The sequence below is a fragment of the Bactrocera dorsalis genome, chromosome 1 (assembly GCF_023373825.1).
Source record: "Bactrocera dorsalis isolate Fly_Bdor chromosome 1, ASM2337382v1, whole genome shotgun sequence".
Classification (NCBI taxonomy): Eukaryota; Metazoa; Arthropoda; class Insecta; order Diptera; family Tephritidae; genus Bactrocera; species Bactrocera dorsalis.
In genome coordinates this window covers 88,924,649-89,047,357 of record NC_064303.1, presented here as the reverse complement: position 1 = coordinate 89,047,357, position 122,709 = coordinate 88,924,649, and the positions used below count along the sequence as shown (strand labels likewise).

Sequence of the window (122,709 nt, the reverse complement as noted above, 5' to 3'; positions counted from 1 at the left end):
ATTTCGAACCGAACACTGATTTTGGTAATAAAATTCAATGATTTGCAAGCGTTGCTCGTTAGTAAGTCTATTCATGATGAAATGTCAAAGCATACTGAGCATCTTTCTCTTTGACACCATGTCTGAAATCCCACGTGATCTGTCAAATACTAATGCATGAAAATCCTAACATCAAAAAAATCACCCGTTATTTACAGAAATGCACTCGATACTTCGACAGTTTAATATTGCCTGTCGGGACGCAAATACCATTGGACAAGAGTTCAACAAATTTAGATTTTTTGTTTTTATAAGAAAGGAGCACCGAGAGCCGGAACCCCATGTCAATGTGAAATTTTAACGCGAAACCTACCGTCTCTTCTTCGCTGCTGCTCTCGAGCTCTTTGAGTTTTCATTATTTTGGCGGTTACTTTGCATACCAGTTATCGCATATACTAATCATTTTCATGTCTATGCTGGAGCATTTTCTTTTATGTTTTTAGGTGGTAAGTCCGCTACAGACTTCTTTATATCTTTAGCTAAGAAATCTAATGGGTGTAAGCTCGCGATTACAAGGCAGAATCTTTCGACACTGTACAAAACGCAGTGTATTTTGTCAAGTATCACTCAGAGTGCACAAATGTCATAAATATAACAAATAGAGAAATGCATATGTATGTATGTATGCATATATTCGTGATTTTTGCGTTTGCTGTTGGTTACAATACCGTTTTCATTTTGCAGTCCACCGATCGCAGGATATCATTATTGCTTTGTATTTTCTTTATGATTTTAACCGTCAATTAGGCGCTATTCATACCCGCCTCTTGGTCAGCGCTGTTGCCAACCCACACATTAACGCAAAGCCCTTAAAATTCACTTACCCAATGCTAAGCTTGTGTGTGTGTACATATGTATGTATGTATTGCGTTCATGCTGTCAAAATGGAAGGGTAAACAGTTTATTCAAATCAAATACTTGAAGAGCAGCAAAAAATGGAAAAAAATCGGTAAAAACATTAAAATGATGTGATAACAATAAGTACAGTAAAAATAATACACAATTGCAATGCACTCAAGCACCACACAAACACATACACAAAACACAGAACGCTTTTAATTGTGCTTTAAATCAAATAGCGCGGAAATAGTGGCGTTGGGGTGATATTTAGTTAGTTGTTACTTTTCCATCTGACTCATTTGCATATGAAGCACATGCTGGCGCAAGGCGAGTAGAAAGGGTTGTTGCATGTTGTTGGTTGGGTGGCATTGTGTTGCGCTGTAACCCTTTCCTAAGCGTTCGCATTGTGCTCTTCACTTTGATTGTCATTTGGTAAATGTTGTCGTGGTCGCTTTTTGAAACAAAACGCTTATTTCAAGTGAAGTGGTTGATGATGTCGCTCTTAAGCGTGCGCATGCGCAAATGAGCGTCTGAGGGTTTGCGCACAAACACACATAAAAATCACATATTAATGTATTTCGACTTCCTCTGGAGTTTTTTTGGCGTGTTCGGGCGGCTGCATCTCCGCCTTTTTGGCCGTTGGAATCGCTGATGATGGCAGTGTCGGTGTCGATGCCGTTGATTTTGTTAATGATTTTGATGTTTTGATGGTGACAATGATGCTGTTGCTGGCATTGATCGCGTGAGGTTTAGGGCATGTCCAGCGGGCATTTGTAAATAAAGCTGCGATTGCGAATCGGTTTATGCCCGCATAAATGTCAAAATGTTGCTGTTGTAGGCACTCAGCGTACTGCAGGGTTGTGGGCAGACATATTTATGAGAATGTGTGTATACATATGTATGTATTTATGTACAAAAATATAATTATGTTAAATGGTGTGTGCTGAGTTTAAAAGTTATCCTTCTTATTTGGCGGTTTTGAAAGATTTTGGGCTGTGCTTTTGAATAAAAAACGCGACGGAGACAGTTGTAATACTAACATCTTGTGGTTCCAAAAATGTCTAGATGTTAAGACATCCTCCTTTATTGATACAGCGCTTTGAGCATGTCACCTAGCCTTTCCAACGGAGTGAAGGCTTTCCTCGTCCTCTGCTTCTCCCGGCGGATACTGCGTCGAAAACTCTCAGAGCTGGAGGGTTTTCATTCATTCAAAGACATGATCTAGCCAGCAGCTTAACCGCTATCTCTAAATTCCCTGAACTATGTCAATGTCGGCGTATATCTTGTACAGCTTATCGTTGCATCGACTGCGATATTCGCCGTTTCCAAAGCGCAAAAGACCACAGAACCTTTCTCTCCAAAAATTGTAACGCTGACTCAGCAGATGTTGTCATCATTAATGCCTCTTAACCATATGGCAGGGCCGGAAATATGAGTGACTTATAGAGTTTGGTCTTCTGGTTCGTCGAGAGAGGACTTTACTTCTCAATTAACTACTCAGTCCGAAGTAGCTCCTGTTGTAAAGAGATATTCTGCGTTGGATTTCGAAGCTAATGTTGACTTCGAACTTATGACTGTCAACAGTGACGTGGGGGTCAAGTCGCGATTGCGACGACTGCTTGTTTGATGACAAGAGATATTTCGTCTTGCCCTCGTTCACTGCCAGACCCATTTGCTTCGCTTCTTTGTCCAACCTGGAGAAAGCAGAACTAACGGCGCGGTTGTTAAAGCCAATGATATCAATATCATCGGCGTACGCCAGCAGCTGTACACTTTTATAAAAGATTGTACCTTCTCTGTTTAGTTCTGCAGCTCGAATTATTTTCTTCAAAAGTAGATTAAAGAAGTCGCACGATAGGGAGTCGCCTTGTCTGAAACCTCGTTTGGCATCGAACGGCTCGGAGAGGTCCTTCCCGATCCTGACGGAGCTTTTGGTGTTGCTCAACATCAGTTTACGTAGCCGTATTAGTTTTGCGGGGATACCAAATTCAGACATCGCGGCATAAAGGCAGCTCCTTTTCGTGCTGTCAAAAGCAGTTTTGAAATCGACGCAGAGATGATGTGTGTCGATCCTCTTTTCACGGGTCTTTTTCAAGATTTGGCGCATGGTGAATATCTGGTCAGTTGTTGATTTTCCAGGCCTGAAGACACACTGATAAGATCCAATCAGTTTATTGATGGTGGGTTTTGATCTTTCACACAATACCCTCGTTAGAACCTTATTTGCGATGTTGAGGAGGCTTATCCCATGGAGGTTGGCGCTCCCTTTTTGTGGAGTGGGCAGAGCACATTTAAATTCCAATCGTAAGGCATGATTTCGTCCGACCATATTCTCCAAATAAGCTGATGCATGCTCCTTATCAGTTCTTCGCCGCCGCTTTTGAATAACTCGGCCGCCGCCGCTTTGTTGTTCTTCGGACGGGTAATTTCTATTCGAACTTCTTCATGGTCGGGCAATGGAACGTCTGATCCATTCATTCATCATCGATTGGCGAATCGGGTTGTACTTTCACTGCCATTCCCCAGGCTAGAAAAGTGTTCCCTCCATAATTTCATTATGATCTGGGCATCAGTCACTAGATCACCTCTTAGGATTCTACAAACGTATGCTCCGGTCTGGACACCTTCTGTTAGTCACCGCAACCTTTCGTCGAATTTTTAAGCATTACCCCTCTCAGCCAACTTGTTAAGCTGTTTGTACCGAATATAGTAGACTTAAAAAGTGACAATTTGGGAAACCAACTGACTTAATAGATCCTGCAGACAGTTAACATTGAACCATTATCATTACGAATCGGTGTTCAAAAAGGAAACGGAGCATCAAACAGCTGGATAACTTCATCAAATTAATGGTAGCGCGTGTCACGATAGCTAATAAATTCACTGACATTACAAATGCACAGTGATATTAGCCATTTTATTGTTATTAAAACTATTATTTCAATATTAAAGTGAAAAAAATAAATTTTTCATTATGAAAATGCTTTGAAAGCAGTTCAAGTGTGCCAGACAATAATGGAATTATATATTTGCTTATTTATTTATGTAAGTATATCTATACATGCATATATTATATTCCATATTGCACCAAAGAACAGACATACATACATACATATGTACATGTGCTCAATTTCATGTGCGCTTTGCAAAATCCTGACCTCTATTGTTTTCCCCAGCTCAGCCCTTTACTACCAAACGCTCAATAGTTTTAAACATATGCTCATATGCACATACTATACATGGTTGATATTATTTATATAGTGGTATGTAGTGTGTATGTATGTTTGTATGGATTGAGCAGTGTGTGCACCCTCGAATTCGCAAATAATGTCCATGTTTGGGTGCTCCTGTCATTTCAGTTGCATATCTGTAAGCTCAAATCTGCAAATTTTAGACACTTCATTAAATCCATAGATTGCAATCTATTCCATAAACCGCAATAACTGTTTTTCAATCATTAAAAAATTTAATACGATAAATGAGAAAAAAATTTTGGAACTTTAGCTCATAATGCGAAACAATAGATTCAAAGCAGCGTGAATATGTTTCGCAAATTAATTTTAAAAGTTGTTGTTTAGCAGTTTTTTGGAGTAGATATGTATGTACATACAATAATATATTTTGTTTTTGATCAAAACTGGCTATAAAGCAAGACATAAACTGATTTCAACGGATGGTAATGGTGAATGGGATTTCTCTCACGGCGGTATCTAAGGCGAAGTTATCTCTAAAAAAATATGGATCTAAGAAAAGGATCTCTTTTAGGGTTCAATAAGAAAAAGGATCTCTCTGAGGGGTTTCACTAAAAAAGTATCTCTAATCTATCTTTAAATTGTTGTTCTGAGAAAAGTTTCAATCTAAAAGATGTACCCACGGAAAAGGACTTTCTACGACCTCTAAATAAGGCATCTCTATAAGAGGTATATGAAATGTGTCTCTAACTGGAAGTAAGAGTGTCAAAACTAAAAAACATGGAGAATTTAGTTTTTGATATTCGTACAGTTCCCATTTCGCTAGACGTATTACTGAGATTAGTTTAGATTTTTCACATTTTAACTGACGCCGCAAAACTTTGGGAAGGATCTAATATTCTGAAGTATTTTTTTTTTTTCTTAAAAATCACAAGCCCTGAAGACTAATTCCAAATAATAATAATAACCAGAGGTGGCATTGGAGACTCTACTTCGTCCTTTTTTCCAACATGAAAAATCTTAATAAGGATGTTGTGAACTAAATTTGTTTGAGATTGCTACTAAATGAAAATTCATATAAAATATGAATACCGCCTATTTCTACTCTAGCCAGATACATTATTCTTCATACTTAATTTTACAATTTGAGTAATTTGGACAATATTATTGTAGATGAAATAGGTGTGGGACCACATAATTTTTTAAATTTCTGATAATAAAATATATGTGTATGTACATTTTTCCTTGTTACTCTCCGCTGGATCATAGGCGATTCCATGTAATCCTTGCATTGGCTAGTACGCATAGTGCCGACATCGTAATACTGTCTGAAGTCTTCCTTATAGTATTACCTATCCAACATCATTTTCGTCGACAGCCATTGATTCGTAGGTACAAAATGATTAATGCTAAAAGCCTCTTGTTAATGGAATGCAAGACTAGTCATGTTTCTCTCCTTTACAAATCTGCATCTTCATGCAAATAGAGAATATTCTCAGCTTAGGGCATATAGACTCCAAACTCCACTTTTTCCTACAGTTCGAATCCGCTCGGTTCACTGTCATACTTTAGTTGGCTTCTGTTGGGTGATTAAATCACATGGTCTCCGAGAGTGCGAGCCAGCTTCGACTATAGACAAAGTGGTCTGTCCAAATGTATACCTACATAGGTTCATTCAGTGACTCATACATTTGGACCTACTTTCGTAAGAATTTCGAGAAATTTAATTTTATATACTCAGCAACAAAGCCTGGATGCAGAAGAAAGCTAAGTGAACTTAAAGAGAAGTAGCTTTTGAGAGATATTTGGAGTAGTAAGTGCAAAAATGTAGTGGAAGTAAGCCATACTCTATCGATGACGAACCAGGTAGAAATTTCTGAGGAAACAGTTCGAAGGGTTTTCAGAAGAGCTGATCTCAGAGAGTGCCCAAAGGTTAAAAAGCCATTGCGGTCAGAAATGCACAAAAAGTTGCGTCTCTAAATTGCAAAATCCTTGCTAGCTTATATGCTCTGACGAAACCAAGATAAACCGACTAGGATCAAATGTTTGCAAGTGGTGTTCGAAAAGTAAGAACATGAAGTTAAGTTACAGGTATTGATATTGGGTGTTTAGGACATTGTTTTCCAGCACGACAAGGATCCAAAACACACAGCACGAAAAACTAAAAACTGGTTTCAAAGTAATGGATTTACAACGCTCAATTGGCCACCACATAGTCCTGGCCTTAACCCAATTGAGCACTTGTGCAGTAAGCAGATCGATTGCGGGTTCTCGTAATGAATTATGTAAGTTATTTGCAAAAAATACGTATTTTAAACAAAAGCTATTAATGATATCTGGTACCACATTTTCCTTCAAACATACAATCTTTAAAATATTCAAAAAAAATTGTTTATAAAATCACTTCAGATATTTACTTAATATATTGTACAAATAATTTAAGCTTGATCGTTATGTGAGTCCTTTCATATGTTTTCAAATATTATATTATATTCAGTAAATATTTAAAAATGTAACGTTATTTTCGATAGAGAAATGTAAACGCTAGCAAAATCGATTACTTTTATTCGAGACAAAAACCCGCTCCACAAAAAAGTCGTCAGATAGCGCGCACCAACTGCAAGAAAATGCCAACTTATACCGTTTATTTCTTGCAAAGTCAGATAATGCACAAATTAAGAACGTAATTTTTACGGTCTTTCTATTTTTACGTTAGGTTTTATATCGCGGCGACATCTGTTGACAACATGACAGAAATATAGGGTTTCGAACTATGCTAAGTGCAGTACTAAAATAATAAATAACTAGAAATGTTTTTATTAAGGAAAGGGGTTCCCAAATTGTAGCAGGCTGCTTAAATTCACAATTAAAAAGAAAAAATGTATTATTGATTATAGCGTATATATGTACATATAGATATATGTACATATATTTCTTTCAATTCAATTTTTAGTTCCATCAATATTATGGCCACAAATCTAGCTCTATTGTAAAGATAAGGGGTTCCATTGGGCCCGTATGTCAGGGTGGTCCATTTCAAGGTTCCTTACTTAAAAAAAAACACAGAAACTTCGAATTTAATGGAGAATGTTTATTAACTTTGGATTTATTTTTAGAACATTACCTCTTGCAAATGTTACGGTTTACTCCAAGGCCTGAATCGAAGCGGGATTGTCCGCATAGATTTTAGACTTTACATATCCACGCAGGAAAAAGTCTAAGAGTGTGATATCACATAAGCTTGGTGACCAATCTACCGGCCCAAAACGTGAATTTTTCTTTTTCTCTCGAAGTTTACTCTCAATAAATTCATTGAATGATTATATGTGGGAAGTGGCGCCGACTTGTTCAAAATAAATGTCGCTGAGATCAAGAGCCTCAATTTCAGGCATCAAATTGTTGGTTATCATGGCGCAATAATTTGAGATTAATGACTTTCCTGCCCACAAACTACACCAAATCGTTGGTTTTTCTTGATGAAATGGCAGATCTTGAATCTCTTCAGGTTGCTCTTTGTCCCAAATGCGGCAATTTTGCTTATTTACATACCCATTCAGCCAGAAATGGTCTTATCGCTGAACAAAATTTGGGTGGAAACCAACGGATCTTCTTGGAACTTCTCAAGAGCCCATATTTTGTTGACCATAAGTTGAGCAAAGCGCGTAATAAAAACAGACCAGCGGTGTTAAATTGCAATATCTTAGAGACCATGCCAAAGGCCCACGACGCGAGATAATGCAGCAAATGAAGGTGCACATTATCTACTAGATGTGAAACCGAAGATGTGAAGCTCGAATTTCCAACTCTGCAACACATTTTTGTCAAATCATTCATAATGAAATGGCAAACCAAACTCATTATAAATAGATTAACAGCCGTCAAAAGGAACAACTCCGAAAAAAATATTGCCTCATTGAAAAGCAAGCACATGTAGACAAAAAGAAACACTGCTGAGTGAATTGCAGCAACAAAGTTCCAAAAGTATTTGATATATGTATGTACAAGTTCTTCAGTCGATTTCTGAAAAAAAAAATTTAAATCTAATCAGATCCAATCTTCTCTATATTATTGTTTCAGTTGCCCCATCTTTGTTTGACTTACGGGGTTACATGGGTTTACGGGTTTCAAAAATTCGATTTTTTTACTGTCTTATTAAATTCTACAATATCTCTCGAATATTGTCCTAAATTTTCAAGTTGATCCTAGTTATAGTTTCGGAGATACAGTCTTGAGAACTTGTGTCCCAATTTTATCGTCACTCAAATCTTTAAACGCGTTTTACTCGAAACTGTGTTTTTGAAGTCGGTTGGCAAGATTTCTTGAGAACTACTCAACCAATCTTCATGAAATTTTACATAGGTCTTTGAGATACGGAATTTTCTTTTTTCGGTTACATCTATTTGAAAAAAAAATTTCGCGAAATTTTCATTGAAATTTTAATTTTTTTGTAAAAATGTCTGCCAAAAAACACAATTTTCAGTTTTTTCCTTCGTCCAAGTTCTAAGTTAAGGTTTTAACTAAAACACGTATTTTTTCACTTTCGATCATCCTGCAAGGAGTTATCCTGCTAACGCGGGCTCATCCTTTCACCGTGGGGTCACCTGGAATGGCGTCGCGATGACCGTGTTTAAAATATTTTTTTCAAAAAAAAAAGTTCGGAATTTCTTTGTTAATAGTGTATGCTTGTAACAATAAAAAATTCTAATAAAATATTTAATTTTTTATATGAGAAAAAATTTTTGAGAAAAGGTTGTTTTTACCAGAGGAAACCCATGTAACCCCTTACATCGGCTTCCCTCAAAATGTCTCTTTTAACCCTTATGTAAAAAATGTAATCACACAGATAAATAATTGATACCAGATTCATGCATTTCTTTATTGTTTCCAAGGTAATTTGTATCGAACATTAAACGCTTTTTGAAGCCAGTTTTTTTTTTAGTTTTCTATATTTTTTATTTTTAATAATTCAGGTCAATTCGATAAACTCTTTGACTTAGGCTAAGATGCAATTAAAAGCTAAAATTAGTCGGCAAAATCTCATGAGATGAGATGCAAAGTTGCATTATATGGTATAATTATACATATATACTTGTACATAAATATATGTATGCATATATATTTTACTCCATTCTTTGACTGGATTTAGTACATACTTGTGTACATAAGTATGTACCTTTATTGACTTTGTGACATTTCATTCCCGTTATAATATGTAATGCTTGTGTTTCAGTACTCGCCTGTGTGCGGGCGTTCGTCTCTATCGGCGACGCTTGTGCTATTTCATATTGCATTTTGGTTAACATTTGAGGTTAGTTCATGTGTCTACATACAAACATACATACATAGGTATGTGTTCAATATACTCGTATGTTCTTTAATTAAATGGCAACTTTGGACTAAATGCTTTGTGTTATCTTCAGTAAATCTATTGCTTGCTGTTTGCCTATTTCTTATAAACATTACTAGTGGAGAAAATTAAACTATTTTTTGTGAACTTTAACGGTTTAGTGGGACTAGTTATGCTTTGTTAACTTGTGGGTGTTTTATAGAGATTTTTATAAGGTTTAAATTATACGTAGAACTTCCTGTAGTAGTTCCCAGAGTTGTAGATTTGTTTTAATTAATATTTCTTTTTGTAAACAGTTGCTTAAAAAATGGAATTCCTACTGGATAACAGTAAAATATTTAATACACTACGTGTAATAGTTTTGAATTATTTAATTTTCCTTCTTTTCTGCGCAAACTAGTTAGTTACTAGAAACTAATAAGCTTTCAGTAAGTGCTAGTTTGTGTTCAACAAGTTGTCGCTAATTCGAGAACATCGAATATTTTTTAAAAATAAAGTTTTCATCCAACAATTAAGGTACAGAGAAGCGCTAGTATACATATATAGTATATTATTAATTTTAATAAAATATGTAAATATGTATTTTCTTTGAATCTTTTTTTCTTTACTTTCATAAATATTTTATTGTTTCGACCAATTTGACTACTAATTATTTTTTAAGTTCAACGGTACTTCACTTTCAACATTGTTCACTACATTTTTCTTTTCTTTATTTTTCATTTTTGTTTTTTAATAATTCAATGGACTTTATGGTTATTGGCTTTGATAGGTTTGCGTTTGCACTATAAACTAATTGCATTTTTATGACTACGTATGTAATTGTTATTGTTTATGCTATATAATTCCCCCTCACAAATGTTGTTGGCGCGTAGGCCACCAACAAATGCTTCACGCATGTTCTCCTTGCGATGGCTTAATTACTCCGCACGGCAAAGCAACGAAGCAAATCGGAAGAGTCTCATCCAGCTGAAAAGTTTTGACTCGACGAAGTTCTCCTCCGCCTCTGAAGTGGTCATGCTGACCCGCGAAGAGCTCGACGATTTGCTGGCACGTTTGTGTTGCTTAACGGCTGGTGAACCCATCTTCATCGATTGTTTTTGTGTGCGTTGCTTTGGTTAAGTTCGCTCGAGAGGATCTGGAATTATGAAGAAGACAAGTTTTAGTTAAAAAATACTGTAATGTTGGCGATAGAGATGTTTAAAAAACAGCTTTCAAAGAATGAAAGTGTCTTCCGAATCTATCAGAATTGCAAAAGTCTAAACTGCATTAATAAACCAATGTCGATTCGATTCCCAAAACAGATACCACGATACCGGAATTTATCCGGATTTTAGCCAACCGTGGGCTGTTATTTCGGCGATCTCTCTTTATTTGGGTAGGTTCTCTTTTAAAGTACCTATGGCCCAAAAGCCTTCGAGAATAATTGTTTGAGATTTGGATCGAGAACGCGTTGACCCTGAACCACGCTTAGGACGGCCATAAACTGATGATCCAAACGCCAATAAAATAAGGAAATTGGTGCTTGAGTATCGAGGATATTCAGTCAGAGATCTTATCGGAAGGAGATCTTTTCGGAAGATCGGAAAAAACCACGTCAAAGCTGGTCAAAAATCAAAGTTATGTTGACAGTTTTCTATGATTATCGAGGTGTGGTGCACTACGAACTCCTTTAGACCGGCCAAACTGTCAAAAAGGAGTATTATTTGAGTATACTGCTGACATCGAACTACTTTACCATAAAGCTGTCATACAAACTGATTAACCAAAATCGAGTTCTTGTAAGAAAAACTCTTTATTTGAAAAAAAACCACACCTTATTGTTATCACAACAATCCGAATTAAACAATTTTGAACTAGTCTACGCTCAACACTAACCGCCATCGCAGCTATATAGGGTTCAGTACGTAAGTACATATGCTCAAGTACACACATTATAATACCCGCATTATGCACTTGTTCTCGCGTGTGCACTTTCATTTCAATTGCACACTAATTGCCTCATTGACGTTATGACGGACGTGTCGCTATCACTCTAATGCATTGCAAGTGCAACGTCGGTACAAAAGTACAGCAAATAAAACGAAAAGACTCATACGAATTCAAGTGCGATACCGAACGTCATTCCCGATTGCTTGTCAGCTGATAATTTTTTTATTGTTTCCTTTTCGTACCGTTGTGCAGCTGCTAATACACTAGTATTGCAATGAAATCCAAAACTAGGTCAGTGCTAAATGATAAAAAATAAAGTGAGAAAGGCGAAGATTTCTAAACAACAAACTCATAAGAGTGACCAAATATGTACATACATATGTACATATATCAGCAAATAAATTTGAAGTTGACAATTTGTTTTTAAATGGAAAATCGACATTTTTAATTTAAATTCTCCGGGTAAATGATATTTCAAAAAATTTATTTTGCTAAGTTGGTAAGATTGTTCTTAATTACTATGCCAAATATGAGCGCGATCTGTCAATCAGTTTGTTTACTGCAGGTGCTTAAGTCGGTACACCTCAGTAGTGCGTTGCGAGTTTTACAATGGAGTAAAATATCGAACCAAGCTTTTGTCTCAAAATTTGTATATCTAACCAAGTCTCGTGTGCAGAATTGTTGCAAATGTTGGAAAAGGCTTACGGTGATTCAGTTTTATCATAAACACAAGCCTACGAGTGGTACAAAGCCTTCAAAGACGGTCGAGAGATCGTTGAAAACATGCCTCGTTCGGGACGACCTTAAACATATTCGACTGATGAAAATATTAAAAAAATTAAGGATATGGTGCGTGAAAATAGTCAGACATGTGTTAGAGAGACGGCAAGAGAGCTCGACATCTCCCACGAGTCCGTTCGAATGATTTTGGTGGATATTTTGGGTATGAAATGTATACTTACTCAACTAGTCCTGATAAAGCTGATTTTTTTTCAAAAAGGGTAACGTAAACGGATATCTTTGGACAAACTTGATGGTGCGAATTCCAATCCCACATTCATGGAGAGCACTATAACTGCCGACGAGGCTTATGAGTTTGACATGCAAACAAGTCAACAATCATCGGAATGAAGGAAAAAACGGCCCGAAACCAAAAAAAGGAGACAAAGCTGCTCAAAAATCAAGGTGATGCTCATTTTTTTCGATATTCGTGGTTTGAAACATCATGAATTTGTTCCAAAAGGACAGACTCCCAATGTAGTGTTCTATTTGACCATATTGAATTGTGTTTGCGTGAGATCATCCCTCGAAACCGGCCGAAGTTGTGGAAGAACATTTCATGGATTTTAAACGATGATAGTGCCCCATCGAATCGAGGCATGATAACGAAAGAATTTAAGCCCAAAAACGCAATATCGATCAACCTTCCTACACACCAGATTTGGCGCCGAGTAATTATTTATTGTTCCTCAAACTGAAATTTCCGCTCAGTGGAACCCGTCTTTAGTTGATCGAAGAGATAAAACACAACTCACTGAAGCAGCTGAAGGCCATCTCAAAAAGTGCTTATGAAAGGTGTTTCGAGGACTGAAAAAATTGTTGGCGTAAGTGTATTACATTTGGTGGGGACTACTTTAAAGGTGAAAAAATTAATAATAATGAATAATTAAATATTTTGTGTGTTTATTTACAATTTTCGGAAACTTTTTTATCACAATATATTTGGTATACTAGAAAGTAATGGATTCCGGTATTTTTTTGTTTCAAAGCTTGGTCTTTTTTAGCGCTCTAGTTGGCTTAGCCCTTTAAGACTCAGACTTCCAATTGCCTACTGAACCACGTGAGGCTTTTAAAAGTTTCTGCTGAGAGGGCAATTTCTTCAACTTCAATAATTAAAATTTCAATTTCTTTTTAACTTTTTTATTTAAGTACATACATACATACATGTGTGCTAGTGTCCCAGTTCTTCTGTTTAAAAATCTGACAGCTGCATATTGTAGAGGCAATTAAAATTCTATAAATTGTTGTATGTGCAGTATTGAAGAATCATTTGCTATTCAACTGAACAAATTAAATAAACTAGTATTGATGACGAATTCTTCTCGATAGATACATACACATATGAATGTACATTGCAAAACTTGCGACAAGTCCGGCATGAGTTCGCGTTGAATTACAAAATGACATGTGCCTAATAATTATTTTGATTTTTTTATATTGATTGATTTTTCAATTCTGGTGGATCATATCCTATGATTGTCAATATCCTTTATAAAAGGCTACAAAAGGATACTAACCGTTTTCAAGCTAATCAGTTTCTCTAAACAATTTATGTTAATGTCAGTGCTAATATTTTACAGTCCATCAATCTCCATTTTTACACTAAAATTTATTACATAAGACTCATTAATTTCTAATTGCAGCTTTTCACTACATATTGGAGACTCATGACTAATTGATTCTAACTTTTCTACTATAGAGAGTACTCCAACTATACTCCCTTTAAAGATTTTCCGCACAATTTTTTTGCTGGGTACGCATAGGTATACGTATGTACATATGTATGTATAAAAATATCGATTGCATGATGGCATCTAATAGTTCTCATGCAAGGTAAATTGAGTTTAATTAAAACCGCTTCATTATTAAATGTCATATTCTTTCAGAGTTGCTATGCCGGCTTATTGACAGCTCTTTTTTCCGCTAGTTGGCAACAACAACCAGTTCTTTTATCGTTCATGGCATCCAAACTAATTTATCTTACTGTTAAATACCTTCAAAACATATACCAGATCGAATTGTGGTAATCTCTAATTCTAACTTCATTGACTTGTATCAGGAATATTATAATATACAGCATATAGTAATAAATTTAATTTCATTTTTATATTGGTTTCAAAAATATTGATATTTATAACTAGCAGTCTTTCGAGCTAATCACCGCACTACCTTTATGCAAGTGCTTTGCAAGATTTAAGCCATCTCTGAAAGCTCGACCGATTTCAAAGTTATGTTATTAACCAAAAGTTATAAGAGTAGCCACACAAACCTGATCGCTTTAACCAAAAACTAAAAGATTTTTGGATTGGGTCACAGAAATATTCGACTAACTTTGTAAGTTAGTTTATAATCTCGGATGATGTCAGGTTTAAAGCTAACTGCTATGAGAGCATCGCTCATTTCATTTACTAATAACTTTTACATCATTTACATTTTGCATTGAAACAAGTCTAGAATTTCTGCACATTTCATATACAGTTTATATATACATATGTAAGTATATAATTATTAGTAAGTGCATTCAATATGTGCACAATTACGGGTTTTTAATGTTGATTCTCTATTCATGTTTCACTATAAAAACATTCATATTTGATATTTATAATTTTGATGGGAATACTGTGCTTGGAGTGGTTTGATGATGTAAGCAGTTCTATTGGACTGTACATTTGTACAGCGTGACTAGTTTACAATGAAAGCCAACCGAAAGTTGATTTTTCAAAATAGAAGGTTGCCATCTCTATAAATTATTTTAAGTCAACAAAAATTATAAAAAAAAGAATTATTATCAGATGAGTAGTAAGCCAAACAGTTTTAAGCAGGACTACATTTGATATTATTTTTCAAAAGGATTGCCAGCGTTTTATTCAAGTAAGACTCTAGAATAAATGATATAGTGACAAAAAAGTAAGGACAGTTACCACCTATTGGAAATATTTTAATTAAAACGAAAAGAATGCAAACTTCGGAAGCTATAATACGCTTTTCATACATATAAAAGAATTCTGTAAAAGAAATTGATTTTTGGTCGTTCAGTGGTATTGATCAGATAGTAAGATCTGATCTGAACATTTTCTTTGAAGTTTGCACCGTTAATATAGACAATAACTCAAGCCAAATTTCGTCAAGATATCTCGTCAAATGAAAGTTTTCCATACAAAATTTTGATCGTCCCGTTTGTATGGCAGCTTTATGCTATGGTGATCCGATCTGAACAAATGCTTCGGATATTATACCACAATGCCCTCAAAAATACTATGTGTCAAGTTTCGAGAAGATATCTTAAATATATCAAAAATATATCAAATAAGAAAGTTTTTCATACAAGAACTTGTTTTTGATCGTCGGGTTTATATGATAATATATGTTATAGTGGCCCAATATCGAAGGTTCTAACAAAAGAGCAGCCTTATGGGTAGAAGAGGAATTGTGACAAATTTCAGATGGATAACGCAAAAACTGGGAGACTAGGTCGCTTTTTAATAAGAAAGATACATACATAGTATAATTAATAAGAAAGATACATAGGTACATAGTACGAGCGCATATTTATCAACGAAAATGTTTTTTTTTCGTTGGACTTGGCTCGTCTTGGAAGACCCACACGGTCGATTGCTGTTTTGTTTCGGGCTCATACGCATAGATCCACGATTCGTCACCTGTGACGATCTTATAAACGTCTTTTGAAGCACCGCGATCGTATTTTTTCAGCATGTCTTTATACCAATCCACACGAGCCTTTTTTTGAGCGATTGTCAAATTGTGCGGGATCCAACGAGAACAAACCTTTTTTACGGCCAGGTGTCATGCAATATCGAATGTATGCTGGTGGGAGAAATGCATAGGCATGCCTCTATCTGAAGGTATGTTACATGACGGTCTTGCATTATCAGTTCATGTACGGCATCGATGTTTTCTGGCACAACGGCTGTTTTTGGCCGACCTTCACGGAATTCGTCTTTGAGCGAGCGTCGGCCACGATTGAATTTGTTTTAACAGTTTTTCAAAGTGCTATAGGATGGTGCTTCATAGCCATACAAAGATTTTAGTTCATCGATGCACTCTTGTCGTGAAAATCCAACTCGAAACTTGTGAAAAATGATCGCACGAAAATGTTCACGAGTTAATTCCATTTTTTGGCCGATATGAATTTTTAATTCCCTGTAAATAAAACAATTCACGATTAAATGACAAAACGTTCTGAGTGATGTTATGCTAAAAAATGTCAAACTTTCCAATGGAAATGTCAGATTGCACCTGGCAACACTTAGTGTTGCCTAGTCAAGAAATATATATAGCAACCTACGTATATAGAAACTACATATTTTCAATGGGATCATAAATTTATGTATGTATGTAATACATCACTCATTCTTCATTTCTTCATTGAAAAGCATCAATATATTTCATAGAGAAAAAATCGAAACAAGTAAAGAAGGGCTAAAGTCGGGTGCAATAGAACATTTTTTATTCTTGCAACTTGGAAGAATAAAAGCCAGAGAAATACCTTAAGGTGTAAAATTGTCAACCAGAGTTAAAAAAATATTGAATTATTCGTCAAAATCACACGGAGCCAACTCTGACGAATACGGTGATTGCTCGATGGTATTAGTCTAAGAGCCCGTGACATCCAGACCTTCGTCATTTTATAAAAGCTGAAAGTTTGTTGAAGTATGCTTTGAACATAGGTAAGAACGATGGCAAAATGTGAAATTCAAGTCATCGTGGCTTTGGGGGGTAGCGGGTGGGACAGGTGCATAAAATAACAGCCAACTTTCGTTATTTTATAAAGCGTAATTTTTTAATATGTTATTCGGAATAACATTACAAACCATCTTATTTATTGCCAGACACTTATATTCATTGCGTTTCTGGCTTTAAATTCGGTCACAATCGTGACTCGATGTGATAATACAATATCATCTTGTAAAACCCACGAATTGTTCTTCCACAATTCCGGCCGTTTATGACGGCTGTTCTCACGCAAACGCCTCAATACAACCAAATGGAACTATTTTTGACCGTCTGTCTCTCCTGATCAAATTCATGATGCACCAAGCCACGAATATCGAAAAAACAATGAGCATCACCTTGATTTTTGAGTGGCTTTGGCATGGTTTTTATTGGTTCCGGGTCGTTTTTTTCCCTAATTCCGATAGCTGTTGACTTGTTTGCATGTGGATCTAATAAGCCCATATCTCATCAGTAGTTACATATAATTCTCTCTATGGATACGGGATCGGAACTCGCACAATCACTCATGCCCAAAGAGACCTGTTTACGGCACTCTTTTTGAAAAAAAAATGTCGTGAGCGAATTTGGAAATTATAGCTTAGGTGGTCTGTTTATCAAACCTATTAGAGGGCGGGACTTTTCCAAAATTTTTAGCCCACAGGTAACTCTAGCTATTGCGATCGCCTTTGCAAATTAGAGTTTTATATCTTATTTAGAGCTTATTTATGGCACTTTATAGCTTTTCAGTTAATGGCAATTTGTGGGCGTGGCAGTGTATCTATGAACTCGTACTTTTCTTGGGCAAGGAATGCGCATACCAAGTTTCATCAAGATACTTCAAGATTTACTTAAGTTACAGAACGAACAGACAGACAGTCATTCGGATTTCAACTCGTCTCATCATCCTGATCTTTCATATATACATAATCCCACATCTATCTCGATTAGTGTTAGGTAATACATATGTACAATACATACATACATACATTATTATTAAATTATTAAAATATTTAGTCAATTAATCATATTACAAAAAAGTAGTAGTAGTAAGTCTAGCAAAACTATACTGAGCCATAAATCAATTAGCGAAACACGAGTCCGTGAGGAATCTTGTTTTGTAGTTATTGGTTTTTCTTGCGGTAATCGATGGAGGATGGAGTCATGTGTAGAAGTTCACGCAAGTGAGGAAAGTTCTCTGATTGCCATTCACTTGGGAGTGGCCAGAAACGATTATTTTACATGTGACTCAAGCAGCTCACGACTTCCGGTCTTTGACCAAGTATCCTCTAGGTAGCCTAAGAACATCCGTTTGAAGGCGAGCTAACGTGAGAAGGCGAAACATCCCCTGCATAGGGTTGTGCGCTGGGTTTGGGACCCGCCACGTAAAAAACACCCCCAGTGAATAGTCATAACCAGCCTCGGATGAGAGACCCCCCTTTTGATGACGACCATGGCAAACGAAATAAGGACTACGAATTGAGGGCATGCACCTGGAACGTCCGGTCCCTTAACTGGGAAGGTGCCACTGCCCAGCTGGTTGATGTCCTCGTGAAAACAAAGGCTGACATCACCGCCGTCCAAGAAATGCGATGGACGGGACAAGGACAGGGACGAGTAGGTCCTTGTGACATTTACTACAGTGGCCATATAAAGGAGCGCAGGTTTGGTGTGGGATTCGTGGTGGGAGAGAGGCTCCGTCGCCGAGTACTATCATTCACTGCGGTGAATGAACGTCTAGCCACAATCCGCATCAAAGCGAGGTTCTTCAACATATCGCTGGTTTGCGCCCACGCCCCGACGGAAGAGAAGGACGCTGTGACCAAAGATGCCTTTTATGAGTGCTTGGAGCGCACTTATGTGAGATGCCCCCGTCACGAAGTAAAAAACGTGCTTGGCGACTTCAACGCCAGGGTGGGCAAAGAAGGTATCTTTGGTACTTCGGTCGGTAAATTCAGCCTCCACGACGAAACTTCCCCAAATGGGTTGAGGCTGATCGACTTCGCCGGGGCCCGAAATATAGTTATCTGTAGTACTAGATTCCAGCATAAGAAGATCCATCAAGCTACCTGGCTGTCTCCGGATCGAAAAACTACCAACCAGATCGATCATGTTGTGATAGACGGAAGACACGTCTCCAGTGTTTTAGATGTGCGTGCGCTCCGAGGTCCTAACAACGACTCGGACCACTATCTTGTTGCAGCTAAGATTCGCACCCGCCTCTGTGCAGCAAAAAACGCACGCCAACAAACACAAGGAAGGTTCGACGACGAGAAGCTGCAATCACAACATACAGCCGAACGATTCTCTACTCGGCTTTCACTCCTGCTCTCTGAGAGCACTCGTCAACAACTCGGTATAAGGGAACTGTGAGACGGCATTTCAAACTCTTTACGTACAGCTGCAACCGAAACCATTGGTTTTCGGAAAGTGCAAAAGAACAGCTGGTACGACGAGGAGTGCCATGTCGCAGCGGAGAGAAAACAGGCTGCCTACCTCGCAACGTTACGATTGACCACAACACGTGCGGGATGGGATAGATACCGAGAGTTGAAGAGGGAAGCGAGACGCATTTGTAGACAGAAAAAGAAAGAGGCCGAAATGCGTGAGTACGAAGAGCTTGATAAGCTGGCCGACAGGGTAATGCTCGAAAATTCTACGAAAAGATGCGGCGGCTTACAGAAGGTTTCAAGACCGGAGCATACTCCTGTAGAACCCCCCAAGGTGATCTAGTTACCGATGCCCAGAGCATACTTAAATTATGGAGGGAACACTTCTCCAACCTGCTGAATGGCAGTGATAGCACAACACCGGAAGAACGCGAACCCGATTCCCCAATCGATGACGATGGAGCAGACGTTCCATTGCCCGATCATGAAGAAGTTCGAATAGCAATTGCCCGCCTGAAAAACAACAAAGCGGCAGGGGCCGATGGATTGCCGACCGAGCTATTCAAACACGGCGGCGAAGAACTGATAAGGAGCATGCATCAACTTCCTTGTAAAATATGGTCGAAAGAAAGCATGCCCAACGATTGGAATCTAAGTGTGCTCTGCCCAATCCATAAAATAGCAGACCCCACAATCTGCGCCAACTACCGTGGGATAAGCCTCCTCAACATCGCATATAAGGTTCTGTCGAGCGTATTGTGTGAAAGATTAAAGCCCACCGTCAACAAACTGATTGGACCTTATCAGTGTGGCTTCAGACCTGGTAAATCAACAACCGACCAGATATTCACCATGCGCCAAATCTTGGAAAAGACTCGTGAAAGGAGAATCGACAAATCGATTTCAAAGCTGCTTTCGACAGCACGAAAAGGAGCTGCCTTTATGCCGCTATGTCTGAATTTGGTATCCCCGCAAAACTAATACGGCTGTGTAAACTGACGTTGAGCAACACGAAAAGCTCCGTCAGGATCGGGAAGGGCCTCTCCGAGCCGTTCGATACCAAACGAGGTTTCAGACAAGGTGATTCCCTATCGTGCGACTTTTTCAACCTGCTTCTGGAGAAAATAGTTCGAGCTGCAGAACTCAACAGAGAAGGTACCATCTTCTATAAGAGTGTACAACTGCTGGCGTATGCCGATGATATTGATATCATCGGCCTCAACACCCGCGCCGTTAGTTCTGCTTTCTCCAGACTGGACAAGGAAGCAAAAGAAATGGGTCTGGCAGTGAACGAGGGCAAGACGAAATATCTCCTGTCATCAAACAAACAGTCGTCGCACTCGCGACTTGGCACTCACGTTACTGTTGACAGTCATAACTTTGAAGTTGTACATAATTTCGTCTATCTTGGAACCAGCGTAAACACCACCAACAATGTCAGCCTAGAAATCCAACGCAGGATAACTCTTGCCAACAGGTGCTACTTCGGACTAAGTAGGCAATTGAGAAGTAAAGTCCTCTCTCGACGAACAAAAGCCAAACTCTATAAGTCACTCATAATTCCCGTCCTGCTATATGGTGCAGAGGCCTGGACGATGTCAACAACAGATGAGTCGACGTTGCGAGTTTTCGAGAGAAAAGTTCTGCAAAAGATTTATGGTCCTTTGCGCGTTGGCCACGGCGAATATCGCATTCGATGGAACGATGAGCTGTACGAGATATACGACGACATTGACATAGTTCAGCGAATTAAAAGACAGCGGCTACGCTGGCTAGGTCATGTTGTCCGGATGGACGAAAACACTCCAGCTCTGAAAGTATTCGACGCAGTACCCGCCGCGGGAAGCAGAGGAAGAGGAAGACCTCCACTCCGTTGGAAGGACCAAGTGGAGAAGGACCTGGCCTCGCTTGGAATATCCAATTGGCGCCACGTAGCGAAAAGAAGAAACGACTGGCGCGCTGTTGTTGACTCGGCTATAATCGCATAAGCGGTGTCTACGCCAATTAAGAAGAAGAATCGGACAAGTTATGACTTTGATAAAAGCATAAAAGGGCAGCTAATGAAACACACAATTAAATGACAAGTCGTCTTTTTCGAGTGATTGCCGCAGACATTTTTCCATTCTCGAATCTCAAATAACTCCTCCAAATAAATAACCAAATAACTGGAACAAGAACATTTTTTGTTACAGTCATTTGAGCGGGACTGTATAGGGTCCTCTCTTCTTAATATTCTAGCTCATTTCCTACATGGTCATTACAAGTCTTCAATGTAACATGTAACAATCGCTGTGAAAACCCTTAGAATATTATACTTGCGATTACGAGTGTAACCTAGAACAGCAGTGAACCGCATCGTGATTAACAGCACCAACAACAACTTTGATGCAATCCATACGAGTATCTGATATGCAGAAGGGTATAAATTACACCCACTTCACGGAGCGCAATTGTTGGTACACGAAAGATGCCGTTACATAAATTGGAACACACTTGCTTACATACAAGATAAAAATAACGGGTGATTTTTTTGAGGTTAGGATTTTCATGCATTAGTATTTGACAGATCACGTGGGATTTCAGACATGGTGTCAAAGAGAAAGATGCTCAGTATGCTTTGACATTTCATCATGAATAGACTTACTAACGAGCAACGCTTGCAAATCATTGAATTTTATTACCAAAATCAGTGTTCGGTTCGAAATGTGAAAATCCGCTTTTTTATCGACAAATTTTGTTCAGCGATGAGGCTCATTTCTGGTTGAATGGCTACGTAAATAAGCAAAATTGCCGCATTTGGGGTGAAGAGCAATCAGAAGCCGTTCAAGAACTGCCCATGCATCCCGAAAAATGCACTGTTTGGTGTGGTTTGTACGCTGGTGGAATCATTGGACCGTATTTTTTCAAAGATGCTGTTGGACGCAACGTTACGGTGAATGGCGATCGCTATCGTTCGATGCTAACAAACTTTTTGTTGCCAAAAATGGAAGAACTGAACTTGGTTCACATGTGGTTTCAACAAGATGGCGCTACATGCCACACAGCTCGCGATTCTATGGCCATTTTGAGGGAAAACTTCGGACAACAATTCATCTCAAGAAATGGACCCGTAAGTTGGCCACCAAGATCATGCGATTTAACGCCTTTAGACTATTTTTTGTGGGGCTACGTCAAGTCTAAAGTCTACAGAAATAAGCCAGCAACTATTCCAGCTTTGGAAGACAACATTTCCGAAGAAATTCGGGCTATTCCGGCCGAAATGCTCGAAAAAGTTGCCCAAAATTGGACTTTCCGAATGGACCACCTAAGACGCAGCCGCGGTCAACATTTAAATGAAATTATCTTCAAAAAGTAAATGTCATGAACCAATCTAACGTTTCAAATAAAGAACCGATGAGATTTTGCAAATTTTATGCGTTTTTTTTTTAAAAAAAGTTATCAAGCTCTTAAAAAATCACCCTTTAATATTATAAGCAGGTATGTATGGCTATGTATGACTCCAAATAGAGCAATCAGTTATGATTGTAGGCACAATGGCTAATAAAAATAGCTGAAACAATGGAGAATGTCCCACACTTTTTATTACCGCACTTAGAAGAAGTAGCCGGGTGTGAAAGGAAGGGAGCTTACAAGTGAATAATACATACATATATATGTATGTATATGCATATAAACCGACAAACATGCATCTGTAACTGATATTACTACAGAAATTTACAAAACTGGTTATTTCGTACTTAGACGTTTGGTATACATAATGAGATGGTGATTAAAAAAGCAGAACCACGAAGGGTATTTGACAAATCTGTAGGGTTTCGAATAAAATACATTTTTCTTTTTTTTTAGTTGTTTTAAGAATTAGTCTTCATATACATACATAAACAAATATTTAAATTTGATGTCTATTAAAAAGAAATTCATTATTTTTGTTGTTGGCTTTAGTAATCTGTATCTCACGCTGTATAAGTAGTATCAGCGGGTTACGCTATATGGCGTTAGAAAAATATGATTTCGTACTAAAAAAAAACTTCTCAGTAAGTTTTGTGTTTTCTTTTCTCAGTATTGTATGAGAATGCATCGATATAGACGAAACCTCAATCCAAGCTGTTGCATATGTCAACAGTGTTTATGGTCCTGATACTCTAACAGTCTCACGCGAGCAATTTTGGGTTCGTAGATTCTGTTTCGGCAATTTTGATGTCAAAGGTTCACTATGCGTTGAAAGAACAATTGTTGAAAATACCGATAAAGAATTCTAAATCGTCAATGTGGACATTGTTTCGATTGCCTGGGATCTAAAAATTCCACAAAATCCGTTTGGAACTATTTAAGTAAAGATAGATACAAAACTAACCTCGATGTATGAGTAACACAGGAATCAACGTAAAAAGCCTAATGAACCGAATTTCTAATTATGAATCGCTGTTGAATTGCAAAAAAAATCGTTCCACTTCTGTAGCGGATGGTTACTGGAGAAGATAAGTTCGTAAGTGGAAACGGTGCCCGAGTAAGAATGACGGTCAAGAAGATTTTACTTTATGTTTGGTGGGGAAATGAACTGCCATAAGCGCTGCTCTTCTACAGTCAAACTCTTAATTCAGACCTATACTGTCCACAATTGGACCGCCACATCGATAGTGACTTGCCAGAACCTCCAAGAGCTTGATTGGCTGGTTTCTATGGACCTGACACAAAGTGATTACTACTTTTTCCTGCCTTCGACGAAAGATTTGGCTAATAAAAATTCGCCCTCAAGCTTATAGAAATCGAAAGCTCCAGTTTTTGTTTCCATAAGAAGGAGGGGTTCTTTGATGTTGGCGTTATGAAATGGTAACAAGTTATCGAACAAAAACAGATCGAGAAGTCTGCAGGAAATGTCTAGAGCAAGGTACCAGAGAAACAATATAGCATCTCTTGGGCACTTGTCCCGCAGTACCAAGTCTATGATGTAAGTATCTGGCGTCCCCACGGTATGATATACTGGAAGAGGTATCGATAGTGAGACGACAGAGTCTGTTGGAATTCTTGTTAAGCACAGGCATCCTAAAGGATGACTTTTCCTCATGGACCTAGTAACTGAACTTCACCTAGTATCGCAAAGGACCAAAACTGGTCTATGCGTGGCTCATTGGCGTACCGGACCAACCTAACCTAACCAATCGAACAAAAAGGTGTATATGTGACCTTAATCGAATCATTCTAACTATGCCATATAAAACCTTCAATTTATATCATACATTTTTTAGAGGCATGACTTCTATCATTGGGTCTAACTGGGACACCAAAGACTATTTAAAAAGTCAACCGATTTCTATGACCTAACTAGAAATTCTCAAACCAATTTCTCGATAAGAGTCGATCTCACGTGTTCGTTCTCATTAAGTAATGTTTTCAGACCTTATATAACATTTTTTAACAATCCTTCTAGAACCGTTTAACACTCTAGCTTCATTACGTTAATAGCTTGTCATGTTCAGTTTCAAGAAAGTGTGGACCAATATTCGCTTGGACATTAGTTGCAAGGAAACCATTATCGTTTGTTTACGCCGAATAGAGAAGCTTTGACCAATCTTAAATTAACATATAATTTGATTCCTGGTTTGACCGCAATCCCTCTAGGAAATTCTTCACCTTTAGAGAAAAAAAATAATATAGAACTGCTCCAAGTAAAGTCATTTCTTAACTTTCCACAAATCTAGCGTTGACAGCTTTTAATTATTCATTCTTTAAAAGTCAATACAAAGAGAAAATTATCACTGTATCGGATTTCACACACCAATGAAGAACTTGGCACCCCACTGAGACATTGAGCTTAGTTAGATATGCATTTCATTAAACATTTAATAAATTACCGACCAACGACATTTTAATCAAAACCTCCTTTGCTTCTAACTATATACTTACATATATGTATATGTAACGGGTGATTTTTTTGAGGTTAGGATTTTCATGCATTAGTATTTGACAGATCACGTGGGATTTCAGACATGGTGTCAAAGAGAAAGATGCTCAGTATGCTTTGACATTTCATCATGAATAGACTTACTAACGAGCAACGCTGGCAAATCATTGAATTTTATTACCAAAATCAGTGTTCGGTTCGAAATGTTTTTTATCGACAAATTTTGTTCAGCGATGAGGCTCATTTCTGGTTGAATGGCTACGTAAATAAGCAAAATTGCCGCATTTGGGGTGAAGAGCAACCAGAAGCCGTTCAAGAACTGCCCATGCATCCCGAAAAATGCACTGTTTGGTGTGGTTTGTACGCTGGTGGAATCATTGGACCGTATTTTTTCAAAGATGCTGTTGGACGCAACGTTACGGTGAATGGCGATCGCTATCGTTCGATGCTAACAAACTTTTTGTTGCCAAAAATGGAAGAACTGAACTTGGTTGACATGTGGTTTCAACAAGATGGCGCTACATGCCACACAGCTCGCGATTCTATGGCCATTTTGAGGGAAAACTTCGGACAACAATTCATCTCAAGAAATGGACCCGTAAGTTGGCCACCAAGATCATGCGATTTAACGCCTTTAGACTATTTTTTGTGGGGCTACGTCAAGTCTAAAGTCTACAGAAATAAGCCAGCAACTATTCCAGCTTTGGAAGACAACATTTCCGAAGAAATTCGGGCTATTCCGGCCGAAATGCTCGAAAAAGTTGCCCAAAATTGGACTTTCCGAATGGACCACCTAAGACGCAGCCGCGGTCAACATTTAAATGAAATTATCTTCAAAAAGTAAATGTCATGAACCAATCTAACGTTTCAAATAAAGAACCGATGAGATTTTGCAAATTTTATGCGTTTTTTTTTTAAAAAAGTTATCAAGCTCTTAAAAATTCACCCTTTATGTATGTTTCTAAGCAGCTTCAACAGTATCAAAGGTCTTTTTGTTGTAATCGGACAAGTTAGCCGAAAAGTTGTTTACATTTAAGACAAACTAATGATACGAAGCGCTTAAATATTGTTTAGATATGGATGTTTGTTTACGCTCATTCATATGCATGCATCTTTAAGTTAGATAAATGCGTATGTACATATGTATATGTATATGAAAGTGAGTAGGTGTATATGAAAATTCATGCAGGCAGGTGATAATTTGGTGCTGGAAGTGGCTATAACTGCAGTTTCTCAAGCGTAAACAGAAACATGTTTAAACAGTCTACAGCAAACATTGTTAGTAACTTCATAAGGCAACTAGTTCTATTTCTAGCGCTTTGAAGCTTTCTAAAAATAAGCAAGTAGTATATGAGTAAAACATCAGGTGTAGCTCTGGCATGAGTCTTAGCTTTATAAGAGTTCGTTTATTATTAGTGATCCACATACATATGTACATAGATGTTATTTTTAATGAAAAGTCTGAAGTCTGAACAACGTTTAGGAATTCTGTTCTGTAAAGAATGTGTTTCGCGCGCTTTTGGTCAACATAATCGCCCTACCGAGCGTACTATTCGCAACACTATAGTATCACCCATATTGCGACCCAGCATTTATTCTTGGATAATATTCGACTGAATAGACCAAGTCCATTTTATGTCGACAAAGCGTACAAAATACAGTTTGCGCAAGAACTAAAGCCACTCGACCTTCCCAAACGACATCGCTTCGCACTATGGGCTTTTGAAAATTTCCAAGAAGATCCGGCGTTTTCGAGTCAAATTTTTGTAAGCTATGAAGCCCACTTCGGGCTCAATGGGTATGTAAACAAGCAAACTTGCTGCATATGGTACGAAGAGCAACCTGAAGTCATTCAAGAGCTGTCATTTCATTCAGAAAAATCAACAATCACATTATTCACGTTTTCGGCCGATCGATTGGACACCAAAATACTGCGACATCACACCGTTAGACTTTTTCCTGTGGGGATATGTAAAATCTAAAGTCCATGCGGACAATCCCGCTCCGATTCAGGTCTTGGAACAAAACATCACACGTGTCATTCGCCAGTTACCAGTCGAAATGCTGAAACGATTCTTCGAAAATTGTACTCGACGGATGAACCATCAGAGACGCAACCACAGCCAACATTTGAAAGAGATAATCTTAAAAAAATAGATGCCAAAGAATGTATTTTCGAATGATAATAAATTGTGTTTTTTTTTAAGAGTAGGAAACCTCGAAATGGATCACTCTTTATATACCATATTGAAAACGGTATGTACTTGCAGGTTTATTAATATATATAAAGTTTTCTGAACATTACACATTTTTTCTGCGAGAATTGATTTCTGTTAAAACAATTATATGACATACATGTAGTATGTACTACATACATACATACATACATACATATGTATGTGTTTCAGTTCATGTTCTCATTTTTGTTCTCAGAAAAAATCTGTATTTTCAATATATCTCAAGTCTCAATCCAATCTACACTAGTTCTTTGCTAATCTGTAACCCAATAAATTTAGTGCTGGGTGTTAATGTTTTGTGTGGGCTTTAGTGATTGTCACAACAGGTGGAAATTACAAAGTGTATTTCGGTATTATAAAGTAAATTTCGTAAAACTCTCAACTAAGTAAAGTATCAGGTTTTCATGTTGACAAATTTCTATTGTGTTTGTTCTGGTTTACTAAATATCTAGCGGTATGTATTTTAATTTTGAACTACCCGCTGTCTTCACGAAATGTTGTGCCGTCATTAACAGCTGTCACGTTTTAACATATTTCGACGCGAACATTATTAGAGTGAAGTTAAGTGAGCAGCAGTGCTGTCGAAAATGCTCACTGGAAACACTTAATACTTATATCATATACTTTACTTTCATATTAAAGTGAACATGCTGCTACAGCAAAACAAGCAAAATTGCTACATTTGAGACGAAAAACAACCTGAAGAGATATTAGAGCTGTCATTCCATCCAGAAAATCAACGGAGTGGTTTGTGAGACGGTGAAATCATTGGTCTATATTTCTTCAAAAATAATGCCGGTGAGAACGTTACCGTCAATGGTTACCGATATCGCGCCTTAATAAGTGACTACAGTATACTCTCGAAAAGTAAATCGATTGGTATTTTGGGTAATTTACTTTTTCGAATAATTTACTTTTCCAAATATATACATAAATTATCTGTTTTTATAATATTAAATGCATTTTTAAACTTAAAAAATTCATTCATTTATTTGCTTCAATAAAACATATGGATTTACATGAAAAACATATGTATTTATTATAAAGAGAAAAAATTTTGAATATTCTTTTGTTTTTTTTTCTTTTGCAATATATTTTCTGGTCATTTACATATGTACATATCTCAAAGTTTATTTACTAAACAGACGCGAAAAACAAGAGAGTAAGTGTTTTTGCAACATCGTAAAAAACGCTGCTTCCTTCGTTTCGAATTTTTTATCACACTCTCTGAAAAGTAAATTAAAAAATTTACTTTTTCGAGGTGCATGTGTAATCTTAAAGGTGATTTACTTTTCCGCGATTATTTACTTTCTGAGAATTTACTTTTCGAGAGTATACTGTATTTGATGTCTGAAATTGAAGCTAGTGATCTTGACGGCATTTGATTTCAACAAGACGGCGCCACTTCCCACACATCGCATCAATCGATCGATTTGTTGAAAAAAAAAACACATTTCCGGAGCTTTGATTCTTGGAAATCGGTGGGAAGATAGTTAGAGCAGCGCTATGACTTGGGTTCTGCCATTCTTGAGGTGCAGGAACCTCCCTGTAAGACCCTCCCAAGCGCCATATGTACTTAAATGGGTAATTTAAAGCTTCTGTAATAATAATCATTAGGTACTTACAAATATTTATATAGCATATACAGTAGTTTTTGATAACGATGGCAAATATTATTGACGAGATTATAAAATTTGTATTTATGAGTGTTTGTATATACATATTTTTATGAACGTCCAATTAGGAAAATATAAAATAAGCTACAAAGTGTAAATGGTAATAGTTGTAAAACAATGACATACATATACCTTTGCATACAGTGTACATATGTACATGCATATATGTATGTATGTATGTATGTACATACACATAAGTACATTTTATATAGTATAGCGTAGTTGTAAACAGCTTGCTGACGAAATATTTGTTTGAGACACAGTCCAAAATACGAAATGCTCGGAAAAACCAAACGTATGTATGTATGTATATTATTGTACGAGTAAATGTACACAGAAAACATTGTTACAAATTAAATAGCCTGTCAACGTACAGAATGCACATTTATTTAGTGCTTTGTAAGTTTGTTTAGTTGTCGTCAGTATTTTTGGTTCGTGTGGTTTCTTTTATTGTTGTTGCCGCGAAGAAAAATAAGTTTTTCTGTTATGACCTAAAATAAAAGCGATACCGAGTTGCGACGCTTTACAGGCAATATGTATATTCATCTATACATATACATACTTATGTATGTACTACATACTTATATATATAAATATATGTTACATTTGTATATGTCTCCATGTATATTCCAGTATATAATTAAGCATATTATGCCCTTCACGCTTCGTAAGCAAACTTAAACTTGATTGTGCATGGCTTACATACCTAAATATATAATGAAATATACATATATACAATACACACCATATATAACGGGTGATTTTTTTGAGGTTAGGATTTTCATGCATTAGTATTTGACAGATCACGTGGGATTTCAGACATGGTGTCAAAGAGAAAGATGCTCAGTATGCTTTGACATTTCATCATGAATAGACTTACTAACGAGCAACGCTTGCAAATCATTGAATTTTATTACCAAAATCAGTGTTCGGTTCGAAATGTGTTTCGCGCTTTACGTCCGACAAATTTTGTTCAGCGATGAGGCTCATTTCTGGTTGAATGGCTACGTAAATAAGCAAAATTGCCGCATTTGGGGTGAAGAGCAACCAGAAGCCGTTCAAGAACTGCCCATGCATCCCGAAAAATGCACTGTTTGGTGTGGTTTGTACGCTGGTGGAATCATTGGACCGTATTTTTTCAAAGATGCTGTTGGACGCAACGTTACGGTGAATGGCGATCGCTATCGTTCGATGCTAACAAACTTTTTGTTGCCAAAAATGGAAGAACTGAACTTGGTTGACATGTGGTTTCAACAAGATGGCGCTACATGCCACACAGCTCGCGATTCTATGGCCATTTTGAGGGAAAACTTCGGACAACAATTCATCTCAAGAAATGGACCCGTAAGTTGGCCACCAAGATCATGCGATTTAACGCCTTTAGACTATTTTTTGTGGGGCTACGTCAAGTCTAAAGTCTACAGAAATAAGCCAGCAACTATTCCAGCTTTGGAAGACAACATTTCCGAAGAAATTCGGGCTATTCCGGCCGAAATGCTCGAAAAAGTTGCCCAAAATTGGACTTTCCGAATGGACCACCTAAGACGCAGCCGCGGTCAACATTTAAATGAAATTATCTTCAAAAAGTAAATGTCATGAACCAATCTAACGTTTCAAATAAAGAACCGATGAGATTTTGCAAATTTTATGCGTTTTTTTTTTTTTTAAAGTTATCAAGCTCTTAAAAAATCACCCTTTATATGTATGTACATAAGTGGTGCGTAGGTAACCATGAGCTCACACTACACACATTTGTATTACATATCAGCTTAAGAATTTGTTTAAATGTAAATATTTAATCAATTTTTAAATATTTATAATTTTCATAACAAACGTGTCTGTGGCATTAAAAATTAACCTGTATGTTTTCCGACACCGAACGCTTAGCCCTTAATTACCTTTAATTTTATAGCGGAAACTTGTTTATGTATATTAACGTTATACGGAAGTTTGTTATTAAAGTTTTTTAAGGGTCTTTTTCTTAATGTCTGGTTAAGTAACCATCTGTCAGTTAAGTTCTGGTTACTTAACCAAAACTGCTTCTTTCGCTAACATTAACCAGAACTTAACCAAACATAGTTTTCTCAAAGTCTGATAAATTATATTTTTTTTTGTTTTCCATCATATTGTCAATAAGACAGTTAGCACACCTATACAATATGGTAACATATACATACATATGTACATATTTCATTTCTAGGACTGTATGTATTTTTTCTCTAAAAGGTAAAATTACGAGACTTTCATACAGTTACGATTTTAGTCTGCTTTTGACAGAAAACGTGTTGGACGTGACGTCATAAATGAAAGAAGAGAATAGTTACATATGTATGTATGTATATTCTGAAAAGGTTATATTAAACATACACACGATATTTGGAACATCCAGATAGAAAAGATCAACTTGAGAAGCTGAGTGGATTTATCCATATCCGTTTGTCTGTATATACATACATATATAAGCGAACTTATCTCTCAGTTTTTGAGATATTGATCAGAAATTTTGTCAGGTTATTTTCTCTCCAAGTAGCTGCTCATATCTCGGAACCGCCGATATCGAAACACTGTAGCATATATGTACATACATACATACATACATAGCTATCATACAAATTTACCCATCAAAACTAGGTCCTTTATTTTACGAGATATCTTCGCGAAATTTGGCTAAGATTATTATCTAAGGCGAACGGTATAATCTACGAAGAAATGTATCAGATCGAACCCATATATTATATAGCTGTCATACAAACTGACTTATCCAATTCAAATTATTGTATGGAATATTTTCTATTTTCAAAGGTTATTATCAGCCTTGAAATCCAACGCAGAATCACTCTTGCCAACAAGTGCTATTTTGGAAAGTTACGTCCTCTTCCGACAGACAAAGACCAAATTCTTTAAGAAAATCTCAGTACAGTCAGTACAAAGACATTCACTGATGAGTCAACCTTAGGAGTGTTCGAGAGAAAAGTTTTTGCGGAAAATGTAGGGTTCTTTGCGCATTGGCAATGGCGAGTACCGCAGTCGCTGTAGGAGATATACGGCAACATTGACATAATTCAGCGAATTAAGGGGCTGCGCTGGCTAGGTCATGTTGTCCAGATGAAGAGAACACTCCAGCTTTGAACGTTATCAATACAATACCCGCCGGTGGAAGCAAAATATTAATTAAAATGCCATAATACTATCGAAAATTCCAATTGCACAAACAATAGCAAATATGTATGTACATTAGCAAATGTATGTATATAAGTTTATTGCACTATGTACTATAATCTCTAGTACTAGACATAATCCCAAAATTATTATTTATGAACTCTGAATAAATATGGAATAACTATGCTTGGAAATTAATATTTTCCATAGAATACTCTGCCTATTTTTGTACATACATATGTATGCAGTTATATAGTCCACATTGGGACAAAAAACCACCCGGAAATTGTAATTGAATTCCCCCGGTAAATGATACATACTTCAAAAAAACGTATTTTGTTTAATTGGACTGGCTTAATTACTATGCCAAATATAAGTGTGATCTGTCAACCAGTTGGTTACAGCGGATGCTTAAGTCGATACACCTCAGTAGTTCGTTGATAAAAAAAAGTGAAGAATATGGTGCTGGAGGCAAGTGTAAGAAACATGGCAAGAGAGCTCGACATCTCTCGCGAGTTCGTTCGAATGATTTTGGTGGATATTTTGTGTATGAAACGCGTTCTTGTTCGCCTCCTCCCGCTAAAACTGATTTCTTTTTTCAAAAAGAGTACGATTGCGACTGAAACTGCAGCCAAAACGCAATGAAAAGCATCGATTAAACACCGTATTCACCATATTTGGTTCCGTGTGAATTTTTCTTGTTCCCTAAACTGAAATTGCTCCGTGGAACCCGTTTTCAGGCGATCGAAGAGACAAAACCAAACTCGCTGAAGGAGCTGAAGGCCATTCCAAAAAGGTCTTCTAAAAAATATTTCGAGGACTAGAAAAATCGTTGGCATAAATGTAACATAGTATATCTGGTGTGGAATACTTTGAAGGTGATAAAATAACTATTGATGAATGATTACATATTTTGCGTTTTATTTACCACTTTCGGGTACTTTTTTGTCACAATGTAAGTATATTTGATAACAGTTCTGCTCGCTAAACATATTGACGCTCGCCCTACACGAGACTTATCAATGATATCGATTTTTACTGTTAATGCATACGCTAAATATAGGTAATGCGGCTGTCGGAACCAATTGTTAAGTATGTCAAATAGAAATAGAACGTTATGTTGAGGCGTTTTATCATTTGCACTACATGTATAATTATGAGGGCGAAAAATGGCTGGTTTGTATGTGAGTAATTAAGAATTGAGAAAGAACTAGCGTAAGCTTCGTAGCTGTCAAAATTATCTAGCCCTTCATTTAAAAAACGTAAGTATTTTTTACACTTATGCATAAATATGTATGTATGTATGTGTACATATCTATTTTGTTATGGATTATATAGGTCATGTACACAGGTACATATGTATGTAAGTAAACACAAATATACATATGTATGTAAGAATTTACTTCTCGCAAGAAAAAATTATTTATGGTCTGTTGAACTCCTTAGACGAAAGCCTTATATTTTTGGAAAATAATTAATAAATTGACATTTTTTAAATACATTTTGGATTTATTATTTTTGAGTTTATTTTTTTTTTTTCTCTGAAATAATATTTTCATCGAGAGTAAAATATTTTTAAAACGCTATTTTCAATAATTTTTTTTACAGATCCATCAATCATATGTAACATTCTAATTGACGGATCTGTAAAAAAAAATGATTGAAAATTGCAAAAAAAAAATAGTCTTATTTATTTACATATATAAAAATATTTTTTTTTACTATTAAGAAGGCTTTCTTTCATTGAATACAATGTATTGAAATGCGTTCTCCTCAAAATTTGCATAATAGTTTTGCCTCGTCATACCAAACATACATAAATTATATATTTAAGTATGTATATGTGTATTTAAGTATATATATATGTACAAATAGATATATGTATATGTATTTCCTTGTATATTATATTTAGCTTTTGTTGTACAAAAACCATTGCCTTGGATTCCAAGCAGACACTGGTGTTTTTCGTGACTTAAACACCGACTTTGACACAGCAGATTACGTAAGTAAAAGGTTTATACATACATACATGTGTACATGTGTATGTATGCAAGTTTATGAAAGTACATAGGTCAGTATACGTGTTTGTACATCTTTGTTGTTACATTTACACGTGCTTCCTAAGCAAATTGCAAAAAAAAAAGCAACAAAAAGCTGAATACTGAGAACGCACCACATGACCCCGTGATAGCCACTTTTTATTATACATTATAAAAGTAAGTATGTACATATTATATACTATAACACAACACCACTGCAACTTTCATATAACAATAATATGTATGTATGTATATACAGACAGAGTTTCACGTGAAAGCTTTAACAATAGAACCTACTTGTGCAATGCGGGGTCATTCTGCTACGAGTACTTCCCAAAACACTTATAATTTTTTTTTAATTATTTCACTTTTTCTGTAAATTGACTTACATATACTATGTATGTATGTATATACATATAACCAATAATAATGTCTATGTGTTTATATGGTCTATACCACTTACTAGCTACAAACTTCGTATTATAATTAGAGAAGACTCTCTGAACCGCAGTTAGTCGAATCCAAGAAAACTAAAAATTTCAACCAAACCCTAAAAATTCTTTCAACCGTTTATTAGTTGTAATGTTATGCAGTCAGGCATCTAGTTTAGGCAGACGCAAGCTAGAACAGAGCTTAGATCACATAATCCTTGAAAGCAATTACGATGTACGACCGCATAAATATCTATAATTTACACACTGCGGCGCTTTGACTCATTTATTATCTCTTCCAAGCTGCTGCACATAAATCAAATTTACTGTTGATGTAAATATGTATGTATATACAGCGGCCAAAAAAAGTATTCGACATGTAACGATTTCTCCGAATAATGATGAATAAAAACAATATTATCAACAAAAACAAACAACTTTTGAATGATTTGGTACAAATGTGATTTCAGCTTCTATTATGGAATTTATTGTAACTATGAAAACAAATTAAATCAGAAAGTTAACGGTATTAATATTTAAGAGCAAATAAGTAAGCAAAAAAAGTATTCGACATTAAAAAAAATACAATGAAAACGTTATAATAATGGAAAATTAATATTTTGTTGTTTTTCCTCTGCGACGAATAACTTCCCTCAAACGTCTTGGCATCGATTTCACCAAATTTGTGGTTACCTCTGTGTCGATTTTAAGCCATTCCTCTTTGAGGACCTTCTCCATTTGATTTTTGTTGGTAAAGTGACGCTCTCTTAATCGTTTCTCCAAAATGCTCCACAAGTGCTCAATAGGGTTGAGATCCGGACTTTGATCAGGCGTTTTAATAACTTTAGGACAATTGTACAGCAACCAAAGCTTCGTATTGTGAGCTGAATGTTTCGGATCATTATCCTGGTAATACTGTTAATCTTCTTCAATTCCCAATTTCACAGCACTAGGACGTAAATTTTCCTTTAAAATATTTATGTAGTATATGTGGTTCATAGTTCCATTAATGGTCACAATATTTCCCACTCCTGAAGCCGCCATACACCCCCAAACCATTATACTACCGCCGCCATGTTTTACGGTAGAAACCATATTTCGTTTTTCCAGCTCCGTATTTCGCTTTCTGTATATTATTACTCTGCCGTCACATCCAAAGAGATTAAATTTGCTCTCATCTGCAAAAATTACGTTGAACCAAAACTCTTCAGGCATATTTACATATTTTCTGGCAAATTCTAACCTCTGCAGCCTATTCTTTCTAGAGATATAAGGCTTCTTCCGTGCGGTTCTAGCGTTAAATCCGTTATGTTTTAAATAATTTCTTATGGTTTGGGGTGTAACATCTACGCCTACGTAACTCCTAGTAATTTTTGATAGTTTCGATGCATTAATTTTGGGGTTTTTTTAACTTCGCGAACCAATCATCGCTCCGCTGTTTCAGTCATTTTCTTTGGTCGACCCGATCTTGGTTTATTATCAACCGATTTGCTTTCTTTAAATTTTTTTATTATATAATGAACACTTGTTCTGGGCCTATTTATTATAGATGATATGTGATTTTCAGAAAATCCGTTTTCAAAGTGAGTAATAATTAAATCTTTAATTTCAACTGACAACTCTGCTCGTTTACGCCCCATTTTGCCAAAAGTTTAAATAAAACTGCGTTGATTGTACACACAAATAGTCAATATGTTTCAATTCCGAAAATTTGCTGGTCCACATAACGGTACTTTCGCGTTTTCCTTTTAAAAATTCAGCAAAGCCATCTGTGTCGAATACTTATTTTGCTTGCTTAATTGCTTTTAAATATTAATACCGTTAATTTTCTGATGAAGTTTGTTTTCATAGTTACAATAAATTCCATAATAGAAGCTGAAATCACATTTGTACCAAATCATTCAAAAGTTGTTTGTTTTTGTTGTTAATATTGTTTTTATTCATTATTATTCGGAGAAATCCTTACATGTCGAATACTTTTTTTGACCGCTGTAAGTATGTATGTATGTAAATATGTATAAAAATACATATGAATGTTGAGCCAGTGTGCAAGTTTGCACAATTGGGGCACTATTTCAAATCCCTATTTTCAAATGTCCTTCACAACGTCAATGTTATCAGCACTTCACCAATACATGCACTATTACATGCGCTTTTTAACGGTTTATACTATAACTGCCGAGCGCACGGAAAACTGTGACATAGCGCTGTATATATGCCTTCCCAACTAGAAATTAAATTTTAGCTAATTTTTAACCAACTTTAAAGAAAAATCTATTTTATTTCAATATTTTGTTAAAAATTATACCAAACCAGCAACTTCCAAACCAGCAACTTACTCGCAGTTAAAGCGTGCGTAGTTGTATCCTTTGACGTTTACAGCGACTGCAATTTATTTTAGTATTATTTATATAATATTACCGTTATTTCGTTTCGCTTTGTTATAATATCAATTAATTGATTTTTTGATTTTATTTGCACGAACCTGCTACAATTACTTAGCTCTAACCGTTAAGCACTCAATGCAAATATTACAATTACAATAAAAATACACGACAGACAACCAGAGAAATTTTGAAGGCGAATTTCGGAGCGCGCTAACAAACAACCATCACAAACTGCGTCAGCTGACTGAATGAAATGATGGCGATAACAAAAGCCCCGCACGAATTTGCAGCCGTTTGCGGTGACTCTCAACACACGAGCAACGTGAGCAACGTAGTTGCTGCAACCAAAAAGGCCAACAACAAATAGGCAATGTGCTAAGAAAGGCAATTGTGGTGGCAGCAATAAAACTTTGGCGTAAGTATATACCTTTGTATGTATGTGTGTCTCAACAAATCTGATACTTTCTGGTTCTAAGTTGGAGCGCTCATTCAAAAGTCTAGGGCAGTAGTTGCAACGGCAAAAGCATCACTACAAAGCGCACAAATATACTTATAATATGCATACATATCTACATACAGGTAAATATGAACCGTAAGTGAGTCTTAGCAGCAGCAGCAACATTGACTATTTGCCCTCATTCACCTCCAAGGTAGACTACGAATTTTGAGCGCTCTCTTCTTGCTGCTGTTTGTTGTTAGTTTCCCTCTCAGTGTTTAGCAGTATAGTTTTGTGCTCTGCGTCTTTGAAGCTCTTAGCAGCTGTGGACTCTCTGTTGACATTCGTATTACATTATCCAATCGTCCCACTCAATCATAAGCTCGTGCATGCGTAATGGTATATACATATGTATATACTTATATACTATACATAAATATGAATTGGTATATGCATTTTTATATACTCGTATCCACTTATAAGCAGCTTTCATTCATTAGGGTTTGAAGATAACTGCATTTTACCGTGGGTTGTGGAAGCAGATGCATAAAGGTACATAAAGACATAAATATGTACATATATAGACACAAGTGCATAAATATATAAAAAATATGACATACATATGTATGCACATATACGATATACAATATGATACCTTCTTTAGAGAGGAGAAATTTGAAAATTGGCGAGTTGCAGTTAAAAAATCCAGAAAAATACGGTAATTGGAAACCATAAATCATTTTGAAAAAATTAAAAATATAATTTCAAAATTTTTATAGCGAAAAATTGTATTATTAAAATTAAAATTTTCTCTTTATTTTTTTACGAAAATAATGTAAACAAGTTACGAAGGCCTAAGTGCGGGTGTAATGGAATAATGTATTCTCTTGCAAGGATCAAAGTCGGCGTAATACTTAAGTATATTAAACTAGCTTGACTGATATATACGAAAATTATGGAGGGAACACTTCTCCAGCTTATTGAATGGCAGTGAAAGCAGAACATCAGAAGATGGTGAACCCGATTCTCCAATCGGTGACGATAGAGCGCAAGCTCCATTAACCGACCATTTAGAAGCTCAAGTAGCAATTATCTGTTTGAAGGACAACAAAGCGGCGGGGTCCGATGGATTGCGGCCGAGCTATTCAAATACGGCAACGAAGAACTAATAAGGAGGATGCAATAGCTTACTTTTAGAATATGGTCGGACGAAAGCATACCCGATGATTGAAACTTAAGTGTGCTCTGCCCAAACCACAAAAAGTGAGATCCCACAATCAGCGCCAACTTCCGAGCCTTAAGCCTCTTCAACATCTCATATAAGGTTCTATCAAATGTATTGTGTAAAAGAATAAAGCCCACCGTCAACAAACTGATTGGAGCTTAACAGTGTGGCTTTAGGCCTGGAAAATCAACAACTGACCAGATATTGACCATACGCCAAATCTAGAAAAGACCCGTGAAAAGAGGATCGGCAAACACCACCTCTTCGTCGATTTCAAAGTTGCTTTTGACAGCACGAAAAGGATCTGCCTGCATGCCGAGTTTTCCAAAAAAAGATACGGCGAAAGACAAATGATCCTTAGCTCATTGGAACGTTGAGCTGTACAAGATATACGAGGACACTGACATAGTTCTGCAAATTAAGAGACAGCGGATATACTGGCTACACTAGAGCTCTGAAAATACCAGCCCGTTACAAAAATAATGCAGAAATAATTCTTTTCATGTAAATTAAATTACTATAATGGTTCAAAAAATTAACCTCTCATGCTAGGGTTATCACCAGAAAACATTCTATAATGAAATTATGAAATATTGGAATGAAAAGCTTTTCCTCATTAGAAATGTACTTACAGAGAGACCACATGAAGAAGATAAAATATAAGAAAAACCCTTTCTATAATTTTTCTATTCACCACGCTTAAGTTTCTAATATACAGACCATCAATCAATTGGCAATATTATATTTAAAAATGCGCTGACATTTCTCAACAAATAACTTTTGTCATTTAGTATAACTACTCTTGGTGGATACTCGGATTTGTGCGCAACTGCACAGCATCTGCTTCGAGGACACTAATAAGGGATGTTGTGGGTTTTAAAAAGCTGCGCTCTGAAGCTCACATCGCATGTACATAATAACGGTTTAAGTGAAGATTCCTACACATACATGTATCTTCTTACTTATATACATATTTTGAAGGACAGTCAGCGACCTCGTCCTAAAAAGGAAAAGTGTTCAAAATGAATTTTCGCTCTTTTACGATTACATACATACATACGCGTAAGGATACTGAAAAGTTGCATAATCTTACATAGGCATAGTTGCATAAGGCATACATACGAACGAGGACATTTGTGAGAAAAATAACATACTATACGTAGTAGATACAGACAGTTATATGGATGGAGAGTGTTGATTGTGTAATATTTCGAAGATTTTTCCTTTGGCTATTAGTTTGTTAGTATATTGCAGACTGATTTGCATATAGATAGGACTTAAGCACACATTGTATACATACATATATACAGACATGGAAAGATGTGGCAAGACTTAGTTTTCATGATGTAATCAGCTTTTTGATCACACCTGATGTGCTCTAAGTTTGGGTATCATTCCAGTTAGGCCTGACTTATCATAATGCTTCCATAAACTTACGAGTATATGCAGAAATACTTTTTGAAGAAATCGAGATAGTATGTACTTATGTATATACATATATGTACATGTAGATTAAGGTTAGCCCATTCGTCTTATTCATTTTAGAATAAAAATTTAGGAACAATAGTAAGTTAAGCTCTGTCGCGCTTATAAATTTTCTACTAATTTCAAAAGTTGGCATTTTTAAATAGAAATAAAAATAAAAAAAGTTTAAGTTATACAATTGTATAAGCTGAAAAAATTTGAAGAAAAGTTGCCACCTGCCTGAAATTTTTAAATAAAAAATTGGAAAAAGTTAAGAAGGACTTTAAGCTGAAAAGGTGTAAGAAAACACATAATAAATATAAAATATTTTTGGAAGGTTGCCACCTGCTTTGAATTTCAAATTAAAAAAAAATTTATAAGATAAAAATATCTCTGAAAAACCCATACAGTTATGTAGAATCACCTTAATCATAACAATCAGCTCCATTAAAACTGGGAAGGACCTCTCCGAGCCGTTCGGTACCAGACAAGTTTTTCAACAAAATTATTCCGTTTCGTGGGCCTACTTCAAAATAATGTTGGAAAAATTGATAAGTTCCGCTGAACCACTGCAATTCTACTCCAAAGTACAATGCTACTGGGGTACGCAGCTGATATTGACACCTTAACAGCATAGCCGTCAGTGCAGCCTTTTCTAGCCTAGGAAAAGAAGCGAAAGAAATCAGGATCAGTAGGTAATTGTCCCTTATTATTCCCGTTCTATTATATGACACAGCAACAATGGGCTATGACGAGCCGAGATGAGAAATAACTTGAAGCATTTGAGAGAACTGTTCTTCGCAAGTTCTTTGGAGACGTCAGCGTGAGCGATGAATAAAGAAGAAGATGGATCTACGAACTGTATGAGCCTTCGATGACTATAGATAAGCGCATAAAAATCGTTCGAAAGATAATGAACCAGCAAAAAGCTCTCAATCCATGTGTTGTAAATGGAAGCAAGGCATCCAATGGAAGGACCAAGTGCATAGTATTTTATTCTAAAACAATGGTTACAATTGAAGTATTCGAAGTATTGCCTATCGCTTGTTCTCATATTTTTGGCAAAGTTCGAATAACACTACGGTGAAAATGTTCATTTCGTGATGCTATACAATAATCAAGCCATTTTTCGATGATGTCTTGTGAGGGGAACTGCTTCTGAGCCAGAGCATATGCCATCGGACCGAACTAATAATAATCAGACGGAAAATATCTGGGGAATATGATGAATAGGGTGAGACTTCTCATTTAAACGTTTCCAGATAGGTTTTAATGGGTTCCGCAACGTAGTCGCTTTGAAATGGCTTGGGGGGTGACCCCATATGCTGATGCAAGCTCTCTTAACTTTGACACGACTCCTCAACGTCTTCGAATGTTTTTGATCTTCATTCACGCGGACGGTCGTTAATAGCGAAATCGCCAGCCTTAAAGAGATGAAACTAATCACGGCACGTTGTTTAACTTGGGGCAGCACCTCCGTAAACTTTTTGAAGCCGCCGATTTCTTTGACAAAAAATCGAGCATATTCACAGAACCAAAGTATATGACACATAAACAAGATCCATAATATGGAAACGCAGTTTCTTTTTCAAGTGGCTAGGTTAAGTTTACCATGTTTAGAATACATCTAAATCGGTCACCACTAACTGTTGGAGCCATCTATATACAAATACAATTAGCGAGAACTTAGTTGCGTACCAACTACCATCTGGGCTGTAGGGTGGTTGCGGAAGCTGTTCACAAGAAAGGCGGTGTGAGCCTCGGCGTTGTCGTGGTGCGACTTCCAATCAGCTGCGAGGTCTTATCTTACCCGATTGACTCTTCGTTAGAGGACTTCTACGTAAAACATGGCGTTGACGGTTTGTCCAGGAGGAACAAATTCATGGTGGATGATGTCTTTGATGTCAAAAAAGACAATGAAAATCGCTTTCCTTTGTTCTAATCAACGCTGCAATGTTTGTCCTGACTCTCCAGGTTATCCAAGACAGCTGACCAGCCGCTCGTTCATTAGCTAGGAACGCCCTCTACCGGTCCAGTCGGTACGCGCACGCTCCGAAGTACAGTCAGTCGCGGCGGAAGAAACTCAGTCCTATTACTTTTCGAACAAACCCTGTAACTAGCAAACCTTACGCCCCTGAAAGGAATTTCCTGGCTTTGATCCAAACAAGTTGCAAGTATAAGAAATGTTTCAATTCCCATGACAGCCGGTTCTACGCACCGGAATTGACTCGGATTTTATCCGATCAAGGGCTGTCCTTTCGGCGATCTAACCCCGTTTGGATCGGTGAGTATAAGAAATCTTTGGTTACACCCGAACTTAGCCCTTCCTTACTTGTTGTACATATACTTTATAGGGTCTCCGACGTAAACTTCAAGGCAAACTTTATGTATATATCGTGCTCATGGTATACAAACTACATATATACAGTTATATGTAGTATATTCCCTTATGAGAAGTATTTTGAACATTTTTCCAAAAATTGCTATTTAATTGATTGTAATAATTATTTACAGCGTGTCAGACCTACCACAATAGATAGACACACGCATAGTACATATACAAATGTATGTATGTATGCGTGTTTCTTCATAAACAAAAAACTGAATGCGCACTTTCTACAAATTGGCCTTAAGAAGTTCTTCAAATATACTTTATTTATTCACGCCTTAATTAATTGCCGTTTTCAAGAATCAAGCGCCAAAAGCGTTCATAAATTATCAATCTCAACGTAAGCATAAATCTAAACACTCCCTCTACTCTCCAAACAAGCGCCCAAAGAACAAATGACGCGGCCATCAAGTGACATCATTTCAATTGCAACACCAACAACCGCGACCCAACTCATCAGCGCCAACAACACCACACATGGTCTACTACACACAGCAACAACGCCACATGGCATAGAAAAGCCAACTTTATTGCTCGCACTCACACGGCACGGTTGCTCAATGCAAAAAGCTCCCGAAATCGGGCTGGCGCGTGAGCGTCGTGGAGCACGGACTGTCCCACATTTTTTGTCGTTACAAGCATAAAAATCATAAAACTCGTAAAAATGTTTTCGAAAAATTAGTTCTTGTGTGCAAATGTGTGCTGTTCACTTGAAAATCATTAAATTTTTAGTTTATTTTTTTAATTTTTTTTTTTTATTTTTTATTACTCCATTTAGATTTGGTTGGCGGTTGCACAAAAGTATGTATTTTTGGCCGATTACTCAATGCACGCCCGCCACTTGCAATCAATATACTATATTTCACCTATTAGACTTTACATATGCAGACATATCTACACTAAGTGCCTATGCTTGTGTGCGTGTGTGTGAGAGTATTTTCGAAAATGACTAATTATCATAATTGGTGATTGCTTTCCCAATGATTTATGCCACAGCGTCTGGCAATGGGTAGAAGTTTTAATTTGCCATAACACTTTCCAGCCGAGTTTTGAAATCAGTTTTTAGCATTTTTCTTATTTTTCTCATTGGCCCAGCACAGTTGTTCGGTGTTGGTGTAGTTCGAGAAATGCGGGACGCGTATAAATTAGCGTCACGGCAGTCATTAGGCCTTCATTACATATTCGTTGCAGACACGGCATGAAATCGTAGTGATTCTATGTAGAATATCAGGTTGCACGTTCAGCTATGTGGAAGTCTGCATGTGTTCCACCAAAGCGCTTTTACCCACGACCCATTACGATGGCATTAAAATTTAAGTGCGCACCTACATATATGTATGTATATAGGTTTATATTGAATTTCTTTAGTGATATTAAAGCTATTTGGGATTTAAAATGTTGATATAAAGCTTTAAACACAAAAAAGTACCCGGGAGTTGTAAATAAAATGCGAAATATTTCGTCAATATTTATTTTGTCGCCTTCAAAGTAATCCCCCAACAGATATAATACACTTATGACAACGATTTTTCCAGTTCTCTAAACACTTTTCATAAGCACTTTTTGGAATGGCGCTCAGATCCGTCAGCGAACTTGGTTGTATCGCTTCGATTTACTGTAAAGGAGTTCCATGGAGCGACAATTTCAGTTTGTTGAAGAAGTAAAAATCACACCAAACCAAATCTGTTGAATGCGGTGCTTGATCGATGGTATTCAATGCGTTTTGACTTTAAATTCGGTTACAATCGTGGCTCGATGCGTTGGTGCATTATCATCCATGAATTGTTCTTCCACGATTCCGGCCGTTTTCGACGAATGTTCTCACACAAACGCCTCGATACCGCCATATACAACTCCTTTTTATTGACCGTCTGTCCTTCCGGAACAAATACATGACGCACCAAACCACGAATATTGAAAAAACAATTACCATCACCTTGATTTTTGAGCGGCTTTGGCGTGATTGTTGAGTTGTTTGCATGTCAAACTCATAAACTCATGTCTCATCGGTAGTTACAATAGCCACGATAAATGTGGGATCGGAATTCGCACGATCAAGCATGACCAAACAGACCTGTTTGCGACGAAACAAAATCAGCTTTATCGGGACGAGTCCAGCAAGAACGCGTTTCGTACCCAAAATATTCACCAAAACTCGGGAGAGACGCCGAGCTCTCTTGTCATCTCTGTAACACTTGCCTAGCTTTGTCTTGACTGCATATCCTTCACTCTTTTAATACGAGTATTTTCATCAGTTGAAGAAGTCGAAGGCCGTCCAGAACGTGGCATATCTTCAACGATCTCTTGAAACTTTGAAGGCTTTGTAACACTCCTAGCTTTTGTTTTTGATAAAACTAAATAAACACCTTGCTCTTATCAAGTCTCATACTTACTGGACATTGTCTAAGCGGACGGACGCAAATCATCAAAACTTGTATGGAGGAAGATGAGAACTCCCAGCTTTTGCAAGACTGAGTTTTAAACATCTAGGCAGTCACACTCTGGTCATAGCAAGATCAGAGATAGCTGAAAGTGATATTCGTCGCCTCAACAAATTTGTGATATTCTCAAACCGCTTTGTCGATTTATGATCAGTATTTAGGAATTTTGGGTATCACAACAGACCGGCATTCTAAGCTGTCCAAGTTAGTTGTCTTAATCCGAGAGTAAAAAGCATGGTCAAATCAAAAATTTTTTTTTTTGAAAAATATTTTAAAGAAATTTACATTATTTTTCAGAATAATTATATTATATGTATATGTATCATTTCTTTTCACTTACCATCTTTAGAAATAGATAACAACCGTCATATAGATACTTATGCATACGTAAGTATATAGTACATATTGCATGCAAACTCAATTTTTTGTTATGCAAAAAGATAGTCGGTCATAGCGTGCAAGTGATTTTCCATGAGAATTATGAACAATTTCATGAGAAAGAAAAGCTTATTGTTTTAGTAAGATTTACTTTGGTGAAACAAGAAAATCGCCAAGCCAAGCATGCATATCCGCAAGTAACTTCATATAGTTACGTAACTGAATTGCAAAGGAACTTTGCTCTCAGCAAGAAATCAACGAAAACCATATGACTATAGCAAATTACGTAATCATATGAGGAGCTCTGCTGGTCCACACATTTATTTATACTGGATACAGCTTGACAGTTCAATTGAAGCACTTTGCTTATTTTGAAAAGGCATCTATGTACATACATATATGTACATAGTACCTACATATAAATGAAACAAAGTCGGGTTAATTATACCATTTATAATTCAAGAAAGACAGAACCGATTTTTAAGATCGTTGATTTATTGCATTATTTTCCGCGCTGTATAACTGTAATCTATAGGTCTCAATCAATATTTTTTAGACTTTCAACACTAGCCCCGAGCCTTGCGTTAATTCGGATTATGATTACTTAATTTCTAGTTTTGTTTATATATTTTTGCTTGTTTAGTTTGTGCTTCATTAAATTATTTATAGAACTTTTGCTGCCCTTTGAGCTATGCTATCATAGGAGTTATATATTCGTAATACATATCTATGTATGTACATATATACTTATGTATATATATGTCTACCGTACATATGTATGTATATTCAACACAGCACATTTCAAGGTCGATGTCGTAATAAAAGTATGTATATCCAACTAAAACCAAAACGTCTTAGGGCTATTCGCATACAATGATGATAAGGAGTGGGCATAATGGGTTCGTAAACGCAAAAATATTAACGAATGCTAAATGAAGCGACAAAGTCACGCAGTCTGCCAGGAAACTCTATGCTATAGTGGTTGTGAAAAATGTTCGCAAATCACATGATAACAAATTTTTAGTCTCTTACGAACAACTAACCCTTGATTTTGACATCCTCACTTACAATTATAAGCCACTTTTCATAAACTTTTTCCCACAGAGGGTCACTTCGAGTTTTCAGCAATTTATTTGACCTTTCGATAGACAAATAAGATGATGAGCTGTACGAGATATACGACGGATGAAAACACTCAGCTCTGAAAGTATTCGACGCAGTACCCGCCAAGGAGAGCAAAGGAAGAGGAAGACCTCCACTCCGCTGGAAAGACCAGGGAGAGAAGGACGTGGCTACACGTGGAATATCCAATTGGCGCCAAACAGCGTAAAGGAAGAACGACTGGCGCGCTGTTGTAAACTCGGCTGTAACCGAGTAAGCGATATCTATGCCAATAAAGAAGAACAAGAAGTAAAATGTTTTATTTAATAATAATAATAGCAATCTGGCAATGATATTGCAAACTTACATATTTTGAATAAATATTTTGAAATACATTTCATTTGACGGTGACGCTGTAACGTTTTACGAGTAAATTCTATAAAAGTCAGTTTTTGATTTCTTATTCAACATTGATTTGCTTTCCCAATATTCTGCTCAATTACCCTCTTCGTACAATAAAAAAATTGATTGAAGCGTAATATTTTACACGATGGGTATTCCAGCTGGCAATGCGGAGAACGGAAAGAAGGTTTTCATGCAAAAATGTGCCCAATGTCATCCGATTGAGAAGGGTGCTCGTCATAAGGTTGGACCAAACCTGCATGGTGTAGTTGGACGTAAGAGTGGTTCAATCGGTGATTATAAATATACGGATGCAAATAAAAGTAAAGGTGTGACTTGGACTGAAGACGCATTATTCGAGTATTTGGAGAATCCCAAGAAATACATACCAGGCACAAAAATGGTATTTGCGGGAATCAAGAAGGCCGAAGAACGAGCCGATGTTATTGCGTTTTTAAAGAGCGCTAAATAAAATCCATAATTCTTGAATGGCATTCTGCTATATTCATACAATATTATATGTTTAATAAATTCTAAATTTAAATAACTTATTTGGTTCGGGAATATCGAAAAATTTTAGTTGAGGGTTTTGTATAATGATGATAAGTTTTAGATGCGCCAATTTGGATAAGCTGTTTTTCTGTGAACGGTATTGTTTTTGAAGACGTTCCCAGGACAGCCGGTTCTATGCACCAGAATTGACCCGTATCTTATCTGGCCAAGGGCTGTTTTTTCGGCGATCTAATCCAGTTTGGATCGGTAAGTGTTAATCTAAGACGTTATCTCTATCTAGACTGCAGTCTGTTATCACTTCTCCCTTTTTTTGGCATCTTCATATATGCTATTGTGGTCTGAAATCGGCAGATCCGAACTTAGTGAGAAGAGAACGTCGAAAAATTTCAAAACGATACTTCAAAAACTGGGGTGCTAGTTTGCATATAAACAGTCGGACATGACCAATCGACTCGGTTCATCAGGCTGATTATTTATATACATATACTTTAGAGGGTCTCCGACTTTCCTTTTGAGTGTTACAAACTTCAAGCAACCTTAACATACCCAGTTCCGGGTAAAAAATACAAATACTTTCATTAGACGCTTTAAGTCGACTAAAAGTTTGTAGATAACATCAAGAAGCATCTACCAAATAGAAGTTAAAACTATAACCCAACCTAAACTTATTGAAATCAATCATTTAGTGTTTTCTTTTTCAGAGCTTAATTGTCCTTATATAATAATTTATCAAAAAGTCTCATATATTAAGTCATCATCAGCAAGCTTATTACAACCCTGCCGGCTTGAAAAAGTGTTGACATGTCACTGTCACTACCATTTACATACAACTTTCCTCGCTTTACTTGACAGTTCATACTGAAACAACAACGCAATAAATAGTTCTTTATACTTGGTAATTAAGCATATATAAATTGTTTTAATTATAATTAGACTTTAACTACTGAAAATATGTGAATTTACTTATGTATATAAAATAATTATTTATCATTTCAGCATCTCAGAGAAAATATTGCACGTGAAGACATGCATTAATGAAATTAGTGTTGCTTTGCCTATCATTTTTCGCAAATGTACAGCGTTGCTTTATAACGTAAGCCAGCTGATATTGGCGCGACGAAACTCACATGGAGTGCTAAAATTTAGTCGAGTTGTATTTGTGTTCAATGTAAGTACAGTGGGAAAATTGGTGTTAAATATAAATTATTCTGGAGCGTTAATATTACATATAAACTATAGAATATATAAAGTTATATGTGTGTGTCATTGCCGTAATGCTTATATATTTTTTCTGACTTTACATTGTTTCAAAAAAGTTAAAGCAAACAGAAATATTCCAATTCGATTGCGATTGATTACATAAACAAGTATACCAGTGGCAAAGTGCGTTAAATTGTATACATATACAGGTAGCCATGGATAGATAGATGTGTGCGAAGGGGTTTCTTTGCATAGAAAAAGATAGGGGTTGATCTATGTTACATAAAAACGTGCGAGTTGCGTGCTTAAATTTTTATCTTCATAGAAAGTTGATGCTAAAGACCAATAGTATATGTATAAAAAAATGGTGGTAGAAGATTAGGAAGGAAACAGTTATATTACCGTCATTACTTTCATTCATACATTCTTTGATGGCATTCTTCGCCACGTTTCTTTTACTTTTTAATAGAAAATGAAAATTTAATTCGCAACCTGTTTCCATTATTAATCAACTTTTACATAACAAAAATATCACGTGGATGATGGAAATTTTTCATGGTCATTTTCATGTTACTTAACTTTTTGCAAGTGGATCGTGTTCTAAATTTCACACATTAGCTTTCTTCAAGAACGAATATTTTAGGTTGTATACTTACATACATATGTACACGTATATATATGCATATACTTACGTCCACGTATCTATATAAACATTTAAAAATGAATATGTGTGAAGGCGTTTACATTCCTACTGCACTGACACATAGTAAAAGTTTTGTTTGCTTTACAAAAATTGATTTCAATAATTACACATTCAAATGCATAGGTTAGCAAAGAATTTTTTACGAATTTAAACAAATTAATATGTAGAATATTTTAACTTACGTAACGGCTTTATTCAATTCAAAGCCTACGTAATTGGAAGTAGAGGTCAACGTCTCTTTATTTTATTCTATTAAACGCAAGGTAGTTACATAACAAATTCTCCTCATGACCACATAACGCTTTTTCAAGTGCAAATATTTTCACGCATATAACAAGTGTGTCTGTCAGTTAGGTTTGCTTGTATGTACAGAACATCTATACTTCCTTTTCTCTTGTTGACATTTTTTAATAGCAATTATAAAATGCTAGCATGCTCTGGGCGACCTGGAACTTGCATTTGTTGGAAGTAATTTTTTTTACGAAGTCCACGAGACAAAACAAGTAGAAAGACGGGCGCTGCAGTCGGGGGTGTTTACATAGAGTTGAGTCAGCTTTTGAAATGATCGTGGCCATGTACGGTACAAAGTTTTACACAAAACTCTAAATGATTTCATGTATCACGAGAGAATACAAATAAAGCTGTTGCTGTGTGCTTAATCGTTAAGCATCAAACAGCGGTCATTGCGACATACATATACAGATGTTTCCGCTGAATTAAATTACATAATATAACTTTGATAAGGTTTTTCCCCATAAACTAATTGCAAATGTTGGTCTTATCTATCGAGATTTATGAGATAGTTTTGTCCGGTATTATTGTGCAGAGTTTATTGAGGAAAAGGTGTTAATTGTTGATATTGCATTTAATATTTAAGTTCAATTTCGCATTTTCTTGTGAAAAAACAAAAACAGTTTAGTATTAATCATTTTTTCTTATTAATTACAGAGTGAGTACCTATTAACATTCATTAAGAACTACAAAAATGGGCGTACCAGCAGGTGATGTTGAAAAGGGCAAGAAACTCTTTGTCCAACGTTGCGCACAATGCCACACTGTTGAGGCTGGTGGCAAGCATAAGGTCGGCCCAAACTTGCACGGTCTGTTCGGCCGTAAGACTGGTCAGGCTGCCGGTTTCTCCTACACAGATGCCAACAAGGCGAAAGGCATTACCTGGAATGAGGATACCCTTTTCGAATACTTGGAAAACCCCAAGAAGTACATCCCTGGTACAAAGATGGTCTTCGCCGGTCTGAAAAAGCCCAATGAACGTGGTGATTTGATCGCTTACCTGAAATCAGCCACCAAGTAAATTTCAGTCAGAAAACCATCAACAGTTGTAAAAGAAGCTATCATAAAGTAAACCACCTCATCTAGCTCTTTATAATTAAGGACATAAACTGTAAAAACAATAACATGGGTTTGGCCGATGATGTTTTGAATTGCAGGCGTGTGTTACCTATGAAGACAATTTGTACCAAATAGCACACTAGCAAAGAGAACGCCATCATCCGTTTAAGAGCAAAGATACAATTTAGTTTTTAATTTAACTATTCTACATAGGACAATTTAATTATTTAATTTAATTGTGAAAATGAAATATAACCAATTTTTTAGTTGGTTTTTATTTTAAAATGCTGAAAGAAAGTAAAGTGATTCAAACTCGATAAAACCAGTAACAATAAACCAATAAAAAACCGAAAACAAAAATATTTTATTTATTAAAGATTTTGTATAATAGGACTTCGATGCTGCTGGAATGAAATTTGTGTGACGATTTGCATAAAATCGGTCGCTTCGTTAATTCATTTTAACTTCAACTTACCATCAGGTGAGAACTAGTAAGACACCGCTCCGACAACAAACGTGTCTACGGATTTTTTATTCGCAAAGGACTGTTCAATTCTGCCACTGCAACAACAACCCAGTAAAACAGTTTTATTTTTGTTTTGGCCTTATTCACTGAATTGAGTTTCTAACCAAATATAACAGAATTTCCAGCAAGTAGATTTAAGTGTAGTAGGATAGCTGAAACCACTGTGGAGTATAGCAAAATTCGTCTTGATACTACGAGAGGCTGTCAACAGGTTTAGTTCTATCCCCCTACTATGGAGTTTAGTAGTAGATGAGCTCCTTGAGTTGCTCACAAACAAAGGGATTCGGTGCCAGGGTAAGCCGATGACAATGTCATAATGGTACAAGATAAATTTGAGAACACTCTCTACGGCATAGTTCAAAGGGGCTTAAATCTAGCAAAGGGGTAGTGCAACACGATAGGATTAAATATCAACCCGTCATAAACAACCGCCATTCCTTTCAAAAAGCGAAGATATCTTCCGGGCTTGAGGCATCTTACACTTGGCGGCAGGGGCAATGTACACTTGCCCAACCGCAGCACTTGCAGTCATGCTGAAGCTGACACTGCTGCATCTAATGATCAAACGGACAGCGAAACATACCATGCTGCTCATGGCAGCAGAGGGTTTTGGAAAAAGGAAGATAATGTCGTCTCAACAAATGAAGGCTTTAGGAGAAGACACATCACTGATCCTTCATCCAAGGAACGGCCTAACTATCATAAATAATGATGTAACTAAACAAAACAGAATCGGTTTGGAACCGACTGATTTTAAAATAATTACATTTATACTTACTTTATGAGTTTCAAATACAAACATATGAGCCAAATGTTTCGTTTTACTATATAATATATTTATTTAAATATTTATTGAAACTTCTTCGTATATCAGCAGATATCAGCAACGAAGCAATTAAAGTGATCGTAAAATTTGCATAAATCACAAAAAATACTAATTCAATACTTCTGTAACAACATATAAACAATATTTAGAATATTATGTACGCACGAATTTGACAAGCTTTATAAATAATAGATCTAAGACCAAGGCATTTCAACAATAACAAAAAAAAAACATGTACAGAATAGTAGGCAAAATAAAATGGAATGATGAACAAAACTAAATGTATAATACAATTTTGCACTTTAAGTTGCAATATTTCACATGTGCCATTTTTGCTGTTGCTTTTATACTTTAATTTCGTAAGCTTTAATATTTATTGTGAATAACAAGAAATCATTCCGTTTTTGTTTTATTGTTTTATAAGGGATTTAGTACATTTAACATTTACTTTATCGACTACACTAGTCGATTGCATACTTTTGACAAGCAAACGCATATTATTTTATTTATTTAAGCTTTACCGCTGATTGGCGCTGAACCGCCTTTCTGAGGTTGATTCTCGTTTTCCTTTTCCAATTGCTTGCCCAGGTATTCCCTATGGAAATTGATTTATTGAATTATAATTTTAATACAAATAAATTCATAAATCAATAAACATAATTTTACAGTACGAATGAAAAAATGTGCTTGACATCTTCATTGCTGAGTTTTGATTGTTAAAATGGTTTCAATGACGTTTTAAAAGCTATTTCTTTTAAATTTATGCACGAATTAAAATATACATATAAATTTAAAATTAATGGATGATTGAAAATGCAAATTTCGATTACATGTAAATCTCTAATAAAACTTACCAATTGTGCACCATCAGTTTTTGTACCGCCAATAGAGCCTCATAACGCACATTTGGATCATCGTGAGCCAGCAGTTGCATAACAATTTGTTTACCGCCCAATTGCTCTAAAACACTGTAATAAAAAAGAAATACGATTATTAAGCTACAGTTGCTACACAAGTTCGGGAACTTACTGTTTGCCTCGGGGATAATGGCGCACGTATTCTCCGATATCGAAACAAGCTACAGACAAAATAATATGATCCTTTGAAGTTTCTAATAAATGCACCAGTATACGCAAAAGCTCGTAATTCTTCTCATTCAAACGATGAGCATTTTCACGCCAAAATTTAGCCGATTTATGTACTGGCGACCATTCGAGACGTGCGCTACGTAATTCAGTGGCATATTCATCGAAGGAGCTCAAATCCTGTACAGAGTTCTGTAGCTTCTCGGTGAGGAATTCCACATCGGCAGAGATGTCCTCATCATCGAAGCGACGTTGCTCCAAAATGGACAACTGTTTCAGAACCTTGCACTGAACCATAGCAATGCAATGCTCCTTCGCCACTTGTGGATCTGTGGGCTTCTCAATCAAATTGCGAAATACGGCGAGAATAATGCGAGTAACCTACAAAAAAAATAATAATAATAAATTACATTAAACAAAAGTTCAACTTTTGATGGTAATTACGAATATACCTTTTCCTTGGCACTATCACTGAGAATATCGGCCAAAATCGGTATAACACTGAACTTGTTCATTTTTGTGGCCAAAAGTGGGTTGAATGTGAGCACCCATAAGCAGAATACCAATTGGTATTGCACCTTAAATGAAAGTAAAAACGTTTTTCTAACAATTTATGACATCATTTTCTTTAATAATAATTTACCTGGAAGTTAACGCGAGACGATAGAATGCTGATCAATGTGCTAATACCATCAACCGAAACGAAAGCAAAGCGATACTCATCAATACGAAGCATCATTTGCAGACAGCGAGCAACAGATTGGATATACTCATTAGCCTATATAGAAAGACCCGTTGGATAAAAAGATATACAAGATTACTTAACAACTTATGAGCATTAGCATTAGTGCAATAAATCAATTAGTTTGATTAGTTAAATTCTGAGTTTCTTTAAAATTTACTTGAATCTAATTCTACGATTATAACATTTTCTAGAAGACTACCGAATAGTAACAAAATCTAAGCTAAGAAACTAGGTGCATACAGCTGTTTGTGTGGAGTCCATTTTTTAAGAAATATCTTACCAAATAATAAAACTGTAAACATGATTACATTTACCACAGCGATTTTACAAACCAGATTATATATGTATATTGAAAGTTAAGTTTTAAAAATTCAAAAAGTGTTAAATGGTTCAGATAGTGTAAAACGGTGTGTTTTAGAAAGTTTAATATTTTTGAGAATAAAACATATTTATGTACATCATATTCATTAACTAGTTGAAAATAAATTAAAAATATGGTAATTATATGTATAAATTATATTAAAATAAGAAAAAAGTTAACCTCGGCTGCACCGAAGCTTCAATACCCTTCACAAATGAAAAGTTTCCATACGAGAACTTCAATCCAATCTAAAATCATGAAGATAAAAGGACGTGTGCAAAATTTCTGATCGACATTTTAAAATTTACATGACATGGCTAAATCGACGCAACTCGCCTTGCTTTTAATTTTATTTTATTTTTATTTTTTATTTCTTTTATTTAATAAATCACCAAAATCCACAAAAGACTTTGAGCTATGGAATGAAGTTTGTTTGAAATTTGTCTTCTATGGCCAATTAAGGAGTTCGAATGATGGAGAACTTCGAGTTATAGAAGTTCGAGTTATGGAAGTTCGAGTTATAGAAGATCGACTGTATTTTAATTGCCTTTTGAAGCCATCACTCGTAGTAAGTTTTTACGAATATAAATCTTATACTTATTTGTAAACTATAAACTTTAAAATTATTATTTTTTGTCATACAAATAATTTTCTAGAAACATTTAAAATTAAAGCTTTTATAGAAAAATTAGAAAATATTTTGTAAGTTACTTAATTTTAAACTAGAAAATATATACGCTATAATAAAATTTAGACATATACTAAAGACCACAACTCAGGCACATAGCTAGTTCAACTATCATACATAAACTAAGCTCATGAAAACTGCAATTAAAATAACTTATAAATTTAGCGCTATACGAGTATAAATACATATAAACTTACTATACAGAACATAGCATAAAGCTAAAAATCTTTACTCAGAATTTCACAGTTATTAGTGTTGTTAGCATAACATTATTTTTACAATCAACATAAGCGGCTAAAATTCACATTTTTAAACTACATTTTTTTACTACATAAAAAATACATAAGTTAATTATTTTTGCACAAAACTAGCGCTAGACACTATTGGCTTTAGTCAAATTATGAGATAATATATTATTTATTGAGCACAACATTTAAAGATTGGAAGATAGCAGTGAATGAACGACTGGCTTCTTATTAAATTATAGCAATTCGTTTGCCAAAACACTTAGAAAAGAATATGCAAGTGATATTTCAATTATCACAATTACTAAATGCCTAATTATAATAAATAATGCAGTTTTTATTTATTTTGCGGGTGAAATTTTTAAGAGAGACAGAATTCACTCTACCGGAATGGGTACCCTGCCATCGACGAGAGCATTTTGTTGCTCCACAGTCATCTCACGGTATCTCTCGCCTGTGATTTGTTGCTGTGATTGTTGTTGTTGCGCCACATTCGGACTGTAATGATTATTATTCTTAGAAGATTGCTGGTCTTTACCATGCCCATGTCCGTGCTGATGTACCACAATTGTCTGCACACGTCTAGATAGTGTGGCCTGCTCTTTTATATATGCCTTGGCCTAAGGTTTGCGTATGGCGTGTCGAGTACATTGTATGTGCCAATTCGTTTGTTTGGTTATATCAATTGTGATTAGTGCACTCAGTTTTGTTGTTGTTCAGTAGTATCAATGACGGTAGTATGTGGTGGTGTAAACAGTGTAATTGGTACACATTTTTATGTTTGTAATTTGAATAAAAATTCACATTAGAAATTGAAATTGAATTTACATTTAAAACATAATGTTATTAACAACGAAGTGACCTCCATGGCGATATTGTGGTTGGTGGAACGTGTGGTGGTATAGATGTGACAATTTCCAAGCCTCAAAGTTAGGCTCGTCATATTAGTGGTGCAAATATTTGATAGTGCTTTTTTTTGAATGGCCTCGATAATGTTTAAATGGTTTTTAATGACTATATCAGTTTTAATAAATTTTTTGTTGTCTCAACTTAGCACTCAACAAATTGTTAGTAAACGAACATAAACATTCCCAAATTATATAAAAATTATAATTGTGTATTTATATTCAATTACGAAAATAATATAAAACATGCTAATTTATCGGAAAACCAGAGTACCTGTACCTATTTACTGACAAACATATATGTACATATGCATTTATGTGTTTTCTGTGAATTGTTTTGTGTTGTTAAAGTGTGAAAAAATCTATTATTGATAAAAAAAAAATTTAACCTCAAGCCAATTGCAAATTCTTTATACAAAAAGGAAAAAAAAACATTAACTTCGGTTGCGTTATGCTATGCTGTAGTGGTCCGATCTGAAAAATGATCAAGGACTGTAGCGTTCCCTTTGTCAATAATCTATGACAAACTTGGTGTTAAAACTTGAGAAATAAAAAAGTTTTCCATGCAAGGACGGGATATTGATCACTTAACTTGTAAGACAGCTAGATACTATAATGGTCCGATATCGGCAGCTTATTGGAGACAAAAGGACGTGTTCAAAGTTGTATATCGATATCTCATAAAATGAGGGACTTGTTCGCGTATATGCAGACAGATGATCAGACGAACAGACTGACAGATCGTTTATATGTGGATTTTATAGAGTATCTGAACAAACAACATAGCCGACTTTATTGTAAGTATGTTGTGGGTACCAAGAATATATGTATTTTAATATTTCCGACACTACTTCCAATTTTTCAGCAGCAAAGAATTTGTAGTTAATAGTTAAGGAAATTATTTGCGTTAATTAAATTAATTATTATGTTATTATTTTTGAGGCATGCTCAGGGCCCAAATATAATAAGATGCTTATATACTTTAAAAAAGAAATAAATAAAAAAAAATTATTTGAAGATAACCCCATTTTTCCAAGTTAATTCTCACACATAAACTGGTAGAGACTACCATATCGTTGATATTAAGTTTTGATTAAATTAATTTTTTATAAAACTACCATTCAATATCCGCCAAAATATTCAAATTTAATCATACCAGGGGAAATCATAAATAATTTATTATGAAAGCACAAATCATCCATGTACAGCTCATTCCAATATGTTTCCACCAGTCAATTAGCAGGCACAATTTAAATATTAAATCACTTATGTTTTTTAATAGTATCATAGATATTTCAAATCAAAGAAATAACAACCAGCAGGGCCATCGATTTTTCTAAATATTTGTAATTAATTATTTTTTCACATTCAATATATGATGTTTAGTTTTCTAAAAACGCAATCCGATAATATATTTTTATAAAAACATCAACATAACAATGGTAAATTTACTCGCAACAATCTACCTTATAACATTTCAGTTTGCATGCAAACTATTTAACATAAAAACATGCATGCCGCGACCAATGATTGTAAATGAAATAACTATATAAATTAATGTATTCAATAAAATTTTACAATACTTAAAGATACATAATTACATGAAGTTGCTTAGGGCCTGTATATCTATGATGCATTGTATACATACATACATACACATGTTTGCTCATACACAGATTACTTACGTTCACGGTCAGCTGATCCTTCAAAAATTGCAAATAGAAGTTAAGGTCTGATTTGGGCATAAGTTCGCGACCCCAACAAGCTAATTTAGCTAGAATTCTCGATGACATGTTAACAATGAAACCATCTTGACGGTTTAATAAGTTGAGAAAAGGTCCCCAGACACACTCTTTATGTTGCTTAGCGTAGTCGTGGAAAAAGTCAACACGTGAACGTTCTTCTTGCAACAAATCATCGATGAGCACAAGTATGTACTGTATTGTCTGATCTTTTGAGACATGAGCTAGCAAATTTAACAAGGTTTTCACTGCTTGAGTGGAGTTTTTCTGCAGATAGGCCGCCTTGGCAGTGTCTAGTGCACTGATTGCATTATAGTCTTCTTGCGATATCATCTGCGACTGCATATAGGAGGCCCAATTAATGGTCTTGGTACGTATGTCAGCTGCTTGTTGCTGCAACACCGAAGTGGCAGCAATCATATCTGTAAATATATTTTAATTAAAATATGGCACAATCTGAACAATTGCATTCATTGGTCTTGTGGTTAGTGTTTTTCTTTTGTAAACTTACCGATGTTTTCATCGGGCAAATTTATTAATTCTTTGACGTCTGCCATTTTTTGCTAACTTTATGAAATTAAATCGAGCACTTATATTGCAATATTAAACGAATTTTCACAATCTTTTTGCCCAAAATTTCACTCAATTCGCACTTTTCGCTATTGCGATGAACCAATTCAGCTGACAAAAGTCACAAGACCCAGAAAACAGAGTTGCAGCAAATTGGTAGTGTGATGGATCAATGACAGCTGACTTTTGTTTTTGATTTCTCAACCATTCCTCAAATATCAGAATTCTAAAAAAGTGGTGTATTTTTCTTGTGAAACTCTTTAGTCATTTGCAGATAAAATAGTAATGTGGAAAATTATATTGCATCCGCATTATAGGTAATTTTATTAAAAGAAATATGTGCAGAAGTTTATAAATAAAAATATACAAATAGCAGCTTTTTAAGGTTTTGTTTCTAATTTTTAATTATTGCTAGAACACTCTGTGATTCCTAGCCTTTCAAACTTACTTCACCTGTTACTAAATTTTGACAATCAGCTGATTGTCAACTAATTTAAATTCAAAATAAAAAAATAATGCATAAACAATAACAAATTATGTGATTATAAAGTCGAAGATGCCTTTTTTACCAACGCATTTCTTTTCGTTAAATTGACACTATTGTCCATATTGATAATGTTATTTACTCCAATAATTAAACAAAAGAAAGGTGGCAATAAAAGCTCATTGCTACCACCCCTTCCGGACGGCTCTCCGGTAATTGGAGTATTCACCGGTATTTCAGTAGAAGTGTGCGGTGCCGAAGATATTAGAAAAATATACGAAAATGGATTTTTTGGGAAAGGCAGTAAATCTAGAGGAGCGCCAAAATTAATTACAACAGGCACCATCGATGATACCGAGAGCTTGTCACTGGAATTGGAAGAGTCTGCATTTCTAGCTTATTTCCTCGGTATCTTATGTATACACGATATCCAATGTAATGAAATGCAGTATAGAGAATTTTTGGAAGCTGCGAAAAATGTTAATTCACATTTTTTAGAATGTTTGGGTTCTTATCTATATCTTAAGTCAAAAGGATGGATTATTAAAAGTGGTATTAAATTCGGCGGCAACTTTTGTGAGTAAATATGTTTATAACTTTTATTCAATCTATGCTTATTTTTTATCTTTTGTAGTGATTTATAAAAGAGGTCCGCGTTACAACCATGCTAGCTTCATTATTTTTGTGCATACTAAATCTGATATAAAGGATATCTCAATCAAAGATTTGAAAGGACTTCAGCGCATTGCCGAAACCTCAGATAAGGATGTCTTGTTGCTGGAAGTGTCGAAACCAAATGTTTTAACTTATAATACTATTTCCGACCTTGCTGCACTTAAAATTTCAGAAACAATAATTCGACGATTTAACAGCACTTCATTTGTACAAAGTCAAAAGATAACAAAATGAATTATATAGAACGATGAAAATTACATTTTTTGCACACGATGTTTTTTTGGAATGCCAGTACGCCGGTAATCTGAACGCTCTTCCAGATAAATCTTCGTGCATTCTTCTCTAAATTCATCATTTTTATACCATTTGGTTAGGCATGACTTCAAAGCGGAATTTTCATTTCGGCATGTTACAACCATTAATATGCTGTTTGCCTTACAACACGTTTCAAATTCCTGTACTTCTTTACTGCAGTGAATTTGTTTCGCACGGTCACGCATAATCCTGGGAATAAGCACTTCCTTTTCCACTTTCCTCAAGGATGTGTCGTTAGGATCGCCTTGAAAAAGTTAAATTGCAATATAAGTCTAACAAAATTGTTAATGACAAGAAATACCCAAATCATGTGGATTATTTGGATTAAAAGCAATTTTCTCCTCAGTTTGTAGACTCATATTTCTTTTCTTTAAATTTACTCCACAATCTCAATACAAACTTGCACACATAACAGAAAGGTTTAACAGCTGATGTACATATGTATATAAATTTTATATATAGTATTGCCATCTCGAATTTTTGTTTGTTTGTTTGAGGAATTTTTGATGTAACTGTATAATTCTGTAGATGCAGAATTTCTATTTATGTATGTAAGTACACATGTAATTGGCAATAATCAATTAATTACCTTTTGTTGTTGTGTAGTGGCAGAAACCATTCATAAAAAATTGACAATTTGTTACTTAGGACCAACTGACGTGGGACGCATTTTCTCAGATCGCCATGCGGTGGTGAAGTGGCATCCATTTGCACTTCGTGCTTTAAGTTTTGCACTGAGCTTTCTTAATTACATCTGGAGTAAGTTACAATAAGACGAAAGGCGGCATTAGGTTCTTAAATAGCGGGAACATTTAAGACATTAAAGGCAAGACTTCTATTTTTTATATGGTTCAAGACAGATTCGAGCAGCCTCAACCTTTTGCCAAAAGATGGATCACATATGGTATACATTTCCTGTCATTATAGCTGAAAAACTATTTTTAAGCTGTCCCAACTTGTGTAGAAATTTGAAGATTAACCGTAACTCGATATGGACCGCCGCAGTCAGTTCTAAATTCAAAGATCTCCAAAGAACAATATATATTGAGTTCGAATTTTCCTATTTATTTTGTCGCACAAAAGCGAAGCGGAAGTGCAGTGTATTATCGGCGATGCATATACATTGTATACAACTATTTCCGGGAGTTACTTTTGTTAAAGCCTCACATATATCATATTTCAACGTTTTTTATTTAACTGGAATATTCTCTAGTTAATGATTTGAATTTATAGATATATACATACTTATGTATGTATGTAATACCTAAGTTGACATTGGTTAAACGAAACAAACAGTAGCTAAAATGAGATATATAATGCTAAATATAATAACTGCAAAACTCTCCATAAAGCTCGCAAACTGCATCCATTCATAAGGTGTTTCGTCGGCAGATATCAAATTACTAAACTCCTGCAATGTCACATCCTCAAATTGAGCGTTCACGTCGCAAGTTTCAGGCTGAGCAAGAAGCATTTTTCTCTTTGGTGTGATATAAGAAACAAATGAGTGCCGGAGCAAGTTAGATATAGTGGGATGTAGTTTGCCGCGATACGAAGCATGTGTGGCGAATATTGAAAAGACGGTAAGAAGCTGTTGGATTGTAACCAAAATGTAGCTGCAACTGAAGAATTTCGCTGCAAATAAATAAATGCATTAACCGCTTATAATTTTTCAATTCACGAATTTCACCACACTAACTCACCAATGTAAGGTGTAGTACGCGCGAATTTACCCACATTTTGAGCAAAATATAGCAAAACGAACGTTATTATGATCAAATTCAATCCATTGAGACATATTTTCGAATGATGGCTCGTCTCAAAACATAATGTAAGCATTGACAGTAATATAACCGTTGAACCCAGCGCTCGAAATACGGTAACAAAGGCACAACGTCGCTCAAAACTTAGATGATACTCCATAACAATATATGGCTCGGCACAACAAGAGTAGACAGTCGCTACACGTTCCACACTGAAATCAGTCACCTTATATTTCATACTCGCCATATACTTATCCTCAAAACTCATGCTGTCATTGGGGTTCGTATAATTTTTAAAGTCCAATTCGAAACCATCATAAGTCCACGAACCGAGATTCAGTTTACACTCATGTCTATCATGTGGCCAATTATTCATGTTTGTGCTGCAAAAAACATTCATATCAACGTTATCGCTCCAGAGTACCATGCCAGTGTGTGCCAATATGACGGTGCCGTGATGGTGCATTCGTAGAAACTTATCGGGCGCATTGTTGTAAACCTAATAATTTTTCGCAAATATATATGTACAAACATAAATTTCAAATATGTGAATATGTATACCTATGTATGTATGTACATATGGAATTAAATAAGTATATATGAACCACTCATTTGCAGCGCGACTATGGAGACCAGGCACGAGGCATTGGTGCCCTTATGATAACTAAGGAATTTTTCTCAACTATAAATTTGGTTTCTCGCTTATGATGGTAATCGCAACAAATAAGTGGTACGGTGTATATGCATACAATATATATATGTATGTACAGGGTGATCCTAAATTAACGCAAGATTGGAATTCAAGAGAAAGTTTTCATCTTTCGATTGTTGTTTTTTGTTGATACACAGAGGATGAGGTTAATTATGGAATGAAACATTAAACAAAATGCCTCCACGACTTATAACTCTTGCCAACAGGTACTACTTCGGATTAAGTAGGCAATTGAAAAGGAAAGTCCTCAAAGACCAAACTCTACCAGTCACTCTTCATTCCCATCCTGCTACATGGTACAGAGGCATGGACGATCGGCGTTTGGAGTTTTCGAGAGAAAGGTTCTGCGGTAGATTTATGGTCCTTTGCGCATTGGCAACGCCGAATACCGCAGTCGATGGAACGTTGAGCTGTACGAGTTCAGCGAATTAAGAGACAGCGGCTACGCTGGCTAGGTTATGTCGTCCGAATGGTTGAGAATTTTCGGCGCAGTACCCGCTGGGGGATGCACAGGAAGAGAAAGACCTCCACTGCGTTGGAAAGACCAAGTGGAGACGGACTTGGCTACACTTGTAATCTCCAATTGGCGACAAAGACCGAAAAGATAGAACGACTGGCACGCTGTTGCAAAATTCGAAGAAGATGGTCCAATTATGCCTCCAGTGCAAAATTCAGACCAAACAGTTACACGTTGTGGGTGCATGCGATTTTCGACAATCACATGTGGGTCCTCAGGACCTTTCATTATTTTTGAAATACTTGTATTATGTTATAATGAAGACACGTTTTTCTATCGTGTATCCATTTTTACAAAGCCTAAACGGTCAGCTGTTCTTTTTTTTTTGGGTTGTGAACACTTTACTACATGAATGGTGGCAAATTCAAATCTTGCGTTAATTTTGGGATGTATTGTGTTTATATTATTATTATTCATATTAGAGCAAACAAACCTCTAAGTCTGGCACCCAAATCAATTTTTGACGAACTGGTATGCGAGTTAGATTATTGTAATCGCGCGGGTTCCAACCTAATTTCGGATCTTGCCAAAGCTGAAAATATTAAAAATAAATTATAATAACTTTACAAAAATAAATTAATATGCTAATTGAAATCTAATTATTTATAGAAAAAGAGTTCGATCCATCAAATCAATATATCCAAATTATAAAAAAAGGAAAAACGTTACCTTCGGTTACACCGAAACTATAATACCTTTCACAAATACAAAAGATTCAATACAAGTACTTGATTTTGATTGGTTGTAGTTGTAGTGGCAGAATTCTACCGAGTTGACAGTCCTTGGCCGAATAAAAATCCGGCTCCGTTCCGGTTACGTAGACCCAACTGTCGTGGAAACGGGGATCGGTCAATTTGCATAACAGCTATTTGCTATAGTTATCCGATGTGAACATTTTTTCGGAGATTGTACCCTATTTTTAAATAATCCGTGCCAAATTTCGTGAAGATATCTCGTTTTATAAAAAAGTTATCCATACAAAGACACGGTTTTGGACGATCAGTTTGTATAGCAGATATATGATATAATGGTCCGATATCGGTGATTTCGGCAATACACATATATAGACTGGTTAGCAACGGTTGATATGAGGATATATTGTCCAGAGTTAGACAGTCTTAGGCAGACCACTGCAGTATATTTCAAGCTGAGCTTCTTGTTATTGGGAAAGCCACGGAGCTAACCTTTCAGCTGACAATTCTAGAGTTAATGTCGTAGATAGTTATGCTGCAATGAAGAATTTGACCACGTTTGGCATATCGGCCAGAAGTGTCTTGGAAAGCAGGACAGCAGTGGAGTGTCGCCAAAACAGCCATAAACGACTTTACTTTACTAGTTGCCAGATCGCAAAGGCTTTGTGGGCAATGAGATAGTGAACTAGATGTCAGAAGTAGTGTACGGCTGTTACACGAAGTCGTGGTAAACATTGAAAAATCTAAGCATTATCTATATGACAATCTGGACAGGACCATTGCAAGCAGAATCAAAACAAGATGGAACGATCCACCTGCCTGCAAAACAGCAAAATTCCTGTGTAAAACGGTAATGAGAGATTGTAAGAGGTGTGGTTAGTGAGACCACAGAGTCCCTTGAAATTTGCGACAATGCCTACACCTGATGAACATCATAACTGAACTACACCTGGTTTCGCAAAAGACCAAACCTAGTCAATGCGTGGGTCATTAGCCTACCAGACAAACCTAACCTAATATTTTAATATCAGGTTGTCAAATATTAAATTATGAAGTTTTCGTCTAGATGGAAACAGATTAATGAACGAAACGTGCATATTTGAACTAAATCCGATCACTGTAACAAAGAGCTGACGAAAAAAACAAAAACCCCGTCTAAAAAATATGTTTTTGTATGAGGTACATACGTAAAGTAGGGGTCGGTGGTGGAGGTAACGTCCTCATTCGACTCAAATTTTCACCCGGCGAATGATTTTTTAAGTTTGTAAACAAAAAGAAGACTCACCGGGCCAATCCGGAAAGTACGCTGAATGAAACAGTCGCTTCTAGACGAAATCGACCAATTTGATCAAGTTGACATAATCACTTTTTTCTTCCCCTCATACCTTCATACTTATACTTGTATGTTTGTAGTTCATGTAAATATCTTAATATTATTTCTATTACAGCCTTACCACATTCAAAAGTCCCACAAAATGAACTGATCCATCCGACTCTCGAAAGTCAAAATGTTCTAACACTAAGTTTGTATGCACATCAATGCGTTGACCCTCGCCGGTGGGCTTAACGAGTGCATTGTAATTAACGAACAAATCAGTGATGAGCGACTGACGTGCCACAGATGCGGAGTAAACTGACAAACATGAAATTGCAAACAATATTTTCATCAATAAATGCACCAAATTTAAATTTATATTTTTTCCACTAACGATATTTTAAATAATTTACTAACATTTTGATTCTGTTGTGATTACAATTGAAAATAGAAGTAAATAAAAGCTGCTCAACGCAGACCACGATGTGAATTTCAGACACTTCATAGTGTCGCTGAGACGCCGCAATTGGAAAAGTCACTTACTCGTCTGCACTTCAAAATCAACTGATCTTCCAGGTCAGCCGTCGGGCTTGTGCTCATCTCTTAGTTGTACGCTTAACGCGCTGCATAATTTGTTTGTGATTTAATTTACTCAAGTAAAGTTAAATTGATGCTAAATTTAAAACGAGATGGAACGACGAGGAATTACTAAAGTCTCTTAATAGCTTGAAGTGCATATGTGTGTGGTGCAATATTGACGGTTTAAGTTGTTTAGTCTGTAATAAATATAAGAATATTAATATAAATTTTGAAAGATTTTTTTTACTTTCAGACCAGAACTGTTTGATATGTGTATGTATGTTCTTAAACATTACAAATATGGTGAACTTCAAAATTTTTGAAAAAATATACGTGGTCCTTACTTCTTGATCTCACCCCAAAACCATAGCCTATCTCTGGTATACAGTCGAGAGGTTATGTTCATCATTCTACGATTGCAAATAACATTTCTAAGCTAAAATAGTTACTGCTATGCTATTTGTTGATCAACATTTGTGTTGTTGTTAAGTGAAAACTGTCACTTTCACATCCAGAGAGTTCTTTCAACAATTTCTGGGACATCAAAACGGAACTAAGAATTTTGAGAGCCACTTTCAACACTTAAATGCACTGAAGTAACGGGCGATCCGTACAATCCGCAACACCTTCACCCATCTTGAGGCCCAGCATTCATTATTGGATAATATTCGAACGAAAAGACAATGTCCAGCTCGTAGTGAAGAAAATATGTACATATAGCAGCCATGGCTCACCCTCACCCTCATGAAGGCCGTAGAGAGCCGATTCGGCGCAGTTTGCAACAACTAACTGGCTGACGTATGGAACGACTCGGTGCAATTTACGTCAAATCGAAATTTCAAATTGAAAGCGTACAGCTTGTGAAAGAACTGATGAGGCCCATTATCGCATTTGAGACGAAGAGCAACCTAAGGAGATTCAAGAGATGTCATTTCATTCAGAAAAAACAACAGTTTGTTGTGATTTGTAGCCTGGTGGACACATCTGTCATATTTCTTCAAAAATAATGTCAGTGGGAACGTAACCAATAACTGACTATTTGATGCCTGAAATTGAAGCTTGTGATATCGGCGACATTTAGTTTCAGCAAGCCGGCGCCACTTCTCAGACATCGCATCAATTTCACGTTTTGAGCCGGTCGATTGACCTCCAAGGTCGTGTGATATCACACAGTTAGATTTTTTCCTGTTGGGATTCGTAAAGTCTAAAGTCTTATTCGACTCAGGACTTTGAGCAAAACATCACGCGTGTCATTTGCCAGTTATGAGTCGAAATGCTCGAACGAGTCACCAAAAATTGGACACTGCCGATGGCCAACATTGAAGGAGTTAATGTTCAAAAATAAATTCAAGTGAATATTCTTTCGAATGATAATAAACATTACCCATTAAATGTGAAGTTTCTGTGTTTGTTCTTTAAAAATGTAGGCAAACTCGAAATGGATCACCTGTTATAAAAACGCTCTGTCTAGTCACTATATAAAGGACTAACGATTTCTTGATCCGTTTTTTTGCTATTCCATTTAAATTTTCAATTTTAACTATAAAGTGAATCTCAAGTTTAAATATGGCTTTTTATATTGATTTCTAACCAAATTTTTGAAAAATCTTTGAATAAAATCTTAGAAAATATTAAGCATTATTATTTGCCTAACTCATATTGTTGAGAAAATTAAAATTTGTCTAAAAATAAATTTAATTTAATTTTTTTAATTTAATAAGTATGAAAATCGTTTCTTTTGTTGCACCCTTAGTATTATTAAGTGAATTTATACAAATACAGAAACAAAATGCACTCACATGATTTTAATACTTTAATTGTATATGTACATTAAGATCGAAAACAATATGCACCCTGCAGGAAAGTGCACTACTAGTTTAGAATTGGTACGGATGTAGTAACGTTATGAAGCGCTTATCAAACCAATTGTAAGAATGGGCTTTCGGGTACAAAAGGGTACAATTAGTCGCTCCACAAAACATGCTGAAGCAAAAAATAATAGTTGGTTCCACATAAAAAGTTCCATAAATAACCTGTTATTTTTCGACTAACCGCAGACTCATCACGAACTTATCGCACATCTGAACGACCTTCGACCTCTTCAACTGATGAAAATATTAAAAAAAACTGAAGAATATGCTGTATGAAAATCATCAGGTAAGTGTTAGAGAGAGAGAGAGAACTCGATATCTCTCGCGAGTCCGTTCCGATGATTTTGGTGGGTATTTCGGGTATGAAACGACTATATCGACTATAGCGTATTACATCTGGTGGCGATTACTGTGAAGGCGACAAAAAATATTGATGTATAATTAAAAATGTGGGATTTATTTACAATTTCCGGGTACTTGCTTGTGCAGCTGATGCAGATCACCTTAAAATCCTGAGCTACATTTGGCTGAGCAGTCTGCGTTTCCTTACAGGGTATGTACTAAATGCAAAGCCAACTAAATTAACACATATCACATGCAATTCTTATAGGAATTATATATGTATGTACATACATATATGTATATACTCTCACACAATCTTAAGGAGCTGACTCCGAATGCTGTATTAAATCTCAGCGCAGTTCAGTTAAGTGAGGAACTCGGACGCGTACACTTCTAGAAACGACTACAAAAATTTACAAACTCTTAATTGAAAATACAAAGTGATTTTTTGATAAAAAAAAAAAGAAATACTTACTTCCTGCAGTTTCGTTGTGCTTATCCGCCATTGACTATGAGTCGGTCGTTAACGCTTGGAATTTGCTTATTTCTGTTGCAATCTGCCAACTGTAAGAATTCCGATATCTACAAAAACACACACGCTGCGTTTATTGATTAATTGCTACACTAGAAATGGGATTTATACATACATTGTTGTATCTACAGTGATTTCAAATTTGAAGTGAATGTGCGACGAATATGAGGGGAAAGATTTTAATCAATTCTTTTCACTTTAAATGGATATACTTATGTATTTAATATTTTATTAGTTAATCGCATGGCTTGGAGCTTTAAGTCTCGATAATGATCTTCGAACTTCATGTCTCAATAACGCTTACTCATTCTTCAGTCAATATTTTGAGCATCTTTCTTTGATTGGTGTTAAAACAGACTTCGAAGAGGCATACAAAAGAATGCCAATTTTTTCTTTCTTTGGAAATATCGTCACCCCAAATGTGGAATTATATATCTTTAGGGTCTGGACTTCGCCAATAATCTCAAATTTCTAAATATTGTCTCTAGGAAGGTGTTAAGCATTCCACTTCTTCGTTCTGACATTTTGAAATTTGCATAATACTGGTGGCTCATTGCAAATGCCAATTTAGTGTTGATTATTATAACAAATATTTCGGCACGATTTGAACCGAAGTATAATGGCCGAAGTCATCGCGTTTGGACTAAAAAAATATTAAATTACTTTTTATCTGAAAAATTTATGTGTTCCGGTGTGCCGAACTACCCGATAGGAAATTTCTAAGTTTCAAATCGTTTTTGCTTTTTTTGTAATTTAAAAAAATTCGGTACATTTCTATTAAGCTTTAAATAATAAACCTTGCGAATTTTTGAATTAAATAATTTTGGATTGAAACTCAAAATTAATTTTTAATTGATAGACTTTTAAAATTATTGTTAAGTATTTAATTATAATTAAAAACACTAAAAATTGAAAATTAAAGTCTTAATTCCAAATTCAAAATTAAAAATTAATAAAATATTTTTAAGTTAAAAAATAGAGTAACAAATAAAAAAAAATATTTTTCACATCGGTCAGATCAGATTTATATACAAAAATTGTGACAAAAAAGTACCTGGAAATTATAAATAAAACGCAAAATATTTAATTATTCAACCATATTAGTTTGTGGCCTTCAAAGTAATCCCACCCAGATGTAATACACTTCTGCCAACGATTCTTCCAGTCCTCGAAACACTTCTCCTACGCACCTTTTGGGATGGAATTCAGATCCTTCAGCGAATTTTGTTTTATCTCTTCGATCGACCGAAAACGGGTTTTACAGAGCGGCAATTTCAGTTCAGGAAATAAGAAAAAATCACACGGAGCAAAATCTGCTGAATATGGTAGTTGATCGATGGTATTAATTGCGTTTTTTGGCTTCAAATTCGGTCACAATAGTGGCTTGATGCGACGGTGCAATATCATTGTGTGGTGTTCTTCCACAATTCCGACTGTTTTCGATGGATGTTCTCACGCAAACTACTAAAAACGACCAAATAGAACTCCTTATGGACCCTCAGTCCCTCCGGATCAAATTCATTATTCACTAAACCACGGATATCAAGAAAAACAATTAGCATCGCCTTCATTTTTGAGCGACTTTGTCGTGTTATATTTTTTTTTTTTTTGGTTTTGGCTCGTTTTTTGCCACCATTCCTATGATTAATGACTTGTTCGCATGACAAACTCATAAAGCCATGTCTCATCGGCAGTTATAATGCTCTCCACGAATGTGGTATTGGAATTCGCACGACTAAACATGGCCAAAGAGATCTGTTTACGGTATTCTTTTAAAAAAAAAATTTTGCTTTATCGAGACTAGTCGAGCAAGAACACGTTTCATACCAAAAATATTCACCAAAATCATTCGAACGAACTCGTGAGAGATGTCGAGCTCTCTTGCCATCTCTTTAACACTTGCCTGACGATTTTCACTTTCACTTTTTAATATTTTCATCAGTTGAAAAGATCGAAGGTCGTCCAGAACAAACCTTGTTTTGAAGGATCTCTTGGCCGTTTTTGTAGGCTTTGTACAACTTGTGGGCTTGTGGTTTTGATAAAACTGAATCACCGAAAGCTTTTTCCAACATTCACTACGATTTCGCACTCGAAATTTGGTTAGAAATACAAAATTTGAGACAAATGCTTTGTTCGATATATTTATCCATTATAAAAATCGCAACGCACTACTGAGGTGGACCGACTTAAGGGGTTAAGGATAGTCAGAATTTTCAAAAAATGAATTTTTTTTTGCATTTTCGTTAAGTGTAATATCTTAAAAATATTCTCTGAGAATTTCATGTTGATCCGACAATTAGTTTTTAAATTATTCGACAAATAACAAAGAGAGCTCGGGCACTTCAAAGCGCTAGTGTGAAACTTTAAACGCGTTTTCTCAAAACTATGTTTTTAGAACTGACAGATGACTGACAGATCGCGCTCATATTTTACATAGTATTATAATTAAGGACAGTCCTATCAACTTAGTAAATATTTTTTTTAATATTATTTACCCGGAGAACTTAATTACAATTCCCGGATGCTTTTCTGTCACAATGCATTTTAACCTAACCTTTAAATAACGAATAAGTCCTTATAGCCCAGATAGAATCATAAGAGAACTTTCTCGCCATCTGTCTTGCTTATCCCCTTCCACTAGAAATGAGCGCCCTAGATGACTAAACTGAAAATTTTCATAAAGTCGGAATTGCTTCAAATATGATGGAAATCAGAAGAAATAAGTACTCATCTGATAATAGGGGCGAATCCAGAGTAGAATTTCGTCACATATGATGGATATAACGTATAACTTTTAACTTTTTTTTTAACTCTCCGCGTCCCCTCGTGGATCCGCCCCTATCTGATAATCCCGCTCTTGTTTTTCCAAACTTAATTAGCAAACCTCAATATGTATGTACATATATCTCGAAAAACACTCCATACAAAAAAAATTTAATGCTCGAAAATTGTATGGTGTCTTAACCTTACTTTTTGGAACATCACTATAGTGGGTTTTATTTTTCAATGCAGCACAAGATATCGTTGCCAATGGTACTAAATCTTGGAACATAACCACCTTGGATCGGTTGCATCTACAGTTATTTATCAACTATGATAAGAACGTACATCCCTCATATCACGGTATACCGACCAATATCACATTGGGTATGTCGGTCAACTACGTCGATATTGATGAGATAAATGGGAAAATGATTTTGCACTCTTGGTTAAAGATTGTAAGTGAAAAAACACCTCAAATTATACTGCTAAACTATTTTTGAACAATTTTCCATTAATCTATTGTAAATATTCATTAAAAACCTTTGCAGAGATGGATGGATGAAAAACGTTCGTGGAACAGTGCCGATTATGACAATATAACGCAAATCCATTTAAAACCGAAAGAAGTATGGAAACCAGATTTAACACTCTTTAATAGCGCTGGCGACAAGAGTGACTACTTGGGTGATACACAAATATTATTGTCGAACGATGGCAGCTTCTTATGGGTACCACCAGCCGTATATACCGCATACTGTAGTTTGAATTTCCGCAATTGGCCCTACGATACGCAAGTGTGCAAAGTGAAGGTCGGCTCATTGGCGCTCACGTACATCGATGCACGTTATCTGGATTTGAAAGAGAGCTTAGACTACAGTGACCTAGTACAATCTACACAGTGGGAAATCGTTGAAGGCGCCACATCTTATCGAAAACAGGATTATTATAATTACATTGAGTTCAGATTTAATCTAAAGCGTCGTTCGTCAATGTATACAGCGGTTATCTTTACGCCAGCTTCCTGCATAATATTACTGGCGCTTTCCTCGTTTTGGCTGCCCCCGCAAATGGGTGAAAAAATACTATTGAACGGTGTGCTGATTGTACTCATAGCTGCCTTTCTCATGTATTTCGCGCAACTACTGCCGATTTTGGCCGAAAATACACCACTTGTAGGTTTGTATTAACATGCTACTATGAGCAAAAAAATTGTAAGAATTTGTTCACAATTCTCAATGTATTCTTGAAAGTCTGGTTCGTCTCTGTCAAAGTAATGCCTATGTCCCAAATTCATTGATGCCAACGTTTTTTCCCAACATCGAAATGTCTTCAATTGACTCAAAAAGATTTCTCGGGAGCGGTCGTTTGAGTTGGTTGAATAGTCAGAAGTCGCGCGGAGCTAAATCAAACAAATACGTTGGTTGCTGCACGAAAATTGGTTGAAAATATGGCGAAAACCCCATGAAGAATAAATGCAGATTGTGACAGTGCTTTATCGTGGTGCTAAAACCAAGAGTTGTCTGCCCATAATTCCGGCATCTTTTTATGAATAGCTCCGCGCGAACGACAAATATCCAAATAGTATTTCTGTTGAAAAAAGCAAGGCAAGGGCGATTTGGCCGGTCGAAAGACATTCCCAGTGCACCACATCTAGATAAAAAAAGAAAATTGTCAACTAACCTGGATTTTTGACCTACTTTAACGTGGTTTTTTAGGCTTCGACTCACCTTTGCCACGATATTTGGCCGATTGATCGTATATTTCTGGGTCGTGAGCATAGATCCAATACTCTTCGTCAGTAATAATACGTTTCATGGCATCCTGATAGTCGGAAAGCATTGTTTCACATATGTTAACGAGACACTGAGAGATTTTGGAACCACTCGTGCTTTCACTTTTCTTAGGCCCATATGATCTTTCAAAATGACTTTCACGGCTCCTTCTGATATTCCAATGATGCTAGACTGTTAATCGTCGATTCTCAAGCACCAATTCTTTTATTTTATTGACGTGTTGATCACCAGTTGATTTTGATAGCCGCGCTAAGTTGATATAGCCATGTCCGTCTGTCTGTATATATTTTTCCCCTGAGAGGTTGCTCATTTTTCGGAACCGCCGATATCATACCACTAAGTACATAGTGTCAATCAAAATCAAGTTCTTGTAGGGAAAACTTGATCCTATGAACGTTTTTTCTTATTTGGATAATATTCATCATAGCACATGTAGATATAGACTAGTCGAAAAAGTCTTTTCGTATTTCTAATCAAACTTTTATTTTGTTTATATTTATAATGAACTTTAATGAATCAAATATTATACATATGTACCATTTTGGTCGACCACTTTTTGCCATTTTTCCGCTGGAGACATTATTCCATTAGTGTAAAACTTTTCTGGTTTCTCGGAAAAAAACAGCGATAATTAGGCTTCTCTTGAAGCCAACTTTACTCCATTAAGGGAGTTCTGCATTGGCCGAAACATATGGCAGTCCGATGGCGCAAAATCAGGGCTATATGGTGGATGCATTAAAACTTCCCCGCCAAGCTCTCCCAGTTTTTGCCGAGTCATCAAAGATGTATGTGGTCTAGCGTTGTCCTGATGGAAGACATAGCCCTTTCTGTTCATCAGTTCTGTCAGTTTTTTTCGTTTGCTTGCTTCAATCTCATTAGTTGTTGACAGTAAAATGTAAAATCAATCGTTCGACCAGGTTGGAGCAGTTCATAGAAGATGGTTCCTTTCCAATCCCACCAAACACTCAGCATAACCTTTCGTGGCGTCCATCCTGGCTTTGCAACCATTTGTTGAGCTTCACCACGCTTAGACCATGATCTTTTTCGCACATTATTGTCTTATTTGATCCACTGTCGTCTTCTGTTACCATTTACTTCAGAAATGGTTCAATTTCATTTCGTTTCAGCAAAGAATCACAGATGTTAATTCGGTCCATTAAATTTTTCACAGACAATTCATATGGTACCCAAACATCGGGCTTCTTTTTGTAGCCAGCCTTTTTTAAATGATTCAAATCCGTTTGATAACACCGGTCAACAAAAACAAAATTTTTTTATGGGTTTCTGTTCTCATGCTTGGATTCTGATTCTAGACATTGAAAAACACTTAAATATTAATTTTTAGCTCTTAAAGTTTGCTTTGGGCTGATCTACATCGATAAGTATATTAAGTATATACTCATATGAGCATAAAAGAAATACAAAAAATATTCACTTTTAGACAATAATTTCTTGTTATTTTACATATATATTATTGTTTATGACACATCTTGACTAAAATCGACTCTTGTATCTAAAAAAACGTTTTCTAATTATAATCTATAGTGAAATTGTAGAAAAAATATTATATAAAAATCAGTCATTTCATGCTTAAAAATCGAAAAATTGCTCTAATTTCTACGAAAGCAAACTTTAACCGGAAAAAAAAATTTTCCCCTTATTTTTGTCATAGGAGAAACTCAAATTTAACATGTAGATGTCAGACCCAAAAATCGTGTTGACCGGTGTAATGAATATTAAGTTCCTTAGCGATGTCATGGCTGCTTAAGTGATGATCCTGCTCAATCGTTTCCATAATTTCATCGACTTTTTCAACGATAGGTCAACTAGAGCGAGGTGCATTTTTCACATCGAAATTTCCAGAACAGAAGCGAGCAAACCCAATGACTCTCTACCTGTAATTTCCATTTAGTTTGTCTTTTCCCAAAATCGCCAGACAAACTATTCGTGTCGTATACAAATACCCACTATTTGATATATTGAGATAATTCTTCACACGAAAATAAAAAAATGGTGTACTAATATAGGAAAAAAGTTTTTATCGACTCGATTTCTGCGTGTAGTTTAATTGAACCAGTCTGAATCAAATTTGATATTAATACGTGAGGTATCTCAACAAATTTAGGAGATCGTATTCTCTCATATATTCTACAAATTGTTGCCATGAGTCAACTCATATACCAAATATAATATAATTATTTTTCTTACACTTTAAGGCGACGATAACTGTCGATTTGAGTGCTATATTAATAAAATTGAGTAGAAATATTTTAGCTCTGGGATTATCGGTTCCACAACAATTTATTTGTTAAGGTTTGAATTAAAAGATTTATTATATTATATATTCTCCTTTTCTTACTTTCAGTACTGTTTTACAGCTGTAGCTTGTTGTTGCTCAGCATCTCAACGATAATTGCCGTGTGTGTATTGTATCTCTCAACGGCGAAGCATAAACGGCACTTACCTGAGTTTGTCAAGACCATACTCAACGGACCGCTAAGCAAGATTCTTCTGCTAGAAAACTTCACATTGGAAGCGGAACCGCACACCGTTAGCATGAATAACGGCACCAAAGAGTTGGTCGAGCATCAATACGAGAATCCTGACGGCATAACCGATGCAGCGGCCATGCACGCATCCACCTCGTCCTCTGCTAATCGTTTCATTCAATTTGAGTGGATTTTATTGGCCACAGCCATTGATCGTATTGCCTTCCTATGTTATAGCCTTACATTCATAGTTTTGTCTATTTTATATGCTGTCTAAGTTAAATTGGCTTTAGTAAATTATGTTTCTATGATTATTATCAAATACCTATTTGAAAACATACACAATGATATATATGTACATACATATTGTTTTGAATAAAAGTAAATAACAATAAAAACAACGGATGTTAAACTCTGAAAGTATTAGTTGGCTCAAATCGCATTATTTCTAGATTTTAAATTTCTAGTTCGAAATCGAATTAAAAAATTAAAACTAAATTTTGAATCCCAAATATCGGATTAAAAGTTCAAAATTATAATTTTATACATATTAATAAAAATTAAAAACAATTAAGGAGTTTTTCCCGATTTTATTTATTCTAAGCTCAAATATACACTGTTATAAGAAAAACACATGCGGTACAAAGTCACCCCGAAGTTCAAAAATCTTTATATAATATTAGGGATATAGGATTAAGGGAAGTGTTGACCCGATTCAACCGATTTGTTACACACAGAGATGTCAACATCAGGAGAGGATTTTCTCTGAATTTAAATTATATGCACTGGGTCCACACATTCAGGACCTAGGGTCTGAAACAGTTTTCGTTCGATTTCAGTTATTTTTAGCTATAAGGTGGCACTCTTCGTGCAAAGTGAATTCTGAAAGAATAAGATGGAAATTAAAATCTTTCTTGGAACCAACATTAACACAAACAACAACCTCATCCTCGAAATCCAGGTGCTACTTCGGACTGAGTACGCAATTGAGAAGTAAACTCATCTCTCGACAAACAAATACCAAGTCACTCTTCATCACCGTCCTGCTATATTGTGCAGAGGCATGAATGATGACAACATCTGATGAACCGGCTTTACGAATTTTCAAGAGAAAGGTTCTGCGGAAGATTTATGGACCATATTGGCAACGGATGGATGGAATGATGAGCTGTATCAGATATACGACGCCATTGACATAGTTCATCGAATTAAGAGACAGCGGCTGCGCTGGCTAGATCATGTTGTCCGGATGGAAAAGAACACTTCATCTTTGAAGGTTTTCGATTCAGTATCCGGGGATGCAGAGGAAGACCTCCACTCCGTTGGAAGGACCAAGTAGAGAAGAACCTGGCTACGCTTGGAATATCCAATTGGCGCCACATAGCGAAAAAAAGAAACGACTGACGCGCTGTTGTTAACTCGGCTATAATCGCGTAAGCGGTGTCTACGCCAATTAAGAAGAAGACATACAGACTAGTATATGATTGATTCAAAGCTCCAATGGTTTTAAAAATATTTTTCATTAATTACCCAACAAGTCGCTACTACGAAAACTTAATAACAAGTGGGCGGAAAAGTTCGTAGGCTAACATAGAAAAAACTTTATTTTCATAAAATGCGATTTTATTATTCAATATAGTTGTTTTTGAAGGCGATACAACGATTATAGCGGTCAAAAAATTGTTTCATACCATTTTCAAAATACATTTGCCTTAAGCCTCAGGTTCTGCGATTACCTCTTAATTGTTGCTAAATTTATTTCCAGTGGACATTCTTTTGAGTTCTGCGAACTGGAAATACTCCTTGGGAGCCAGATCTGGAGAATACGGTGAATGCGGAAGCAATTCGAAACCACATTCATGGAATTATTGCAGCGTATTCATTGATTTGTTACACGGTGCGTTATCTTGATGAAACAGCAATTTTTCTTTAACGCAATTTCGTCCTTCCAATCCTCCAATAACGCAATGCAATAATTGCTGTTAATGGTTCTTCCTTTTGGAGATAGTGGATGAATATTAAACGACATCCATCCCAAATTACTGATGACATAACCTTGCCAGTCGACTTTTGTGTCTTTCCATGCTTTGGAGTTGGTTCATCACGTGGAGTCCGCTCGGCTGACTGTCGACTGGACTCCAGTATGAAATGATGGAGCCATGTTTCATCGTTTTTTTTTACTATAGAACAACTGCTTTGACTTGCAGAGCAATGTTGAAAAATAAAGTCTGACACTTTTAACATTTTGGACGTATTTAGCATATATTTTAAAATTTGATTTCCGATGTAACATATTTTCAATATATAACAAATAAATGTGTTCTTAACTATAAATTATATTACTTTGTATATAACTGAAACTAAATTATATTTAATTTATTTTAACATTAAAAAAAACTAACTTTAACGTCACTGACATAATTAACTAACAAATTAAACAAATAAAAACATAAAGTCAAAAACAAGTTATTGTTAATTTGATATTGTTTTAGGGTAGGAGGTGTGTTCAAAAAATAACGGCAATTTTAAAATTAAAAACCCAGCTTCGGGTTTAAAGACGACGCAGTTAGCCTAACAAGTCTCGAGCGCACAAGTTCTCAAGATTGTATTACCGAAACAATTTCTCGGATCAACTTGAAAATTTAGGACAATATTCTAGAGGTGTTGTAGAACTTAATAAGATAAACAAAACATAAATTTTTTTAAAACCCGTAAGCCCATCTAACCCCTTAATTGCTTATTTTGAATGCAGCAGCAGCCGCTAAGGTTAGACGTGTTTTTATGAGATTGGTGTATGAAAGAAATATATCAAAGAATTTGTTTCTAAAATCCTAAGCCAAAAACAATGATTTAACGATGCACCAGGCTCTCTAATGGGCCAACATGACTTCAGGCCGCTTTCCTATTTTCCTGTTTCCAAAAATAAAGAGAATTAAATGTTCATCGCTTTAGAAGCATAGATGACATTAAAAACGCATCATGGAAATAGCTAAAGGATTTCCCAAAAAACGAGTTTAAGAAGCGCTTCGATGACTGCAAGAGGCTCTGGCATCATTTTGAACATACCTCGTACATAAAGAATGTCCCAAAATGAATGCAAGTTTGGAATTTTATACCGGGTGTCCCAAAATTAACACAATGTTTGAATTCGCCGCCATTTATGTAGTGTTGGCAACCCTAAAACAACCAATCGACAGCTGACAGTTTTAGTTTTTTAAAAATATTTCAAAAACAAGTAAGGAAGGGCTAAGTTCGGGTGTCACCGAACATTTTATACTCTCGCATGATAAAGTGATAATCGAGATTTCATTATCCGCCATTTACATATTTTTTTATTTTGCTGTAAAATTAATTAGAAATAAATTGTGAGAGATTTACCGATATTTTCGGTGAAAAATTAGGTTAGGTTAGGTTAGGTTAGGTTAGGCACTGAGTTCTTCGTGTTCGATATCAGGGACCTTGAAAAGTTATAGTCCGATCACGACAATTTTTCCACAAGGGATACCTCAGCTCAAATACCGTATTTGTGTAAAGTTTTATTCCGCTATCATCATTGGTTCCTAATGTATATATTATACAGAGAAGGCATCAGATGGAATTCAAAATAGCGTTATATCGGAAGAAGGCGTGGTTGTGAACTGATTTCACCCATATTTCGTACATGTTATCAGGGTGTTAAGAAAATATTATATACAGAATTTCATTGAAATCGGTTGAGTATTTCCTGAGATATGGTTTTTGGTCCATAAGTGGGCGACGCCACGCTCATTTTCAATTTAAAAAAAAAAGCCTGGGTGCAGCTTCTTTCTGCCATTTCTTCCGTAAAATTTTGTGTTTCTGACGTTTTTTGTTAGCCGGTTAACGCACTTTTAGTGATTTTCAACATAACCTTTGTATGGGAGGTGGGCGTGGTTATTATCAGATTTCTTCAATTTTTGAACTGTATATGGAAATGCCTAAAGGAAACGACTCTATAGAGTTTGGTTGACATAGCTGTGGTAGTTTCCGAGATATGTACAAAAAACTTAGTAGGGGGCGGGGCCACGCCCACTTTTCCAAAAAAAATTACTTCCAAATATGCTCCTCCCTAATGCGATCCTTTGTGCCAAATTTCACTTTAATATCTTTATTTATGGCTTAGTTATGACACTTTATAGGTTTTCGGTTTCCGCCATTTTGTGGGCGTGGCAGTGGGGGGATTTTGCCCATCTTCGAACTTAACCTTCTTATGGAGCCAAGAAATACGTGTACCAAGTTTCATCATGATATCTCAATTTTTACTTAAGTTACAGCTTGCACGGATGGACGGACAGACGGACGGATTTCATCTCTACTCGTCACCCTGATCACTTTGGTATATATAACCCTATATCTGACTCTTTTAGTTTTAGGACTTACAAACAACCGTTATGTGAACAAAACTATAATACTCTCTTTAGCAACTTTGTTGCGATAGTATAATAAAGAAAGCTTGACGGCCGCAGTTCGAAAATTTCATACCAAATATGGTCGGAATAGTGTTTTCTCGGCAATTTTTAATTGAAAAGTCAGCTAATTTAAACCTTACGTTAATGCAACAAAATTTAAACATTTATGCATATTTGTATATAAATATACATATATTATAATATATAATCATTTACAAATTTAATTTTTTCTTTAAATACATTAAGATCTACTTAACTGTCGCGACCAAATTTTGGTAATTCTTGCTTAGTATAGTTCAAAACTAAAAGTTTAAAAATTTTTTGACATTTTCAACTTTCTTTCGTAAATAAAATCGTAAAATCACAGCTAAATAAATTAAATTAAATATTGCAATAGCCAATTATACTACAATTTTTTTAAAACTATAAGTACATATATATTATATCCAAAGCCTTAATTTAACATATGCGATCATACATAAAGCTATGTATGGAGTTAAGTATGTATGTACATATGAATAACAATATTCATAGGAAAGATCATTTTGCCCCACCTTATAAAATAAATATTATAATATTGCAATTAGCACTAATGCACACATACAAATATGCCTACAATTACAATGAAACTACAACTAATACCCAGAGGTTGCTTTATACTACTTAGAAACTTACATATACTTAAATAATCTCTCGATGGGCTAGTATAGCTCATAACACCCAGCTACACATTGCAAACTTACATACATACATATTAACAACTCTAAATACAAGCAATTCCCCTTTCCATAAACGGAAAAAGGTACGCACAACTTACGCTGCGGGTGGCATATTTTGGTCATAATAAAACCAGCGGACCACTCAAATGCATTACAAATATGTCTTAAGTCAAGTGTTAAGTACCTTAAATTACACATCGTTCTAGAGTTAATTAAACGTATTAGACGGTGGCCGTGAGTCATAAGAGCCCGGCGTATATGACCAATATGGCGGTGGGCGTGTAAAAACGGGTGTACTATTGTTGTTGTTGCCACTACTTGCAGTACTGCTATGCGCAACCGTCGTCTCAGCGCCCGTTGAAGCGGTTGGTAATGCTGTTGTGGTTAAGGTTGATTGCTGTGGTTGCAATAAATTTGTACTTGTTGCATTAAGTTGGTGCTGATTTGTTAAAGCAATGTTGGGCGAATTGCTCATACCAATAGGCGATGGCATAGACGTGGGAGAAGGTGATGGAAAACCATGACTCGACGTCGACGATGGTGAGGTGAGATCTGTTTGCAGGTTGTGATAATGATGATGATGCAATCCTATGGCATGGCTGTGGTGATGATGATGTTTGTAGGAACTCAACATACTTGTTGTGGGATCACAACCCTGTGCCTGCGCTTGGCATGCCGCCATCAAGCCGTGAAAATCGAATTTGTAGGCATAACGTTTCCCGTGCACTTTAGTCATTATGTTTTTATCGTAGTAATATCTGTAAAATAAATAAAACGAATTTTTAGAACAGAAATCAACAACAATAAAGGGAACTTAATATTGGACAGGGAGAGGGGGAATTAAATATACTTAAGGGGTATGCGTAAAATTGGAAAAAAAAATTTTAAAAAGTCCGGGGGGGCGTAGGGCGGATGCGTTGGAATGGCGACCTTGGTTAAGTAGCTGTTCACAAGAGAGGCGGTGTGAGCCGGAGGGTTGTGGTGCTGCAACTTCCAATCGACTATCGATGTCTTGTCAAAGACAATTGACCCTTCGTTTGAGTCTCTGGAAGACTTCCACGTAAAACTTGGCGTTGACGGTTTGCCCAGGAGGAACAAATTCATGGCCTTTGATGTTAAAAAAGACAATGAGCATCGTTTTCACTTTGGATTTGCTCATCCTTCCCTGTTTTGGGCGAGGAGACGCCGGTGTGTGCCACCTCTTTGTATCGGGATCATACTCATAGATCCATCCATCCAACATCTGGGTAAGCCTACTTGATCATATAAAGCGTCTCTGTCGTAGATTTACCATGTTTTCCACAGAATTTAATCGCGTACCTCTGCTCTAACGAACGCTGCATTTTCGGCTAGCACCACTCACAGAAACACGTTGCGCGAAAATATTTGTCCTAACTCTCCAGCTGCTCGGAGACAACTGACCAGCCGCTCGTTCGTTAGCTAGGAACGCCCACAACCGAATCCAGTCGGTGCGCACACGCTTCGCAGAACAGTCGCCGCGGAGAAAACCAGTCCTATTACTTTCCAGACAAACCCTGCATACCTTCAAAACAACCTAACAAAATTTTGTTAATTTTTTGGAGTTACAAACTTCTTAAGTGAAGCCGCGCAGTTTATGTATACCTATGTATGTATGTATGTCCTGAAAATTCTAAGAGATTTAATGCAGCAGTTTTCTAAAAAAAATATAAGAATCACTTTTTTAGGCGGTCACTCTAGATCTGTCCGTAAATCCCACTATCCGCTTGATATGTTCAAGGTAAAATCAAATGAACTTTTAAAATCTAAAATAGGCAACTGTTATGTTACATAATTCAATTCCAGTATTATAAACTTTCCCTCAATGTTAAACGCACACTACCTAAGACCTATCAGAACAGCTCAAACAAATGTGTGTAATCTTACATTAAAACCGCAATTTTCTTCTGAATTAACTATCTCCTATATGTTATGCTAAAACTTTCAACAACACTGTAAATGCTTATACACGTTTATAAAAAGTTCAGATAACTCTCATGCGATATTCTAACACAATGGCTGCAAGATCTCCCTATTCATTCATACTTAAACTCATACACATCGCCACTTATACCACTCCCCCAGTTACCTTCCCACACAAAGTCTGTATTTTCTGTTGCTTTCTTTGATTTTGTTTCGAGTTTTGTTTTACTTCTGAGCGAGTGCGCACCGCAATGCCGGCATTAATGCTCGATTGTTTACTCGCTCGCTCTTGCTTACCTTAAAGCTCTGCTGAGTTTGTCGTAATTCATATTTGGTTTTGCCTTTCGTTCGCCCCAACGCTTAGCAACTTCATCAGGGTCGATGAGTTTGAATTCACCATTGGTGCCCTCCCATGTTATGCAACTGGCGTTAGACGAATCGGCGAGCAGTTCAAGTAGGAACTGCCATAGTTGAATTTGTCCTGAACCCTGCGCCACCAATCGATGGGATGCGGCATTTAGTAGCTGATAGGGATCTACAAAAGATTAAAGAAGAAGAATAAAAAAATTATATTATTAATTACAAATTGTGACAATTTCTGCGATAATACAAATGTGCTGAATACAATTATGTGTATGTACAACTGTGTTCGAAATAATAGCAGTGGCATAACCAAGAATTCAAATGAAGCAAAAAATCGTGTACGAGTAATTGATTTTTATTATAAATTATTATTATTGCTTTAATTCGCTCATATTCAATCTTAACAGAAATATGATTTCTTTAAATAATAAGATAAACTTCTTCTTAAAATAAATAAAAAAGTTTGTAAATGAAAATTTCAACTGTGATTAATATTGTAATAACAGTATTTTCGATTTTACATCAAAAATCAATTACTTCATTATAATAATATAATTAAAGTTTAAACAATTAGTATTTCGTCGAATGACCGTTGTTGGATAACACATCTCCTAGGCATGAAGTCCACCAACCGCTTGCATTTCTCGAGAGGAATGGCCTTCCACGCCTTCTTCATAGCACTCTATACTTGCTTCGTATTTGATGAATTCTCTTTCCTTACAACTTCTTTGACCTCTGCCCAAAGATTCTCAATTGTATTAAAGTCCCTTTGACTGAGCCGGCCCACCCATAACCTCAACTCCATTTAGAGCAAACCAATTTTTTGCCAACCTCCTTGTATGTTTATTTTGTTGATAGACCCATTTCAACAGCATTTTCCATTCAGTTTGTGGTAGCATAGTCGACTCCATTATTTCAACATACAATTTGGCATCCATGTTTTCTTTAATCTAAAATAACGGACCTATACCATAGCAAGGGAAGCATCCCCATACATTGATTTTGGCACCTTCATGTTTTACCGTCCGTGAAGCATATTTAGGATCAAATGAAGCGTTCAATGGCCGTCGTACATACTGTCGGCGTCCTCGGAAACCAAATAAAACAATTTTTGTTTCATCGGACCACAATATGCTATATGACCAATGCAGGTGCTCTTCCACACCGCTGTCGGGTTTAAGTAATGGCACCTTTCTTGAACTCTTGCCATAGAGCTTAGCTGCTATCAACTTGTTTCTTATTGTTGAAACAGTAACACTAAGGTTTAACTCATCTTTAATTTTCTTGAGGTATAAAATGGCTTTTCTCGGGCCAAACCCACAACTTTCCTCAACTGTGTCCACGAAAGAGCTTCTTTTCGTCCTCTTGTTCCCATTTTTTTGCATTTGCAAATCAATTTGGCTGAAGATCCGAGCAAATCTTCGATAAATTTGTAAGATTTTCCTTCCGTCAAAATTTTTTTAATGAGATTTCGTTCTTCCTTAGAACAATGTTTGGCTCGGCCCATTTTTCAAAAGAAATATCTTTTGAAATTTAAAGAGCGATCTATTCACTAATGAACTGTTTTTTGAATTAACATTAATTAAAATTTTCGCATTTCAATCAAATTCTTTAAAACAATATGACTATTTCGTTTGAACTGCTATTTTAAGTCACATTGGAAAGAAAATACGGATCATAAAAAATAACGGGACTCCAAGAATGTAATAACTGTATCAAAAAACAATTTGAACCCAGAGTGCCAATATTTGGGTCCATGTTCTGGCATAAAAAAAAAATAAATGAGAAGAATTGTTTAAGTGTAAAACTAACATTGTTATAATTTTCACAAGCCACTGCTATTATTTCGAACACAGTTGTATGTACGTACATACAAATTTTAGCTCTACCAATGTAGTATATACAGTATATATGTATATGTTTTTTGTTATTGTAAGTCTATTAAACAAGAAATGTTGCCAAATGGGTTACAGCTAATTTTAAATACTTTATAACCGCAAGGCCATAAAAAATTCAAAAGCTCACGTAGATATTTGATCGCTTAGCAACCTATTACCAGGCGCAACTACTTGAACACTTTGGATTTACTCAATACGCTTTTACCGCCGAACCAGGCTGTCGCTCTTGCTATTTCCGTTACGTCGTCAACGGATTAGATAAGTGTTATAACAAGTAGATACAGTAGATTCTCGAAGAAGTTAACAAAAAAAATCCCAAGCGTAATTAACTTTTTCGAATTATCAACATAACTTTATTCGATAACTTATTCGTCGTTATCGTTACCTGGCATCGTCAGTTAACTTATCGGGATTTCATCGTATTTGTATATATTAAATGTGCTGCTCCTATTCTAACTAACAGTAAGAACAATTTAGCGCTTGAATTCTCCAAGTTAGGTAGACAAACATAAACATACCATACATATGTTTGTATGTATGTTTGTAGATATCTAAGTTTCTTCGGTAATATGAATTTTAAATTATAACTTACAAACTCATTAGCTTTAAGTTGAAATTAAGCACCGAAAAATCAAATATTTTGAGGAAGAATTTCTTAAAGCTTTGTTTAATCAACCACTTGAATAATTTTTTTCCACATGTTTCTATTATGCAGAGTAAATTGATAAAATCGCCTTTATTTTTTCTAGAGGCATAAAGCATTCCTCGAGTGTCGGTGGTAGTCGGCCAAAAATAACATTATTTTATTACTTTCCTTGCTAATAATCTGTCTCTTTTCATTCTAATTTCGAGCTGAGCATTAAATTCCGTCTAATGTATGTACATATGTATGTTTGTCTCCGCCCTGGGACTTACTAAATATAGTGTTATCTAATCTGACTATAATTATAATGAAATGTTCGGTTACCTTTAAAATAACGAAAAGGCATAAGTGATTGGACGTGATAAATTTATTTACGTCATTTCCCTTTCATATTTCGGGATTCGAGAATAAAAAGAGATTTTAATCATCGAAAATCGCTTTATTGTTTTTCAAAATATTCGCCATTAAGATAAATAACCTTTTGTAGTACTTTTGCCACTCTGATTAGGGTATTTCCAAAACATGTCTTTTGAACGCATAAATCGCCTTTTCAGGTGTTGAAAAACGTTGACCTCTTAGTTTATTTTTTACGAGTTGGTTTAAAAAGAAGTCTTTCGGCTCCAAGTCAAGACTATACGGAAAATGACTCATTAAACCGATGCTTTGAATGCTCGGAGGTTGGTTTTCTTGATTTCTTGATTCTTGACAACTGGCAAACAAATGGTTGTATACCACTCAGAATATACTTTCTCGCGTTGTACCGGCGGTATGGTTGCGACATGTTCAATTTTTCCCAAAAAACAGGCAACCATTTGCTTGAAATTTCTTTGTGCGAGAACAAGTTTTAAGGGATCTTGAAACACCCGTACAGTCGACTGCTGTCTGTAGTTACGTTTGTCAAATGTTCATGCAATACTGAATGTATGGCAATGCCACTAGTGCCTACAGTTGTCCCAATCTCATAAGAGGTCACATCACCATCTGGCAATATCAGTTTGTACACAGCATCAATAGTTTTCGGAAAAAGAACTGGTTTTGGACGAACTTCCCGAAATGGCCTTCAACTTCTTCAGCGAATTTTGTTTTATCTCGTCAATCGACTGAAAACGGGTTCGATTCGGATCATTGTTGACTTGTCAAACTCATAAGTCCTTGTTTCATCGGCAGCTATAATGCTCTTCATGTTCCGCTACTCTTTTTTTTTAAAAATTTCATATCGGGACGAGTCGAGCAAGAACGCGTTTCATACTCAAAATATCCACCAAAATCATTCGAACGGACCCGCGAGAGATGACGAACTTTCTTGCCATCTCTCTAACACTTGCCTGACGATTTTCAAACACTATATCTATTTTCATCAGTTGAAGACGTTGAAGATCAGCCAGAACGAGGCATGTCTTCAACGATAGCTCGACCGTCTTTGATGGCTTTATACCACTCGTATGCTTTTGTTGTTGATCAATGTGAATCACCGTAAGCTTTTTCCGCGCAAAATTCGAGACAAGTTCTCTGTTCGATATTTTTATCCATTGTAAAAATCGCAACGTACTACTAATTATAATTTTCGGGTGCTTTTTTTGTCCCAATATATGGTACCCAATAACTCTAAACTAAACATCTGGTATTTAACAAAATTAAGACAATTCTTTTGCAAAATTCTGATAAGTTTTTCGATTATTTTTGTGTAATATTTTATGCTGCTACTAAACAAAGATAACGTAACCGAACTTTTTTTATGGGCACACTTCAAAAGTCGGACAATTGGTGATAACTGTCGTAAAATTATACGTCACGCGGCAGGTGCTTAGATGAAGCGTGGATCACCGAAGCAATCGAGAAAGTGATTTAGTCATGCCAACAATTTTGCTTTGTCATGAGTTTCGGTGTTCCCCTGAAAGCAAGCCAACAGGTGTTTAAGTTATTCCCACACTGATATCTCTCATATCGATTTCTTATCAGCGAGTTTTACCAGACCGACTAGACACAATTGTTTGCTATTGTTCATATGTACATATGTATATACATACATATGTATATATAAATTTTTGTAGATAGTGTAGTCAATATGTTCAGCTCGTCTAATTTTACTTTTATTTTATGGTATAATTTTTATCCATTCATCTATTGATAACACAGTTATATATGTACATATGTATATACATAGATAGAGTGATTGTGGTGGTGTTAGATATTTGTATACTCAGTCGATGAAATTTGGCAAATTTTAATAATTTTGCTGATAATAGTAAAGAAAATGAAACGAAAAAAATTAACGCTATACATAAATATATTATATATGTACATATACATATGTATATCAATGAGTCATACTTGACACACGCGCTACTGTCGAACTACTTGTCTCTCAGGTATCTTTACAGAATAATTACCAAAATTTGCAATTTACATAAATGCAACTCGTCAAAATTGGGCTGATGTCGCAAAAAGATATTACATTACGTTTAGATAAGCAATTTTGTAAATCAGACGAATACACACCGGTGTACTTTAAAATAGATTCGATAACCCGGTTAACATATTTCGCTAGATTATAATGTAAAATATAGATTAACCGGATCAAATTGAATTTTGGAAACAGGAAGTCAAAGCAATAAAGCTGAATGGGTTCAAATATGGCGAATACAGTGGACTAGGCAGTAGTCCCTATCCTAAGTGGGTTGTTGCATGGTAGAAGAGCACCTTTTTCTTTGTTTCTTACGACAGTTTCATTTTTTGCAATTCGGCATTGAATAGACCGAATAATCCGGCACAATAAAATCCTGTGACCATTTAACCGTTCTTGAGAAAAACGTTGTAGATTACACCTTGTCAATCTTAACCTCTGGTATGTCGCAAGATATATCATATGTTTCGTTGTATTTGTTTAATATGTCTACTGTCTCAGCTATACGAGTATATTGAGCCAATAAAGATCGTTAATTTCTGTCAGGTGTGGCCAACAAAACAAATTTTTGACTTTTTGAATCCTTACAAAACCAAGAATAAAATTACCGACCGACCGATATTGTTCTTTCTCTGTTTTTATAAAATCCGCATATACGTGGAAGCGGGTGTCCACAAGCGGTGAAACAAAGCCATTACCACTAGTCAGATTCAGAGAAAATTTGGACACCAGTCATCTACGAGAATAATTCTTTCGCGTTAGAGGCGCAATCAGATGTTGAAATATTTACGAATCGGGAATCGAATTTAATTTTTCATGATCAGTATGAAAAGTTTAACAAGAGTAACAACGAATAAAGGAAACCTACTAACAATAATTGTGTTTCCAATCAAAATATTAACTCTAAAAAATAGTACGAATTTGTTCAAATTTTAAAATTCTGAATTTATTCTTCAAAACCTATGTTGTCCCCCTCAAAGTAACGCCCCTTGACACCAATACACTTGTGCCAACGTTATTTCCAATCCTCGAAACAGTTGTTAAAGTTATTTTCCGGAATAGCATTCAATACGCGTGGCGTTTCAAGTTTAAGGTCTTCAACTCACAAAGGAAAATGCAGTATGCCATGGTGCATTGTCGTGGTGCAATAGCCAAGAGCTTTCCGTCCATAATTCCAGCCTCGTTTTACGAAGAGTTTGCGCAAACGACGCATAACACTCAAAGAGTCGCAAGGAATTAATAGGGCACCACACCTCGATAATCGATTAACATAATTTTTTATCTGCTTTAACGTGGTTTTTTGCCTTCGTGATATTCGGCCGATTGATCGTCTGTTTCCGGCGCATAAGTATAGATTCGTGACTCATTACTAGTAATAACACATTTCATGACATCCTGGTAGACGGAAAGCATTATTTCGCAGACATTAACATAACGCTCTTTTTAGGAAAAAATTAGTGACTTTGGAACCAATCGTGCTTTCACTTTTCTTAGGAACAAATGATCTTTCAGCACTGATCCGATATTTCAACGGTGCTATTAAGATCTTTGACTGTTAATCATCGATTCTCAAGCACTAATTCTTTTATTTTATTGATTAATATTGATAGTCGTCCTGGACATGGTTCGTCGTCAAGGCGTTCTCGACCCTTTTTGAATAATTTGTACCAGTCAAAAACACTTACTTGAGACAAACAATTACATCGAAGGCATTTTCCAGCATCCAGAACGTTTCGACACCAGAAATTTGATTCCACAAAATTTAATGGAAAAAAAGTTGAATAATTTCACGTACCGTAAAATCGCCGTATGCACTTTATGTACTTCAGAAGGACAAACGTATACTAAACATTAATGATTGTTTTGATGTGACACTTGCACCAATACCAATCTACAAAAAAATTATTTCAACGAATGGGTTTCCTACTATTCTTTGCCCACATTTAAATTCATCAGAATATTGAATACTTATTTCATATAAGGTAAAAAAGATTATATGAGATCCCGACAATCTAGTCTCTCAAATATTGTGCTTCCTATAATGTTATTCAGAACCAGAAAGAAAAGTAATCGACCCACAACTTCAATATTAGAGATAGTATTTAGCAACAGCTATTTTATAGTATTATTATACCCACGAGATCAGTGGATTTAGTCGTATCTGTCGTATTCGTCTGTTTTTCTGTCTGTTTGTATATAACGTAAACTCGTCCTTCAGTTTTTGAGATATCGTTTTAAAATTTTGAATACGTTTATTTCTCCACAAAAATCTATATCTGCCACCCAAATAGATCCACCAAAATAAAGCCATTGAACAGAAAACATTTTTATTTCACAAGATGTCTTTACGAAATTTGCCACAGTCCAAGAAAACGATACAAGATCCGAACAAATTATTCTGATCGGATCTTTATAACATATAGCTGCTCAGGGGCGGATCCACGATTAAAATTTATACGTTATTTCCATCATAAGTGACACTCCGTGAGGGAAAAGACTTGGAGTTGCAAGTATAAAGTTATATAGTACCCCCTCCAAAGCTCTACACTAGATCCGTTCCTATATCTGCCATACAAACTGGCCGATCAATGGCATTTCTACAAGAAATGCGTCTGCGAAGGACATTATGCTTCGGCACCGCCGAAATTAACATTTTGTTTTTTGGTTATAAACAATAATTTAATTATTTTTTGAAGATCTTAAAATGAACACCCCTTAAACTGGCTATATACATAATTTCCCTTTTTATTTTCAACTGTTGTTATAGTCAAAAAATTTTTAATTGTATTTCTCATCATTTTTAGACTAAGCAGACTTTTTCATCTTACTTGCACATTCACCGCGCAATGTGTTCGAATTGCACTAGGAAATGTGGTAATGTGAACATTTATCTTACATAATAAATTGTTGAAAAACAATTTAATTGAGTTTATGGTATAAGCATACAACAAAAAGCCAACTGCTGTGTCACTTCTTCTTAAATATCGTATTTAGTCATTCCAGGAATTTTATGAAATACCATTTGTGACTCATTCAACAACAGAGCACTGCAACATATTGCCAAAAACAAATTGAACTGAAAATATTTCACTTTTTTTTATTTGCTACTGTAGTGAGCTAAATTAATTCTCACCGAAAGCGCCATTATATAGGATAGACCGCCCAGATACCGGATGGTGATGGTAATGCTGGTGATGTATGTGTGGCGCCGGTGCTTGCATACGTACACCGAAGCGCCACATCACGCCCACATCTACACTCACACTCATTTCAAGTATTTCTTGTTATTATTATTTGGTTTTAATTTTTTTGTTTTTTTTTTATTGTTTTAGTTTTGCAAGCATTTGTCTGGTTTTATTGTGCATTTTATTTTTTTATTTCTTAATTATTCATTCGTTAAATAAAACCGTTTTCTGCGAAATTCACATAATTTTAGCAAATTGTAGTAATGAAAATATTTATTGCTGCACTTCTGTACTTGACATTTTTCGTTCAATTCGTTTCTACTATCATAATTTGCTGTTATATATTTTTAGAGACAGTTAACTGCCAATTCACCTTGCACACAACCGTTTAGCTTTAGTTCTCGATAACGACTGACTTTTGACTTCTGCGAACACAATTCAGCAACTGCAAGTCACTGCTGAAAGCATATGAACGCCGTTTTACGAAGAGGGACCGCCTTCTTTCTGCGGCTTCAATCAACTTCCCACTGCACACCACCGCCCCCACATTTTTCTTTTTTATTGCAAGTTTATCACTTTGCCATTTTTCACCTGCACAGTTGGTGGTCGGCGTGGTTGCTTACAGCTAAGCGCTGGTAAAGACAATAAGCGCCCATACCCACAACGCAGCCGTATTGATCAAGGGCACGTGCGCCCACTTCCAAAACAAGTACACACATCACCGTCACTACACCCCCACAGTTTGTTATGCCCAAACTGCTGAAAAGATTATCGGTAATCTCAGGAGTTAATCCTGCTTGGAATAAAAAACAAATCAATTAACTATGCAATTCTGATACGATTTCAACTTGTAAAGCAAAACACATACAACTTTTTACATATACATACATATATACACATATTCATATGTATGAGGGTCTTACGATAAATACATTACCGTCGTTATCGCAAGTGAAATTTGCTATTATGTTGTACATTTTCTTAGACTACTCATCACTTTTAGTCGAATCGGCCAGGAATTTTGTTCTTACTACGATTTGATTTTTGGTTTTTAGAAGGGAAATTGTGCAGTGTAATGAAAGATTCTTTGATGGCGGCCGTCAAAAATCGGTTTAACGAGATTGAGCTTGGTCACACGTCGGATTTCGTGATCTGCACCCAAGTGCCCCGCACATAGCTACCATGGCAGATAACACTACAAAAGTCTTGTATTGATAAATCGTCGATTGACTATCTTTCTGGGATTCACAAGATGTGATTTACATTGCCTATGGCGAGAAATGCAAAACTGTCTACTCTGCCACGTCCAAATTTTGAGCAGGTTCTTTCCCGAATATCACAAAAAATATTCCGTTTGGCTCTGTACTCTTTCACCTTACAACAACTTATCGGCTTATAGTACCTAAACCGTCGAAAACGGAAAACATCATTGCCTATTTTGTGAAACTTCAGAAAACGTATATTTCTGACGGGTTAAAAAAACTGGAACATCACTGGGTTAGCTTGAGCTAAACAAAGACTTCGTTAAAAATCACCAGTTTTCCAAAATTCTCATTTTATTTTTGTTGGTTAAGTACTTATCGGATGATATATATGTTTGCATACAATTTTGAAACCATTTACTACACCACAAACTGTAGTCCAAAGAATTCAAATTCAAAGATCCAGACGGCAATTCATCTTCTTTCATATGAAACCACGAATATTGCTTTTAATTTTTGCCTTGTGTGCTGGAGCAGCATATTGCTGGAAGATCCAATGCTTTACATCGAAGAAAATATTGCTTAACTCCTTTACAAAGCCTTCTAAAACATTCTACTGATAGACTTTTACCACAGTTTTAACGCATTTTTCACTGAAGGGAAGAGGTGTGATGCCTTTACAGGAGACTCCCAACCAAACCATCAGCTGGATGATGACCATTGTGGACCTCGGAGGACATTTGTTGCGTTGGAAGCTTTCACGTATGTATATTTTGTCGTTTTGCTTATTAAAAACTTTTTCAGGAGTGAAAATTTTTTCATCTGTAGGAAGGATACTTTTATGGCAGCTTACCATGAGAAACTGTAGAAGCCGTTTGCATTTGTTGAGCCTAATCTGCTGCAAGCCGGCTGTCAGAAGATGACCAGTTGACCAATGGTAAGCCTTCTTGTACAGAATATCTCGAATACGTCTTGACATTTATCTGCTCGATATAGCCATTCCCTTGACTGTTTTCTGAAGGGATTTCTGCGTTACGTTTGCGAACTGTTCTTCATGGCTCCAAACACGTGAGGACGACTATTTCTCTTGTCATCAATTGCAAATTTATTGGGAAAAGGATCAATAGGACGGTAAAAACAAGGTTCTCGTAATACTAAGATTTTTGAGAATCTAATAAATTTCACGTACATAAGCTTCTTCCACATTATGTAAATCAATCACCGCAAATTTTCTTTCAGCTCGTCACTCGTTTGTTAATAAGCGAAAGCAAACACTGCAGTGATTATTAACTAAAAAATTAAATTATAATAAAAATACCGGAACTTTTTTCTGCGATTTTGTTCTCTCCGTACGCATTGTAAACTTTGTAACAGAATTTATGACAAGACTAAGACCATTTTATTGAAAACTATCAGAGACGCAACCCACTTTATTAGACCCCAGCAGAACTCTGTTGGAGACGATATTTGTAAAAGCTTTTTTTACTCTACTTTTACTCTAGTATAAGGTCCTTATACATACTAGAGTAAAAGTTTCAACATCTCTGCGAGAATCGTTAGTCACACATACATGCAACTTCGTGAGCATGTTAAACATATTATTTTTCAAATATATTTTGCAGGACGCAAATAAACACATGTTTATGTACATAATAATTTAAGTAAATAAATTTAATGGTGAAAAGTTGGCCACCTTGATTATAAACACCCATCCACACACACATACATATATATGAACCAACGGGTTTGTTGTTTTCCTAGCATATAAATGTCAATAACAAAGTTTCAGTGGCTTTACATATTTTAGACGCGCTATTCGAGACTTTGCTGTATGAAACAGGAAGCGCGGAAATGAATATTTTCCTGTCGCATTTACTTGAAGTTCAGCCCGTCATGCGCGCACGATGAACGCCTGCTGTGTGTCAGGACAATCAAATGCTTACTTAATTCTGGCGACAGGAGCGAACAGTGTGCTATTTCGTTCATATGTGTGTGTAAATAAAATATACCTATATATATGTATGTATGTATGTATATATAATCGATTTTTGGCTTATTAGAGTTTAGATCCCCTTCTTTGGGGAAATGTAGAATAATTCAGCTTTAACTAAGGGTTTTGCCGAGCAAAAACCGTAACACCTTCAAAGTATTCCCAAAAAACCAAAAACTGAAATTAAAAAACCTTCTCGGCATTACCTGTGGTAAACAATCTAACGAAGGATCCTTAATTTTTTGATTCAGTACAAAGTTATGAGAGGAACTGAAATCAAATTTTTTAACGACACATATCGTCTAATTTCTGCCATTGCCGTATTTTATTTTACTGATTTTAATTGTGTAGTCTCAAAAAAATCACAAAATATGCGTGTTCAAGGTCAGGACCTTCTTGAAATCGAGCCAGACGTCAGTGAAATAAGTTTTAATCGCCTCAATTAATCAACAATTATTTTTTTTTTAATGTGTTACCCGCCAAATTAACAACAAAATTGTATTGGCCTGCATCACTGTGCGCTACACAGACAATGATGGGGTCGCAAAGCTTTCTCGCAAAGCGGGAGGATTACTTTGATTTTATTATTAGATACCACATCCTGTGAGAAATTATCATATTTACATCGTTTATTAACGGCATCACTCCCGCTGAAGTAAAGACTTGTCGAGTTGGCATCATTTTCGTTGCATGACTTAGAAGACTCTTATCTAAATGTTTAGGTGGCTTAGAACTCATCACTAATCCAGGTGAAAAGTTAAGTCAACAATCACCGTTAAGTGCGTTTAATAACACAACAATAAAGTGTTTGAGCACCGCCTACTGATTAAATAAAGTTGTGTTATTATTGAAAGCTTGCGCACAAAGAAATTGACTGGAGCATAATGTTTTCGCTTCGCTCTGAAGACAATACACATACTTTTGACTATTGTGACTTCATTTAATGATTCCATACCATTTGCACTTGTCTAACGAGATTAAATAGTTAAAACTGCATGCCATTTCAAATGTAATAAACTAAACTATTTGGATAAAGGTATTAACCATGTAAGTGACAGATTCTCACGGATCCTGTGCGGCAAGGGGGTTTGTATCAACCCTATAAGTATGCTTGTGTAAGATATATTCGTACTCATTACGAACTTTCCAAGTCACGCACACATGTGTGTGTACGTTATCAGTAAATACGCGTTTAAGCAGTGAAAGAAATGAAGACATACTGCTGTACATAAATAAAATAAGACGGCGGTAAATGGTCAAGATGCAACCGACTACAATGGCCACATGCTCACATGTATACACACACCCTCAACGAAATTTACCGCAATGCGATTTCGATCTAAATAAGTGCGGCTATTATTAACCAGATTGAGGATGTGGAAAAAGGATTCAATGCTCAGAAAAGTGGCGTTTGGCCACAAGTGAGGATACAATGAGCAAATAACGCGAGACTGAATTTCATTTAATGTGAAAGTTGGTCATTGCCTTTTTTCTTCTACACACTTGTTAATACTAACTAAATTGCCCTAACGGAATCGAAATCCCGTGGTGGCCATTTTCAATGATAGTCAATTGATTTTCATGATGATAACGGAAACCTATTTTTTATTGCAAAAGATTTACGAGTTCTCTTTTTTTTTGGAACGAGTGAAGGTCAAGCAAATCTTTGCTGGTGCACTTTGGAAAGAAAATAATTATATCTGCAACATATGAGTTTAAAAATGTCCAAACAAAGGGGGTTATATTATATATGGAGGATGGAACCTTGTGTACATAGAAGTTCACGCAAGTGAGAAAAGTTCTCTGACTGGCAGTCATTTGAAATTAACCAGAAAATATTCTTTTACATAGGCTCAGGCAGCCCACGACTTCGGGCCTTAGGCCAAGTATCCTTTGGGTAACCAAAAAACATCCATTTGAAGGCAATCAAAGTGAGAAGGTGAAACGTCCCTTCCCAGGGTTTTGTGATGTTTTTGGGATCCGCCACTTAAAAAACACACCCAAGGAAAGGAAGAAAACAGGCTCGGATGATCGGATGAGAGACTCCCCATTTAACGACGACCACTGCAAACATATTATGGATTACGATATCCCCGCAAAACTAATACGGCTGTGTAAACTGAGCAATACCAAAAGCTCCGTCAGGATCGGGAAGAACCTCTTCGAGCCGTTCGGTACTAATCTGTTCCTGAAGAAATAATTCGAGCTGCAGAGCTTAACAGAGGATGTATCGATATCATTGGCCTCAAGAACCGCGCCGTTAGTTCTGCTTACTTCAGACTGGATAGAGAAGCGAAGCAAATTGGTGTGACTCATATCGAGTGACTCATATCGCTGTCGGTGGAACAATGAACTGTACGAGATATACTGACTGGGTCATGTCGTCCGAATGGATGAAAACACTTCAGCCCTGACAGTATTCGATGTAGTACCTGCCGTGAGAAGCGAAGGAAAAGGAAAACCTCCACTCTCAAATTAACAAAAACTTCCATAAAGCGTGAAAACACAAATTTTATTGCCTCATATTATTTACCTAAATATAAGTGTAACCAGGCTGGCTGAAAAGCTCGTATCGTTCTAAGAGAAGAGATATTAAAATTTAATCCAAATATTTAAAAAAAAAATTTTTTTAATTTTTAAAGAAATCGATAATAATCGATAAAAAGGAATTTAGAGTGTTAATGGAACATAATTTTTGATAAAGAAGTTCATCTGATAACAAAAAGTAACTTAATGGACCCTATCCAGGTTCAGTTCCAGGCAAAGCAACCATTCGAAAATGGTTTACTGTACTCCATATGGCTATTTAATCACCGACCTCATCAGCGGCGTTGTAATGAGCTTAAAAAAAAGTCAGTTACGCGCGAAAACATCAAAGGAAAGCAAAAAAAATTAGATCAGGTTTCAAAAAAATGTGTTGGCCCTAACACTCATAAATGTTTGGGTATGCGAAAATCCTGTGCAAAGTTAGTGCGGTACGAGCTACCCCAAAATCGATCGATTTGCCTTGCAATAAAAAGGAATCTGAAATTCATTTTAATCTCCGGATTTGGTCGCAAGATCTTTCTCCTTTCTCAGACTGCAATAGTTTAGTCGCTTAAAAAATTATCAAAAATAAGATGTAATTCAAAAAAAGTTAAAAAATCGCTGTATCAATATAACGTAGAATAAAATTTAAAACTTGAATTTATCAACAACGAACTGTCGAGTTGAGCCAAGGTCAAATAAATCATAACATCGAATCGAGACATCCGGAACCAAAATCGAGATCTATTCCTCTTATCCCCTGAAAAATATCAATTGAAAATTGAAAGCCGAAAATTTTTTTTTCGATTAGGTAAAATTATAATTTTTTTAGGTTTAAAAAAAATTCGAAAGAATGTTTGGTTATGCCAGTTAACATCGGTAGTTATTTAGTAGAACATTAGTAATTCTCTTAATCCAAATAAGAATTCAAATTAATGATTAAACTCATATACTTGCTAATATAACACTGCTTGCTTATATTTTCTTCATCATAACACCAATATGTATTATATTATATACAGTATATTTATGTATAAAAATTCATAAAATATTATTACTCACTTGGCTCATTTTCATTTAGCATCGGACTTGTCTCACGTCCGGTCGCACTGTACAATGTCAAGGCGAAATGTTTTGCCAAAAGTATGCCCCCCTGTCGCGAACCGGCACAAACCCAAAAATCTGCTCTACTCAATTCACACAACTCAGCACCAGTGGTGGGGAAACGTGAAATATCCGGTTCTGGATCGATTTTAAACTGTTTTGTTAACCATTTCACCCACTTTGCTATGTCATCAGTACTCCAAGCATGTGGATCCAACGGCACTTTAACCACTGGCGAAGCCGGCCGCGATTTGACACTATCACTGGATGCATCACTATCACCCTCTTCCACGTTCGACGACAATCTTTCACTTTCAACGTGCCCGCTCGTTTCATTAGCACTTGCAATCGATTTTTCAACTTCACCGTCGGCCTTTTCTGCTAAAGGCAATGGCGAATTTGACTTGGCGCGGGTTTCTTGTAGCCCACCGGTGGGCACGTTGGCGACATGACTGCCACGTAAGGCTTTTTGTTTACTATAACTATGTGCACTAAGTTTACTATTGGTATAACTAGCCCCACTCTTCCAACTGTCACTATCGGTGTCATCATCACTCGAACTATCCGAAGTACTGCTAGTGTCGCTGCTACTGGTGCTAGTGGTACTGGATCTACGACGTCTTCTCGTATCTAATTTCGAACTCTGAGCCACTGACGACACTGTTGCGTTATCTATTGGTGTTGGAAGTGCTTTCGCTTCTTCCGCGCGGGTTTGTACTTTTTGTATTTTTTTCTCACTATCCGTCGGGTGGCCATGTTCATGCATTTGAATATTTTGATAACTAATTTGAAAGTTTTTAAATAAAATCGAAGGTTTCATATATTTAAATTCACTGTTGCCATAACAATTCTTAACGGGCGTGTAGTTGAGAGTAAGCGCCATTCAAGTTGCAGTAAATAACGGTATTGCTTCGTTATAGTTTTGAAATTAAATCACAACCGAATACACAGCATTTCAACATAGTATTTAAAAACAAAAAAGAATTCAAACGGAAAATTGGTACTATGGATGATTCTATTTTATTGTCCGTAACTTTATATATTTATTTAAACTCGCAAATAAATTATTTATACTTGAAGATAAATGTTTGTTTAAGCTATTTATTTTTATTTCTTTAAATATTTTTGTTTTTGTTACACTATTTTTTAGCTTATGCGTTCACAATAAACTTTCATTTAATTTCAAAAAAAAAATCTATAAATTTCACTTTGTTTTTTGCTTAGTGTCCACTTCGCATTGGCCCTCAACTCACAACTATTCACAACTCCAAATTTATTTAGTTTAAGAAGCAACGTACTGCAATTATGCCAAGCTTACACTCGTCGTAAATTAAATCCGGCTTAAAAGCGTTTCGAATTGACGTTATCGAAAAGAAGTTCACTTTGAGAGCGAGTTATAAATTTAATAATTAAAAACAATATGATTCACATATACACGTAGTGTGCGCATGTGTATGTGGTACTAAGTTAGGCTTTCCTGGAAACCTCGCCAAAACTTGACTGTTGCCATGTGAATCATAACTTTGAAAGCATGTTCCCTGTTCCGCCTTTAGTCCGGTTCACACTTTATGAACAATATATTTCAAAGAAATCACAAATAAAACACTTGATGTAAATTTTTAAACGTAACTGTAATCCGGAAAACACCGAATGTAATTAAAATCGATAACAAATTTTCACGTTTTTCCGAAAAAGTTCCAAGTTCCGTAAACATCCAACGGGTACTTTAACCGCAGACTTGAGCACACAGCGCATTTCCGACTTCAAGCACAGCCAAACAACAAATGATTATGAATGGCGATCGCCAAATCAAAAATCTTCGACGTGAAAACCATAACTGAAAGCTTTGCTGCTTGCAAAAAAATTATGGCATGAGATTTCTGATCACCAACACTCGCGCAGAGCCGCAGACGTGTAAACTACATGAGAGCCTATATTGAGAGCATATCGCAAATGACTAAATGTATTTAGCTATTGGGGAAATAATCCATGAGACTGAGGGAATTCACAGTGACTTTGGAGACAACAAGGCAGAGCATGTGCTTGTCTATCTCTACCGCTGGAGCGACCTACGAGTTGATTAGTCATATTTGTTTACATTTTCACACATTTATGTATATGCCGGATTGTGCTTATATCCAGATAAATTAAAATGTTTGAATTAAGGCAAGTGATACATTTACGAGCATGTACATTTGTAGGTATGTAAGTTACCTTTTTTAGTGTTTTAATTGAGATAATAGACGTCATTTCCCTCTAGGAAACAAGTATTGATTTGGTCAGTAAACTCGCACACAGTTAAAAAGCGTCTTATACCAAGTATATTTTCAAGATTTTGTGAAAATAAATTGTTGTATTTTTATTATACCCTGAATAGGGTATGTTAAGTTAGCTACGAAGATTGTAACACCAGGAAGGAAACGTCGGAAACCCTAAGAAATATATGCATATTTAAATAAGCAGCGTGAGCTAAGTCGGTTTAGGCCGTCCATCCAGCTGGCTCTTTTTTTTGTGAGATATCGATCTGAACATTTGCAACCGTTCTTTTTCCCGCAAGAAGCTGATCGATTAAAATGAAGTCATAGAGTCCAAATTACTCAGATCGGACCACTATCGCATGTCAAAGCAATTAAAATTTAAATGGAGCAGATTTTTTAATGTACAATTTTTATATCGATCATAAAGCTAGTAATCGATTATTTGATACACTAAATTTTTATTAATAAAATTCTTTGAACAATATTTTTTTTAGTTTATTACTTTGAGTCAGCATTTAACTAAAAAAGTTTAGCATTAGTAAATAATGATATTTTGTATATATATGAGCACCCTTCAGGTTTATTTATTTATTTATTTGTTTATATACATACGAGTATGTACACCAATGAATAAAATTTATTTCCCCTGAAATTATATTTTCTTGCTGGGTACGGCATATTTATACTCACTCGACTACGTCATTACCTGATTAGAACACCAGCCTTCTTATACATACATATGTATGTATCTTACGTGATCACTGTCAAATCGCAAGGAATTTTTATGAATGAAAATTTTCACTGGCTTACTACACGAGCTACGTCATATACGGGTTATACACACACACACACATGATTCAATATGCAGTTTAAATGTTACTGTATAATAAGAGAGTCTCTGAGAATTCTTTTCTGCATTGGCTTTAATAGAGATCACACAATACAAAGCTCTGAATGCCGACAAGCAAGCATTTGTATGAGCAGCGTGATTGTGAGAAAATCGTGAATGCATGAGTCATGCATAAAACCGAAACGTTTGCGATTTTGTGCACATGCATGTTAATATGTTAATAACAACAAAAAACATTCCATGAGAGTAAACTTTTGGTTATTGGAGATTCCCCAGCAATTGCTTGCGTATTAAATTGAGAAAAAAAAATCTCGTTCATTCATTCATAGATTGTTTTCTATAGCGTCATTATTCGTGGAAATTCAAATGAGTGTGTTTTCTTCGATTTAATCATTCGTCATTGTTGTTTTTTAGCATTATTTGAAAATATTTAATTTGGTGCGGTTTGCTTCTCGGCGCCTATTTATTGTAATGTTTTCTATTTTGGTGTACAAAATGCCTTCTTATTATTTGTTTTCGGAGAAATGTTAATTATTTGGATGAATTCGAAATTAATTTGTATCGTTGCGGTCTCTCATTAGTCCAAAGAGCAAGTGATTAAAGACAGAGCACACTGTTTTATTGCAGTGGAAAAGGTTCAGCCGTATTTTGTACAATTTGTATTTCCCATAATTAATGTAAAATGAAGCTGGCTACGTAAAAATTTACTTTTAGGTTTATGACATCAATGATATGTACATACATATGTATGTACATACATACAGTTAGTAATGCACATCTTGAAGTAACGGAACACAAATTTTGTACCAATGCGCAAGAAATTATAAAAATATAAACATTCATAAATTTATTATGTTAAATTGAATATTTTTCTTGAATGGTAATTTACTAATATGTATGGAGACTTGTGTGTAGATTTACCCGATGCAGTGGCTGCAAACGTTGGCAGGAATAGAGTTAATCATCGTATGAGAAATTTGAGTCACTAATTAAATTGTTTGCGGTTATGTAGTTGAATTTTTCATTTACTTTTTATCAAGCTTTTCTATTTGCTTTATTAAGCTTTTTGATTAACCAATGGAAGCATCTGTCATAGATATAATGTAAATATTAAATAAATACTGATAGTGGGTGAGAAAAAGATATGGCTCTTCTACATAGTAATGGACAAGTGATTGCGCAGAGATTTGAATTCATCTGGCGGTGAAATTAGTCCCTCTAGCAAAGCGGCGAGTTGCTGTAGATAAGACCCTTAAAAACATATAGTATATATGTATATGCATATTTTTATTAGCAGCTACATAGTATGTGTGTATGTACATACTTAACGTTATGATCAGAGCCGGTATAAAAATCTGCTATACGCAAGAATATAATACAACTTGTAAACGCCGGAGAAAATCTGGTTGTAGAAATTTGTTCAAATTGGTTGGGTTAAGCCAGGTTATAATTAAAAAAAAAAATTTGGTGTAAATGACGCTTTTGTGTCCCAGACCACATTATTCCATTGTACGAGTAGTGCAAAATATATATTTTATCCCTGTCTAACCCACTGTCGAAGGTTTTGGATCAGTAAGCTGAAATCTTGTCCGTTTATCAGAGAAAATTTGAACGAAATAATACCAAAATAGTGTCCGTTTCTGGTCATTGTAACGTACTCATGTTCGGTTATAGAAAATAGTTTTGTATGAAAATATTAATGAAAACGGTGTGTTAAATTTGTCCGGTTATGGGAGGTGTGCGGCTATAAGGACTGTCCGTAATGGAGAATTTCACTGTATATATGAATATCTTATTTCTTAAATTTCAATCTAGAAATATTTTACTGTATTCTCTAACATTTTCTATTTATTAATTGTTTTTTCGAAATTAAAAAAAAAATTATATATTTTTTATACAAGTTGAGTTTTTCCTTAATTTTAAGTTTAATTTTTTGAAAGAACCATGTACACGGTCTTATAACCTATTTACTTTGAATAGATTTAAATAAAAAGTGATATGATGAACATTAGAATTTTATAATATATTACCAAATTATTTTATAAGATACATTATTGTTGTTGTAAATGAACAAAAAAATCTATTCTATTTGATGGCCATTCTATTTGAGGGTAAGTTCCTTTTTTGTTGTTGTAAAGAAACCAAAAGCTCCATTCCATTTGATTGTAAGTTCCTTTTTGTTTCTATTATTTTTGAAAAGTAAGGATACTATATTTATAATCGCAATATATCGATTATTAAACATAAAAAAATATATCGACGTAAGGAAGGATCGTGTAGAAATTAAAATCGCATACATAGCCTAATGATTTTACAAAATTCTTAATATTATACGAATACAAGATTTATTGCTTGCGCAGACGTTAGTATGAACACCTTACAAAGAAACAACTGTCAGCTGATTTACGTTTCAGAGATGTATTCGCCAAAATGAACAAGCAAAGCACTAAAGGCCCATTCACATTCAAGTTTCAAGCAATTCAGTAACTGGAGAAAACAAAAGATTTACATTTTATATACGGATTATTATCCGTGGGACCATTACAACAAACCAAACTTACACTAATATTACGGGTTTTCAGATTATAACAAAAGTTCAAAATATCTGTTTCTTATCTGTTTCTTAAATGGAAAATAACTCTTTCTAACGATTATCTCCATTTTTCAAAGGCACTTTTGAAAATACTTTTATTTTGTTTGAACAATATAAAATAACTGAATTGAAATGGAAATTACAATTTTATGAAATTGGGTTTTCAAAAAAAATAAAAATTTTGAAAAGTTCTATTTTAAACCCAATTGGAGGCGCAGGCAACTCTGGCGCAACGGCCATTTTGCGAGTGCGCACGAACTTGTTTTTCTTTTCAGTTGAGAAAAAAATGCCGAATGCGTTGGGTGTTGTACGTGGTGTAGTAGTGTCGCTCTTCGTAAATAAATACAAATAACATTGCAAATGAATATTGTTTAATTGGAGAATAATTTTGCAACTTTTAAAATTGGTACATAAGAAGATCATTAACGATATTATACATCACTTTATAATCTACATTGTGAAAATAAACTCCAATATTGGATTGGATTAGTACATAATCTAGGTTTAATTCAAATAAAACCGAGCGTATAACACCTGTGAATGATCGGATGCATATTTATAATTCGGGCGTGTTTTGAATGAAATATTAAATTATTCATGTACGAGAATATACAGTAAATTTTGTGGCCCTTCCTGTTGACTCAAAGCCGCATAGAAGCGCATAGTGTCATGTACATACATATGTATATAAATACATAAAGCTACGCTTCTATTTCCCTTCTGTCCAAGAATGGCTTCGCTGCTCTTGCAGTTTAGGCATTTACTCGCTCAGCGCTTCGTTGGCATTCTAACGCTTGGTTGGAAATATTTATCCACGATATTTATGCTATTTGTTATATTTCATGGCGTTACGCATTGTTGGCTTGTTTGCTCTATATGTTTTGGTTTGACGTACCTTCCGATTTCTGTTATTATGGATTAACGCATACAATTAGAACATTTATAATATTTGTACATCCATAAAGTTAGCTAATTGGGGCCAATGGACTACAAACGTGCAAAAATTTACCATAGTATATTTAAAGTGCTATGAAAATGCAAATTTCCACTTGTTGAGCCCTCAGTATACATATTTGTATACGTATATATAAACTGCAACTAACGCACACTGACAGAATTAACACAAATGTTTCTAAGCAAAAGTGTGTATATAAATAAAACTCGCATATCTAGTGTTATGAGATAAATATGTTAATATTGCTTCATTTTATATTATAGAAATTATTTTGTTTCAGATTCCGTTGTTTAAAGACAATCATTTCAAAGTCATAACATCATACATATCATCATTCTATTAGATACAAGATGTTAAAATTTATACGTGGAAAAGGCCAGCAGCCTACAGCAGAAAGACAACGATTGCAGAAAGAACTTTTCTCCTACAGAAAGGTGAGTCAAAGAATATACACTGTAAATTTAGCAACAGTTAAACAACCAGAAACTAAAACAAGATAATGTAAATGTCAAACGTATAATAAAAACGTAACTAAAAATACAATTTTTGAAATATTTTTAATAGAAATATCACATTATTACATTGTGTTATGCATTTATTATAACACACAACACAATTATAAAGACAACGATTGCTAATAAATATTCCTTTAATGAATCGAATTTAAAACGTATTTATATTTCGGCTATGGCGAAAAAATCATAAAATAGAATTTAAAAATACATTTATTTGCCTACAGAAAAGCTTGGAAGTATTTTTACATAAATATGTATGTCTATACATAAATTACGCTATCGAACATTTTTTATGACAAGCGTAACTGCTATGTATAGGTAAACAAGGCTAATATTTATCTAAATTCTTTAGAATGCGACACTTGGCAAGATAAGAGAGTTTACAGTAAAAATACATTTCAAACTATGACTAAGTATATAAGCAATAATTAATGGTTCGCTGAGGCCATATAAAAAATTTGGGGTTTTATTAAAAAGTATATATCTGTCGTAAGTCCCTTATCAATTTAAAAAAAAAAACCTTCAAGTTTGTACGCAGATATGTATAAAGAAAATCCTATTTCCATATATGTACCTTGGAGATTTTCAATCGATTTTTTTTTGTTTTATCAATGCTTCATAATAAATATTGCATAACATTATTTATATCATTTTCACATTGTTAATATCAATAACTTTTTACAGTGTATGCAATCAGTACGACTGTGGTTGCTATACCTTGCATACATATGGTACTTGCTTAGGCATTTATAAATGTTTGGATATATGTACATATATACATGCTTATACAGGTATTGGCTTTTAGATAGTTTGATAGATGGTTGGTGTTTGTAATAGATACGCAAAGCGCGTAGTCGTCATCACCCAACATAACCCGTTTAGCCACTTCTGTGCTAGCTTACAGCCATTTCCTTGTTTTGGAATAAAGTCTTTTCGTTTGTATAAAGCATGTTTCTTAATCCACGTCATGATTTTGCATTGGGACAATGTGGGTGTTGCTGTAATTTCAAGCAACTTACTTGTACATAAATACCGACTGCCTTGACATTTTCGCAAAGTTATTTCAAACTGATTGAATAATACCGTTATATTTATTTAAATCTGATATACTGCTGACCTCGCTGCTGTAAATGGGATTGTTGCAAGGGTTTCTATTAATATTGTCGTATTAAAATATTGCTATCTATCAACTTTTACACCTTTTGCGTGAGAATGCTCCATTTCCCTTTTATTATTGTTTGCATTATAAAATCCAACGAAGGCACTCCTTTATTCTATCGAAAAATTTGAACTAACCGTACATATACGCATATGCATCCGTTCATAATAAATAAAACTAAAGGATTTGAGCTGAATGATTTTCTGCGTTTCACATTTTTTTTCACTTTACGTGAAGTAGTAATTTTTCAAGATAAAGAAGCAATTCACTTTATGGCATAGATGCAAGAAGAAATTGCAACATTACATCGTTTAACAGTTCAGTATATTATCAGCGATTTTATTGCAATTACAAGGTAATCACTTTTGTTTGTTTATTAAGTCTCATTTGTATGGCTATAGTGAGATCTGAACAATTTGTTCGTTACAACGCTGCTTTGGATAATAATCTATGCCAAATTTCGCGAAGATACCCAAACATGAAGTAGAGCTTGATCGATCAGTTTTTATGGCAGCTATATCCTATAGTAGTCTGATATCGGCGGTTCCCACAAATGAGCATTATCTGGGATAAAAAAAAAACGTGTTAAAAGAACGATAATTCAAAAACTGGGGAACTAGTTTGCTATACAGAAGTACAATGGAAACTGAAAGGATAATGCAATAAATTTTTAATATAAATATTTGTTTATATGTTCTGCAATTCCGTTTGGGTTACTTCCAAACCCCTATATAATATCTGCATTCTTTCATACGTTCATGTACACATGTAACCACATTCGATTAGGTGCGGCCCTGATTACGACTCTTTATAAAAATTTAGGTAAATGTTCGCTTTTATAAACGACCATCGGTGAGTAAGCAGCACACCGCCTGATAAGCGTTCTACTAAAAGATAAGATATGAAGTTCAAACTAAAGCAATTTAAAAATTGATATGCACCTGTTGTAACTTCTTGGCGCAAACAAACATTTCAACACAACAGTGCTGGCATTGTTTAGACTGTATGCCTGATAAAATACAGTGAAATCTCCCATAAGCAGACACTGACGGGACCCGATTAATAGAATTGTCCTCTTAATAAATTGTCCTTAATAAAGATCAAAAAATGTTCGGACCGGTAAATGTTTAATATATAATTGAACATTCACTGTATATATATATATATATATATGTTTATGTATCACTCATATAAGCTTAAAATTTTTTTGTTGTTGTTGCGGCAGAAAATATCCATACATAATTTAGGGGTTATTAGTAATATTGGAGTAATTTAAAGAATTACAAATTATTATAAAGATCCCTTAGAAAGAAACCCGTACATTCTAAGCGTCAAAAAAACCTCAAAATATTAGGGGTATTCTCTTGCTCTTGCAAGATTGCAGATTGCAAAAATACTACACCGAAATATACAAGGGCACGAGAGCACCCATTGCAGAATCTAGTGATATATGAGCGACTGATTCAGTCAATTTATTGTAAATGACTATTGTGCATAGCTATTGTGAATTAGCGCACCTTCTGCATACATTTTTAACAAAAAAAACTGTAACAAAACTTTATAATTTAAATAGAAATTATAAAATCTAATTAAAATTTACCTTTCTCAACAATTTAACGACATAATATGTCTATATGTAAAATGGCAACTACAACAGGGTTGCAATTTTATTTTTGCGTGACATTGCACGCTAATATACATGGGTTTTGGTCTGACATATTTCACAGCCCTTGCAAATGTTTTTCTGCGTGTGTTTGTTGTTGTGCCGTTGTAAATTTGCAATGCTTGCACCGTGCACCGGGTTTTGCAAGAGCAAGAGAATACCCCTATTATATGTAATTATTTTTCCTCATAAAAATTTTAAAACTTCATTGGTATTACTAATTGATGGCAATCAAGAAGAAGAAGGCTGTAATAATAGCATATGATTTCATTTCTTGCCATTGAAATATAAGTTTTAATTTGCGAGCAGACATTCTAAAATTTATTTTTAAACTCGTGCGTTACATGCCCGCTTTTCTTAAAAAGTTTAAAATAATAAATGTTTATTCATGAACTTCACAAACTGATTATTCGCCATCGTTTATACGTATAATCTAATGTACATGAAAACAAAAGAAGACCAAGACCAAAACACTTAAAACTGCACCTTCGGTAATTATTGCCATGTGTAATGAGCAATCATGTAAAGAATTCGAGGAGTTTAACTGAAATTCTTTCGTCCAAAGTGACAGTAAAAACAAATTTGCATATACATACTAATGCATACATTTATTTATTTTAATTTTTTGCATTACCCAAGTTATTTATAATAACAAACTAAAATTCCTGGCAAAATTTCAGTTCAAAAGCTGTTACAATGTAAAGATAAATATTTCAGCATATCCCTTCATGCATATTACCCTAAGTCTTTGAAGTGTCTGCTATGGCGTAATGCTGTTTTTATATTCACGTGAGGGTAATTATGTTCCAATTTGAGCATGTTCAACAACCAAACCGCTAAGGTTAATTAAAATATCTCAGTCTGGCGTGGCGTTTCCGTTATGTGATCCATTTCTACGCAACGATGACGTAATCGCTATTATATCGTACAACAACTATCACCACTCAGCGGAATATTTGAAAAAGTTATATTGTATTACAACAATATTGATCTTTTATTTCATAGCTGAAAAGATGAAAAGTCTATAAATTATTTCAAAAAGTTATTATTAACGGCATTTGATTTTAAAAATTTTGTGAGTATTTTATAGTTGGTTATGGATAATAATAAGAGTGATTTTCAATCATCTTCAACGGCTTATTTGTAAGTCACAATTGACTAATTAAGAAATATTTGCTTTTGTTCTGAATGAATAAGATCACCAATATTTATAAATACGTTTACTGTACCTACTAAGTGTGCAGAATACTATGCAACATCTGCAGCAGATAAAAAATATTTTTTTCATTAAAAATTCTCTTAATATTCTGCATCAATTCGGGGGGAGCTTAACATTTATAGCAATATCTTTCAAATAATATCAATAAGCACACCACAAATTCTTGAGCTTGGCTACAAAATCTATCCATCTATCAAAGGTTTAAGCGCCGATCTTATACTTTGTATGTACATATGCATATATTTTCAATATGTACATACAGTCATGGACAGAGAAATAGCACACCTTCAAATATGCATGTTCGAATGAAATAGCATATAACGCCATAACAGTTGTTTTCCTGGTACGGTGTTCGACCATTGGTAAGGGTACATTATTCTGAAAAATACTATGGAACCATTCGCGTTCGGATCGATGTCTATCAATTGGATTTTTATGCATTACAATGATCCAAAGCACGCAGCCAAAAATGTGAAGAATTGACTCAGCAAAGTTGCGATACAAACCTCTTTGAAAATGTATGGAGCAACGCTAAGATGCAGATTTTATTTTAATTTTTTTTTTTTTTATATTGGGTTGTCAAAAAGTCTTGCGGTCGTTTCTTTTAAGTCGTTCGTGAGTTATAGCGTCGCAAACATGGAGCAAAATAAAGAGAAAATACGGCATATTTTACAGTACTACTACGATAAAGGCAAAAATGCATCTCAAGCCGCCAATAAAATTTGTGCAGTTTATGGACCCGATACAGTCTCCATTTCCACCGCACAACGATGATTTCAAGGTTTTCGTTCTGGTGTAGAGGTGGTCGAAGATGCGCCACGCTCCGGAAGGCCTGTCGTCGAAAATTGCGATAAAATCGCTGAATTGGTCGAAAGAGACCGGCATAGTAGTCATCAAACCGTTATAAACCATTTGAAGAAGCTTGGAGTCACTAAGAAGCTCGATGTATGGGTGCTACACGAATTGATTCAATAAAAATACCGCAAGACTTTTTTGACAACCTAATATAATAAAAATAAACGTCGTTTCATTCATGTTCAAAGTGTGCTAATTCTCTATCCATGACTGTAGAATCATAAATGAGATAAGCAGCATTTAAATAAAAACATTGGAGAGCGTGGCAGCAATATTATTTTTGGCATGGCAAATTGTTAATTATTTATAATTAAAAAAATAGAAAGCTTTCGTTATTGTTTCTCTTGCTAAAGCGAAATATAAACTATTGAATGCAGAAAGTAAAATGCTCAGAAATATTATAAAATTGCTTTTGTAAATATAACATATAAAAATATTCAAGTGCTTGCTACAACAACATCTATCTGTTTTCTTTTAATCTACACCTTCTTTCACTAAACCCAAACCGAACAGGGGGAAAAAGTGTGACGAAAGCTAAACTTCTAAGCATTTTACTCTATTTTCACCAATCTCTTAAGCTTTGGCCAAAACCAGTAAAAGCCAAAAGATAATTAAGAAAATAATGCTAAAAACAAACAAGAAAAACAATTGGTATCTCTTTTGGGCTTAGAAGAGTAGTTTGTAATTCGAATCTCTCAGTTTCGTGATGTTATTCTATACAGACGGTTTTAAAAAGCAAGACACATGTAAAAGCGGCTGCAAAGCTCGACAGGTACCGTTTTTCTACATTGCGAATCATTATAAACAAATTTATATTTAATTTTAATAAACTTAAATACGGGAATGTTTTAAGTAGACGAAATTAAGAAAGTGATACCAAGCTTGCTATACAAAATACCTTTACAACAGGACCGTAGGGAAAACCCAGGTCCGGGGATGATTGTAGCGATTTTTTGGAGAAAACAGTCATCGAAAAACTTTTGCAAAGGACGGTGCCCCCTGAGATTTCAAGGCTTGGGAGAAATTGTCTACGATGTCCCCCCTATCTGCTTCACTAAATATCTAAATGGTGGAAAAATTGCAATATACTGTTTTAAAATACAATTTTCATTGCAACCGAATATTTTTTATGTAAAAGTTAACATTGAATATGCAACTATATTATTTTCCGCTAGCCTAACCAAATTAATGAAATCTATATTTTGTATGTCAAAGAAAGTTAAGTTTTTGTATTTCTAGTGTGTATATGTGCAAAAGACTAAAATAAAGAACATCCGTTGTTCATAATTACTGCTCACTTAAACCAATGCTAATAATTTTAGTTCTTGTGCTTTTAAGTTGCTCCAAGTTGCCCGTACACCTCGTTATCAAGTGTCATTTTGCATGTGTACAGTTTTGCCATAGCGGCTTCGCCGTAAGGCAAATAAAAAAATAATAACCAATTAAACTAATATTTCGACATCGTTGCGAAGCAGAGCAGTTGAAACGCTGAGGTGCACAGAAAAAATTTCAAACAATTAAAGCTACAGTTGTATGTATTATACATTGTGGAGAAAAGTGGAAGTACGAGCAAATTCTGAATTTCACTTTAAAAAGTTACTCATATAACAACTAACTGCTACGTAACCTGCTTAAATTTTCTAGATTTTATAATGAGTTGTATGAGAGCTAAAGTCTGTTACTGGAAATGAATTTTTTCCTATAATTTCGTATTTTGCAAAAAGGATTTAATAAATGAATACAATCAGCTGTAGTAAATCCAAATTAAATTTAATACTTCTATAAATTAGAGTAAAAAATGTATGTTAATTGCTAAACCACAAAGTTGCAATAAAAAAAATTATAGCGCCGATTTCTCTACAGCAAAACACACAAAAAATTTGTTTTTTTCTACATAACTTTGATTAAAAAAATATTAACAAATTAATTATTCTAAATACTTCTCTAGACTGCACAACATGGATTTCCGCATAAACCATCCGCGGTGGCCTATGACCCGATATCTAAACTAATGGCCATTGGAACCCAAACGGGTGCTCTCAAAGTATTTGGCCAACCCGGCGTAGAATTTTATGGACAACACACGCTTATCAGCAACTCAGCCGCAGAACTCAATGTGCAGCTTTTGGAGTGGGTCTACGGCACGGGACGTGTGTTGTCGTTAACAGCTTCAAACCATTTGATTTTGTGGGAACCGGTTGGTGCGACATTGGTTGCCATCAAGACATTGCCTTTTGACGGTAAATTGAAGAAAGTCTCATCGCTTTGCTGTTCGTTGAACAAAGACATTGTCTGGATTGGTACCGAAGGTGGCAATATCTATCAATTCGATCTAAATTCGTTCTCAATACGTGAACCAGTTATCTATCACGATATTGTGCTGGAGCAAGTGCCTCCAACATACAAGTTAAATCCAGGTGCTATTGAATCTATACGCCAACTGCCAAATGCGCATAACAAATTGCTTATTGCGTATAATCGTGGACTTTGTGTATTATGGGATCTTGAAACTTCCGCAGTGGTGCGGGCATACATTGCACCCGGTCATGGCCAGAGTGTGGGTCTGTTTGTGAATGCAACTGGAACTCAGTTTACTTGGTACCACGCTGATGGTTCGTACGCATCTTGGAGCTTGACTAATGCCGAAGCACCGAAGAACGTCAATTACGTTCCCTATGGACCGGATCCATGTAAAAGCATAAATCGTCTGTATAAGGGCAAGCGTGGGTAAGCTTATTCTAACGCACATATATCCTAAACAATATATATGAACGTTTTTTATTTTTTTGACTTTTATTTACACAGTTCGGCCGAAGTTGTTATATTCTCTGGTGGCATGCCTCGTTCAGCATACGGAGATCATAACTGTGTGTCTGTACATGCAACTGACGGCAATAAAGTGTGCTTGGACTTCACATCAAAAGTTATAGATTTTTTTGTGACATTCCAAAATAACACTGACAATGTCGAAGTTCTGGTCGTACTGCTAGAGGAAGAGTTTTGTGCTTATGATTTAACAGATAGTAAAGTTCCTGTTCTAAAAGCACCATATTTACATTCGGTCCACGCTTCCGCTGTTACGTGCAACTACCTGGCATCGCAGGTTACTCAGGAGGTCTATAATAAAATCGTGCATGCAGGAGAAGAACAAGATGCCAATTGCAGCCACTTAGAATGGCCAATTAATGGCGGTATCTTGGAAGAAGATGTGCCTGACGATGTAGACAATGAAGATGCACGTCTATATGAAATACTATTAACTGGGCATGAAGACGGTTCTGTGAAATTTTGGGATTGTACAGGTGTTGTCCTAAAACCGCTCTACAATTTTAAAACCGCACCATTGTTTGGGTAATTTTTTTTTTTAATTATTTGTAATCTCATTGTGTTAAAAGAAATATCTTTTATTTAAAGGCATGAGAATCAGGATGACATACCGGCGGAAACATCGGAACCTTTGGATGAGTCAGAGCCACCATTCCGAAAATCTGGCCTTTTCGACCCCTACTCTGACGATCCCCGTTTAGCTGTTAAGAAAATAGCTTTGTGTCCCAAAACTGGCCGTCTAATTGTTGGTGGAACTGCTGGTCAAATCGTGATTGCAAACTTTGACAACAGCGAATCTGAAAACGCCACGCTTAAAGCTAGTTCTATGAATTTGGTAAGCGATCGTGATGGATTTGTCTGGAAAGGACATGATCAACTGACAGTACGACCGAATCTGCTTGAGCCTGATGCTGAACCTGTTGGTGATGCTGGTGTTGAAATAACGGGCGTGTTACAAGTTCTTCCTCCCGCTAGTATAACCTGCTTGGCTCTGGAAGCAAATTGGGGTTTAGTAGCTGGAGGCACCGCTCATGGTTTAGTTTTATTTGACTATAACACCTTTCTGCCAGTTTTTCACCGTTGCACTCTCAATCCAAATGGTATGAAGACAACTGAAGCTAAATATATTAAACTTTCACCCTAACCAATTAAATATTTAGATTTAACAGGTGCGGGTGAGCAACTCTCTCGACGTAAATCATTTAAAAAGTCGTTACGTGAATCTTTCCGAAAATTGCGTAAAGGCCGTTCTACGCGAAACAATCCATCACAAGTGCCTACAACAGTAAGTACATTGTAATTCATTATATAAAAAATGTATAGCAGAACATGTCAATAACACTCGTGTATATATTTATTTTCTATAGTTGGAAGCACGTCCGATTGAACGGCAAGTGGAAGCGCGTTCCACCGACGATGGCATGGGCTCTATGGTTCGATGCCTACAATTCGCTAAAACTTTTATAACTAATGGTAATTGAATAATTATAATTACCATATGTTCGAAGATTAATAATAACGCTTTTCAACTATTACAGTAAATATAACTTCGCCCACATTGTGGTCGGCCACAAACTCGAGCACAGTATCAGTTTTCCTGCTACATTTGCCACCTGCTCTAACTGCTGCCACCAATATACCACCAGTTAGCGGTAATGCAGCGGCAACAACAGCAGCTACACAGCCACGACGCGTGTCAGCGCAACTGGCGAAAGAAATCCAACTTAAGCACCGTGCACCTGTCGTTGGTATTGCCATATTCGACCAGCATGGCTATCCAGTTGATCAGCATAGCAACAGTAGTGCCGTTTCACCACCACATCGTTTATTAATCGCTTCTGAAGAGCAATTTAAAGTGTTCTCACTGCCACAATTGAAACCAATCAATAAGTATAAGCTAACCGCGAATGAGGGTGCACGTGTTCGACGTATACATTTCGCATCATTTTCCTGCCGCTTGCCAGCTGATTTATTGGCACAAGGTGTTGGTGGTAGCCCGTCCAAATCGACGTCAACGCGATCACAAGAGAATACACAAGATTTAGCCAACACCAGCGCCAACACTACAGGAGGTAGTGCCAACGATGCTCGTTTGTATCACGAAATGGCGCTGCTCTGTCTAACGAATATGGGCGATATAATGGTACTTTCGGTACCGGAACTAAAGCGACAGCTAAATGCTGCGGCTGTCAGACGCGAGGATATTAAGTAAGTGTAGTTTAATTATATTAACAGTTAATCAGTCACAATTTATAAATCTATAATTTCAATTATAGTGGCATATCATCGCTTTGTTTTACAAATGGCGGCGAGGCATTATACATGCTTTCCTCCTCGGAACTACAACGCATATCTCTATCAACTACGAAAGCCGTTACGCCAAAAGGCGGTATTGAAGTGGAAGAGTTGGTTGCCGATGAGCACGCAGCTGCAGCTGGCGATGCGAATAGCATAAATGAAGAGAACCAAGAAAACATTGACGTAGCGAGTTTGTCTTCAGCAAGAAATTCACAAGATCCGGGCGCGAAAGATCGCACAAAACCGCTTGAACTCGAGATCGATCTGCAGAAGGGAGGCATTACTTTAACCAATGGTGTTAATACGCACTCGGACAGTAATTCTCCGAATCGTGCCAACGAGACAATCACTAGTTCCATGGGCGATATAACGGTTGATTCCGTGCGAGATCATTTGAACGCTACAACAACTACTTTATGTACCACCACCACTGAAGAAACCGTCGGTAAGCAAGCAACCATTTAATTTATATACTGGTGATGGTGGAATTAAATGTCTAAATTTCAAGATGTGTTCTATCATATTTATTAGCCACAAGTGTTTAATGTTTGTTTGTTATTTAGTGCATATAATGAAATATTTAATGCCTTTGAAATCGTTCTAGTCTTATTGCTACTGTATATAGAGTTGTCTCTGTGTTCATACTTAGAACATGTGCCCTTGTCCATTTTGTGTGGTTATTAGCCGCTGGACAGCTTAAAGCTGTGTTTATAATCCGTTTTCTGTGCATAGTTCAAAATGCAGAGCCATTCTAACTCTTGATAAATTAATCTATTTTTAGGCGTCCGCAAAAATCCCTTTAATAACTAAAAATATTACAAAGCAGTATCCCAATTTTAAATTAATGACTACATTTTAATAATAATAAGATGAACATATGGAACGGATAATTTTTAATAAAGCACATTTTGTAAGTTTTTCGCCAGAATGTCTAGTGCAAACAACAACAAAAAAAAATAATAATGACAAAAGGAAAAATAATGAAAATAAAGAAAGAAAAAAATAATATAAAAAAATTAAATTATATTTATAATTATAATAATACGAAACGTTTAATTATAGGTCGACTATCTGTATTAAGCACACAAACTAATCAAACCTTGACCAGTGCAAACATGAAGGATGTCAGCGATTTCAACATACCAAATCTTATGGATTTGGCACCTTTAAGGTAACTTTTTTGGTATATTTGAAAATAGTAAGATTTTTTATAATTGAATTTCAATTTGCAGCAATACAACTGAAACTAATAGCAGCTCTGTGGTCATCAAATCAATTATAACTAGTATTTCACATGAAAAGACCAATGGCGAAACGGAGACAGTTACAACAAAGACAACGCAACGCGAAGAAAGTCAATTTTAAGTCCAATTTTTTAAACTGACTCCGACAAAAAATATATATAATTCGAAATTCAGCATGGCGATATAGCGATTTGAAATAATTAAAACTATATATTTAAGTTTTGTATCGTCTTACATTGCAATATCTTCTATTTTAATTTTAGCATTCTTGTTTCTTTAATTAAGGCACTTTCCGAACAATCCCAATCAATGAATTATTCTAACGTTGCATCTATCATTTTAAATATAAGTTTTTATTTAAAGATTTATCCAAAAATCTTACCACACATTTTCACTAAAACTGCACTGAACCACAAACGCATCCATGTAGCGCAATAACTTAATTCTTACATATATCTATTTTTTAAATATTGAATGTTAACAAAAAATGCAAAAAAAGTACAACTAAAAAATTGCCTTACTTACAAACAATACGAATAATTATTAAACAAGTTTCGGGATGTAATAGTTATTTATGTCTCTTTGCGAGTAATGACACGAATCGAATTTCATTTCACGTTAAAATATTTTTAAAAAACATTTCAATTTCCAACACGCTTATACTATCTATCAGTAATTAATTTCTTACTAACTATAAAGTATTATTAAATTAATGTATCCCGACCAGCTTTGGAGCATCAGCAGGTATTCTATTATTAAACGTAAATTTCTTCCATTACCTGTTATAATTAAAACAAAAGAAGAAACACCAAACCAGATAAAGAAAATTAACGAAGTACTACTTTTACTGTTGTTACTATTATTACAAAAATTTATAAAGTAAAACTGTTGGCATTTAACTGACTTGTACACACGCTATTGAGTAAGCTGTTGATGTACGCTATTTAAATATACACAATTCATTTATAAGACATATACATACACACTGTATTTAAAGAGTTTTTAAACTCAACTTTTTTATATTTTACATTGTGGAGTATTTTTGGACTATTTGTATAGAAAATTTACAAATGTATAAAATATTTGATGATATAATGAATACTGTTATCGAAAATTGTTAATTTTCAGAAATTATTTTCAATAAAAGTGTAAAGATTTGCCGCTAATATTTCTTTTGCAATACGTTAAATCTTTAGAAATATAACACTACAGAAAGCTTTTCGATTATTAATAAAAAATGATGTTACTTCTCTGCTTTTATTGAAGGGCTTATGACTCCTTATCGGTAAAGTGACATAAAAGCAATAAAAAACGTCAACTTCAGTTGTACCGATCTGAATCTGAATTTGTTCGGAGACTATACACTTGCCTTAAACAATAATCTATAGGAAATTTGAAAAGATCTTTTCAAATAAAAAAATCTCCGTACGAGGACTGTATTTTGATCGGTCAGTTTATATAACAGCTATGTATATGTTACAGTGGTCAGTGGTTCCGACAAAGGAGCAGCTTCTAGAGAAGAATACTACATGTGCAAATCTCAAAAACTAAGTGACTAGTATGCGCTTAGACAAACACGGATACAACGTTTCCCTCCGGATCTTACAAACTTCTTCGCAAATATAATATACCCTATATTGATAGTATAATAAATGCTAAAATTTAAGGTTCCATAGCGGTATGTATGTTTTTGTTTCTGAATCATACTATTTTCTGTCATTTCTAACATTATACATGATTTTGAAATAGACGGATAAACTTCGTATACCAATTTCACGAAATTATAGTGTTACAAAAAGTAGTATTAAGTTGTATTTGTATTACTATATGCATCCCTGATTATGAACAATAGCTGTAGGTATATGGAATAGCATTTGTCTTGTTGTAGACATCTGGCGCCACACTGTCTGCTCGTCTAGTTAAACAATTGCTGAGTCTGGCGCCGCGACTGTCTGCTTGCGTCTGGCGCCGTATAGCCGTATGTTCTGGTAATTTCCAGACGCGATATTCTAGAAGGACACGTCGGCATCAGCGAGAAGTGCGTGGCTATATAAGCCGTGGCAGCGCCAACGTAATAAATCAGTGCTAAGAGTAAACTGTTATAGTGTAGACGAGGTGTAAAATAAAGAGTTGTTGAATTGAATTAAACAGTTTTTGGTTTTATTCGTCAATCCAGAGATACGAACCTAGCAAAGTAAACTAGCAAGGAGTAAATTCGCAACAATTGGTGTCAGAAGTGGGATTGTCAAATAATCCAAATTCAAGATGGTTAAATTCGGAGAATTGAGAATTCAGCAATTAAAAAAGGAACTGGAGGAGCGTAATTTGCCGATAAGCGGGCAAAAGGCGGATCTGCAGGCACGATTACGTGAAGCAATGGAAGCGGATGGAATTAATGTGGACGAGTTCGAATTTGTTGGGCCAGAAACTTCTACAAAGGTAGAAGAAAAAGTAGAAGAACAACGAACATCATCAAATGTGGACATGAACATGCTGTTAGTGGCTATTAAGCAAATAGCTGAAAATACATCACAAATAGCAGACAATGCAGTGCAAACCGAAAATCGTCTGGCACAGCAAATAGCTGAAAATACATCACAGTTAGAGTCTCGCCTTACACAACAACATCGTTTGGTACAACAGATCACGGAAAATACTACACAACTACAAAAACAAGTGCAAGAGAAATTTTCAAAATTTGAAGACGAATTAAGCACTTTAAAAAATGACGAAGAAAATTTAAAAGCAGAAGTTCTTCAATTAAGTAATCGTGTGCGAGAACTGCAACTGCATGGCCCTGCACCATCAACAAATAATCAGAGATTGAAGGCACCCACATTCGATGGAAGTATTCCATTTCAAATTTTCAAACTTCAGTTTGAAAAGACAGCAACGGCCAATAACTGGAATGCAGCGGACAAAGTGGCGTCCTTGTTTGTATCATTGAAAGGACCTGCGGCAGAAATCCTTCAGACTATTCCAGACTGTGAACGGGACAACTATGAGGCATTGATGAGTGCGATAGAAAGACGTTATGGTAGTGAGCACCGGAAACAAATATACCAGATCGAACTGCAAAATAGGGGTCAGAAGATGAACGAGTCATTGCAAGAGTTCGCAACTGAAATAGAACGACTGGCTCATTTGGCAAATGCAGATGCACCTGTGGATTACATTGAGAGGGTGAAAATTCAAAGTTTCATAAATGGAATTCGTGATGTGGACACCAAACGCGCCACATATGCATTGCCAAAAAGAACGTTTGCTGAAACAGTTTCGCACGCCCTCACACAGGAAACAGCTTCGCTTCTAAGTAAACCAGCACACAAAGTACAAAGAGTTGAAATGGAACAACCGGCGCTGATGGAAGAAATATTGAAGACTCTGAAGACAATTGCTGCACCGCGAGTAAATACAACAGGTAGATGTTTCAACTGTGGAAAAGCGGGTCACTTTGCCCGAAATTGCAATATAAAAGTAAACCCATCAAAACGGAAACAACCAACAGATAACGAGGACGGAGCATCCACATCTCACAAGTCGTTAAACTAAAACGGAACAGTTCAAAGGGGCGTGAGCTGGTTCCCACAACTATTTGCCCCGCCATCTCGATATCACAAATAGGTCGCCATGACAACAATCTTACTATCAACGGCATCGTAAATGGACGACTGTCAACCCTTACTTTGGATACTGGTGCCACACATTCAATTATCCGACCGGATGTGGTAAGAGGAACGGTTGAACCATTAGTCGGTTGCAAGCTTCGAACGGCCACCGGGGAGGAAGCAGCTGTCGCGGGAAAAGTGTTTTGCGAAGTGATGATTGGTACCCTGGAAGTTAATCACACCTTCATCGTAGCAGAAATCACGGATGAAATTATAATGGGAGTAGATTTCATGATTGATCACGGGGTTACTTTGGATTTAAACAAGCAAATGCTGTTTTGCCAGAACATGGAGATGCCTATAAACACCGGATATGTGACCAACGTTGAAAGTAAGAGAGTGATTGTTGATGATAATCAGAGTATTCCACCAAAATCTGAGGCGATTGTATGGGCTAAAGTGAATGGAGGAGGTGCGACTGAAGAGTTGTGGATTGTGGAACCAACAAAAATAGATACACCCATATTGGTAGGAAGAACGCTTGTGAAAACTAGTGAAGACGCCACCATTCCGGTCAGAGTAGTGAATGAATTCAACACGCCTATAAGTCTGAAGAAAGGAGCCGTAATTGGACAGTGCCAGAATATAAGTGCAATAGCACGATGCGAACGGTCACAACAGAAACCTACTATTGAGCCACAGCAGATAAGTCCTACACTCCTAAATAATTTGCTGAACGAACTGCATGGAAATGAAAAATTAAAAGCAGAAAAACTATTAAAAAAATACGCATCCATATTTGCAAACGAAGGAAACACAGGAAGAACCGGCATTGTCAAACATCGCATAAATACTGGAGACGCTAAACCAATCCGACAAGCTCCGCGTAGGGTTCCACTAGCAAAACGTGAGGATGCTAACAAAATTATTGAAGACATGCACAAAAACGGTGTAATCGAACCTTCAATAAGTCCATGGAGCTCACCTATCGTCTTAGTTAAAAAGAAAGATGGTAGCACCCGTTTCTGCGTAGATTATAGGAAGTTGAATGATGTCACAAAGAAAGACAGTTATCCTCTACCAAGAATCGACGATACATTAGACACCTTGTCTGGAGCGAAATGGTTTTCTACATTAGATCTACAAAGTGGATATTGGCAAGTCGAGATTGATGAATGTGACCGTGAAAAGACCGCTTTCAGTATGGGCGACGGGTTATGGGAATTCTCTGTGATGCCATTTGGGTTATGTAATGCGCCTGCAACGTTCGAGCGACTGATGGAACATGTGTTAAAAGGACTCAACTGGAAGACATGTTTGGTGTATCTTGATGACATTATCATCATGGGAAAAAGTTTTGATGATCATCTGAAAAATCTAGAGGAAGTCTTTCAGCGAATAGCATCAGCCGGATTACGCTTGAATCCCAAAAAGTGTTCATTATGGAAGAAGCAGGTCACATATCTCGGACATAAAGTGTCAACTGAGGGAATTCACACCGAGGAAGGAAAAATAAAAGCAGTGAAAGATTGGCCTCAACCCACCAACATTCATGAACTCCGCAGCTTCCTCGGCTTATGCACGTATTATCGCCGTTTCGTACCTGGATTTGCGAACGTGGCTAGAAGTTTACATGATTTAACAAAGAAGAATCGCCCGTTTGTATGGCAGTTGGAACAAGAAAAAGCGTTTGAGCAGCTTAAGGAACTACTTTGTACGGCGCCGATGTTGGCTTATCCAATACCTGGAAAGAAATTCATCCTGGATACAGATGCGAGCGCTTATGGAATTGGAGGTGTCCTGTCTCAGCTCATCGACGGACAAGAAAGAGTAATTGGGTATTACAGCAGAGTGCTCGGGAAACCAGAGAAAAACTACTGTGTGACGCGAAAAGAACTACTAGCTGTGGTGGAATGTGTAAAACATTTCCACAAGTATTTGTATGGACAACGATTCTTGCTGAGGACTGATCATGCAGCATTAAAATGGTTATTACAGTTTAAGAATCCGGAAGGCCAAATTGCACGATGGATCGAAAGATTACAGAATTACGACTTCGAAACAGAACACCGAAAGGGGATTCACCACAAAAATGCAGATGCATTATCACGTCGCCCTTGTCCACTGGAATGTAAACATTGCTCCAAATCAGAAGGAAAAGAAGGTATAATCGACGTGCGATTACTGAATATAGAACCTGAAGATGATTGGACTCCTCACCGCATCAGAATCAATCAGCTGGAGGACCCTGATCTTGCAAAGCTGATAATAGCCAAAGAAAATGGGGTACGACCACCAAAGGAACAAATAAGTAACGAGAGTCCAACGGCAAAAGCATATTGGGCCCAATGGAACAGCATAAACCTCGTTAATGGATACCTTCATCGTACCTGGGAAAGTGAAGATGGCAAACAGTCTCGTCTGCTGATCATAGTACCGAAGTCCATGATCACGAAAGTGTTGAAAGAATATCACAATGGACCTAGTGGAGGGCACCTTGGAATTACAAAAACTATAGAGAAGATTAAACAACGGTTCTACTGGATCGGTTGTCGAGATTCCATAGCAGAATGGATAAGTAATTGCGTAGAGTGCATGGCAGCTAAAGGTCCTAAAGCCAAAAGTCGCGGTAGGCTACAACAGTACAACGTGGGATCACCATTTGAACGAGTCGCAATGGATGTTGCAGGTCCGTTCCCAACCAGTACGGCCGGAAACAAATATCTACTGGTTGTCATGGATTATTTCAGTAAATGGCCAGAAGTATATGCCTTACCAAACCAAGAAGCGAAGACAGTAGCCGAAGCGTTTGTAGAAAATTGGATAACAAGGTTCGGAGTGCCCGTCGAATTACACTCAGATCAAGGCAGGAATTTCGAATCTTCCATTTTCCAAGAAGTCTGTACATTATTGGGCATCCACAAGACACGGACAACAGCGTTACACCCACAATCAGATGGGATGGTAGAGAGATTCAACCGAACGCTCGAAGAACATCTGCGGAAAATCGTTGATAAAGACCAACGGAATTGGGACAAGTGCATCCAGA

At 35.8% G+C, this 122,709-nt stretch overlaps 10 protein-coding genes across 13 annotated transcripts; 5 read left to right on the top strand and 5 right to left on the bottom strand.

Annotated features, from left to right (window-relative positions):
• Nucleotides 1–8,918: 8,918 nt before the first annotated feature.
• Nucleotides 8,919–37,339, bottom strand: LOC105233536 (uncharacterized). Its single transcript, XM_019992929.3, has 2 exons — nucleotides 37,031–37,339; nucleotides 8,919–10,552 (listed from the first exon to the last, which is right to left on the bottom strand). The coding sequence occupies exon 2, from the start codon at nucleotides 10,503–10,505 to the stop codon at nucleotides 10,335–10,337; it is 171 nt and encodes a 56-aa protein (XP_019848488.1). The 5' UTR covers nucleotides 10,506–10,552; nucleotides 37,031–37,339; the 3' UTR covers nucleotides 8,919–10,334.
• A 9,542-nt stretch (nucleotides 37,340–46,881) lies between these two features.
• On the top strand, nucleotides 46,882–47,533 carry LOC105233537 (cytochrome c-2). Its single transcript, XM_011215649.4, has one exon. It carries the CDS (start codon nucleotides 47,063–47,065, stop codon nucleotides 47,384–47,386), a length of 324 nt encoding a protein of 107 aa, XP_011213951.1. The 5' UTR covers nucleotides 46,882–47,062; the 3' UTR covers nucleotides 47,387–47,533.
• A 910-nt stretch (nucleotides 47,534–48,443) lies between these two features.
• On the top strand, nucleotides 48,444–51,040 carry LOC105233538 (cytochrome c-2). The gene is made up of 2 exons (XM_011215650.4): nucleotides 48,444–48,595; nucleotides 50,279–51,040. The coding sequence occupies exon 2, from the start codon at nucleotides 50,316–50,318 to the stop codon at nucleotides 50,640–50,642; it is 327 nt and encodes a 108-aa protein (XP_011213952.1). The 5' UTR covers nucleotides 48,444–48,595; nucleotides 50,279–50,315; the 3' UTR covers nucleotides 50,643–51,040.
• Nucleotides 51,041–52,020: 980 nt separating this feature from the next.
• LOC105233539 (V-type proton ATPase subunit H) lies at nucleotides 52,021–58,514 on the bottom strand. 2 transcript variants are annotated; one of them, XM_011215651.4, is made up of 8 exons: nucleotides 58,315–58,514; nucleotides 57,747–58,225; nucleotides 55,543–55,776; nucleotides 53,761–53,895; nucleotides 53,570–53,695; nucleotides 53,062–53,498; nucleotides 52,887–53,000; nucleotides 52,021–52,627 (listed from the first exon to the last, which is right to left on the bottom strand). In XM_011215651.4, exons 1-8 carry the CDS (start codon nucleotides 58,358–58,360, stop codon nucleotides 52,543–52,545), a joined length of 1,656 nt encoding a protein of 551 aa, XP_011213953.1. In that variant the 5' UTR covers nucleotides 58,361–58,514; the 3' UTR covers nucleotides 52,021–52,542. The 2 variants fall into 2 exon arrangements, with proteins under 2 accessions (XP_011213953.1, XP_011213954.1); XM_011215652.4 differs by lacking the exon at nucleotides 55,543–55,776 and having other exon boundaries at nucleotides 58,315–58,513.
• A 331-nt stretch (nucleotides 58,515–58,845) lies between these two features.
• LOC105233542 (tRNA-splicing endonuclease subunit Sen2) lies at nucleotides 58,846–59,789 on the top strand. Its single transcript, XM_011215654.4, has 2 exons — nucleotides 58,846–59,433; nucleotides 59,492–59,789. The coding sequence occupies exons 1-2, from the start codon at nucleotides 58,989–58,991 to the stop codon at nucleotides 59,764–59,766; spliced, it is 720 nt and encodes a 239-aa protein (XP_011213956.2). The 5' UTR covers nucleotides 58,846–58,988; the 3' UTR covers nucleotides 59,767–59,789.
• On the bottom strand, nucleotides 59,714–60,303 carry LOC105233540 (COX assembly mitochondrial protein homolog). The gene is made up of 2 exons (XM_011215653.4): nucleotides 60,149–60,303; nucleotides 59,714–60,091 (listed from the first exon to the last, which is right to left on the bottom strand). The coding sequence occupies exons 1-2, from the start codon at nucleotides 60,204–60,206 to the stop codon at nucleotides 59,787–59,789; spliced, it is 363 nt and encodes a 120-aa protein (XP_011213955.1). The 5' UTR covers nucleotides 60,207–60,303; the 3' UTR covers nucleotides 59,714–59,786.
• Nucleotides 60,304–61,017: 714 nt separating this feature from the next.
• LOC105233543 (acetylcholine receptor subunit alpha-like 1) lies at nucleotides 61,018–65,422 on the bottom strand. The gene is made up of 5 exons (XM_049446367.1): nucleotides 65,264–65,422; nucleotides 64,986–65,164; nucleotides 63,273–63,371; nucleotides 61,551–62,109; nucleotides 61,018–61,482 (listed from the first exon to the last, which is right to left on the bottom strand). The coding sequence occupies exons 1-5, from the start codon at nucleotides 65,349–65,351 to the stop codon at nucleotides 61,127–61,129; spliced, it is 1,281 nt and encodes a 426-aa protein (XP_049302324.1). The 5' UTR covers nucleotides 65,352–65,422; the 3' UTR covers nucleotides 61,018–61,126.
• A 2,569-nt stretch (nucleotides 65,423–67,991) lies between these two features.
• Nucleotides 67,992–75,577, top strand: LOC105233544 (acetylcholine receptor subunit beta-type lev-1). The gene is made up of 4 exons (XM_049446366.1): nucleotides 67,992–68,204; nucleotides 71,183–71,388; nucleotides 71,482–72,109; nucleotides 75,092–75,577. The coding sequence occupies exons 1-4, from the start codon at nucleotides 68,150–68,152 to the stop codon at nucleotides 75,490–75,492; spliced, it is 1,290 nt and encodes a 429-aa protein (XP_049302323.1). The 5' UTR covers nucleotides 67,992–68,149; the 3' UTR covers nucleotides 75,493–75,577.
• Nucleotides 75,578–79,813: 4,236 nt separating this feature from the next.
• Nucleotides 79,814–99,453, bottom strand: LOC105233545 (DNA-binding protein D-ETS-6). The gene is made up of 3 exons (XM_011215657.4): nucleotides 97,576–99,453; nucleotides 82,600–82,837; nucleotides 79,814–81,119 (listed from the first exon to the last, which is right to left on the bottom strand). Exons 1-3 carry the CDS (start codon nucleotides 98,498–98,500, stop codon nucleotides 80,570–80,572), a joined length of 1,713 nt encoding a protein of 570 aa, XP_011213959.2. The 5' UTR covers nucleotides 98,501–99,453; the 3' UTR covers nucleotides 79,814–80,569.
• A 4,115-nt stretch (nucleotides 99,454–103,568) lies between these two features.
• Nucleotides 103,569–117,220, top strand: LOC105233546 (lethal(2) giant larvae protein). 3 transcript variants are annotated; one of them, XM_011215658.4, is made up of 11 exons: nucleotides 103,569–103,724; nucleotides 104,554–104,707; nucleotides 111,633–112,411; nucleotides 112,490–113,035; nucleotides 113,099–113,610; nucleotides 113,671–113,795; nucleotides 113,878–113,983; nucleotides 114,049–114,718; nucleotides 114,787–115,253; nucleotides 115,871–115,979; nucleotides 116,041–117,220. In XM_011215658.4, exons 2-11 carry the CDS (start codon nucleotides 104,624–104,626, stop codon nucleotides 116,171–116,173), a joined length of 3,531 nt encoding a protein of 1,176 aa, XP_011213960.1. In that variant the 5' UTR covers nucleotides 103,569–103,724; nucleotides 104,554–104,623; the 3' UTR covers nucleotides 116,174–117,220. The 3 variants fall into 3 exon arrangements, with proteins under 3 accessions (XP_011213960.1, XP_049302309.1, XP_049302308.1); XM_049446351.1 differs by lacking the exon at nucleotides 103,569–103,724 and adding an exon at nucleotides 103,803–104,460; XM_049446352.1 differs by lacking the exons at nucleotides 115,871–115,979; nucleotides 116,041–117,220 and adding an exon at nucleotides 115,590–115,700.
• Nucleotides 117,221–122,709: the final 5,489 nt, after the last annotated feature.

Bases quoted from the DNA above. Each gene is read 5' to 3' on its own strand.
- LOC105233546 (XM_011215658.4), top strand. From the start codon at position 104,624: ATGTTAAAATTTATACGTGGAAAAGGCCAGCAGCCTACAGCAGAAAGA. The intron at 113,036-113,098 runs GTAATTTTTTTT...TTTTATTTAAAG, and splicing joins AAAACCGCACCATTGTTTGG to GCATGAGAATCAGGATGACA. The intron at 115,980-116,040 runs GTAACTTTTTTG...TTCAATTTGCAG, and splicing joins ATGGATTTGGCACCTTTAAG to CAATACAACTGAAACTAATA.
- LOC105233545 (XM_011215657.4), bottom strand. From the start codon at position 98,500: ATGGCGCTTACTCTCAACTACACGCCCGTTAAGAATTGTTATGGCAAC. The intron at 82,838-97,575 runs GTGAGTAATAAT...AATCTTTTGTAG, and splicing joins GCTAAATGAAAATGAGCCAA to ATCCCTATCAGCTACTAAAT. The intron at 81,120-82,599 runs GTAAGCAAGAGC...TTTATTTTACAG, and splicing joins AAACTCAGCAGAGCTTTAAG to ATATTACTACGATAAAAACA.
- LOC105233536 (XM_019992929.3), bottom strand. From the start codon at position 10,505: ATGAAGATGGGTTCACCAGCCGTTAAGCAACACAAACGTGCCAGCAAA.
- LOC105233538 (XM_011215650.4), top strand. From the start codon at position 50,316: ATGGGCGTACCAGCAGGTGATGTTGAAAAGGGCAAGAAACTCTTTGTC.
- LOC105233537 (XM_011215649.4), top strand. From the start codon at position 47,063: ATGGGTATTCCAGCTGGCAATGCGGAGAACGGAAAGAAGGTTTTCATG.
- LOC105233542 (XM_011215654.4), top strand. From the start codon at position 58,989: ATGTTATTTACTCCAATAATTAAACAAAAGAAAGGTGGCAATAAAAGC. The intron at 59,434-59,491 runs GTGAGTAAATAT...TATCTTTTGTAG, and splicing joins TAAATTCGGCGGCAACTTTT to TGATTTATAAAAGAGGTCCG.
- LOC105233543 (XM_049446367.1), bottom strand. From the start codon at position 65,351: ATGAAGTGTCTGAAATTCACATCGTGGTCTGCGTTGAGCAGCTTTTAT. The intron at 65,165-65,263 runs GTTAGTAAATTA...CATGTTTGTCAG, and splicing joins AATCACAACAGAATCAAAAT to TTTACTCCGCATCTGTGGCA. The intron at 62,110-63,272 runs GTTTGTTTGCTC...AAAAATTATTAG, and splicing joins TTTGGGTGCCAGACTTAGAG to GTTTACAACAATGCGCCCGA.
- LOC105233544 (XM_049446366.1), top strand. From the start codon at position 68,150: ATGAGTCGGTCGTTAACGCTTGGAATTTGCTTATTTCTGTTGCAATCT. The intron at 68,205-71,182 runs GTAAGAATTCCG...TTTTCAATGCAG, and splicing joins TCTGTTGCAATCTGCCAACT to CACAAGATATCGTTGCCAAT. The intron at 71,389-71,481 runs GTAAGTGAAAAA...AAACCTTTGCAG, and splicing joins TGCACTCTTGGTTAAAGATT to AGATGGATGGATGAAAAACG.
- LOC105233539 (XM_011215651.4), bottom strand. From the start codon at position 58,360: ATGGCAGACGTCAAAGAATTAATAAATTTGCCCGATGAAAACATCG. The intron at 53,696-53,760 runs GTAAATTATTAT...CTTTCATTTAAG, and splicing joins CGTCTCGCGTTAACTTCCAG to GTGCAATACCAATTGGTATT. The intron at 53,499-53,569 runs GTATATTCGTAA...TTTTTTTTGTAG, and splicing joins GTGATAGTGCCAAGGAAAAG to GTTACTCGCATTATTCTCGC.
- LOC105233540 (XM_011215653.4), bottom strand. From the start codon at position 60,206: ATGAGTCTACAAACTGAGGAGAAAATTGCTTTTAATCCAAATAATCCA. The intron at 60,092-60,148 runs GTATTTCTTGTC...AACTTTTTCAAG, and splicing joins AAATAATCCACATGATTTGG to GCGATCCTAACGACACATCC.